The sequence below is a fragment of the Haliotis rubra genome, unplaced genomic scaffold (assembly GCF_003918875.1).
Source record: "Haliotis rubra isolate DU_JTF1 unplaced genomic scaffold, ASM391887v1 Scf762, whole genome shotgun sequence".
NCBI lineage: Eukaryota > Metazoa > Mollusca > Gastropoda > Lepetellida > Haliotidae > Haliotis > Haliotis rubra.
The window spans coordinates 77,075-182,576 of record NW_025767482.1 but is presented as its reverse complement, the minus strand read 5'-3'; the positions used below and the strand labels follow the sequence as shown (position 1 = coordinate 182,576).

Here is a 105,502-nt window from a genome sequence, read left to right as displayed (position 1 = left end):
CCAGGCTGTCCAGTAGGGGGAGCAGTAAAGACTGTTTGGGCGAATGGTACAAGAGACGCCAGAAACTTTGTTTACGGTTGGTTTCCACTCAACAGTCGATCATACCGGAGAGAGTACAAGAAGTGAGATAGGAGAAGTTTAAAAATTGGACTCACTTGGAAATACGAAAGCAAAGTTGGTTATCTCATAAAAATGGATTTAACGGAATGATTGCAATTGTTTTTTGAGCCTGCTTTATCAAGGAAGGTTACATAATAGGTGAACAATGGTTCACATAGATAGAACACACACACAGGAAGAAGGGGTTATATTTAACCAGGTGAATTATTAGTGTTGTATGGTATCGTTTCTATTTCGCTTTTCACAAACATTGCACTAACAGGGTCCTCAGGTACAATAACTTGACACATTCTGACATACACAGACATCCAGCCACATCCAGCCTACTGTCACAGCTTCTCCCACACTCAGTCTGGCACAACAGCGTACACCACAGCTCCTAACACCCCGCAGTGTAACACCTTTCTCTACAGAACACCGGTGGCATTGGATGTCAGTTGCATATTTCGACCTGACCATGTCTCAGCACCGGACACTCCAAAAGTACATGTTGCAAGTTCCTTCCTGCCAGTGACAGAGCATGGCAGTGACAGAGCGTGGCAGTGACAGAGCGTGGCATACAAAGCAGTCAGTGTGGCTCATTCACTCTTCACAACATCATGGATACAACTTGAACATATAGAAAACTGTTCAAACCTATCCTCTCTCTAACACCATGATGAGCACAACTCCCTGGCTTTACCCTGATATAATGTTGACCTTGAAAGGGATACAAAAATAGAAGTTCTGTACACATGGCAATGGTCTGACACTTCAAATAGTCTCATCATTAAAACATTCTTAATCACTGACCCAGTCACACTACTGGCTCTTCTAAATCTCTGATAAACATTGGAGTCCCTTCCCTTCATGCTAGCAGTTCCTTGCCTACATTTCCACATATACCAATGAACATTTCATAGGGATGTGTGACCTGAGATAGACACAGACATTTGGGGTTCCAACTAGGACAAATCACTAACATCAGCACCAATCATCGATACATGGAAACTTTTAAATATTTTGTTGATGCCATGAAGAAGTATTGAGCTGATGTCTGTTGTCATGCCTGGAAAGGAATGACATCATCATCATCATCATCCCTTAAAGCAGTATACATACAGGTGGGCGTATGATGATGAAGTGTTACCTAAGTACATTCTTGAATACTGAGCAACAAATAGACTGAAGGCATCAGTATACCCACTTCTTACTGACAGTTGGCATCTTTGGCCGACATTCCACAACATCTTTGTCCGACATTCCACAAACACCAAAAAAGCATCGATAAATCCTTGAATTAAGTATAGTGCCTCTGCAAAGTGTGTGTTTGGTACTGTTTAAAAACTTCAATGTTATTGTGCAAGCGATATTGTTGTTATCATCACAATCTTACTCAAGCCCAAACATATGTAGAGGTCAATGAGATGCTCACAGACACCAAGGGGGCCTTACACTCCCATCATCCACAGCAATCACTGGTTACCATGACTATTACAAGATACACAAATTATTTTTACATTAAAAAATAACAATAGCAATCAAATGTTCTCATGTTCTAATCTTTCCTTTATGCAAAATGGGAAATCAAATGTTCTCTTGTTCTAGTCCGCACTTTATGTTAAATGCGTGTCAATGTTTTCATATTCAAGTCCTTCCTTTGTGTAAAATGGTAATCAGATGGTCCAAAGTTACAGCTAGCCAGTCCAATGGTCTGGTAAAACATTTAGATAAAATGTTCCATACACCTGAGTAAATATACCGTATCTTAAAATCTATTCTCTGAAAATGACCGTCGTGAATAGACAGTTAGACAGTAAATACATGTTTCAGGTTCATTAAATTATTCATTGTAACTAAATATTTAGTTATTTTCTTTGCATTGCCTGGTCTGGTAAAATGCATTTTGGGCTGGTAACATTTTGAAGTTACCAGCCATGATGTCTGGCTGGGTTTTGGGCATATTTCATACACTGTTATATATCATACCAATGACAAGCATCATGTACCCCAGCATAACCACCTTTGGTCAGTTCAATGAGATGTCAATCTAGACCACAAGAGGGTTATCGGAACTAGATGTCTGTCTGGAAGATGAGGTGAATTACACCTTTGGATCCGGATTAGGACACATCATGGTCAACAAGGGAGGAAGATCTCCTCATACCAGTGAACCTCCACACATACTGACAGGTGGAATCACACATAAAAATAGTGCACTAGAAAACTAAATAAAAGCAACTGAATAGGAATGGTTGTTCTGCACAACATATACACAAGTCATTACAAAGTGCAATATTTACAAATGACCAGATAGTCCTGGACTGTTTTTCTTCATTGAATACAAACCACAAAAAGTTACAATCTGTCCAACAAAGGTCAACAAGTGGGGGATCCAGGATGATGGGACAAGCTCCAATCATTAGTTACATCTCTTGAGGAGACAGTTCACCTTCTGTACGAGACAAGGGGAACAGTTCATGCACAGTTCATGCACCAACTGCGATGACAACCTTCATTTGTGTGTAATCCAGAATCCCTGTTTCTCAGACAAGTGGGATAGTTTGTGGCTTGTGAGATACTAGTATATGTTTGAGACCGCTGGTTGTGGAAAGACAGTTTGGTTAAGAGTCATGTCCCTGTCTCATAGTAAACCTAGCCGAGATAATGCCATCTGTCGTCGTAGTCTGGTGATTTCCAAGAATGTATCTTTTTCTGAAACACAGCCAAGTTGAGGACATGTTATCACTCTGTGTTTACATTATACATGTTTCTATGCATGGCATTCAGTGATAGTGCTAAGAATATACAATCATCAAGATAAAAGTTTAACGGCCAACTATTTTGAATCATGCATGCTTATGAACAATCATCCTGTCATGTACTTTGTTTTCTTTCAATTGCTGTGTGGAAACACTTTCCTGTGTTTCACGCTTTAAAAAAAACCCTCACCCAAACACTCTTTACATGATGCCATGGTAACAATTCCTCTGGTATCACAGCAAGAACTTGGGTCAAGAGCACCTTGCCCTAATATGCTTTGGCAAACATTTTCTTGCAAAGCTCATACAGGCTTGTGCAGTGGGGATTGACAGGTGGGAGTTCATAGTTTGAGATTGGATAAGTACTTATAAATATACAACTTGGTGTACAAGTTTGAAAGTTATATAAAACTTATCTTCTCTTACAATGAGCAATTAAAACTGTTAAAACTGTGAGACTATCTAAACCATGAGCCAATCTTGATTTTCACATTGTCATGAAAGGTATAGTCTTGAAACCTTAGATGGTCATTTCTGGAACCTCTTGGTGCTTAAAATTTATTTCTACAGTATAAATAATATCTACTAATCATCCTGACTCATAGTAATTACTTATCTCTTCATTCTCCCACAGTGGAAACCTCCTATGCTGTGTTCCCCAAAAACAGAAAAAATCTCACCAGAACACACCAATGCCCGTAAACACTGATATTTTCATGTTTGAGGGTCTGAATTATAATAATTTAGGGTAGAGTGGGGACGGCTGGGTAGTTTAGCGAATGAGTCAGGATAAGTTTTTACTCTGAAAAATATGCAATATTCTATGCCAAAAGTTGGAGTTTCCCTTTAAAGCTGGAGTGAGTCAACCTGTCATGAATGGGGTCTGAACAATAAGTTGCCTCACATGACAAGCAACAGTCTTAGGAGCTTCTGTAACAAAGGTCCATGCATGGTAACTTATGAATAGGAAGTTCCGACAATATTAAAAGACTGAAGCATCCCCTACCTTCTTGTCTGACCAGCCCTTGGTGAATGTACCTGATGTAGGTGTAGAAATCACACACTGAGGCAATCTGCAAGTAACAAGCACACAACAACTACTTGCAACATACTAATGGCATCCATACATGTATTGAGTTTGTCATTGATTCAGTTGTCTTGATCATCTACCTGTCACACTATTGTCACACTACTGGTACTAATCTACTGTCACACTATTGTAACACAGTGTGGTACTGATCTACCTGTCACACTATTGTCACACAGTGTGGTACTGATCTACTGTCACACTATTGTAACAAAGTGTGGTACTGATCTACTGTCACACTATTGTAACACAGTGTGGTACTGATCTATCTGTCACACTATTGTAACACAGTGTGGTACTGATCTACTGTCACACTATTGTAACACAGTCTGGTACTGATCTACCTGTCACACTATTGTAACACAGTGTGGTACTGATCTACTGTCACACTATTGTAACACAGTGTGGTACTGATCTACCAGTCACACAGTGTGGTACTGATCTATCTGTCACACTATTGTAACACAGTGTGGTACTGATCTATCTGTCACACTATTGTAACACAGTGTGGTACTGATCTACCTGTCACACTATTGTAACACAGTGTGGTACTGATCTATCTGTCACACTATTGTAACACAGTGTGGTACTGATCTACCTGTCACACTATTGTAACACAGTGTGGTACTGATCTACCTGTCACACTATTGTAACACAGTGTGGTACTGATCTATCTGTCACACTATTGTAACACAGTGTGGTACTGATCTATCTGTCACACTATTGTAACACAGTGTGGTACTGATCTATCTGTCACACTATTGTAACACAGTGTGTGGTACTGATCTATCTGTCACACTATTGTAACACAGTGTGGTACTGATCTATCTGTCACACTATTGTAACACAGTGTGGTACTGATCTATCTGTCACACTATTGTAACACAGTGTGGTACTGATCTATCTGTCACACTATTGTAACACAGTGTGGTACTGATCTATCTGTCACACTATTGTAACACAGTGTGGTACTGATCTATCTGTCACACTATTGTAACACAGTGTGGTACTGATCTATCTGTCACACTATTGTAACACAGTGTGGTACTGATCTATCTGTCACACTATTGTAACACAGTGTGGTACTGATCTACTGTCACACTATTGTCACACAGTGTGGTACTGATCTATCTGTCACACTATTGTAACACAGTGTGGTACTGATCTACTGTCACACTATTGTAACACAGTGTGGTACTGATCTACTGTCACACTATTGTAACACAGTGTGGTACTGATCTACTGTCACACTATTGTAACACAGTGTGGTACTGATCTATCTGTCACACTATTGTAACACAGTGTGGTACTGATCTATCTGTCACACTATTGTAACACAGAGTGGTACTGATCTACAGTGTGGGTAATTGATCTATCTGTCACACTATTGTAACACAGTGTGGTACTGATCTACCTGTCACACTATTGTAACACAGTGTGGTACTGATCTATCTGTCACACTATTGTAACACAGTGTGGTACTGATCTATCTGTCACACTATTGTAACACAGTGTGGTACTGATCTATCTGTCACACTATTGTAACACAGTGTGGTACTGATCTATCTGTCACACTATTGTAACACAGTGTGGTACTGATCTACCTGTCACACTATTGTAACACAGTGTGGTACTGATCTACCAATCTTGTAACACACTGTGATGCTGATCTACCAAGCCTGTTATAACACACTGTGATGCTGATCTACCAAGCCTGTTATAACACACTGTGATGCTGATCTACCAAGCCTGTTATAACACACTGTGATGTTGATCTACCAAGCCTGTTATAACACACTGTGATGCTGATCTACCAAGCCTGTTATAACACACTGTGATGTTGATCTACCAAGTCTGTTATAACACACTGTGATGTTGATCTACCAAGTCTGTTATAACACACTGTGATGTTGATCTACCAAGCCTGATATAACACTGTGATGCTGATCTACCAAGTCTGTTATAACACACTGTGATGTTGATCTACCAAGTCTGTTATAACACTAATGTGGTGCTGATCTACCAAGTCTGTTATAACACACTGTGATGCTGATCTACCAAGCCTGTTACAACACACTGTGATGCTGATCTACCAAGCCTGTTATAACACATGTGGTGCTGATCTACAAAGCCTGTTATAACACTGTGATGCTGATCTACCAAGCCTGTTATAACACATATGTGGTGCTGATCTACCAAGCCTGTTATAACACATATGTGGTGCTGATCTACCAAGCCTGTTATAACACACTGTGATGCTGATCTACCAAGTCTGTTATAACACTTTGTGATGCTGATCTACCAAGTCCGTTGTAACACATATGTGGTGCTGATCATTTAGTCAAATCCGTACGAGTTTTCAATTCCTTAAAGAGAGTCTTCCTTGGGTACATATATGCATTTTCTGTTGCTGAAAATGTCCTGTGACAGTTGTAACAATGTTTTAATAAAATCAAAACTTGGTTCTTTTATCTGTTATATGGTACCCAAACCACCTACAACTGAAGTGAGAGAGACGACTCTTAAAAAGGCAAGGCTGAACAGCTAAATCAACAATAAAAGGCAATTCCCAAGGTGGGCAGGTTTGCTGCAGAGCCAGTCGATCCCTATCCACACCAGCTAAGAATTGCAGAGGGTGTTGCTCATGGAGAGCACCATTGAAAGGGATAAGAAAAGTGGACATAGCCACGGAGTACCATGAAGAATGGGTGAGGCCACAAGACCTTCTTCCAAACAGGACTGAAGACATTGCAATATCGGAACTAAATCACCAGAAAAGGGATTTGAAATCCGCTTAACTAACCACAACGCACATACTGGGCCAACCTATCTATATACTGAATGTTTGTCTAATCCCGCTTGGAAGCCAGAATAGCTAGGTACCACTGCTTCAACTGAAGCTAGATCTGACAGAGGCCAAACCACCCATTAAATCCGACGATTCAGGTGTGGCGTGCCGTTGTCATTGAGAATGTCCAGGCCGAAAGGGTAATAAAACAGGATTGGTCAGGGTAGACCCCTCGCCGTTGCAAAAAAACAGCTGGGCCCCACCAGCACCATGCCCTTTACTCACAGCCGTAGCACTTTTCTGAGATTGATCTGCCTTCCCTGTTATGAGCTTCCCTGTTGCGACACATCCCTGAGATTGGTCTACCTTCCCTGTTGCAACAAATTCCTGACGGTGGTCTACTTTCAATGTTGTGACACATTCCTGACATTGGTCTACATTCCCTGTTGCGACATATTCCTGACATTGGTCTACATTCCCTGTTGTGACACATCCCTGAGACTGATCTACCTTCCCTGTTGTGACACATCCCTGAGACTGATCTACCATCTCTGTTGTGACACATCCCTGAGACTGATCTACCTTCTCTGTTGTGACACATCCCTGAGACTGATCTACCTACCCTGTTGTGACACATCCCTGAGACTGATCTACCATCTCTGTTGTGACACATCCCTGAGACTGATCTACCTTCCCTGTTGTGACACATCCCTGAGACTGATCTACCTACCTGTTGTGACACATCCCTGAGACTGATCTACCATCTCTGTTGTGACACATCCCTGAGACTGATCTACCTTCCCTGTTGTGACACATCCCTGAGACTGATCTACCATCTCTGTTGTGACACATCCCTGAGACTGATCTACCTTCCCTGTTGTGACACATCCCTGAGACTGATCTACCATCTCTGTTGTGACACATCCCTGAGACTGATCTACCTTCCCTGTTGTGACACATCCCTGAGACTGATCTACCATCTCTGTTGTGACACATCCCTGAGACTGATCTACCTTCCCTGTTGTGACACATCCCTGAGACTGATCTACTCTATCCCTGTTGTGACACATCCCTGAGACTGATCTACCTTCCTGTTGTGACACATCCCTGAGACTGATCTACCATCTCTGTTGTGACACATGACACATCCCTGAGATCTACCATCTCTGTTGTGACACATCCCTGAGACTGATCTACCATCTCTGTTGTGACACATCCCTGAGACTGTTGTGACACATCCCTGAGACTGATCTACCTGTCCCTGTTGTGACACATCCCTGAGACTGATCTACCATCTCTGTTGTGACACATCCCTGAGACTGATCTACCTTCCCTGTTGTGACACATCCCTGAGACTGATCTACCATCCCTGTTGTGACACATCCCTGAGACTGATCTACCTTCCCTGTTGTGACACATCCCTGAGACTGATCTATCCTGAGACTGATCATCCTGTTGTGACATCTTCCCTGTTGTGCCAGACTCCCCTGAGACTGATCTACCTTCCCTGTTGCCAGACACATCCCCTGAGACTGATCTACCCTGTTGTGACCATCCCTGAGACTGATCTGCCATCTCTGTTGTGACACATCCTCTGAGACTGATCTACCTACCCTGTTGCGACATCTCTCTGAGACTGATCTACTTACCCTGTTTCGACACATTTGTGATATTGAGTACCACTCCTGGTCCTCCTCCAGTTTGATCTTGTAGTTGCACAATTTGTTTGTTTCAGTCAGGGAACACTTCCTGGAACAGACCACAGCAGGAAATGGCAAATAGGAGCATTTTCAAAAATATAAATGACAGCAATTACAAATATATCAGATGATGACAGAGTCTGAATATAATGTTGTTTGTTCTATTGTGTGGGTGCAATGTGACATGAAGCAGTGGTACTGTACCTGGTGCTAGAGTTGTTTGTTCTATTGTGTGGGTGTGATGTGACATGAAGCAGTGATACTGTACCTGGTACTAGAGTTGTTTGTTCTATTGTGTGGGTGTGATGTGACATGAAGCAGTGATACTGTACCTGGTACCTAGAGTTGTTTGTTCTATTGTGAGGATGTGATGTGACATGAAGCAGTGATACTGTTCCCTGATGCTAGAGTTGTTTGTTCTATTGTGAGGGTGTGATGTGACATGAAGCAGTGATACTGTACCTGGTGCTAGAGTTGTTTGTTCTATTGTGTGGGTGTGATGTGACATGAAGCAGTGATACTGTACCTGGTGCTAGAGTTGTTTGTTCTATTGTGTGGGTGTGATGTGACATGAAGCAGTGATACTGTACCTGGTGCTAGAGTTGTTTGTTCTATTTGTGAGGGTGTGATGTGACATGAAGCAGTGATACTGTACCTGGTACTAGAGTTGTTTGTTCTATTGTGAGGGGTGTGATGTGACATGAAGCAGTGATACTGTACCTGGTGCTAGAGTTGTTTGTTCTATTGTGAGGGTGTGATGTGACATGAAGCAGTGATACTGTACCTGGTGCTAGAGTTGTTTGTTCTATTGTGTGGGTGTGATGTGACATGAAGCAGTGATACTGTACCTGGTGCTAGAGTTGTTTGTTCTATTGTGAGGGTGCAATATGACATGAAGCAGTGATACTGTACCTGGTACTAGAGTTGTTTGTTCCATTGTGAGGGTGTGATGTGACATGAAGCAGTGATACTGTTCCTGGTACTAGAGTTGTTTGTTCCATTGTGAGGGTGTGATGTGACATGAAGCAGTGGTACTGTACCTGGTGCTAGAGTTGTTTGTTCTAATGTGTGGGTGTGATGTGACATGAAGCAGCCGCCAGTCTTTGTACCTGGTACTAGAGTTGTTTGTTCTATTGTGAGGGTGTGATGTGACATGAAGCAGTGGTACTGTTCCTGATGCTAGAGTTGTTTGTTCTATTGTGAGGGTGTGATGTGACATGAAGCAGTGGTATTGTACCTGGTGCTAGAGTTGTTTGTTCTCATTGTGAGGGTGTGATGTGACATGAAGCAGTGATACTGTACCTGGTACTAGAGTTGTTTGTTCTATTGTGTGGGTGTGATGTGACATGAAGCAGTGATACTGTTCCTGATGCTAGAGTTGTTTGTTCTATTGTGAGGGTGTGATGTGACATGAAGCAGTGATACTATTTCCTGGTACCAGAGTTGTTTGTTCTATTGTGAGGGTGTGATGTGACATGAAGCAGTGATACTGTACCTGGTACTAGAGTTGTTTGTTCTATTGTGAGGGTGTGATGTGACATGAAGCAGTGATACTGTTCCTGGTGCTAGAGTTGTTTGTTCTCATTGTGAGGGTGTGATGTGACATGAAGCAGTGATACTGTTTCCTGATGCTAGAGTTGTTTGTTCTATTGTGAGGGGTGTGATGTGACATGAAGCAGTGATACTGTACCTGGTGCTAGAGTTGTTTGTTCTATTGTGGGGTGTGATGTGACATGAAGCAGTGATACTGTTCCTGGTGCTAGAGTTGTTTGTTCTATTGTGAGGGTGTGATGTGACATGAAGCAGTGGTACTGTACCTGGTGCTAGAGTTGTTTGTTCTATTGTGTGGGTGTGATGTGACATGAAGCAGTGGTACTGTACCTGGGGTAAGAGTTGTCACCTGGAATTGGTTCTATTGTGAGGGTATTGTGTTCTACACAATGCTGTACTCTCTCTGCCAACTGAAACACATCATAGATATCAATGTATTACTTGTATTAGTGTATTTAATGCTGATGAAATTTATGACACTGTTAGGCTAATGCAACTGACTGAAATATATATAGTACGTTGTAAATGAGTGAATAAACTGTACCAGAATTCGGCAGCAGAGCATGACAGATGGTGACAGCTCCATCATCAATGTGTATAACAGATTACCATACAACAACCAATCATTGTTTATAAACTGTACCAGTATTCTGCAGCACAGTATGACAGATGGTGACAGCTCCATCGTCAATATGTATATCAGATTACCGTTAGCGATCATACAACAACCAATGAGAGTGTATATAGACTGTACCCAGTATTCTGCAGCACAGCATGACAGATGGTGACAGCTCCATCATCAATGTGTATATCAGATTACCGCATACAACAACCAATGAGTGTGTATAAACTGTACCAGTATTCTGCAGCACAGTATGACAGATGGTGACAGCTCCATCATCAATGTGTATATCAGATTACCGTACAACAACCAATGAGTGTATATAATGAGGAGCTGTGGGCTTAACTGGCTAAAGCACCAGGCTAGTGATCCAGCGAGCTTGAGGTGCCGGATCGAGCCCACCTGTGATATGTGGTGTAAAACCTTGGAGTCAACTTTGTGTGAAGACTCTTTCAGTGTTTGTCACAACCCCTAGTGTACAGTACACAACCCTGTGCACTTAAAAGAACCCACGAATCCGTTGGTATATGACCAGATGGTGGCCACATAAATGCGTGCAAACACCCAGTTGCAGGTACAGCAGCGTTACAGTGAAACATGGACAAAGTACTGTGACTATGTGTCCCAGTCCACCCAGCTGTAAATGGGTACCTCAAAGGATGGGAATGCCACACTAACTGTTCGGTCGCCCGTGGCTGCAAGAGTTGTATGCTCCCCAGGGAGTTGAGATTGACAATACGATGTGCCGTTGAGATTGACATCCAGTAAACGAGGGAGAAAAACAAAGCCTTTGAGCAGCTGAGCTGAGCTGGATATCAGCGCTATACAAATGTTAGTATGTATGTATGTATGTATGTATAAACTGTACCAGTATTCTGCAGCACAGTATGACAGGCGGTGACAGCTCCATCATCAATGTGTATAACAGATTACCGTTACAACAACCAATCATTGTTTATAAACTGTACCAGTATTCTGCAGCATAGCATGACAGATGGTGACAGCTCCATCATCAATGTGTATATCAGATTACCGTACAACAACCAATGAGTGTATATAAACTGTACCAGTATTCTGCAGCACAGTATGACAGATGGTGACAGCTCCATCATCAATGTGTATATCAGATTACCATACAACAACCAATGAGTGTATATAAACTGTACCAGTATTCTGCAGCACAGTATGACAGATGGTGACAGCTCCATCATCAATGTGTATATCAGATTACCATACAACAACCAATGAGAGTGTATAAACTGTACCAGTATTCTGCAGCACAGTATGACAGATGGTGACAGCTCCATCATCAATGTGTATATCAGATTACCGTACAACAACCAATGAGTGTTTATAAACTGTACCAGTATTCTGCAGCACAGTATGACAGATGGTGACAGCTCCATCATCAATGTGTATAACAGATTACCGTACAACAACCAATGAGTGTATATAAACTGTACCAGTATTCTGCAGCACAGTATGACAGATGGTGACAGCTCCATCATCAATGTGTATATCAGATTACCGTACAACAACCAATGATTGTTTATAAACTGTACCAGTATTCTGCAGCACAGTATGACAGATGGTGACAGCTCCATCATCAATGTGTATATCAGATTACCGTACAACAACCAATGATTGTTTATAAACTGTACCAGTATTCTGCAGCACAGTATGACAGATGGTGACAGCTCCATCATCAATGTGTATATCAGATTACCGTACAACAACCAATGTATTCTGCAGCACAGTATAAACTGTAGCTCCATCCAAGTATTCTGCAGCCAATGATTGTTTATATGACACTATGAGGGTGACAGCTCCATCATCAATGTGTATATCAGATTACCGTACAACAACCAATGAGTGTGTATAAACTGTACCAGTATTCTGCAGCACAGTATGACAGATGGTGACAGCTCCATCATCAATGTGTATATCAGATTACCGTACAACAACCAATGAGAATATATAAACTGTACCAGTATTCTGCAGCACAGCATGACAGATGGTGACAGCTCCATCATCAATGTGTATATCAGATTACCGTACAACAACCAATGAGTGTATATAAACTGTACCAGTATTCTGCAGCACAGTATGACAGATGGTGACAGCTCCATCATCAATGTGTATATCAGATTACCGTACAACAACCAATGAGTGTATATAAACTGTACCAGTATTCTGCAGCACAGTATGACAGATGGTGACAGCTCCATCATCAATGTGTATATCAGATTACCATGACAACCAAGGAATGTTTATACACAGGTTTTGAGAACTGTCGGTTGTGATGTGACAGTGTAGCTTGTAGATGTCATTGTATTCTACTGTTTCAGTAACAAGTTAACATTCACTAGAGTGCACTGGTCAGGAAGTCACTATATATAGACTTGAGTCAGGCACATGACATCCCAGAAGAGTGTAAAGACTATAGAAAGGTCAATGGCATGCTTCTGTAATCTCACATTAGTTGTAAACGTAGGGTTGTGACAAGATAAACAAATTCACCCTTGATATTCAACCTAGGTCAACATTAAAAGCTTGATCATTGTTGCTGTTAAGTGAACATTTTTATCACTGATTTTATTACTGCAACAAACTGCACTCTACTGCTACTGTAATTGTAGTGTCATTCCTACAATTCACCAACTTCTAAACATGCCACTCAAAGAAGTTATCTGACATCTGCATGGAGACAATCCAAACCATAAACTTCTTGACCCGCCTTGAGAAGAAACACATCTATCAAGCAATCACCTGACATCAGACATGGGGTAATTGTTATTTGTAATTGTAATTTGATTAATTTATATCTTAATGTAATTGAATTTTTCAATTACTTTTTCAATTACATCTCACTTTTTTTATTTTGGTGGTCATCAAGCAACCCATGCAATTATATTCAGTACAATAAGGAGGACAAAGTAGTGTTTTTCATTTAGATGCTTCTTGTCAGTATATACTCTAGCAGGTGTTTAGTTTTGAAAGAGATTTGAATGTCTAAGCCTTTGAAGTTTTAGAACAAGGCATTTTTAACAGCATTTTGTATACCCAGGTATCAGCACTGACTTTGAACACTAGATAAACACCCTTTGTTAAGGTGTTAACTGCACTCATTGTCACACAAAGGACCCTGTTATATTCCACGCTTGGATCACTGGCATTTGCTACACCAATTTAGCTAAACCTGCAGAGGTTTCCAATTCTTTGAAGAGAATCTTCCTTGGGGTACATATGTGCATTTTCTGCGACTGAAAATGTCATGTGACAGTTGTAACAATGTTTTAATAAAAGATTGTACAATGAATAAAAAAAGCCTTTTTATTTACTATACGGCCCTCCACCACATGGAGCTACCTTCCCACCATGCATGCGTGGTCAACCAGGTGAGCAGCCTAGCCCGAATTATCATTCTTTCTGCTGACAAATAGTCAGTGAACAGAATTGCGGGGATGTGGGCAGCCCTACCCCAAGGAAGATTCTCTTCAAAGATTTGGAAACCTCTACAGGTTTAGCTAATTCTTTTTCATAGAGAGCTTCCTTGGGGTACATTTATGCATAAACAAAAGACTCCCAAAGGCTAGGGAGGTGGGAATTCTGTTACCGTACAAGAAAATAGCGATATCGTAAACAAACATGCTACTTATGCCAAAACACTCACCTGGTCACGTGACCCACAACTCGGCGAGAGGCATGATGGGTGGTGACCCGTAGGGGAGAATGTACGCTGATTCTGATACATAGTGTTAAATACATGAGAACACAGTAATGTTCAGTAGTGCCCCGCCCACATAGTGATACATAATCAAAAGAGCACCGAAAGGGTGAACCCATAACAATATAGTCAAATCCAACAGAGGATAAATTGTGATGAGTAATAAAAGCCTTCAATGGATAGTCGTTAAGAGCAATTCGAACACAGAACCAAACCAATGATCTGACACTCACTCGGTCAGGGTTGCAGGACACTGTACACTGGAAAGAGCAGACCTACCCAACAGAGCACGCTCTCGAGAGTGCATGTCGGTAGTGCCGAATAAAAGTACTCGGCTTGCTCCAAATAGCGGAGGAACAAATCTCTTCAATGGGCAGTGCCGCTGCAAAAGCTTTCGAAGTAGCCACTGCCCTAACCAACTGAGCCTTCAACCCCTCGGAGGGAGGCCTACCTTTAGCCTGATAAGCTGCACATATAACAGAAACAAGCCAGCGAGATATGGTCTGTTTACTGGCAGGAACCTGAGCATTTCTGCCACTGTAATAGCAGAACAGCTGGGTACCCATACAGATACCCTGTGTTTGTTTGACAGACATCCAACGGGTGAGTACGTGTAGGATTGGTCCCAGATGTAGAAGGCTGGGTAAGAGTGGGAAGATCAATAGGAGCTGTCACGTGGAAGCGTGATCGATCTTCGGACGGTTGCTATCCGGGAGGCAAATACTGACACGGTCTGGATGGAAAACCGTCAGTGCCGGATCAGATGACATCACGTGAATATCACCAACCCTTCTACCGGATGTCACTGCCACCAGAAAGGCTGTTTTCCATGTTAACAACTGAAGTGAAATAGCCGATAGATGTGAGGAAACAGGACCGGACAGCCAATCTAGCACGACTGACAAATCCCTAGGTGGGCTGGTTCAACGGAGAGCAGGTTGAACCAGATCCATGCCAGCTAAGAAGCCCTGCATAAGAGGCTGCTGCACCATCGACAGGGTTGTGAAAAGTGGAAATAGCAGTGGAGTAGCCACGAATGGTCAAGGCCGCCAAACCCTCTTCCAAACGAGACTGAAGGAACTCGAGAACTCGGACTAAATCCGTAGAAAAAGGATCTGCAATCCCCCTACCTGAACACCAGCACTCATAGCGGGACCACCTATCCTCGTACTGAATGTTTGTTGAATCCCGCCTCGAAGCCAGAATTGTGTCTGCAACTGCCGCAGGAATTCCAGAGATGCTTGAGGGCTAGACCTGACAGAGGCCAGGCCACAGACTGGATCCGCGGATCCGGGTGCAGCACTCTGTTCTGAGTGAGAATGTCTGGTTGTAAAAGTAGTAGAATAGGAGGCTGAGCCAGAAACCTGAGAAAACCTGGGAAACCAGCTCAGTGACAGCAAAAGATCGAGCATCAACTCAAGTGGGACCAGAATCCGGAGAGAGAGTGTGTCTGCTCGAACCTTCTCCAGGACTGGGAGATATACCGGAATCACCTGACAATCGTAATGGTCGCACCACAGTAGGAACTCCCACGTCTCCCGAAGGAGGCTGGAGACACCATGCCGCCTTGCTTCAGGATGTACGTCCAGGGAGGTATGGTTGTCCATTTGCAGACGAACAACCTGGCCCCGAACGTGATCCTTGAAGCGCGCTCAAATGCCAACCTGGTGGCTCTCAGGTCTAACACATTGATGTGAAGTTGGGCTTCAGCTTCGGACCAGCGTCCAGACACAGACAGACTGCCCAGAACACACAACCCAGCCCGTGAGGGATGCATCTGTTTGACCTGAGAGAGCCGGCGTCGAGAGGCTCAAGGGGAAACCCTTGGAGAGATTTATCATGGAATAATTATTCCTACAAAATTCATTATTAATTAGTACCACTACAAGCAATATATTAGGATTAAGATATTAGGAAAATATATAGAATATTAGTTTCATCATGTATCAGTAATAGCTTAGAGAAAGACCCCAGTCAAAAGTAGTAAAACTCATCTCACAGACATACTTTTGAAAAAGGTGTAAATTACAGCTGCACAATTTCACAGATGTTCAAGATAAAATCCTAGCCTAAGGTATCAAGGACTCAAACTGTTAGTAGCACAAAGTTATGTCTAGACGTTTTAATGAACTGCTTTGATAAAGAAAACATGTCAGCGCGCCCATATTACAATAACATTAAGCAAACACCAATTTAGGGTCATTAAGACATCTATTGTAATCCAAGCACCTATAATTGACACATCAACTTAGGCTCGTTAAGATCTAGCCCAGGGTAAGCATCCAAGCATCCAGTAAAAGTGCCAACAAGGTTAGTGCCAGTTGAAATAGGATTAGCAGGATTAAGTACTCCCGCTGTCTGGTCAATGAAGTTGTTTTTGTAGGACACACCCCATTTTGTTATATTCTGTATTTCTAGCCCTCAGCTCAGAGGGTTGTACCGACTCTCTGTGGCCACCCCATGTTCTTCCGTCCTTGTAAATAAAATTGTGATTAGCTTCTTGTGACTTCGGACACTTTGCTGAGTTAATTCCCCCAAGCAGACCAGCACGCCAGTTAGATAAGGGGTATCAACGGAACCCTCACTTGGACTCAAGACCCTTATCATAATAGATTCCCGACATCGGTCCACCAGTGAAGGTGAGGGAATAACTACCTGGGAACTGTGAGACACTTCTCCAGATCCTCCGAGAGAGCCCACAGACAAGCCAAAGCCTGCTGTGTCCTCAACCGTGCCTGCCACACTACAGAGACGGTAGCTGCCATGTGAACCCAGCAACCGGAGCCATGTCCATGCCGGGGCCTGGGGACATGAGAGGAACAAAGACACCATCTCCCGCACTCTGGTGATAAGATCGGGCGAATGGGAAACCAGACCATGATGAGTTGTGAATCTCGCCCCTAGAAAAAACAAGTCCTTGGTGGATACCAGGTCGGATTTCTTGAGGTTCACGATCCACCCCAGACAGACTAGAAGATCTAACACCACATGGGTAGAGTCTTAGTCTGAGACTCGCTGGCTGAGTTAGTGCCCGCAGCAACCAGGCATTTAGGTAAGGATTACAATGCCTTCCTTGCAACCGTGCTAATGTTGCCGGCACCAACATAAGTTTGGTGAACACCCTGGGGGCAGTAGATATGCCGAAGGGGAGCACCCGAAATTGGTGACAAATCCCGTTGAACGAAAAGCGAAGTAAACGCTTGAACGAGGGATGTATTGGCACATGAAGATACGCATCCTTTAGGTCGATCAACGTCAGCCAATCACCGTGCTGAACAGATGAGATCACCGAGCGAAGTGTCTCCATCTTGAAGGACGGACCCTCTATCATACTATTCAACCCCTTGAGGTTGAGTATTGGACGGAAACCGCCGTCTTTCTTCGGAACGAGTAAGTACGTGGAGTATAGACCTGACATTTCCTCTCCTGGTGGAACACGCTCTATGGCGGACTTGGTCATCAAAGCCGGAACCTGGTCGCGGGACAGCACGGGAGTGCGCCTTATGCCGGTGGGCCTCGCTTCCATTGTGGCAAGTGGCTGACAGAAATGGTGGACAGCACCCACGGGTTGTTTGTTGCCTTCTCCCACTCCAACCAGAATAGAGAGAAGCGGCCACCTAGAGGAATATCAGGCAGAAGCACGTGGGTGGTCCCCTGCAAAACAACCGACAGGGACGGACCTGACGTAGGAACCTGCAAGCCTACTGGGCGAACCAGCAGGAGCCTGTTCCTTGCTTCCACCCTTGGCAGGGCGGCCCCTTCTCCTACCCCTGCCTAGTGGCAGACGCCAACCAGCAGACTCGCCCCAGAGGAGGAAATCGCAGCAGGAGGGCGGGGGCAAGAAACCTGCGGTTGCTCCAACAAGGCCTTAGAGTCCTTAAAGGAGGTTGCTGCAGCTGCAGCCTCCTGAATGACCTGCTGCGCCCACGGAATGACCTGCTGTGCCACAGCCTAAACGGAAGGGCCAGCAAGGTCTGCTGTGACGCCGCCGATCGTAATGATCGTCAGGTATGCCTGTACCTCGGTAAGATGCTGGAGCAGAACCGCATTCGGTGAAACGTTGCCAGTGTGTGCATCCGGTTCCAGGACAGATCTCTCAAGTGAGGACAGATACGCCCCATGGACCACTACCCTGATCTGCTGACTTGCGTTTCGGAAGACTCCCTCATAGCTCTGATACGCCGCACGCAGAGGGGTCCCCGAGTGGGGAAACGATGGAATCAGCCGACCATGTTTAGCTGCGGGTCACCAAGGTATATACGCATTCATCCACCACCAGTACGTAGAAAAGCGCATCGTCCCCCAAATGGTAGCGGTTCACAAGCTCTGGTAAGTCAAAGCAAACCTAGACCCAGCGAGCAAGGGGTCGACAACATCTTGCACCAGTGATGAGAGAATAGCCTCCCACAAAAGGCGGAACTCAGACGAACTCTGATGCTCTAGTGGAACTGCAGCCTGAGGGAGAACCTAGCCGATGTGCTGGCGAACCTCCCATAAGGCCGAAGAAAAACGAAAAGTTCCCTCAGATTCCTCTGCATTCCCGACCTCCATGGACTCAGCCTCCGAACCCGAGCCAGAGTCGCGATAAACACCCCACCCCCACCCAACCCCGAAGGAGGAGTGACCACAGACCCGGACGAAGTCCGTCCCGAGGAAGCCAGGGGAAAGATAGAACCCGGCAAACTCTCTGCTCCGGTCTCCACGCATGGAACAGAGTTCCGGTCCCGAGATTCCCGAGAGTCCATTGACAGAACAGTGGCTCCTGTGCTCAAGGGTAATGCTCGAGTGGTCGGAGTTACCGGTAACCCGGGTATACTCAACGGTCCACGAGCCAAGATGGACAAGGGACTGGGCGTGAACCCTCCCTCACCATCGGAGCCGAGACAGCCGGACCCAAAGAGGCAAGGGATCAATGTTAGACATATCAAAGGAAGGCTGTGTACTAACGGAAGGCTGATTGGTAACAGCAGGTTGAGAATTAGACACAGGCTTATCCTGCGCACTTTTTGACCTATGTTTGGCCTTTTTTGCATTTGAGGGAGGGGTTACCTCCTGCTTCACAGAGCTCTTTGAAAAAGAGAAAGTTGGCAGCTCTTCGTTTCCAAGCTTTAGGCGTGAAACCCGGACACAGTTCACAGCACCCTGGCCAGCATTCTCCAAACAGCAAAGGCATCATGCCCATCTTGTGGAGGGATATTTTGTCTGCATGCAGATCATGCAGTAAACGCCTGAAAGCAAACATGCAAAGCATGACGCTAATGGCACACAAAATACACTATAACACGCAACAACATACGTGCAGGAGGGACACAAATGAAGCAATTGTTTTAATAAACAAGCTGCAAACACGTACCAACGCCAAATTTCCCATGGAATAGCAAAAAAGGTATGTAAACCACGCAGACAAAAAGCATAAAATACAACAATAAGTCACATAAAACAAGACACAAACAACTGCAAAGTCAATAAAACTTTCTGGCCTTTTCCTAAGTACGAATAAAGACAATATACATACAGTATTTGAAGTCTCAGACATCTTACAATCCAGTCAAATCAGCACATGTGAACACGGTGCGTGACAGCAGAAAGAATGATTCGGGCTTGGTTGCTTACCCGGCTGACCCCGCATGCATGGTGGGAAGGTAACTCTATGAGGTAGGGGGCAGTATAGTAACATTGTTACAACAGTCACATGACATTTTCAGTCGCAGAAAATGCACACATGTACCCCAAGGAAGATCTCTATGAAAATCTATTAGTTTAACATCATTATAGTTTCACTGAATAGTAAAGCTGGTGGTTTGCCACAGAGTTGAGTTTTCTCTTTAAACAGTTTACCATGTCAAGTAAACAGAGAGTTGATGGCATCCCTTCTCAGACTTTTAAGGGCAAGTGCAAGACATGTGGTTCTTTCATATGTGGATCCCTTAAAGCTACTTCCATCTTCTTGACACAGCTGCAGGTAAGTGCTCTGTTATTATTTGAATTTCGCAATTCATGTGCAATTTCTATATATCTAAAATGTTAAGTTAGAGATGTATTGAAAATGATTTCACCCATGAATGATATGGCTAATACCATAAAGTGTTCATTTACACACTGACTTTGATGATGAAAGTTATACATGTTTGTTTGAACATTTTTATTGACAGAGGTAGGACACAAACAGTTCTTCCATCATTTACATGATAATGTACACAACAGACAATAAAGAATACTAAAGTTAGTCAAATAGCTAGATTTTAGTTAGTTCAAAACTTGTCTGAAATAAATTCATGATCAATATTTAGATATAAATAAGACTGCCGTTAACTCAAGCCATGTGAATGGCATGTAACCATCACCATCTGCACATTTGTGAAACAAAGGGAATCAGACCCGCATAACTGAATTTAGGGTAGTATTTGAGGAAATGGGGGAATAACTGTACTATTAGTCAAGTGCCTATCAAAATGGCCTCTTTGTTTATTTTTCATAGGATATGATATTCAAAATATTACTGAACTGTAGTCCTATTGTTATAATCTTGAAATGTAATAAGCCATAAATCTAAGTTGACAAATCCTTTAGAATGTTAATAAATAGCTGGCTATACCTGCGTCGTCAGCCCCAGTTGAGAGGCTGTTCAGTGTTGCAGGGAAGACATTTAGGCCTGACAGATGCAGGTTGAACAGCACAACCTTTGAGACATTGATGATGATCAAGTCCAATGGACATATCCTGATGAAAATCTGTGTCAAAGGTTGTGCTTTTCAGCCTGCTACTTGATTGTGAGCAAAGGTGTGAAAGTTAGCAGGACTTCCGACTAATGACAATGACACATGAAAAAATAAAATCCACAATGAAACCTGTTTTAAGTTTATGTATTAAACAATCCTAATTTTGCATTTCACTTTTTGATGACTACTTAGTTGGTAAACATTAAGAAGTTCCAACAACTCCTCCACGAACTTCGAGAAGAAGAAACCCTCTTCCACCAACAAGACTGTAGTGAACCTAGCAATAGCTCACCTCACAACAAACCAGTGCCCTTGCCAAAGGACTCAAGTTTGCCCCAAAACCACCCAAGATCAACACAGATCTGTTCATCACCAACACTGAGAAGGGGCTGCAACAACTTGCTCCTGGGGGCAAAGTGGAGTACATCCGCCACCAGATCAGCAACATCCTACAGAAGGCACAACCTCAAAAACCCAACCTCACCAAATCCGACAGACTGGCCATCAAGCAACTCAAGCAAGATCCAGACATTGTCATTGTTCCAGCAGACAAGGGTAGGGCCACAGTTGTGTTAGACCAGCCCCAATTCCACTCCATGGTGGACAACATGCTGCAGGACCCAACCACCTACAAGATCAAGAAGGAACCCACCGCAAAACTTCAACGACAACACAAGGCCTGCCTTAAGACACTCTGTGATAACTATGAACTCTCAGTATTGCATCCCCAACCTCCGTATCCCAGAGCAACAGTGAAAATTCACAAGAACCCTGTCAAAACTCGCCTCCTGATCTGTTCCCGTGAAAACTGTCTTCTATAGTACTGCTCAACACCACACCTGAGTGCTTGCCCCATTAAGTAAATCTGCTAAATCATTCATTTTGGACTCTACAGAATTTTACAAGAAACTCTCTGAAATGTCTGACAGATACCTTGTGGAAGGATAAGGATCTAACAAGCAAACAAAGCTCCTGATGGAAGGACAGGCATTTAATACTGAGAGACAGCTTCTGATGGAATGACAAGCATTTAATACTGAGAGACAGCTTCTGATGGAATGACAAGCATTTAATAATGGGAGACAGCTTCTGATGGAAGGACAGGCATTTAATACTGAGAGACAGCTTCTGATGGAAGGACAAGCATTTAATACTGAGAGACACCTTCTGATGGAATGACAAGCATTTAATACTGAGAGACAGCTTCTGATGGAAGGACAAGCATTTAATACTGAGAGACAGCTTCTGATGGAAGGACAAGCATTTAATACTGAGAGACAGCTTCTGATGGAAGGACAAGCATTTAACAATGGGAGACAGCTTCTGATGGAAGGACAAGCATTTAATACTGAGAGACAGCTTCTGATGGATGGACAAGCATTTAATACTGAGAGACAGCTTCTGATGGATGGACAAGCATTTAATAGGAGACAGCTTCTGATGGAAGGACAAGCATTTAATACTGAGAGACAGCTTCTGATGGAAGGACAAGCATTTAATACTGAGAGACAGCTTCTGATGGAATGACAAGCATTTAATACTGAGAGACAGCTTCTGATGGATGGACAAGGATGTAACAAGGAAACAAGGCCCCTGATGGAAGGACAGGCATTTAATACTGAGAGACAGCTTCTGATGGAAGGACAAGCATTTAATACTGAGAGACAGCTTCTGATGGAAGGACAAGCATTTAATACTAAGAGACACCTTCTGATGGAAGGACAAGCATTTAATACTGAGAGACAGCTTCTTATGGAAGGACAAGCATTTAATACTGAGAGACAGCTTCTGATGGAAGGACAAGCATTTAATACTGAGAGACAGCTTCTGATGGAAGGACAAGCATTTAATACTGAGAGACAGCTTCTGATGGAAGGACAAGCATTTAATACTGAGAGACAGCTTCTGATGGAAGGACAAGCATTTAATACTGAGAGACAGCTTCTGATGGATGGACAAGGATGTAACAAGGAAACAAGGCCCCTGATGGAAGCATTTAACAATGGGAGACAGCTTCTGATGGAAGGACAAGCATTTACCAATGGGAGACAGCTTCTGATGGAAGGACACGCATTTAACAATTGGAGACAACTCCTGATGGATGGACAAGGATCTAACAAGGACATAAAGCTCCTGATGGATGGACAAGGATCTATCAATGAGAGACAGCTTCCTGGTGGAAGGACAAGGATTTAACATAGAGAGATAGCTCCTGGTGGAAGAACAAGAATCTAACAAGGTGTCAAGGTATCTTTCTCCCTGATGGAAGGACTAGGCTCTAATCTAGTTTTCTTGAAGACCCTGCTCCTCCAAATAAGAACACAAAGTCCCTTTTACAGTTGATACAGTTCCACCCACCTTCTTGTTTGAGAAGTTGAGGCATGGAATAATGTCCTCCATCATCATCCTGGCAAGAAAGGGCCTAGAGCGATCCATCACAGGGTCTTGTCTCCAGACCAGGAACTGGTCATAACATGCAGTGTCAAACTGAAATCACAAATAAAATTATTTAATAGAAGAATGACTAAATATCTTTATGTATTCTTTCTGAATTTTGGTATCATTAGACTCCCATCTGTGAACAGACTGCATCTATCAGTCAGTATCATGTATTCTAAGACTGCATCTATCAGTCAGTACCATGTATTCTAAGACTGCATCTATCAGTCAGTACCATGTATTCTAAGACTGCATCTATCAGTCAATATCATGTATTCTAAGACTGCATCTATCAGTCAGTATCATGTATTCTAAGACTGCATCTATCAGTCAATATCATGTATTCTAAGACTGCATCTATCAGTCAGTATCATGTATTCTAAGACTGCACAGTATCTATCAGTCAGTATCAGTCAGTATCATGTATTCTAAGACTATGCATCTATCAGTCAGTATCATGTATTCTAAGACTGCATCTATCAGTCAGTATCATGTATTCTAAGACTGCATCTATCAGTCAGTATCATGTATTCTAAGACTGCATCTATCAGTCAGTATCATGTATTCTAAGACTGAATCTATCAGTCAGTATCATGTATTCTAAGATGCTTCGCTGAAAGATCAAAGTACTTTATCAGGCGATATTGACATCACTACGCCATTCTCGTCTGTCCCCTCATAATGAAATGAGTCGGTGGCTCTCTTTAGCATGAAGCAGGGAATTTGATAGCGACGTCCAGAAGGAAGAAGTTTATTTTCGGGATGAAGAAAGTGGTTCAAATCTGTACAAATTTTGTGTGCTAGGTTTCTGACTTGCCGCTGGCCTAACCATGTGATGTCCTCGAAGGTGGTACATGACATTTTTGCCTGCTTGAGTTATTATTTTGGAAAATTTGTTTCTTTGTTTTATTGTGAGAGCCCCCGACCACACTTCAATGGATAAACAAAGAACACTTTGCGTGGATGTGCTAACATTGAACGATCTAAGTTTTCTCAGAAAGTACAGGCGTTGTTGGCACTTAGCATAGATTCTGTCCGTATCCTTGTTCCAGTTCAGCTTATCGTCTATAACAGTTCCCAAATACTTATAGTTTGACACGAGTTCTACATCACAGTCATGAATAGTCACAGGCAGTAAATCTTCCTTCTTAGTCCAAAAGTCTATTATCATTTCTTTTGTCTTTTTAGTCTTTAGAACAAGAAAGTTTTGTTACACGAGTCAGAGAAATTTGATATTCCACGACGGTAACAAGTTTCATCACAGTTGGTGATGAGTCCAGCAAAAGCAGCATCAGCAGCAAATTTAACTAAGAGTGTACCATTTCCTGTACTCCTGCAGTCATTGTTATACAATATGAATAAAACTGGAGATAACACACAACCTTGTGGCGCACCGGTAACGATGGTTTGATGGGCAGATATTGTTCCGTTTACCCTCACACACTGTGTTCTGTTTACCAGAAAGTCTTATATCCACAGAATCGTATTGCGGTGCACATTCATTTCACACAGTTTCTGAATCAGGAGGTGCAGTTGAATCGTGTTGAATGCGGAACTAAACAAACATAACACTAACATATGACTTTGGCGTGTCGGTGTGCGTATATATTGCGTTCAACAGTGTTGTTGTAGCATCCTCTACTCCTCGCCTCGCTTGGTACGCGAATTGGAATGGATCTTGAATGTCTCTGTCATCTTGTAGTAAACGAGACAGCACAATTCTTTCAAAGCATTTCATAATGATGGATGCGAGAGCGACTGGACGATAGTCGTTAGGTTCAAGTGGCTTGGGCAATTTAGGAACCGGGGTGATCTTTGACAGTTTCCATATAGCGGGAATTTCATGATCACTGAACGATCGTTCAAACAACATTCCTTGAGAATCTTACTATTCATGTTATCCGATCCGGGCGATTTCGTGCATTTATCCTCTTGAAGACGATAAGCACTTCCTCTTCTGATATTGGTGTGTGTTCTTCTGTAGTTGGAATAGAATCCATGACGTCATTTAAACACTGGGAAAAGTCAATGTTGACAAAGCGGGAGTAAAATGTATTTAGCTGTTCAGCATTTTTGGCTTCATCAGGAACTTCGATAGTATTTTTACATTTTCCACATCTGGTTATAGTGTGTATGTGTTGCCAAGCACTGCGCATGTCCCCTCGGTGTAGCTTATTCTCCAGTTTAGATTTGAAAGAGTCTTTATTCGCCTTATTTGAATCTTTAAATCCTTCTGTAGGTCACGTAATTTGACTGCATCGTGTTCATAAAAGCTATTTTTTTCATGTTGAGCAGATGTTTTAGATCTTTTGTAACCCACGGCTTGTTGTTCGGGTAAATCTTAATTTCTTTCACAGGTACTATATTGTCCAGACAGAAGGTTATGTAACTGGTAATCACGTCCACGTTGCTATCAATCGTGGCATCATGCTCAAGTAAACTGTCCCAGTTTGTGCAATCAAAGCTCCATTATAGTCACCCAAAATGAATTCCAGAGCATCTGTAGACAGGTTCTCAGTTTCCTGGATGTGATCATATACTTGCCTAGTTGTCGTAGCAGCCGGATAGGGGGATATATATCAACACAATAAACACTTGGCCGAATTCTCTTGGAAGGTAATATGGTCGGAACGACACAGATAGTAATTCCAAATCAAGTGTCATTACAGTCATTCTCATGGTCCAATTATTGCACTAGTTTCGATACACAACATACATACTCCTCCGCCCTGTGATTTTCCGTTTTAATCTTTCTGTCTATCCAACTGTAACGGGGATCTGAACACATCGATATGAAGAACATCATTATCAATATCAGGTGTTAACCATTTCTCTGGTAAACAAATCATACCACTGTCCCCATATTGGTACAGCGGACATTAGCTGTGAGTTCATCGGATTTGTTCTTTAGAGATCGCACATTTGACATCAGTATACTGGGGAGTGGTGGCCGGGATTTACAGGCGCGTACACCATATGTATATGTCCCTTCTTACAAGTTAAAGCCAGTCACTGATGAATATCGAGAGTATGACAAGAGAAAGTCTCTAGTGTCCACAATATCCAGTCTGCCATGTTGGCTTGGGTTTGAGTGAGCACTGAGAATCCAACAATATAATACAGTATGTAATTTGACAGCAAGACTAGGTGAATTAACAAAAATATTTGGTTTGTGTTGAATGAAATGTTCGTTGTAGAATACATCCTCACGTAAACTCACACATACAGGCAACATAAAACACAATAAATTGCAAAAAGTTGTAAACTTGTAACTATTACATAACGCTGAACAAAGGCCAAGTAAAATCGTATTTTCCATGGACATAACAAAACTGTTATTTCGTGTATTGTGCCCTGTCGAAACTATATCGTATTGTTGGAGGTGAAAAAGAACGAGGTGTAAACGAAAATAGACGTATGTACAGGAACCTTGCAATCAAACATCACTAGACATGATAATTCAATTGTTGTTCCTGTTATGCTACCTGTTATTCAACTAAGCCGGAAATAAGCTGTGCACAGATGTTTTGGTCCAATGTACCGGTGATTCAGTTAAAACGATCTGGTAACATAACATCACAGAATTTCTATTCCATTATCAGAATAATTTATATCTTAAGCAGTTATTTTTACAGAGATATCATATATTGCTATCGTATAAGTATAATGCATGTTTTCTCTAACATATTTAACATAATAATTAACATAGGCTAAGCTTTTTGGGTTACCTGGCTGGATACATTTTGCGTAGGAGACAGTTTGACAAGTCACCGCTGACTTCACGCTGACTTTACTTTGATTGTAAACACAAAATGTTGGCAATTAATTGTCAAATATGACTTCAATAAGTCAATAGCGTGGGTCTTGTGGTCCATGGATGACGAGGCTGTAATCTGTTTGCGATTGCTGAGAAAAAAGTGAAATTGGTGCTATCGCGGTAAGAGCAAAAAACGGACCCTCACGAATGTGGTAAGCGGAAGTTGTATGAAATAAGGTAATGCCATTTCACTCACGGTTTCTCCGTTGTTACTGCAAACAGTTTTAATGAATGAAAATGGGATTGCATTTAATCCGCATTTAATGTACCCCGCGCAATAACGCGGTGTGTTGCATCACAGCAAACATTGTAAGTATTCGGCTGATTGCATGTCTTTATGATAAAGTTGTCTTTTATCAGTTATTACGATGTTTCACTGTTCGTCTGATTATTATTGAGAAAACCCTGCATGTTTTCAGCATCTGAAAACCATGGATATGTACGATAAACACTGTTGATTGCAAACCGCACTGAATTTCACTAGTTAACAACGTGATTAACCACAGCTCAACAGCGGATTTGTTGATGTACTGTTTTCGATAATGTGAAGATGTGTGATCCCTGGGCAACATTTTTATTGGAGCCATGGATTACCCCGTGGTTTAACCGAATCCGCGGTATCTCGAAGAATGTTATTTCGAGGGATGACTGTACATCTAGATTCTTAGAATGACCCATATGTTAAGGTAAGGACTATTACTGAAACTGGAATCGCAACCAATTAGTTAAGTAAGGACTATTACGTAACAGAGTTTATATCTCTCAAGCTCTGACTTATCAAGTAAGACAGGTAGGCGTGGACTCTGCTGGTGGTAATGGGTCAGATGCCTAGCGTCTACAAGTCAGCATGATTAGCGTGAGTTTCTCAATGTCTGGCTGGATTCGTTAGCTGTGTGAGCACTACAAGCGGACTGAACTGGTGAATGCCTGATACATCCTCTGTAGCAATATCTTGTAGATAGTGGGTAGCAAACACTGTGTCAGATTTCCACAAGCAGCCTTCGATGATGGATGATAATGAGCAATTCCCATGTAGCACTAATGCTCTAACTTCGTGTGGGTTAGATCTTGGTGGAGCTAGGCCTGCTGCTTTGTAGGCTCTTAATATGACAGCTCTGATCCCGAAAGTAATTGTGGTTCGAGAAACCTCAATAGTCATGGCGGATGATAATGGAAAGAAGAGACGTTTGAACTTTCTCCTTCTCGTAGCAGACCGTTGTAATTAGATTTTTACAAGGCTCTGAATGGGCATAGGGACAAGTCCTCTGTGTCTCGATGTCCAAGGACTGACCACAGTGCTGGTACATGAAATTGACGATCTGGTTGACCAGGTAGTTGATTCTTAGCTATTAAGTCCCATCTTAGTCCCAGGTGAACTGCAGCATGTTCTCCTGTGTCTGTTCTGGAACTTTGGTGAGTTTAACTCCCGAGTTCATTGTGATGACTGAGCTGATCGCCGCCAGGTAAGTTGAAAGTGTCGATCCTTTCACAAGTCTGGTTGACCTCAGATCGCACAGATATTCTGCTACTTGAGGATGTGTAGCTTTCACAGCTGAGAATCCTTTACATGTAGTAAACTGATCAAAGTTTTTCCATTAATCATCATTGAACGTCTCAAGGCCAGTGTAACTGCCTTTGCAGCTCTAGAAGAATTTTCTGATTTCCTCAGACAGTGTGAGTGAGTGAGTGAGTTTAGTTTTACACCGCACTCAGCAATATTCCAGCTATATGGCAGCGGTCTGTAAATAAACGAGTCTGGACCAGACAATCCAGTGATCAACAACATGAGCATCGATCTGCGCAATTGGGAACAAATGACATGTGTCAACCAAGTCAGCGAGCCTGACCACCCGATCCTGTTAGTTGCCTCTTACGACAAGCATAGGTTACTGAAGGCCAATATTCTAACCTGGACCTTCACGGGTCTCCTCAGTCATTGTGTAATACACTCCATGCGTGTAGCTGGAGCCCTGTCGGCTTGCCGTCAGGTTGTTTTGGGTGAGGATGTATCAGTAGATTGGGCCAATCTGGTAGACTCAGCGTTGGTTCTGTGCTGACGTGAAGTGGCACAACAGTTTATGCCAATTTCTTATCAGTTGAGGTTCGTTCAAAGTGGTGTGTAGACAACTTTGTATGCTTTCCCACCGATCCTCTAGAACTACTATGTGATTCTCTCTGGTGAGGAATTTGATTCCAAGGAATTCTAGTTCCTCTGATGGATGTAGTTCCGAGTTCATCCGATTGACTAACCATCCCAGTTGAGTTAGTAATTGCATAGTCGACTAGCTGTTGTCTGAGTTGATTTGCTGATTGATGCGCCTGAATGTCCTTGTCTAGGTAGAAGATGCTGCAAACCCCTTTCTGATGTAGAAACACCACTATGAGTTTTGTCACACATGTAAATAGCCACAGGGTCGAGGAAATTCCAAAGGGTAGTTCCCTCCGCTGGTAGTGTTTTCCTTGGTATAGGAATCGTAGATATTTCTTCGAGTCCGGATGTATAGGGATGTGCAGATAGGCATATTGCAGATCTATGCTGGCTAAATAATCATTGGGTGTTATCAGATGTCTCAGCTGTGGTAGATGAAGCATCTTGAATTTCTCTGGTATTTGGTAGATAGTCTAGGTTGAAGCGCTTCATATTGTTGGTAGATAGTCTAGGTTGAAGCGCTTCATATTGTTGGTAGATAGTCTAGGTTGAAGCACTTCATATTGTTGGTAGATAGTCTAGGTTGAAGCACTTCATATTGTTGGTAGATAGTCTAGGTTGAAGCGCTTCATATTGTTGGTAGATAGTCTAGGTTGAAACGCTTCATATTGTTGGTAGATAGTCTAGGTTGAAACGCTTCATATTGTTGGTAGATAGTCTAGGTTGAAACGCTTCATATTGTAAATGAAGCGGAACTTCTCTTTGGAGTTCTTTTGGATACTAGGAAGACTGGAAGACTGTTGATCTAGAAGCTCTATTGCGTTCTTTGTCAGTAGTGATTTGTTGACTTCTGTCAGTTTGATGCATTGCAGATGTTTGATAAGCATTTAGAAGTTGGTAGGGTAATACAAGACACTTGATATGGATGTGCAATTTCTTTATTATTCACACACCACGTTTCTGTGCTAATACTTGCCCCTTCATCGGGTAAATGATGAAGAAGTTGCACATCCATATCAAGTGTCTTGTATTGATGTGTTGCAGTTCTGGGTAAAAATGCACCTGTGGTGTGACAGTGAGAGGTGGCATCGCCTTGAGCTGAATTTTGTAGCCTTCGCGTAACACCTGAATGACGTAGTTGTCTTGCAGAATTCTCCAGTTTTCCAAGTAGTAACCTAGGCATCCCCCCACTGTTGAGGGTTCTACCGGAATGACTGAGGGAGGGACAACCAAGTTGGTCAGAACCTGATTTTCACTGATAAGAGGAGCGGGAGCTTCCTGATGAGTGGCCTCTCCTGGAGATTCTCTTGAGTTGTCATATAGACGACAAAAAGTGGTTGATTTGCCTCCTCGAAGACCTGAAGCTTTCTTGTCCTTGGCCTTTTGTATGCCTGGGCATTTCGAGCGAAATTCTCCCTGGCATGACAATTGTTGATACATACATCGTCTGCATGGATCTGATGAGCATCTGATCTCTGTTGTCCTGGCATACTTCCCGCGATGCTGGTCTTATGCCACCATCAAACAATGTGGATGCTGGCATACTTCCCGCGATGCTGGTCTTATGGCCATCAAACAATGTGGATGCTGGCATACTTCCTGCGATGTTGGTCTTATGGCACCATCAAACAATGTGGATGCTGGCATACTTCCCGCGATGCTGGTCTTATGGCACCATCAAACAATGTGGATGCTGGCATACTTCCCGCGATGCCAGTCTTATGCCACCATCAAACAATGTGGATGCTGGCATACTTCCCGCGTGGATGCTGGATGCTGTTCTGATGCCACCATCAAACAATGTGGATGCTGGCATACTTCCCCCACGATGCTGGTTCTTATGCCACCATCAAACAATGTGGATGCTGGCATACTTCCCATGATGCTGGTCTTATGCCACCATCAAACAATGTGGATGCTGGCATACTTCCCGCGATGCTGGTCTTATGCCACCATCAAACAATGTGGATGCTGGCATACTTCCCGCGATGCTGTTCTTATGCCACCATCAAACAATGTGGATGCTGGCATACTTCCCGCGATGCTGGTCTTATGCCACCATCAAACAATGTGGATGCTGGCATACTTCCCGCGATGCTGGTCTTATGCCACCATCAAACAATGTGGATGCTGGCATACTTCCCGCGATGCTGGTCTTATGCCACCATCAAACAATGTGGATGCTGGCATACTTGCCACCATCCGCGATGCTGGTCTTATGCCACCATCAAACAATGTGGATGCTGGCATACTTCCCGCGATGCTGTTCTGATGCCACCATCAAACAATGTGGATGCTGGCATACTTCCCGTGATGCTGTTCTGATGCCACCATCAAACAATGTGGATGCTGGCATACTTGCCCTTCCCGCGATGCTGTTCTTATGCCACCATCAAACAATGTGGATGCTGGCATACTTCCCGCGATGCTAGTCTTATGCCACCATCAAACAATGTGGATGCTGGCATACTTCCCGCGATGCTGTTCTGATGCCACCATCAAACAATGTGGATGCTGGCATACTTCCCGCGATGCTGGTCTTATGCCACCATCAAACAAAGTGGATGCTGGCATACTTCCCGCTGATGCTGGTCTTATGCCACCATCAAACAATGTGGATGCTGGCATACTTACGATGCATACCACCACCATCAAACTGGATGCTGGCATACTGATGCCACCATCAAACAATGTGGATGCTGGCATACTTCAATGTGATGCTGGTCTTATGCCACCATCAAACAATGTGGATGCTGGCATACTTCCCGCTGATGCTGGTCTTATGCCACCATCAAACAATGTGGATGCTGGCATACTTCCCAAACAATGTGGATGCTGGTCTTATGCCACCATCAAACAATGTGGATGCTGGCATACTTCCAGCGATGCTGGTCTTATGCCACCATCAAACAATGTGGATGCTGGCATACTTCCCCGCGATGCTGGTCTTATGCCACCATCAAACAATGTGGATGCTGGCATACTTCCCGCGATGCTGGTCTTATGCCACCATCAAACAATGTGGATGCTGGCATACTTCCCGCGATGATGCATGGTCTTATGCCACCATCAAAACAATGTGGATGCTGGCATACTTCCCGCGATGCTGTTCTGATGCCACCATCAAACAATGTGGATGCTGGCATACTTCCCGCGATGCTGGTCTTATGCCACCATCAAACAATGTGGATGCTGGCATACTTCCCGCGATGCTGGTCTTATGCCACCATCAAACAATGTGGATGCTGGCATACCACCCCAATGCGGATGCTGTTCTTGATGCCACCATCAAACAATGTGGATGCTGGCATACTTCCCTTGATGCTGGTCTTATGCCACCATCAAACAATGTGGATGCTGGCATACTTCCCGCGATGCTGTTCTTATGCCACCATCAAACAATGTGGATGCTGGCATACTTCCCGCGATGCTGGTCTTATGCCACCATCAAACAATGTGGATGCTGGCATACTTCTGATGCCACCAGCGATGCTGGTCTTATGCCACCATCAAACAATGTGGATGCTGGCATACTTCCCGCGATGCTGGTCTTATGCCACCATCAAACAATGTGGATGCTGGCATACTTCCCGCGATGCTGGTCTTATGCCACCATCAAACAATGTGGATGCTGGCATACTTCCCGCGATGCTGTTCTGATGCCACCATCAAACAATGTGGATGCTGGCATACTTCCCGCGATGCTGGTCTTATGGCACCATCAAACAATGTGGATGCTGGCATACTTCCCGCGATGCTGGTCTTATGCCACCATCAAACAATGTGGATGCTGGCATACTTCCCGCGATGCTGGTCTTATGCCACCATCAAACAATGTGGATGCTGGCATACTTCCCGCGATGCTGGTCTTATGCCACCATCAAACAATGTGGATGCTGGCATACTTCCCGCGATGCTGTTCTGATGCCACCATCAAACAATGTGGATGCTGGCATACTTCCCGCGATGCTGTTCTTATGCCACCATCAAACAATGTGGATGCTGGCATACTTCCCGCGATGCTGTTCTGATGCCACCATCAAACAATGTGGATGCTGGCATACTTCCCGCGATGCTGGTCTTATGCCACCATCAAACAATGTGGATGCTGGCATACTTCCCGCGATGCTGGTCTTATGCCACCATCAAACAATGTGGATGCTGGCATACTTCCCTTATGCCACCATCAAACAATGATGCTGGTTCTTATGCCACCATCAAACAATGTGGATGCTGGCATACTTCCCGCCGATGCTGGTCTTATGCCACCATCAAACAATGTGGATGCTGGCATACTTCCTGATGCTGCATGATGCTGTTCTTGATCTTATGCCACCATCAAACAATGTGGATGCTGGCATACTTCCCGCAAACGATGCTGGTCTTATGCCACCATCAAACAATGTGGATGCTGGCATACTTCGATGCTGTTCGCGATGCTGGTCTTATGCCACCATCAAACAATGTGGATGCTGGCATACTTCCCGCGATGCTGTTCTTATGCCACCATCAAACAATGTGGATGCTGGCATACTTCCATGATGATGCTGTTCTTATGCCACCATCAAACAATGTGGATGCTGGCATACTTCCCGCGATGCTGTTCTGATGCCACCATCAAACAATGTGGATGCTGGCATACTTCCCGCGATGCTGTTCTGATGCCACCATCAAACAATGTGGATGCTGGCATACTTCCGATGCTGTTCTGATGCCACCATCAAACAATGTTCTGATGCCACTTCCCCGCGATCAAACAATGTGGATGCTGGCATACTTCCCTTGATGCTGGTCTTATGCCACCATCAAACAATGTGGATGCTGGCATACTTCCCTTGATGCTGGTCTTATGCCACCATCAAACAATGTGGATGCTGGCATACTTCCCGCGATGCTGTTCTTATGCCACCATCAAACAATGTGGATGCTGGCATACTTCCGCTGATGCTGGTCTTATGCCACCATCAAACAATGTGGATGCTGGCATACTTCCCGCGATGATGTTGGTCTTATGCCACCATCAAACAATGTGGATGCTGGCATACTTCCAGCGATGCTGGTCTTATGCCACCATCAAACAATGTGGATGCTGGCATACTTCCCAGCGATGCTGGTCTTATGCCACCATCAAACAATGTGGATGCTGATGCTGGTCTTATGCCACCATCAAACAATGTGGATGCTGGCATACTTCCCGCGATGCTGTTCTTATGCCACCATCAAACAATGTGGATGCTGGCATACTTCCCATGCTGGTGATGCTGGATCTTATGCCACCATCAAACAATGTGGATGCTGGCATACTTCCCCGCGATGCTGGTCTTATGCCACCATCAAACAATGTGGATGCTGGCATACTTCCCGCGCGATGCTGTTCTTATGCCACCATCAAACAATGTGGATGCTGGCATACTTCCGCGCGATGCTGGTCTGATGCCACCATCAAACAATGTGGATGCTGGCATACTTCCCGTTGGTCTTGATGCCACCATGATGCTCTTATGGTCTTATGCCACCATCAAACAATGTGGATGTGGATGCTGGCATACTCAAACAATGTGGATACTTCCAGCGATGCTGGTCTTATGCCACCATCAAACAATGTGGATGCTGGCATACTTCCCGCGATGCTGGTCTTATGCCACCATCAAACAATGTGGATGCTGGCATACTTCCCGCGATGCTGGTCTTATGCCACCATCAAACAATGTGGATGCTGGCATACTTCCCGCGATGACTTGTCTTATGCCACCATCAAACAATGTGGATGCTGGCATACTTCCCACGATGCTGTCCTTATGTCACCATCAAACAATGTGGATGCTGCCCGTGGTTGACGTAAGAGGGTCTTAATGTGATATTCTGGCCAACTGCAGGATGAAAGGAGTCCTTGTCGATGAAGTAAAGTCAATCCGTCGATGTAGATGCCAGGTGATTGGACATAAACTCCTGATCTTTCTTTTGAGTGACGAGTGCTGATAATATCATTCTCTCTGTCTCTTTTGGGGGGTTCTGGAAGTTGTTGATTTGGGCTTAGTTGATAGCTCTAGATCTGGCTAGTCCGAAGAACATATGCCTAGTAGTAGTATCTAGGTTCGCCAACTTCCTATCCTCTACTATGTAGATGTGAGACTTGGGAGTTGTTGATGAGATGAAAATCGTCGCGCTGAAGAATGGTTCCATACTATGTAATGGAAATTGTCTTGCATTAAATGCTGGCGTATGTTAACCTTGACGTCTAGTAGCATTTGAGAATGCTGACTGGAGGTTCGATGAAACCTGAGATATCGGCTTTATAGGTGGGATTGTCAGCGATATGATATGTCCAGTTGTGAGTTGGCAAAGATATCGGTATGCCATCAGCCAAGACAATACTTCAGAGTCTGGGTATATAGTTGAATCATCTGGTTAATGGACGTTCGTATCTGAAGCTGGTGCTTCCTCGTGGACAGACTAAGTGATAGATGCCGTAGGTGTAGGTTGAGTAATCGATTGTTGATTCTCTGACGACCTTTGTTGCTAGCCAAGACTACTTAGCACGTAATGCTAGCCACAAAATCTTGATCCACAGCTTGGTTCATCGAATTCGAAGGGTTCATGCAAGATTGCAATGTATTTCGCTGATGATTACGATGAGATGACGATCTCCATTGTTGAGAGTACTCTTCCTCATATGATAATTCTCTTTCCGTCTGTAAAGCCACAGTCGACTGATTTGCGGACCCTTTCGTGAAATGTGTGAATACGGTAGTAGAATACGGTAGTCATGGTGAAGTGCGCTGATTATCATTAGTAGGGTTCGCCGACCCTGATGTCGTAGACGACGATCAGCAATGAGACGAATGTACTAGTAGATGTAGTCTGTGATGTCATCAAGATGATCTGAGGTTCTTGAACCGATGGTGATCTGTCGAGACATAACAAGGCGTTCTCGAACCTTGTAGGGGCATTCGACGATCTCTCTGATCTAGTAGATGGAGTAGATGACATAGATCTCGCAGATGTAGATTTCTTAGATAATCTAGACGCTCTCTTTTTCTTCACCAACCACTGTAGTTCAAGTCTCTTCCTTATGAGGTGACTTCCTCAAAGAAGTAGATTGCGTGGATGTCTCTGTAAGAGCGACAGAGATGGGGAATTCTCCATAGTGCGCTGTGACATCTCACTCTCCGTAGCCTGAGAATCACCCCTCACAACTGCTGCCTTGTTGATACGTTTTCCTTTATCTGATACCTTGGGTAAATATTTATTAAACAAATCTGTTGATAAATGAGCACAATATTTGAGCACGACTGAAGGCAGCAAGAGAGGCAAACAGGGCATGGATTGGCTGCAGACAGACGAAATCTGCACTGTTAGCATGCCACCATTTGTAAACACCCACCTGCAACGGAGTGTAAATACACAGATTTTAGTGAAAATATACATGATATAATACATTGTGATGAATCTAAATACAATTCCGGCCACTAATTTAGATTATAAGGCCGAAAACATAAGGATATGTGCCACAAAGACGACCCATAAGACCGCCCGACCGTCAGCTATGGCGATGAAGGAGAGAGTGATGAGAGCTGGGCTCAGGTCATGTTGGACCGTTTTGGTGGGAATAAGGGGGTAACTCTGAATGAATGATTGTACGATCGCTTCAGGGAATTGAATAGGATTCAAGTTTCCACTTAACATGTGAGGTGAAATTGGGTTTAACGTCGTGCTTGAGAATATTTTGCTCACATGACGACGTGCATGCATGTGTACGTGTATGTGCGGCTGCTTGTACTAGCCCAGACTTAAGCTGGTTTTATAGTGCTAGCCCACTGAGATACCATGCCGCAGTGAAGCATGAATACCCCACTCAGACACATTATACTGACTCCGAGCCGACCAGTCCTTGTTGTACCCATTAATGCCAAGCGCCAGGCAGGGACCAACAAGTACCATATTTTAACATCTTTTAGTATGACGTGGTCGGGGATCGAACCCACGACCTTCCGCTCTCCGGGCGGAAGCTCTAACCACTACACCACGGAGGCAGTCTTTCCACTTAACAGTCGAAGGGAGATAAGCAATAAGCATGAGTCAGGATAAGAACACTGTACATGGGGTTAGAGTGAACTGTATTTCTTAAATAAAGTGAAACTGAGTATTGTAAATAGCCAGTAATGATAATAGAGGAGTCAGGTGTCTCTGACATTGTCTGGATAAATACAAATGATAATTGTATAAGTGGGACCTAAGATGGCAGCCTTTCCACCTGCATGTGCAAAATGGTTATTTTAAGTTGACAGAAGGCCCATATGATCTATGCTGATCTTGTTAAGTATTTTGGTGTAACGAGAACTCTAAGTGTTCCAAGTGGTCTCAGTGATGTAACAGCTTATTGAACATGGAGAAAACCATTCCAGAACACACACAATTCAGTAAAATTTATAACTGATATTTGTTACATTTATAACTGATATTTGTTACATTTATAACTGCCTGGGAAACCTTAACAGAATTTCTAAAAGACAGCTGATCTCTGTACCCATGTGTAATTATGTGGTGAAAGAGAGCACTGTTTTCAAAGCACTCTTGCCATCATGGTAGAATGGATATATACCTGCTGCATTTTGAAATTTGATGTATTCCCAATGTGGAGAAGATACTGTTATTTATACATCTGACACATCGCCTTCAAGCTAATTACTAACAATGAAAATTCTTGTTTGAAGTTTAACTCCCTTTTGACTCACATCTTTGCAGTGTATGGTGCTGTGGTTTTGCTGTGCCTCAGCTGCTTGTCGAGACTCCTTTGTAAACTCGTGGTGACTGGTGGACCGTCGATGTGTCTTCCAGAATGGCTTGCTGACTTTCTTCTCCTTGGCATCTGCAATCTGGGGATGTAGATGCTTGTTTGGGGAGCTGGGTGTTGACGTGAGAACCAGCTGCTTCAAGGCCACAACTTCAGCCTGCAGTACTTCAATCTTAAACACAACATTTCCATCTTTCAACATTGGGAACAACTTCAACCTGCAGTACTTCAATCTTAAACACAACATTGCCATCTTGCAATATTTGGAACAACTTCACACAAGAGTATTTTGTCTTAAACACAACATTCCCATCTAGGTACATTTGGAACAACTTCAAGCTAGGGTATTTTGTCTTATACACAACACTGTCAACCTGCAACATATGGGAACCACCCCAGTGTACAGTACTTCAGTCTTAAACACAACACCACTTCATATTGGGAACAACTTCAACCTGAAACACAACAGAACTTCAATCTGCTGAAACAAAACATTGCCATCTTACAACTTTGGGAACAACTTCAGCCTGCAGAACTTCAATCTTAAACACAACACTGCCATCCTAAAACACTGGGAACAACTTCAGCCTGCAGAACAGTACTTCACAACATTGAAACACAACTTTGGGAACAACTTCAGCCTGCAGTACTTCAATCTTAAACACAACATTGGGAACAACTTCAGCCTGCTGAACTTCAATCTTAAACACAACATTGCCATCTTGCAATATTTGGAACAACTTCACACAAAGAGTATTTTGTCTGAAACACAACATTCCATCATACAACTTGGAACAAGGTACATTTGCCAACAACTTCAGCCTACAGTACTTCTTATTCACTGCCCAACCACAACACATGGGAACCACTTCAGCCTACAGTACTTCAGTCTGAAACACAACATTGGGAACCACTTCAGCCTACAGTACTTCAGTCTGAAACACAACACTTCAGTCTTGGGAACCACTTCAGCCTACAGTACTTCAGTCTGAAACACAACATTGGGAACCACTTCAGCCTACAGTACTTCAGTCTGAAACACAACATTGGGAACCACTTCAGCTACAGTACTACTTCAGTCTGAAACACAACATTGGGAACCACTTCAGCCTACAGTACTTCAGTCTGAAACACAACATTGGGAACCACTTCAGCCTACAGTACTTCAGTCTGAAACACAACATTGGGAACCACTTCAGCCTACAGTACTTCAGTCTGAAACACAACTGGGAAACACACTTCAGCCTGAAACACAACTTGGGAAACACAACTTGGGAACCTACAGTACTTCAGCCTGAAACACAACATTGGGAACCACTTCAGCCTACAGTACTTCAGTCTGAAACACAACATTGGGAACCACTTCAGCCTACAGTACTTCAGTCTGAAACACAACATTGGGAACCACTTCAGCCTACAGTACTTCAGTCTGAAACACAACATTGGGAACCACTTCAGCCTACAGTACTTCAGTCTGAAACACAACATTGGGAACCACTTCAGCCTACAGTACTTCAGTCTGAAACACAACATTGGGAACCACTTCAGCCTACAGTACTTCAGTCTGAAACACAACATTGGGAACCACTTCAGCCTACAGTACTTCAGTCTGAAACACAACATTGGGAACCACTTCAGCCTACAGTACTTCAGTCTGAAACACAACATTGGGAACCACTTCAGCCTACAGTACTTCAGCCTGAAACACAACATTGGGAACCACTTCAGCCTACAGTACTTCAGCCTGAAACACAGCGTCTGGGTTAGAACTGGTATTCAGCATCCCATGCTGTTTGGAAGAGATGACGGATGGGGTGGTCAGGCTCGCTGTCTTGGCTGACACATGTCATCATATCCCAAATGCGAAGATCTGTGCACATGATATTGATCACTGGATTATCTGGTCCACCACATAGCTGGAATATTGCTGAGTGTGGTATTGAACAAACAACACAGCAAGTGACTTTAACTTATAAATTCTTGCATGTAAACTTAAGAATAATAGACTGGGCAATAACATTTAACATTCCTCTTTCAGCACAAACCTTTTGATTTGACTCAGCTAGCAGCTTCTCTGTATGCATCCTCTTCACGTTGGCCTCTTGAACCATTTTGTTGGCTTCCTGGTCAAAGAAAGAGGCACAGGTATATCTCTTGCTTTCACATGTGTGATGTGTACTGATATATCACATCTCCAGCTATTACATGTTGGATGTAACACTGATATATCACATCTCCAGCTATTACATGTGTGATGTACACTGATATATCACATCTCCAGCTATTACATGTGTGATGTACACTGATATATCACATCTCCAGCTATTACATGTGTGATGTACACTGATATATCACATCTCCAGCTATTACATGTGTGATGAACACTGATATATCACATCTCCAGCTATTACATGTGTGATGTACACTGATATATCACATCTCCAGCTATTACATGTGTGATGTATCTCCACTGATATATCACATCATCCAGCTATTACATGTGTGATGTACACTGATATATCACATCTCCAGCTATTACATGTGTGATGTACACTGATATATCACATCTCCAGCTATTACATGTGTGATGTACACTGATATATCACATCTCCAGCTATTACATGTGTGATGTGTACTGATATATCACATCTCCAGCTATTACATGTGTGATGTACACTGATATATCACATCTCCAGCTATTACATGTGTGATGTACACTGATATATCACATCTTCAGCTATTACATGTGTGATGTACACTGATATATGACATCTTCAGCTATTACATGTTGGATGTGTACTGATATATGACATCTCCAGCTATTAAATGTGTGATGTGTACTGATATATCACATCTCCAGCTATTACATGTGTGATGTGTACTGATATATGACATCTCCAGCTATTACATGTGTGATGTGTACTGATATATGACATCTCCAGCTATTACATGTGTGATGTACACTGATATATGACATCTCCAGCTATTCACATGTGTGATGTGTACTGATATATGACATCTCCAGCTATTACATGTGTGATGTACACTGATATATGACATCTCCAGCTATTACATGTGTGATGTACACTGATATATCACATCTCCAGCTATTACATGTGTGATGTGTATCATAACATCAACTAGAGTGAGTGAGTTTACTTTTACGCCGCACTCAGCAATATTCCAGCTATATGGTGGTGGTCTGTAAATAATCGAGTCTGGACCAGACAATCCAGTGATCAACACCATGAGCATCGATCTGCGCAATTGGGAACCAATGACATGTGTCAACCAAGGCAAGAAAGCCTGACCAACCGATCCCGTTTGTCGCTTCTTACGTCAAGCATAGTCGCCTTTTGTGGCAAGCATGGGTTGCTGAAGACCTATTCTACCCCGGATCTTCACGGGTCACATCAAGTAGAACCCACCTCAAACAAAGATGCTGTCAGATCATCAAGCTCTTCTTCCATCTGGTCCCGAACCTTGGACAGCTTCTCACATTCTTCATCTCTCAGACGCAGGTCCTAAAAAACAAAGACAGGTGGCTGAAAAGGTCTCGACCTAACTACAAAGTGGCTGTAGAAAACCCATAACAGTTTGCATGCAAAAAGTACATGTATTTTGGGGATAAAAATGATATTTTATAGTTATCCTGACTCTTATTTATTTGATTCTCTCTCCTATTGCCCGAAACGTAGTGGGAACCTCTGTGTTCTTGCTCCCAAGAACAGTAAAACATCTCACCCAAACTCGCCTCCTCCCGCACATGCGCACCAGCAACCCACTTGGTGATCTCATCACTCTCTCCATTTTGAGCCAATTTGCTGCTGTTTGCCAACATTAGTGTAGCATGGGTATTGCTGGGTAAGTGCTGTGTCTATCAGTCAGGATAAGTTTAAAATATCATGTTTATCCAAAAAATTCATATTTTCCTTATCCAGACACATATTTATTTCCTTGCATGTCAGTAGGCAGTGGGTCAGCACCTAATTTTGGATACATCCTTACTGTTCCATCAACAGTGAGCTCTTCAATCCTCTTGATGTAGATGAGCAGGGTACCACCTTCTCTTTTCCCAAAAGAAGTAAATCTTAGGATTTTGTGTATTTCAAAGATGTGTGTAGCATTCGATTCCTGTCTGTCTTTGTTCAGTCTCTGTGTTAAGAATAGCTCGTAAATTTAACTAGACTATATCACTCGTGGTCTGATTTATCTTGTAAAACAGGTGGCCATGGGCTCTCAGTCAGTGGTTATGATTAGTAACCCAACTTCAACGAACCAACATGATTATTGATACAGTGAAGCCTCGTTAATCCGGACGGTTGTGTTTCTCAGCAAATTCGTCCAGATTGCAAATCGTCCGGACTAAGAATCAAGACCCAAGTTGAAGCAACTTCCCTTACTATTACAAAAGCGACACGACTCTGGATTATTCCTCCATCCATCGATTGAATATGAGACATAGTATTTGGTCACATTTAAGCACACTTGTGACTTGCAGCGTTAATCGAGAAGCAAAATCACTTTAAGTGACTTGCTGTCTGTCAAAGTACATTAACCAATTTGAGGCCAGCTCACTTGCCATCCACGCCTTTGTATTGTGGTGCCAATCAAACTATAAATGTACAGCATCATCAGTCGGGAGCTTTTAATGTCTAAGTAAAACAACAACCCTTAATAGACATTTATCAAAAGTTAACAAGAGTTCATCTTGTCAACTCCATGACACCGAGTGTTTATTGTTTGAGGCCAGTTAAGTAAACATCGTCGGGAGGTGTTATTACGGTTCGTGAACACGACTTACAGCGTCTGGACTGTGAAGGAATTTACTGTTTATTTTACTGATTGGTTACAGCTACTTTCCGTCCAGATCCGAAAACCAAATTTTGGATTATCGAGGCAAATTAAATAGGCATAGATTGGTAACAAGCTGAAATCGTCCAGGAGGCGAGACATCCGGATTATCGGGGTCCGGACTAACGGGGCTTCACTGTATATGCTTGTCTTCTCGCCAGCACTGTCAGTTGTTGCGCTACAACCAAGTGACCATTTGATGTATTCCGGTGACTTCTTCCGTGGCAAAGTCCCTAAGATAGTGGTTAGCGAGAGGGAAATGAATCAGTCAAGTCAAGGGCTCAACATTTGCCAGAACAGGACTCAGCAGGAAGGGTCAAGAACTACATTAAGGAACATAACGGTAATACAGGAGATGTGATAGGTGGAACTGGTGATCAGGACTATAGGCCAACACAACCATCACATCAGCAGCAACCTGAAGTGAACAGTCATACAGGAGATGTGATAGGTGGAACTGGTGATCAGGACTATAGGCCAACACAACCGTCGCATCAGCAGCAACCTGAAGTGAACAGTCATACAGGAGATGTGATAGGTGGAACTGGTGATCAGGACTATAGGCCAACACAACCGTCACATCAGCAGCAACCTGAAGTGAACAGTCATACAGGAGATGTGATAGGTGGAACTGGTGATCAGGACTATAGGCCAACACAACCATCACATCAGCAGCAACCTGAAGTGAACAGTCATACAGGAGATGTGATAGGTGGAACTGGTGATCAGGACTATAGGCCAACACAACCGTCACATCAGCAGCAACCTGAAGTGAACAGTCATACAGGAGATGTGATAGGTGGAACTGGTGATCAGGACTATAGGCCAACACAACCATCGCGATCAGCAGCAACCCTGAAGTGAACAGTCATACAGGAGATGTGATAGGTGGAACTGGTGATCAGGACTATAGGCCAACACAACCGTCACATCAGCAGCAACCTGAAGTGAACAGTCATACAGGAGATGTGATAGGTGGAACTGGTGATCAGGACTATAGGCCAACACAACCGTCACATCAGCAGCAACCTGAAGTGAACAGTCATACAGGAGATGTGATAGGTGGAACTGGTGATCAGGACTATAGGCCAACACAACCTGAAGTGAACATCAGCAGCAACCTGAAGTGAACAGTCATACAGGAGATGAACAGTCATGATAGGTGGAACTGGTGATCAGGACTATAGGCCAACACAACCATCGCATCAGCAGCAACCCGGCGAACAGTCATACAGGAGATGTGATAGGTGGAACTGGTGATCAGGACTATAGGCCAACACAACCGCCACATCAGCAGCAACCTGAAGTGAACAGTCATACAGGAGATGTGATAGGTGGAACTGGTGATCAGGACTATAGGCCAACACAACCGATCACATCAGCAGCAACCTGAAGTGAACAGTCATACAGGAGATGTGATAGGTGGAACTGGTGATCAGGACTATAGGCCAACACAACCATCGATCAGCAGCAACCTGAAGTGAACAGTCATACAGGAGATGTGATAGGTGGAACTGGTGATCAGGACTATAGGCCAACACAACCGTCACATCAGCAGCAACCTGAAGTGAACAGTCATACAGGAGATGTGATAGGTGGAACTGGTGATCAGGACTATAGGCCAACACAACCATCGCATCAGCAGCAACCCGAAGTGAACAGTCATACAGGAGATGTGATAGGTGGAACTGGTGATCAGGACTATAGGCCAACACAACCGTCACATCAGCAGCAACCCGAAGTGAACAGTCATACAGGAGATGTGATAGGTGGAACTGGTGATCAGGACTATAGGCCAACACAACCATCGCATCAGCAGCAACCTGAAGTGAACAGTCATACAGGAGATGTGATAGGTGGAACTGGTGATCAGGACTATAGGCCAACACAACCGCCGCGCATCAGCAGCAACCTGAAGTGAACAGTCATACAGGAGATGTGATAGGTGGAACTGGTGATCAGGACTATAGGCCAACACAACCATCACATCAGCAGCAACCTGAAGTGAACAGTCATACAGGAGATGTGATAGGTGGAACTGGTGATCAGGACTATAGGCCAACACAACCATCGCGATCAGCAGCAACCCGAAGTGAACAGTCATACAGGAGATGTGATAGGTGGAACTGGTGATCAGGACTATAGGCCAACACAACCGCCACATCAGCAGCAACCTGAAGTGAACAGTCATACAGGAGATGTGATAGGTGGAACTGGTGATCAGGACTATAGGCCAACACAACCGTCGCACATCAGCAGCAACCTGAAGTGAACAGTCATACAGGAGATGTGATAGGTGGAACTGGTGATCAGGACTATAGGCCAACACAACCATCACATCAGCAGCAACCCGAAGTGAACAGTCATACAGGAGATGTGATAGGTGGAACTGGTGATCAGGACTATAGGCCAACACAACCGTCACATCAGCAGCAACCCGAAGTGAACAGTCATACAGGAGATGTGATAGGTGGAACTGGTGATCAGGACTATAGGCCAACACAACCGTCACATCAGCAGCAACCCGAAGTGAACAGTCATACAGGAGATGTGATAGGTGGAACTGGTGATCAGGACTATAGGCCAACACAACCGTCACATCAGCAGCAACCTGAAGTGAACAGTCATACAGGAGATGTGATAGGTGGAACTGGTGATCAGGACTATAGGCCAACACAACCGTCACATCAGCAGCAACCCAAAGTGAACAGTCATACACTTAATCCTAACTCTCCAACTTTCTATCCATCCACAGAGCTTGGAAAGTTTCTACTGAAGAAGGATATTCTCTTGTCTCGACTTACAACCTACGATGAGTCCCCAGAGACATTTTCAGTTTGGAAAGCTGGCTTCATTAGTGTCATGCATGAGTTAGAAGTGTCCCCAGCTCAGGAACTTGATCTCCTTGTCAAGTGGTTAGGACCAGAGACTTCAAAACAGGCTGCAAGTATCCATGCGTCTAATGTCAGCAATCGGAACGGGTCTCACGGTTGCTATGGGAAAGACTAAATCAATGATATGGAGCCGGAGATGATTGAAAGCTCCCTGAAGCAAAGGTTGAACGATTTCCCCAGAATAACAATGAAAGACTCTAAGAAACTGTATGACCTATCTGACCTGTTGTCTGAAGTAGAAACAGCAACAGAAAATGAATCTTTGAAATCTGTGTTTGCTAGTTTTGACTCTTCTTCTGGAGTAGGGCCCATAGTAGAAAAGCTCCCATATGGCTTACAGGAGAAATGGAGAACACATGCTTCTAAACACAAGGACAGATATCAGGTTCCATTTCCTCCTTTTGGTTACTTCGTACAATTTGTGTGGGACATGAGTCGTATCAGGAATGACCCCAGTTTCATGTATGAATCACAGAATATAACCCCGGAGAAGATGGACAAATCTCCAACTATGCATCCCAAGACAAGAGTCTTTGCAAAGAAAACCGAAGTAGATAGAACTGTTAGGAATGAACAGTCTTCTAATGTGCAGTTGTGTCCCCACATAAAGGTGGACATACACTAAACCATCCAACCTGATCGAGTGTAATCAGGTGCCAGACCTAAGGGATGAAATCCCTACGCCAGAGGTTGTTAGGAATTATGACCACCTCAAGGATGTTTTCATACCACCAATGGACAATGATGCAAGTATTCTTTTGCTCGTTGGTAGAGATGTGATTGAAGCACACCATGTGTTGGATCAGAGAATTGGACCTAAAGGATCTCCATATGCCCAGAGACTGCCTCTAGGGTGGGCAATAATTGGAGAGATGTGATTGAAGCACACCATGTGTTGGATACGAGAATTGGACCTACAGGATCTCCATATGCACAGAGACTGCCTCTAGGGTGGGCAATAATTGGAGAGATGTGATTGAAGCACACCATGTGTTGGATCAGAGAATTGGACCTAAAGGATCTCAATATGCCCAGACACTGCCTCTAGGGTTGGCAATAATTGGAGAGATGTGATTGAAGCACACCATGTGTTGGATACGAGAATTGGACCTACAGGATCTCCATATGCACAGAGACTGCCTCTAGGGTGGGCAATAATTGGAGAGATGTGATTGAAGCACACCATGTGTTGGATCAGAGAACTGGACCTAAAGGATCTCCATATGCCCACAGACTGCCTCTAGGGTGGGCAATAATTGGAGAGATGTGATTGAAGCACACTATGTGTTGGATCAGAGAATTGACCTAAAGGATCTCCATATGCCCAGAGACTGCCTCTAGGGTGGGCAATAATTGGAGAGATGTGATTGAAGCACACCATGTGTTGGATCAGGGAATTGGACCTAAAGGATCTCCATATGCCCAGAGACTGCCTCTAGGGTGGGCAATAATTGGAGAGATGTGATTGAAGCACACCATGTGTTGGATCAGGAATTGGACCTAAAGGATCTCCATATGCCCAGAGACTGCCTCTAGGGTGGGTAATAATCGGAGAGACTTGCTTCCGAAAAGTTCACAAGCCTGACCTTGTGAAAGTGAATTAGACTTACAGATCCAAATATGGACAGCCGTCATTGTTTGAGACGTGCCCGAACTATCTACACGTAGATGAGGCAGATCCTATCTTTGCCTTGTCAAAACATGATGACAAACCAGGCCTGTCCGTTGAAGATAGACAGTTTATTGAGGTTATGGACAAGGAGATGTTATTTGGACCAGATGGACAATGGGTAGCACCCCTTCCCTTCAAACAGGACAGGCGCACTCTTCCTGACAACAGGTCACAGGCACTGAAGAGGGCGATTGCCTTAGATAAAGGACTGAAACGTGATCACACAAAGAAGAGACACTTTGTGGAATTCATGCAGAAGATTCTGGACTCTAACCATGCAGAGGTTGCCCTCCCTTAAAGGCAGGGGAAGAACATTGGTACTTACCTATATTTGGGGTTTACCATCCCAAGAAGCCGGACCAGCTGAGAGCTGTCTTTGATTCTTCAGCAAAATTTGATGGCGTATCTTTGAATGACGTTATGCTTCAAGGACCGAACCTCAATAACAGTTTGCTTGACGCTCTACCGCGCTTCAGGAAAGAAGCAATAGCAGTGATGGCAGACATTCAGAGCATGTTTCACTGCTTCCAGGTGAGAGAGGACCATAGAAATGTCCTTAGATTTCTATGGTACAAAGACAATGACCCTTTGAAGAATCTCGTTGAATACAGGATGAGAGTACACGTTTTTGGCAACAAGCCTTCACCTGCGGTTGCAACGTATGGGTTGAATCGAGCAGCACAAAGGGGCGAAGCAGTTTTTGGCAGTGACACATGCACTTTCATAGAGGAGAACTTTTATGTTGATGATGGGCTGACATCATGCGCATCAGTTTCACAAGCAGTTGATCTTTTGAAGAGAACACAGGATACACTTGAGTGCAATGGCAAACTCAGACTCCACAAGGTTGTGTCAAATAGTGCTGCGGTTATGCAATCTTTCCCAGAAGAGGATCTAGCTGAGGATCTCAAGGACTTGGATCTGAATGTAGATCCCTTCCTTGTACAGAGAAGCTTGGGCATGTGGTGGAATATTCACACGTTCACTTTCTGTACATGCATGGACGAAAAACCTTACACACATCGTGGCATGTTATCGACAGTATAAACAGTATCTACGATCCTATGGGAGTAGTCGCCCCAGTGGTTGTGCAAGGAAAGATTATCCTTCGTGATCTGATGCTGGACAAAGTTGATTGGGACGAGCCATTGGAGGAAGATAAACAGCATGACTGGGAACAATGGAGGGACTCTCTGCAGTCTTTGTCAAGTGTACATATTCCAAGGATGTTTGTACCTATGTCATTTCAGGAATCTACAAACAAGGAGATTCACATTTTTTCTGCTGCTTCAGAACAAGCCATTGCCTCGTCAGCTTACCTCAGGACGACGGACGATCAAAGACAGTGTCATTTTGGATTCATCATAGGAAAGGCGAAGCTTGCACCAAAACACGGACACACAATTCCTCATTTAGAGTTGTGTGGAGCAGGACTGGCAACAGAAATTGCCGCTCTCATAAACAAACACTTGAAAGTGCCTATGGACATTATGTATTTTCATACAGACAGCAGAATAGTGCTGGGGTACCTCAAGAACACAACTAAGAGATTTTCTGTATATGTATCAAATAGAGTGCAGAAAATCAGGAATGTCTCCAAACCAGAACAATGGAGTTACATCGTTACAGGTAGAAACCCTGCAGATGCAGCCACTAGACCAGTGTCTGCCATGAAGATGGGTCAAAGCAGTTGGCTCAGTGGCCCACCATCTCCGAACTTGACGGAGAACTATACGGACTGTGCAGAATACTCGGACGTCAGCTTGGAAGAATGTGTGACTTCAATCTGTTCTAAAGTGAAGGAATAGACTGGACTGGGTTCTGAGAGATTTGAACGATTCTCAGATTGGAAAAGACTGGTCGCAGCAGTTGCAGTACTCAAGGATTTCACAAAGTCATATCATGGAAAGAACATGGACTCTTTCAAACCAGACAAGTCTAAACCCATCAGTGTAGATGGTCACACAGTGGCTGAGCAACTCATCATCAGGACTGTTCAGGATGAACACTTCAGTGAAGAGATAAGATGTATTCAGACTGGGACTCCCTTACACAAGGATAGTAAGTTACTGCCTCTCAATCCAGTCATTGATGAAAATGGCATGTTACGTGTGGGAGGTAGACTCAAGAATGCACCAATTAACACTAATCAGAGGACTCCACTTATCATACCCAGAAAGCATCACATCGCAGTTCTCTTGGTAAGGTATCACCATGAATGTGTGAAACATCAGGGACGTTTATTCACAGAAGGGGCCGTGAGAGCAGCGGGATATTGGATTATCGGAGGAAAGAGACTGGTGTCTGCCATCATTCACAGATGTGTGAAATGTAGGAAATTACGAGGAATGTTTGAAACACAGAAAATGGCAGACCTTCCCATTGATCGGTTAACTCCGTCACCTGCATTCACCTTTGTCGGAGTTGACATGTTTGGACCATGGACTGTAGCTTCAATGAAAACTAGAGGTGGAATAGCTCACAGTAAGAGGTGGGGATTGCTTTTCACATGTTTGGTTTATAGAGCCATTCATATTGAGGTGATCGAAGAGATGAGCTCTTCATCATTCATTAACGCCTTGCGCCGTTTTATTTCCATTCATGGAAATGTGCAGGAATTCCGTTCAGACCGCGGAACAAACTTTGTTGGATCTTCAGAAAGTCTTGGATTTCCTGCTATAAATGTGGAGGATGTGAAAATTGAAACGTTCTTATCGAACAATCGAACCAAATGGATCTTTAACCCTCCTCATGCATCGCACATGGGAGGCTTTTGGGAGAGAATGATAGGGATTGTGCGGAGGATCCTGGACAGTATGTTGTCTGATGTGTCGACCAGAAAGTTCACACATGAAGTTCTGACCACTCTTCTAGCAGAGGTTTGTACAATTGTGAACGGCAGGCCAATTGTACCCGTGTCGACGGATCCAGAGGAACCATTCGTTCTTTCTCCCTCTACTTTGTTGACACAGAAATCCAACCATGTGGTGGAATGGGACAGAGTAGACGCTAATATTACTGATTTGTACAAGTCAGGATGGAAACAAGTTCAAGCCTTGGCTGACACATTCTGGCGTCGCTGGAGACAGGAATACCTACATACACTCACAGTTAGGACAAAATGGCAGGTGGATCAACCGAACATGGATATTGGTGATTTTGGTATGATGAAGGACAACGATGTTCACAGGAACGACTGGCCTTTAGGCGTTGTTGTAGATGCTCTCAAGTGCAGAGATGGAAAGGTCAGAAAATGTATTCTCAAGGTTTTTCGTGATGGAAAGACTGTTCACTACACACGTCCAGTGACCGAGTTGGTTCTGCTGCTAGCAGCGGAAAGTTCTAAGGACTAGTTGAATCTTGAACAGACAATCTTATATTGCATTGTGAACTCTTACCCATAGACCCACGCTCAGACTTCCTTCTTGTATATTTGTATGTGGACTTAATTGATGAATGTTGTGTTTAAACCTAGAATCTAGAATCTTTTATTAGATTCTGGTTAAGATTTAAATCTCGAGTTTGTAATATCTTTGTAAGATATTCGGGGGGAGTGTTCTGTTTCATGTGCGAAACAGCTCTTTATTTCTTACCCATCTATAGACTAAACCTAGTCTGGTGGTTTATTTTCTTGCGTAATCTATATAAATGACCAGTCTAAAAACTATTATCCGGTTTGGACAAGTTTGCAGATTTCAGGCGGCATGGCCGAATATTCAGGAATCCTCATCATTTTGAGTTATATAGGAGTAACACAGCAACGAGCGAGTATGTATCAGTTAAGTCTTTTATTTTGTATTTATCAGATGCATAGGCATCAGTTGAGGCAGCGATTATTATAAGTTTGTTATTGTAATCTAAGAAGTAGCTGTTCAGCTTTCGATCAGGCATAATTCACGCATTACAGCACTTTTATGGTATATTGCCTTAGACTTCTATGACAGCATGTGATATTTTAAGTCCTTTATGATTTAGGTATCGTAGAAACACAGTTTGCACTCTTGTTAAATGCGTAAGTCATTTAGGTGTAAGTTTGCCAAACTTTCATGTTCAAGTTGCTCTATTGAAGCGCTCATAAAATAATGTGCAGTTTACATGCAGAATAAGCCATACAGAGTTGCTTCCCTTTAACTGTTAATCTATCTGAAATTTATAGAGCTTGTGTAGCCTATTTCAGTGTGCATTTCATTATTCAATATTTGGGAAATTGTGTTGTTTTCTGACATTGTATTGATGTTTAGGATTGTGGCAGAATAATCAGGATAATACTTGGTGTAGGTACTGGGTGGACTTTAAGGAATATTTGAGGACATATACTATTGTCAAAGTATTTTGTAGTTGCATGTCCAGTTTAGGTTATCATTGTGACAGTTTTGGATATCATATTTAGGCATACCTAGGCTAATGACTTAGTGCTATGGAATGTAATACTTACCATATTCAGGTCAGTTTAGACTAATTTGGCCTTTTGTACTTTTCAGTTTTTTACCCTCCACCTTCACCACCTCCTCCACCTACCTTTGGTGCTAAATATTAACATCTTGCAAATAAAAGGGTTCGCTATCCACAATAGCCACAATAACTTGGTGCGCCTAGTGGCTGCAAGAGTTGCATACTCCCCAGGGAGTTGAGATTGATAACACGATGTGCCGTTGAGATTGACATCCAATGATCGAGGGAAAAAATACCAGCACCTTGACCAAGCACTAGTTGCCTGGATATGTGCTCTATATAAATATTGTATAATCGTATAATAACAAAGGAAGATGTCCAAGATATTTTTTATGGATTAAACTTCTTTTTAAATTTCTCTCACAACGTTTCGAGACCATTCCAGGTCCCTTCATCAGGTGAACTGTCAGTTAGGACTATGACGTCGTCACTATGACGTCATTACTGAGTTATGACGTCACAATGCAAGTGACATCACAGTACACTAGGGGAGAGTACTGTATAAGTGAGTTAGTTACATAATGATGAAATTCATGCTAAATAATAGAGTTGAAAGTTGAATTGTCAATACACAACAACTGCTAATTACACAAAGGTTACTTGATAGCAGGCTTTCCAAAAAGAATAGTAGACTCGTTTTTTCTTGATGAAGGGACCTGGAATGGTCTCGAAACGTTGAGAGAGAAATTTAAAAAGAAGTTTAATCCATAAAAAAATATCTTGGACATCAATGTACAACTTCTAAATGCCACTGAAAGACAACAAAGGAAGAGCTTAAAAAAATACACAATAAGATTAAAGGCCGGGGTGCAAACCTCCAAAAAACCCAAGGGTTTCCAGCTAGCCTCCCATTGGCTACTCCTCAGTAGTGTAGATGTTATATGCCCACGAGTGACAGGATTCTAACAGCTATGGGTGCCTGGCAAGAGCCTGGTGAAGCGAAAGGTTAACCTTGGAATTTACTACTAGAATAAACATGTGCCTTGTAGTAAATGTCTTCCCAACCCTTTCACTACATATTTTGATGCCCAAAGAGATATACAGTCAACTCTCATTAATCCGACACTTGTGGTTGCAGAGAAATATGTCGGATTAACGGAAATGTCGGATTAATGAAATGTCGGATTAATGTATTTGTGTGAAAATATCAATGTTTACTAAATGTTATGATCGTCATACTGATGCATGCATATCAGAAATGGTAGATCTAGTTATCTTTATCGTATGTAAAAATATTCACAGAAATAAAAAATACTAACAATACATCCTTGTTTTCATTTATTAACATTCATAGATGGCATAACATACATATATAATCACGTAAGCGAACAGTTTCATATCTATTTCATGACCACATTGGCACGAAACTCACGTTTGTTTTTACCGCATATCAGCTGCCATTATGACCCGGATGTTGAATATGTTATAGTTTCCATACAACTAATTCCAAAATAACATGCGGACGTCTAATGTACAATCAGGCGTTTATCATAACATATATAATTTATAACTTGAAAAAGACTTTGATGGCCATTAACATCAAACACGTCTAAGTGGTGTGTCAGAAATGTTTGCAAAGTGTTCAACGATGTTTTGGCCTCAGATAGCTTGAAGCATTGGAATCAGTCGTACAGACACTCAACCACTAAGCAGACTGCTTCAGGAGGTCAGATACGGTTGATCGTCCAATCTTCACATCAAACTTCTGCTCAGCAAAAGTGATGACTTCTTGTGTGTTGTCTGGGGTTTGTCTTTCTTCAAAAGGAGATTTCTTTCTTGATCAATGGCGTAACTTCTACAAGGGGTCGCTTAGCAGGTGGTGTACATCTTGTGATGAAAACTCATGTCGGTTGTAAACATTTTATACAGCTCGCTCTACTGTTATTTCTTGATTAAATCGTCTCAATTAATTATCCTGTGTTCCTAATTAACAAGTGTGATGTTCACTGACGTTGGTGTCAAGCAGCCAGTAAGGCACACGCTAATTACCACTCACGTGTGATTGTTTGTATACGGTCGGATCATCCGACCGGCTGTGTTGATTGTCGGATTAACGAATGTTTTTACAATGTATTTACAATAATCAGTTGCTAGATTGGTGTGTCGGAGTCGGAATGCGAGAATGTCGGATTAACGAGAGTAATTATCACTGTTTTAAATGGTTCCCTAATTTTTTGTCGGATTAACGTGATTGTCGGATTAATGAGTGTCGGATTAACGAGAGAGCTGACTGTATATATGAAATATCTAATTTTACTTATTTTCTGAAAAATGTAATGTTTCAAGTAAAATTGATATTTTTATACTTATCCTGACTCATGATCTTTTGCATATCTCCCTTTTCCTTGCAAATGGTAGTGGAACACTTGAATCCCTTGATGTTCCCAAAGCGGACGTAAAAATACACTCACCCACGAGTTACCTTCCTTTTGCCCTTTCCCGCGCAAACAGTCATGTGACCAGCCTTACTTGTCACTCGCTCCTTATTTTCTGCCCATGCACTTGGACCTGCTGTGAAATCCGAAGTGTTTCCAGCGGGGAGGTTGGGAGGGCTTCTCGTCATGAGTCAGGATAAGTATAAAAATATCAATTTTACTTGAAAAATTACATATTTATTCTTATCCTGACTCATGATCTTTCGTTTATAGAATCGGATTGGTGGTGGGTCCAGTCACTTCGTGGATTCATCAGCCGTCCTTAGATACATCCTGTATCTCCCCATGGGAACTGTGAAACGGCATTTCCGTGATCCTATTCTTCCAACTTCCGTTATAACTCAGGGGGCCACTTTCTTGTCTTACTTCAGTCTCAGACAAGTTGAATCATGTTGATTCATGTGGCTACAGATAAACTAGTATCTTCTTATTACTAGATATCTTATAACAACCCACAGATTATGATAAGATCTTTATCATAAATGAGTTGCGACCCCTTCACGTACAGGTAAGATCTTTACCCGTACAGGATCTTTAATCACTCATGCTAGCCTGTCCTAGACTGTGCGGGGCAGTGGGGTAGTCTAGTGGTTAAAGCGTTGGCTCGTCACGCCGAAGACCCGGGTTCGAATCCCCACATGGGTACAGTGTGTGAAGCCCATTTCTGGTGTCCCCCGCCGTGATGTTGCTGGAATATTGCTAAAAGCGGCGTAAAACCAAACTCAGTCAGTCAGTCCTAGATTGTGCGCATGGACTTTCAAACTAATACTTTTCCTTAGTAAAAGTTATCAACAAGTCAACATGATAAAGGGTGACATTTTCCAACTCAGCGCCTTTAGTTGCTGTGCTACAACGAGAGGCCCAAATTGGTGACATATTCAGTGGCTATGTCTCAGAGGTAGTGGTTGGCAAACACTGTGTCCAACGACTTCCCAAAGCAGCCCTCCATAATTGCAGATATAGACCAATTTCCATGCAGAGTCAGTGTTGACGCCAGTGCTCTGACTTCATGTGGGTTGAAAGCTCTAGGAGGTTCTAGTCCTGCTGTTTTATAGGCTCTCAATATGACAGCTCTCATCCAGAACGATATCGTCGTTCTTGAGACTTCTGCTGATGTCTCTGTGGATAATGGGATGAACAGGCGCTTGATTTTCGTCTCCTTTGTCTTAGTCTTTTGAAGATATATCTTCAGGGCTCTGACCGGACACAAGGATAAGTCCTCTATATCTTCTGGTCCGAGGATTGTAGATAGCGCTGTTACGTGGAACTCGCTATCTGGCTGACCAGGTAGTTGGTTCTTGGCAATGAAGTCCCATCTAAGTCCTACATGAACTGCAGCATGTTGCCCCGTGTCGAATCTGGTTCGACCAAAGTCTAGCGCATGTATCTCTGATATTCGAGCTGCCCTGGCTAGCGCAAGCAGGAACAGAGTCTTCTGTGTCAGCAGCTCGAGGGTAGTCTGGTCTAGAGGTGCGTAGGCATCACTCGTAAGATGACCTAGAATTACAATCAGATCCCAGGCCGGAGCTCTGAACTTCTTTTGCTGGTCCTCCAGTTTAAAGGATCTCAGCAGAGCAAGTAATTCTGGTACTTTCGCCAACTTGACGCCTGTTTTCATGGTAATCACTGTACTGATGGCGGTGAGGTATGTAGATAATGTCGAACCTTTCAGATGTCTGGTCTGTCTAAGATGACAAAAGGTATTCCGCCACTTGACGATGAGTAGCTTTCATCGCAATGAAGCCTTTCCGCCTTGCATAAGTCTCAAACGTTAGCCACTTTTCATCATACAGGTTACGAGTAGATCTGCGTAACGCTAGCATTACTGCCTTGGCTGCCCTGGCGGAGTATCCTCTTTTCTTCAAACATATTTGGTACGGTCCACACGTGTAGCTGTCGGGTTCCCGTGGACTTGCTTGGTGTGCGGATGTATGAGTAGGTTCGGCCAATCTGGTAACTTGATTGTTGGACTTCCGAGATCTTCTATTAGGTCTAGGAACCATACTCTTGCTGGCCAGATCACGGCTTTCATCTCTAGCAGATTGATGTGAAGATGCTGCTCTATTTTGGACCACCTCCCTGATGCAACTTGATTGTTGAGATGCGCACCCCAGCCTTGTATCGAAGTGTCTACATAGAGATGTGTGTCGAAGGCCGGCTCTTGTAAATAGGTCCCTCTGCAAACGTTCGACCTGTGGGTCCACCACAGTAGATACCTCTTGAGGTTGTCTGGCAGCAAGATTGGGTCGACGCTGTCTAGATGATTTGTCAGAAACCGTTCCAGCGGTCTTAGTTGTAACCTTCCTGTGCGAGTCAAGTCCTGCGCCGAGGTTAGTAGACCAAGTAGAACTTGCCGTGATCGTAGTGTTAACAGAGAGATGACAGCTAGTGGAATCATAGCTTGTATCTTGACCCAACAATCTTCTGGGAAAACAATACGATTCTCTGTTGTGATAAACCTTATCCCCAGAAATTGCAGATCTTGTTTTGGTTCCAACTCAGACTTCATAAGGTTCACCAACCATCCTAGTTGAGTGAGCAACTTGATTGTGAAGTTCAGCTGCAGTCTGAATTGACTGGCATCTTGGTGAACCTGAATTCCGTCGTCCAAGTAGAAGGCATTGCGTAGACCTCGATGATGTAGATATGCGACTATAGGCTTGGTTACTCGTGTGAATAGCCATGGAGCCGAAGATATTCCAAACGGTAGGACGTTCCACTGGAAGTGCTGCCCTCTGAATAGAAATCGTAGATACTTTCTTGATTCCGGACGTATGGGGATGTGTAGGTACGCATCCTGCAGGTCTATGCTGGACGGACGAGTTGTTTCAGTTGAGGTAGGTGAATCATTCTGAACCTGAACATGTAATCTGCTGGACGGACGAGTTGTTTCAGTGGAAGTAGGTGGATCATGTTGAACCTCTCTGGTTTCAGTAAGTAGTCTCTGTTGAATTTGCGCATGTTGTAAATCAGTCTGAACTTCTCTAAGGAGTTCTTCTTTGGTACTAGAAAAATTGGGGAATAGAAGCCTGGGGTGAGATGATTCCGATCTAATATCTCTACTGCATCTTTCGTGAGTAGTGCGTTGATGGCTTCTTGTAGTCTGTCGGCCTGTTCCTCTGCATAGTTGAAGACCATCGGGCTGAGGGTTAGCGGAGGAGTGGCTTTCACTTGTACTTTCTATCCTTCTCTTAGTACCCGAGAGGCGTAGTCGTCATCTAGAATTCCCAAATTCTTCCAGTACCCTTGTAGACATCCACCCACTGTCGATAGTTTTACAGGAACAGTTGGGGGTGGAAGACTCCAGTCGTTCCGAACCCTGATATCATCATCTGGTACCTCTGGAAGCTCTGGGGCCGCGGCCTCTTCCTGAGTTTCACCTGTAGTTGCCGGAAGGGCGACGAAAAGAGTCCTTCCCGCCTCTGAAGTTGGAGTACTTCTTATCCTTAGCTCTCTATATTCCGGAATACTTGGACTTGTTGCTATACTTCTGGGACGTATGACGGATGACGTTGGCCAGGGTATCTATGGTTTTAATCATCATCACCTCTCTGGAGTCGTGTGTGGCTTTCATCATCCAAGAGACCTCCAAAGATGGTAGGCGCCTCCGACAGAGCTCGTAGTAGTGACTGCGTAAATCTATCATTCCAGGAGCAGGACGCCAGTAGACCCGTCTGCGTATTAAGGTGAGCCCAGCCGAGATCGATGTGAGGTGGTCCGACACGAAGAATTGATCCTTCTTTTGTGTGACGAGAGCCGAGTAGATCATCTTATCCTCTTCCGTCGTGGAATTCTGGAATTTCTTTATCAATGCTTCATTGATGGCTCTAGATCTTGCCAGTCCGAAGAAGGATCTTCTAGAAGCTGTATCCAGTTGTGATAGCTTCTTGTCATCCACTTTATACACCTTACTCCTGGCGTCGTTCACCAGTTTGATGTTGTCATCCCACTCAGGCGCCTTCACAAATGGTTCCATGTGATGTAGGGGGAATCTCCTCTTATTAAAAGATGGTGGTTGCTGCGTCTGGTACTTTGAAGCCTTCGCGAAGGCTGTGCAAAGGTTGTCCGGTACGTTGGATATAGGCTCGATCGGTGGAATTGTGACGGAGTCGAAGTCATCATCCTTCATCATGTAGGTGTAAACTTCATTCCTATCCTTAGAAGGAGACTCCAAGTTTAGCCCGCTAGCAATCCATGCTGTTACTTCTGAGTCTGAGAAGACGGGGTCTGTAGTGTCCTGGGTAAACGAGCTGTGTCTTGTTGAAGTATCTCTATACGAGCCTGTATCCCTTCGCGAACCTTCATCCTGGATTCGCGAACTTGCAGCTGAAAATTCCTCGCTGTGCGAATGCCTATCCTGAGAGTGTTCTCTTCGCGAACGTCTTTCTCTGTGCCTTCGCGAACGTCTGCGTTGAGGCCTTCTTGACCTAGAGCAGCTAGGTGTAGAGGCAGGATCCTTGGAGGTTCGCGAACGTTGGGGGTTCACGAAGCTGGACAGCGTATCATCTTGACTATCTTGTAGTATGACGGGGTCGTCCGGCTGTGTACGTTCGCCAACGTCATCTGCATGTGTAGCTCTGATGGGTGTAGATTCGCGTAGGCCTGGGGGTTTGCGAACGGTGTCGGCAGACGGGAGGCTCTTCCTAGTCTTCGATGCTCCTGGAACCTCCGCTCCATCATGGCCATCATCTGAGTGGTGAACTGCGTCATGAATTCTCCAGGGTCGACCTTTTCCTAGCCCCCTTTGCAGCAGACTGGCCCTGTAACGTACTAAGAATAACATCACTATTATGGACATCAGCAGCAAGTAACATACGGTTTGTAGGCTGATCTGCAGATTTATCACACGTGACTAGAGATGCCTTTTTCACCCGATCCATGGCACGTCTATAAACATAAGACAAATATTGATTAAATTGTAGATTGGTTAAATCAATGCAATAAGTACAACGCAAGGTGGATGAACATGGATCTGTACACGAAGGACATTGGGGGTGAGGATCAGCCACGGACAACCTGTGCCGACACACACAGCAGGATTTCATGAATTGTAAACAAGTTTACAACACGATAAAAACACGAATCAAAGTCAATAATTTTAACCAAATTTGTACAAATACTACATAATGATTATAGCCAAATCCATACACAGCTTAATTTAGAAGAATAGGCCTAAAAAGAAACGATAAAATTGCCGTATACGGGACTCCAGTGCTCACCCAACCATCTGCTTGGGCGAAAAGGGAGAGAGTGACAAGTATGGGCATGTCACATGGTACATTTGCGCGGGAAAGGGCAAGGGAGGTAACTCGTGGGTGAGTATTAATACGTCCGCTTCAGGAACTTCAAGGGATTCAAGTGTTCCAATACCATTCGAAAGGGAAAGGGAGATAAGCAAAAGAGCATGAGTCTGGATAAGGACAAATTGTATGTTTTGTAGGCTGTCTGCATCCATACATTTTACCGTGAGCCTTCATAACATACTTCTTTACACTATGGCTTAATTTCATCATGAACCGGTGAGTCAGTTTTGTGATATTTCATGGAATGTACTTGAATACTGCATTGCGAAAGACAGCTTTGACAAGGCAAGGAGTCCACACCCCATACATAGGTTTGAACCCCGGCAGCGATCAGTGGTTCACTTTCTCATGAGAAAATTCTGAGAAATGACCTGAACAAGACAGACAAGTGTATAAGTATTCCTGTTTATTACCCACGTGGTCAACGTATGGGTAGTTGCATACTAATCTCGTACGTCACACGAGTGTCGTATCGCGTTGACCTGTGTCGTAACGACTTGACCTGAGATTCTAACGATTTGATTGGATAACCGATGACCTCTCAATTAGGTCACATTCTGACGTAACTATTTTTTCATTCATAACAAACACGTGAATCCATTCATTCTACAACTTAAATGCATTGTGGGAATGTAAACATCGCGAACAATGCCGTGTCGCTGTTTAATTTTGAGTCGAACTGAGACATTATACCCGTCGAAAACGCAAAGCGCAAAGTTTCCACCAGTGATGTTAGCGAATGAAGCAACTGGAAACCAAGAAAGGAGGTGCTACCGGAGTAATTTACTGTAGGAGGCTGTGCGAGGTGATGACAACTGACATGCATCGTGACATCGGTTACCAAGGCAGTGACGTCATTACAGTGTGGCGTCATGCAAATTTTGTACTACAGTACAAAACTCTTCCATAACCTCTTTATGAAACCCGGTTTTGGTTTGAAACCAAAACATAACAAAACTACGCTATTTTGTCAATTTAATGCATGTAAGGCGTGGGAAATAAATAAAATACCACACTTTCGGTCTCATTACATACGAATTATCTGAAACTTCGTGACCTTCCTATGGTTTCTGACCTGCGCTTTGGCCGGTCAGATACCACAGGAAGGACACTCGTTTCGTATAATTCGTATGTAATGAGACCTCGTATAGTATTCTCTATATACCTGTTACCTGAAAAACAGTCAAGAAACCTAGTCTAGGAAATACTACCTGATGAAGTACAAAACTAACACAAAGTAAGTTAAGCATGTATAACACTGACTTGATTCCTAAATGAGTATTAAATGAAGACATAACAGTGTTTATCCCTTTTAAACATCAGGACTGAACTTGTTACTTACTGTTTGAGCCTTCTGGAGTTCTTCCTGCAATCTGTGATAGGCATGTTCCTTCATCTCTGCCATTGTCTGACTGCGCCGTCGAGCCATCTGCAAGTCGGAGGTCTCTGCCTCAGAATGAGCATGTCGCAGGTGGGCACGAGCGGGATGTCGACGCAGTTCAACAACTGGACACTCAGACTCTTCTACAGCCTCTTTACTAAAACATATGCATTCCAACATTATACTCTGCCCCGTCCTACTGTATTTGTTGGTCAAAATAAATTGAGCTTGCTGGGCATGTTGGTATCATAGCTAAACGCTGAGTATGAACAAGTTTGTGTGTATTGAAAACTAAACAATGCTTTAGTTTGCAGTCACACACTTTAAAACGGACAACAACAAAAAAAAACTTAATAAAACAGTTCTTCCACTAACAGACTTCTTGCTAAGGAAATGCAATTCCTCTGGCAACCTGACTGATACAGTGGGAAATTCAAACCTGGATTTCAAAAGAGAAACATATTTTCAGAAAGTGTGTTTAGTAGACTGTCTACATCAATACTTTTTACAGTGAGTCTTCATAAAGTACTTCTTTATACTGTGGCCGTATGAAATCATGAACCAGGGGGTCAATTTTGCGATATTTCATGGAATTTACTTTGGAAAGTAAAAGTTTCCATGCTTTGCATGGAAAGACAGCTTTCACAAGGCAACATGGCCAAACGCTACTTGGATATAGGTTTGAACCCTGACCTTTAGGACTCAAAATGTCAGAAGGCAAATACCGAACAAGTACTGACTGACTGACTGACTGAGTTTGGTTTTACGCCGCTTTTAGCAATATTCCAGCAATATCACGGCGGGGGACACCAGAAATGGGCTTAACACATTGTGCCCATGTGGGGAATCGAACCCCGGGTCTTCGGCGTGACGAGCCAATGCTTTAACCACTAGGCTGCCCCACCGAACAAGTAACTTTAGCTAATACAACATACTGTTCATCGGGCATTGTTCCATCAAGTCCATTAATAGCTCCTGTGAATGAAATTGAGCGAGTTACACTGTCACGGTTTGACACCTGTGACCTCTGTTGTGTCGATACTTGTCCTGAGCTGCCAATTCCCACTATGGAGGAATCCCCCCGGTTTCGTCCCTGTCTCAAGTCCTACAGCTGCAGCTGCCATACTGCCAACTACAACAGCTGCCACAGCACTAGTCTGATCCACAAGCTGTGAAGGAGCACCTTGCGGAGGTGGTCGGCTGCCCCACTCCATGTCACTTGTACCTGTTGTATTAGCAGCTTGTCTATTTGACACAGAGGGTGACTGTCTGTAGTTGGCTTCCTGTCCAACACACGCTTCTCGCTGTGTCAAGGTTTCAGCAGCTGGAAGCTTGGAGGCAGCGACCGTTGTCTGTGGTGACACAGGTCTGTCTGAGACTAGAAGCTGAGCATCTCCTGACATTGTCACTGCTGTGCCTCTTTAAATCTATAATGCAAAGAATAATATATAAAAGAAAGAATATTGGTGCATCATATTACCAGCCATGCTAGTATGAAGAAAAATGCATACCACTATATTATTTTTTTATGTGTTGTCATATTGGCGGATTTTTAATATCCCTTTTGATAACAAAACATTCTTGGATTCCTCCAAAATGTTCGCACACTTCCAATTATGTACCTTGAGAAGATCCTGCATGGATTATGTACAATCACATGATTTGTACCTTTTCATCAACCACAATCTGAAATCATCCCATTTTCACAAGACATTTCAATCTGTTACTAAGAACTAAAGGTTATCACAGCTGCACACAGCACTGACAGTGTCAGCACATTCACAGCTGCACACAGCACTCACAATGTCAGCACATTCACAGCTGCACACAGCACTGACAGTGTCAGCACATTCACAGCTGCACACAGCACTGACAGTGTCAGCACATTCACAGCTGCACACAGCACTCACAGTGTCAGCACATTCACAGCTGCACACAGCACTCACAGTGTCAGCACATTCACAGCTGCACACAGCTGCACTGACAGTGTCAGCACATTCACAGCTGCACACAGCACTGACAGTGTCAGCACATTCACAGCTGCACACAGCACTGACAGTGTCAGCACATTCACAGCTGCACACAGCACTCACAGTGTCAGCACATTCACAGCTGCACACAGCACTGACAGTGTCAGCACATTCACAGCTGCACACAGCACTCACAGTGTCAGCACATTCACAGCTGCACACAGCGCTGACGGTGTCAGCAGCATTCACAGCTGCGCACAGCACTGACAGTGTCAGCACATTCACAGCTGCACACAGCACTCAGTGTCAGCACATTCACAGCTGCACACAGCACTCACGGTGTCAGCACATTCACAGCTGCACACAGCACTCACAGTGTCAGCACATTCACAGCTTCACACAGCACTGACAGTGTCAGCACATTCACAGCTGCACACAGCACTGACAGTGTCAGCACATTCACAGCTGCACACAGCACTCAGTGTCAGCACATTCACAGCTGCACACAGCACTCACAGTGTCAGCACATTCACAGCTGCACACAGCACTGACAGTGTCAGCACATTCACAGCTGCACACAGCACTGACAGTGTCAGCACATTCACAGCTGCACACAGCACTCAGTGTCAGCACATTCACAGCTGCACACAGCACTCACAGTGTCAGCACATTCACAGCTGCACACAGCACTCACAGTGTCAGCACATTCACAGCTGCACACAGCACTCACAGTGTCAGCACATTCACAGCTGCACACAGCACTGACAGTGTCAGCACATTCACAGCTGCACACAGCACTGACAGTGTCAGCACATTCACAGCTGCACACAGCACTGACAGTGTCAGCACATTCACAGCTGCACACAGCACTGACAGTGTCAGCACATTCACAGCTGCACACAGCACTGACAGTGTCAGCACATTCACAGCTGCACAGCACTGACAGCTGTCAGCACATTCACATTCACTGCACACAGCACTCACGGTGTCAGCACATTCACAGCTGCACACAGCACTCACGGTGTGTCAGCACATTCACAGCTGCACAGCACTGACAGTGTCAGCACATTCACAGCTGCACACAGCACTCAGTGTCAGCACATTCACAGCTTCACACAGCACTCACAGTGTCAGCACATTCACGGCAGCTGCACAGCACTCACAGTGTCAGCACATTCACAGCTGCACACAGCACTCAGTGTCAGCACATTCACAGCTTCACACAGCACTCACAGTGTCAGCACATTCACAGCTGCACACAGCACTCACAATGTCAGCACATTCACAGCTGCACTCAGCACTCAGTGTCAGCACATTCACAGCTTCACACAGCACTCACAGTGTCAGCACATTCACAGCTGCACACAGCACTCACAGTGTCAGCACATTCACAGCTGCACACAGCACTCAGTGTCAGCACATTCACAGCTTCACACAGCACTCACGGTGTCAGCACGTTCACAGCTGCACATTCTCACAATGTCAGCACATTCACAGCTGCACTCAGCACTCAGTGTCAGCATTCACAGCTTCACACAGCACTGACAGTGTCAGCACATTCACAGCTTCACAGCACTCACGGTGTCAGCACATTCACAGCTGCACACAGCACTGACAGTGTCAGCACATTCACAGCTGCACAGCACAGTGTCAGCACATTCACAGCTGCGCACAGCACTCACAGTGTCAGCACATTCACAGCTTCACACAGCACTCACAGTGTCAGCACATTCACAGCTGCACACAGCACTGACAGTGTCAGCACATTCACAGCTGCACACAGCACTGACAGTGTCAGCACATTCACAGCTTCAGCACTGACGGTGTCAGCACATTCACAGCTGCACACAGCACTGACAGTGTCAGCACATTCACAGCTTCACACAGCACTGACGGTGTCAGCACATTCACAGCTGCACAGCACTGACAGTGTCAGCACATTCCACGGCTGCGCACAGCATTCACAGTGTGTCGGTACATTCACGGCTGCACACAGCACTCACAGTGTCAGCACATTCACAGCTGCACACAGCACTCACAGTGTCAGCACATTCACAGCTTCACACAGCACTCACAGTGTCAGCACATTCACAGCTTCACACAGCACTGACAGTGTCAGCACATTCACAGCTGCACACAGCACTGACAGTGTCAGCACATTCACAGCTGCACACAGCACTCACGGTGTCAGCACATTCACAGCTGCACAGCACTGACAGTGTCAGCACATTCACAGCTTCACACAGCACTCACAGTGTCAGCACATTCACGGCTGCACAGCACTGACAGTGTCAGCACATTCACAGCTGCACACAGCACTGACAGTGTCAGCACATTCACAGCTTCACACAGCACTCACAGTGTCAGCACATTCACAGCTGCACACAGCACTCACAGTGTCAGCACATTCACAGCTGCACACAGCACTCACAGTGTCAGCACATTCACAGCTGCACACAGCAGCACTCACAGTGTCAGCACATTCACAGCTGCACACAGCACTCACAGTGTCAGCACATTCACAGCTGCACACAGCACTCACAGTGTCAGCACATTCACAGCTGCACACAGCACTCACAGTGTCAGCACATTCACAGCTGCACACAGCACTCACAGTGTCAGCACATTCACAGCTTCACACAGCACTGACATTGTCAGCACATTCACAGCTGCACACAGCACTCACAGTGTCAGCACATTCACAGCTGCACACAGCACTCACAGTGTCAGCACATTCACAGCTTCACACAGCACTCACAGTGTCAGCACATTCACAGCTTCACACAGCACTCACAGTGTCAGCACATTCACAGCTGCACACAGCACTCACAGTGTCAGCACATTCACAGCTGCACACAGCACTCACAGTATCAGCACATTCACAGCTGCACACAGCACTGACAGTGTCAGCACATTCACAGCTTCACAAACAATTGAGCAGTATCTGCACATTCCCAGCCAAAATCCCAGTCAAACAGTATCAACACATCCATAGCTGCACACACGAGTTGAACAGTTCAGTTCATTCACAGCCATAACCAAATATAAAACTGTTAGTACATTAACAGCTGTACACAACACTCACAGTGTCACCACATTAACAGTTGTACACAACACTCACAGTGTCACCACATTCACATCCACATAAAGCAGTCAAACATTCTCAGTACATTCACATCCACATAAAGCAGTCAAACATTCTCAGTACATTTACATCCACATAAAGCAGTCAAACATTCTCAGTACATTCACATACACATAAAGCAGTCAAACTATCTCTACACATTCACAGCCACGCAGCAAAGCAGTCAAACATTCTCAGTACATTCACAGCTGCAAACAACAGTTAAACAGTGTCAATACATTCACAGTTACATAATACAGTCTCTGGGTTAGGGACTATTTTCCAATCAAGTTTTGAGTTTAGTACAGAAGAATGGCCACTGTGTATGCAATTAATAGCAAACAATTGTGTGCTAATGACTTGGTAATTATGGCTGAAGGGATGGTAGCTGACACAGGTACTACAGATATGTACCCCAAGTATACTAGGCACATAAAGAAACTGTGCATACACAAATTTAAAATCTATCAAAATTTATCAAACCTGTGTAGACATATAAGGATTTAAACTCAGAGATTAGTGACATGTATCCAACATGCATGCACGTGCCACGTTCCGTGATGTCAGTGGGTTCGTCCTTGAGACGTGCAATACGTTGTTGCGTGCATTCCGGGAAGGAGAAACAGAGCAAATGAATGCCACACAATACTGTCACTTTGGAAAGCTCAACCCCTGCCCTTGCGATAATTCAAAAAATTAAACGGCTATTGAAACACATAGCATGCCAAGGCTCATGTCTGCACAACGTCATGAGGCCATAGGGATGGTCCGTGGGGAATGTCTCAGCGACAAGTGGCTGCACATTTCCACTGCCACGGAACATCATTTCTGCACTGGTGAGGCGCTACCAGAACACAAATGGCGTCATCGATCGGTACGTTCTGCCACAACCGATCGTAACCAAGACAGGACAGATGGATAAGGGTGACCCATCTTAAGCCACAGGTTTCAGACTGCAGTGATGACTGCCGAACCATCCCAGGACTTCGCCGTATCCACCCCAACACAGTTCGACAGCGTTTACGTCATCACGGGATCAGACCACGGCGTCCGACATACGGCCTATCCTGACACAAGCGTCATCGACAAGCTCGCCGAATGTGGTGCGAAATCATGTCCGCAGACCCTTGTTTTGGTGGAGAAATGTTGTTTTACAGATGAGTCCAGGTTTAACATTTCCCATAGTGATGGGCGTCAGCGTGCCTATAGAGGCGTGGGAGAACGTTATGCACAGGCCTGTGTCTTGGAGAGGAATCACTTTGGTGGTGGTTCTGTGATGATTTGGGGTGGAATAACAGCACGCCAAAGAACTCCTTTGGTGATTGTTCAGGGCAACTTAACTGGTGTGGGCTACAGGGATCAGATTCTTCGAACTGTGGCAATTCCTTTTCTGCAGCGTCATGGCCCTGGGTTAACATTCCAACAGGACAATGCATGCCCTCATACGGCAAGGGTTGCTATGGATTTCTTGCAACACCACAACGTTGACTTACTGCCTTGGCCTGCAAATTCACCGGATCTCTCCCCGATAGAGCATGTTTGGGACGAGATGGATCGACGTCTACGCCGTCTTCCTCATCCGCCAGATAACGTCCTTGACCTTGCAACAGAACTTGAGAGAATCTGGCGTGACATCCCACAAGCCTTCCTTGCACGTTTGATAGGCTCTATGCGTCGTCGATGCACTGCTGTTCTCAATGCCGATGGTGGACATACCCGTTATTGAGCTTGTGACATGGTCGTTTGACCCCTGTCCCGCTTGTGGACTCGTGACGTCATTGTGATTGACTTTTCAATTGAAATTCTCCCGACTTGTTATGGTCTCATGATCCCTCCATTAAAGTTTATATGTACCTTTGACATTGTTATCGTACTTATCAACTGGGATAATATTTTGACAATGCACAGTTTCTTTTTGTGGCTAGTATATGTTTCTATACACAAATGTACCCTAAATTAAGTCCAATTAAAGAAACATAAATGGTACCCTAAATGGGGGACAAGTCCATATTCCACAAAACCTTATGTAGTTATTCCAATTCAACTGATTACAAGTGGTATCGTACATTGTGAAATATTTGTTATAACGTATGCTCATTTCATGGATATAACGCAATCAAATGCATCTCATAAAACATCATATTTGGATGTACACACAGTGCGACATCACTGACAACAAGAATCGCTGCATTACATGTAACCTAATCTAACTGCCCACATGGATAAATAGGAGTCACTGCACAAATTTTAATTTTTAAAACATCGGGCACTTTTTCAGATTAATGATTAGCGCTGATGGGGTTTCCTAACCCTTAACCCTAATGATCGTACAGGGTGCCTAACCCTAAGGATCGTAAAGGGTGGCATACCCTAAGGATCGTAATGGGTGGCATACCCTAACCCTCAGGATCGTAAAGGGAGCAGCGAGGGCTGCGCCCGGTAAAGTGCATTCTAGCCATTGAATGGAAAATAACAGTTGTAAATACTCCAAACCCCAGAAAAACATCCACATGAATCCTTGGACCTTTCAAACAGATTCAGAATCAGATACTTTAAACTCAAAGATTTATACCAGGCTAATATTTATGTGGGGAAGATATGGAAAGTGTACTCCACGATAATGATAATTTTCATGCATTTTCGTAAATAAATAACTGAGTTTGATTTCTGACCGTCATATTCCTTGTGTATTCAATATTTCTTCCCAGCGATGTAACAGCTGACATAATAAACACCTAATCCGCCATGACAGTGACCAAAAACTACTTCCCTACCACTTTCAATAGTTGGGTTTCAGACTTAGTGGCGCACGAACAATTTACTGCGCATCTGTTGATGGACAACCTAAGTTGAGTTATCAAATAGTTCAAGTGAACGACTCCGTCAACATATAATGGATATACGCTTGGACTTATTTGCAACCAGAAAATAGATTTTTAAATTGAACTAGTTTTCGATCACTGATCCTTCTGTTTGTCAACCGATGAAAAAACAGAAATCCTTCACAGTTAACCACGTTTCATAAATCTTCAGCCGATGTCTTGCCAGTCGCTTACCACTCTTCCCTTCTTGGAACAAACGCCCGAGGGGTGTAACTGTTCCATTGTTCTCATATTATTTAGTTTATTATGTTTGTTATTTGAAGAAAATGGGCTTCTACTTCGATTTCAATGATATTTACTTTCGGTGTTGAGTTTAAATTAGATTCTTGCTATCAGAAATTTAAGCCCGAATTTGTCTGCATAAATACTTTCCTAATATCGATACTGTCATAACACTTTTTAAAAAGATACGTCGTTACGAATGTCGAAGCCAGTTTTTTCACATAAAATGCGCATGCGTGTAGAGAAGTCTTACTTCCAACTCTGCACAGCGGAGTACAACGGTAAATAAACGTAAATGTAGAGTGAGGAACAGTCTGACCAAGTCGAGAGTTTTCAGGTCGTGACAGTCAGTGCTTATGGTGCCACGACACAAGTGTCACTGCGCACACAGAGCGTATAATGCGTGTTTACCTGTCAACGTATTTATATCGTCTTTCCTGGAGAAACCTGGGGCTACCATAGCAGTAGCAATGACGGGCTTATTCATTATGACATTTATGCTGATAAAAATCTGCTTTGACAAAGGCATAAGTTTACATTGTGTGTATACTGTGAGTGATATCCCGTTGCATTAAAACCTCACTTGTCCTCAAATGGTTGTTGAGGTCGCATGAGGTATTGATGTGAGATTCGATGACCTAGTTTGGTGACAACGATATGGCGAGTTGTTCATTATCTATAAATTACTGGGGCCCGTTTCACAAAGCCCTCTTACCGGTACGACCTCGTATTAGTCGTAAAGCAGGTCGTAGACCACCTCTTATTTTTTTTCCCCTGTTGTTGTTGAGTTTAGTGCTTTTGAGGTCGCCTTCGCCGGTTGGCATGTCGGCAGACCTATCCCTCCTTGGGATGCGTGGGGTGTCCCTCCTTGGGACTCGTGGGTGTGGTGGCGGTGTCCCTGCTTGGGACTCTTGGGGCTGGACCGGGTTGTCTTGGGGTTGTCTTGGGTGTGGGCGTCTCTCCTTGGGCGCTTGGGTCGGAGTGTCCCTCCTTGGGACTCTTGGGCCAGGGCTGGAGTGTCCCTCCTTGGGACGCTTGGGGCTGGTCTGTCCCGCCTTGGGACGCATGGCTGGACATTGCTGTCCCAGCTTGTGTTGACCCTCTTCGGGTCGCATGGTTTGTCCCTCTTTGGGACGCGTGGGTGTGAGTACACGAGTGTTGTGTGTACATACACTGTATTTTTTTAATTTTTTATTTTTTGGGGGGGAGTGGACACGGCCGCTCCCCTCCTCACACTCTGGGGAGCAGACACGGCCGCTCCCTTACTCTCACTCTGGGGAGCAGACACGGCCGCTCCCCTGCTGTCACTACTATCACTCCCCTACTTTTCACTCTGGGGAGCAGACACGGCCACTCCCCTGCTGTTACTCTTGGGGCAGGCATGGCCGCTCCCTTACTCTCACTCTGGGGAGCAGACACGGCCGCTCCCCTGCTGTCACTACTATCACTCTGGGGAACAGACACGGCCGCTCCCCCGCTTTCACTCCTTGTTCCATTCTGGGGAGCGGACATGGCCATTCCTTGCTCTCACCTTGGAAGGTGGACATGGCCGCTCACTTGCTCTCATTCAGCTCACTCACCCTGGGGAGTGGACACGGCCACTCCCCTGCTGTTTCCCTAGGGGGTGGACACGGCAACTCCCTGTCTCAAGACCCTCGTTGGGACGCATGTGTTGTCCCTCTTTGGGACGCATGGTGGACTGGCGTGCCAGTCTGGCAACCGGGCATGATGACAGGCTGTGCGACCGGCGTGTTGTGGCTGGGCTGGTCCTCTGAGGTCAGGAGCTTGGTGGTATAATCTCCTTGGCGCCCTCGGACAAACTGAAAACTGGCTTGATTGATATAATTTCTATTTTTAAATATACTGACATAGTTCACTTTCCAAGAGGAAATTGGCTAGCGGTCTGTACATTGCAAGGTGCTCCGTGGGAGCCAGCAGCCGCTTGGCTGTCAATGTACCTAGCCCTGTTTCCTCTCTGAGTGTTTGCCTGGTTGTGTCAAACCGTTGGCAATCCAGCATAATGTGAGGGACTGTAGCTTTGGTGTGGCATGTTTGACATTTCTTATATGAGGTTTTGGTGGTACCTAGTCTTAGGCGGGTGATCATGATGTCGACTTCGCCTGTTCTGTGAGGGAGTAGTTCGCGTCCCTTTCACACTGGAAGCGAGTCCATGATACCATCTGCCTTTGTCTGAGGTTTCCCATTGCCTCTGCCACTTGCTAGTGATCGAACCTTGGATCATACTTGAATTTCGCTTTTTGAGTAAGGATGATCCAGTGACACGCCCAATTCTAAGCCTGTTTAGCTAGTTTGTCAGCTCTCTCATTACCGGGAATGTCTATGTGAGATGGTATCCAGCACAGTGTTATCTTTTTCTCATTTTCCCTTCTTAGTTTCTGAATGAGAACCAAAATGTCTCGGATGGTGTCAGGTCTACTGCTCGAATGCTTAGTTGCCAGTGACTGTAGTGCACTGAGAGAGTCAGAGAGGATGACCACTCTTTTCTCTCTAAGGTTTTCACTGTACCTTAGTGCATGGTGTATGGCTTCTAGCTCCGCTGTGTAGACTGACTGTCCGTCAGGGAGGCGGACCGAGATGGTTTGGTTGTTCCCCGTTTCACAAAGACCTCTTATATTTACACTGTGCCGTAAACAGCCCCGATTGACCTGTCGTAAATGCTTAAGGAGGTCGTAAACACTAGAAAGATGGCGTCAACAATTATGCCACTGCAAGTGATAAAAACGAGCTAACAAAGAAGACCTGAGAAATTTTGAGACAGGTCGAACGTGCTCGACACTCTGGATGATGTTGACATGATGTCGAGATATAGATTTCCTAGGCATGTTGTTTTCTAACTGTGCAGAGAGTTAGAGCCCCAACTGAACAAACCTACAAGGCGTTCACATGCTATTCCGACCTCCCTGCAAGTGTTGTGTACACTGAGGTACTTGGTAAAAGGGGCTTTCCTCAGTAAAATCATGGATCTCCCATGGAGTTTCCAGAGATAGAATCTAGTGTGTCAAGAATACTCCGCGACACCATTAGTGCTCTGGCCGAGTCTCTGGACTTGATTAAAAAACCCTGGGTGACACAGGGACTTATACATATGTTTGCATTTAGGAATTAAGATACAAAGTCGTGCAAAATGTATTCGGACACTTGACGTAATTTCCATAGACTTACCTGTTAATTTATTGTAGCATAAATAATTTTCCTGAATTTAATTTTCATAAGATCCAAATCAAATTTTGCACATTTGTGAGGAATCATCTTACCTACAATTGCATAATTTCTGTTTAATTTTCCGTTTCTTCTTTATCGAATGGCAACAATTTAATCAACATGCGTACAGTGAAACGCGGCCCTAGTTCTTACAATCAGCAGGGTCACAATCAGGGGTCACATTTTTACCACTTTTGTTGAAAAACCAGGAGCAAAAGAAGTGCCTAATGGTTTATGGAAATAATATGTCTACAGTAGCACTTTTATCCTGAAACAAATTTTTCTTATTTTCACCCAGTTGGGCAAAACATATCTACGTTCCATGGGCAAAGAGCACAACAAAATGCTGTATAACACTGAAGATATATTAAACGTTTCCTGCAAAAAGCAGTTTATTAGAAGAAAAACAACAATGAGGGTCAATATGTGTGGCAGGGGTGCCTCATAACAAATAAAAGGCAGGTATTTGAGGAGGTGATATTTATTCATCCTGTAGTAATATACTGATTGTGTTGGATGTTACGCCACTTTTAGCAATATTACTGGGTTACACCAGATTGGTGCAGAGTAATACAACTTCCTCATGACATGAAATACACAATGCCATTTTAGAAAGTGGTCAAATTTAACGTATGTTATGTTTGGGATTACACTCTCTTAGTGAAGTACAGATTCTAGTACTTTTTGGGTTGAGTCCCATCCAGGATTCGAACCCGCACCCTCAGAAGTCAGGCACCTAATCACTATCAGAAGGGTACACAAAGTCCACAGTCTAGACTACCAGTTGTCCGACTTCCATTTTTGTGGAAGCCGCGGTGGCTGAGCGGTCTAGGTGTCTGACTTTGTGTGCTGGCGATTAGGTGCCTGACTCTGAGGGTGCGGGTTCGAATCCGAATGGGATTCCACCCAAAAAGTACTATAATCTGTTCTTTACTAAGAGAGTGTAATCCCAAATATAAGATATGTTACATTCCTCATGACAGATTACCCTTTCAAAGTTACCTTATGTTTAAAGACAATAGATGCTAGTGGTAGAACAACAAGGGCATCAAAAGTTAAAAGTATTCTTTTTAATTTTGGTTTTGGATATGTTTAGTTGAGCCAAGATGTTGGTGATTTAAAAATGTTTATAAGCTTTAAAGGGGCACTGATCCAGAGCGATTAATGTTTCTCGCCAACAGTCTAATTACGAAACTTAGCTGCAAGCTGGCCAGTGCCTGCTCCCTCGACCGTGACGGACACGGGGGCTGGGCTACTGTCCACTTTGGCAGAATTTCTTCAGCCTAAACAGTGGGACATAAGGAAGGGTGGATGCCGATCAGATGCCGTTAGTTGAAAATATTCCTGGGAGTTCTTGTCTGATTGTAAAAAAGTATCCCAGCTGTGTAGGCTTTTCGGATTTTCTAATGCCTGGATTGTATATTGACTAATCCAATTTGATCCTATTTATGTGTTTTTTACCTTGAAATTTAATCATGTCATGTAAAATTATGATATCTACTACCTATGATATTAAAAATACACATTTGATTTCTTTGAATCCGTAAACTAAACAACCCCACTTTGTTATTGCTAGAAAAATCTGAACATTTACTTGCAATTAGTTGCCAGGTGTGCTATCTTGGGTGACCAATGACTATACACCAATGTGAAAAACCTGAAACGATATATACTGAAGAAATGTTGCACCGATAGAGGTTTCTTAAAGCGCACACTTTAATTCACTCTAATTAACAATCAAAACGGAGGATTGAGTTCAAAGTTGACAATTATGGTTAACACCTTTTCGGGAATCACATTTAGAGTTCGCACAAACAAAATCACCAAAAATGGTACCATTACGTTACCTCAAAGTTAGTATTGTGTGTGGCTTCTATGGGCATCGATGAAAGTGTTGCATCGTCTGTACATGGAATGAATTAGCCGGTTGATGAAGGCCATTGGGATTTGGGTCCATACTCTGTTAAACACCTGATCGAGTCCAGCAGCAGTTGTCGGCCTTGGGTGGAGGTCAATCAGTCTTCTTTGAATCTCGTCCAAAAGGTGTTCTATTGGACTCAAATCAAGACTTAGTGCAGTCTGTTGTAGGGTTTGGATGCCATGTTGTCTTAGGAAGTCCAATGTTACTCTGGCTGTGTGGGCACGAGCGTTGTCTTGCTGGAAGATGTGATTTCTGTAATGTCCAAAATGTGGTACAACGTGGGGTCTTATGACATGGTCTATATAGCGAGTAGCTGTCACGTCATTTCCTCATCCTGGACCGAGATTCTGGAACACCACGGTACTAACTATCTGGTTCAGACCGACTACACCCCACACCATGATGCTTGGACCACCCTATGAGTCTCTTTCAACAATACTCTACTGGAAAACAGTTCCCCATGCCTTCACCATACTCTCACTCTGACATTGACTGTCGAAACACATATCGGCTTTCATGAGACAAAAAGCACAGTTCTCCAATGTCGATAATGCCCAATTTCGATGCTGACTTGCCCATTGCAGTCGGTTTTTGTGATGATGAGCGGTGAGGACAGGAGTAGTTATGGTCTGACAGCAGAGGTTTCTCCCGTGCAAACGTTCACGCACTGTATCGGCACTGATGGGTGTGTTGTGAGGCCCAATGGTCTGGCATGCCATTTCTGTCGCTCTGGGGAAGCGATCTTGCAGATGGTGTCGGTCTTGACGTTGTGATGTTACTGAAGGTCGCTCACTGCGTGGACGGTCTTGAATGATGTTAGTGACAAGATACCACTCCTGCAGTCGGTAGACTGTCCTAACATGAACATTAAAATGATTGGCTACCCTCCATGCAGTCTGGCCAACTTGCAATCTTCCCAAGACTTGGTTCCTCTGATCTCTCGTAAGTCATGCATTGGCGATTGTGTCAAAAGAAAAATGATTTCAGGCAAGTTTGGGAATCTCTTTCATTGGTAAGGTTGTCACGATCTGCATGTGCATTTTCATTTTCACGAATGTCATACGGAACCTTTTACCACATCTGCCATTTTAGGTGCGTTTGGTCGATATGCTTTTTCATCAGAAAACACACTGATGTTGGTATTAACTGTCAATTTGGATTGAAAAAAATGTTAATAAAACGATACAATCATCATAAAAATACCATTTTGTAGGAACAAAATCTTGCATTTGGTTTGGAAAAGTGACGTTTCTTTTGTGGTTCAGTATATATAATATATCACTTTTTCGCATACTAGACTGTTAAGACACATGACATGGAACAGAATTATTTGTCAGCTGCAGATGAATGGCATATCGTTCCTTTATGTGGATATATTGATGGATACATTCCTCGAAATGGCATATCGTTCCTTTATGTGGATATATTGATGGATACATTCCTCGAACAAGGTAATAGCCTGACAATTTTTGCTATAACTTTAGTCTGTTTTAATTTTAATATTTGCATTTTGTTTTTATTCATTTTTTGTATCATTCAACAGTCATTTTCCAGCGTGAAGTGTAATGAGACAAACATACACTAGGTCGCACAATATGATTCAACTGGCAATCTATAAACTGTCTAGATATTACAGTCATGTCATAAATTCACTATAAGTATAAGCAGATCGTGTGCTTGTTATTAAGTTTCAAAATGCATACTAATATGATAATAAACTAATTTGGATTGTAAGACAAAATTTAAAGTAATTGACTTTGTTATTTTTCAGTCCTAACATTTTTACCACTGGCACATGGTTAAACTTCAAAATATTTTCACTTGTTATCATAATAATGAAGATGGAAATATTATCAAGTAAAATGATTTCACCTTTGTTGATCAATCTACACTAATACCATCTATTGAGCATGCGGTGGCGAAGCAGAGATCACGTACCAGTCAAGAATTCTGGGATATCATCCGGGTACTCACGGGAGAAAAACAATAACAAAAGCAACAACCAGTCCACGGAAATTGCTCTGGATCAGTTCCCCTTTTACAAAGATTATCAGATGAGTTAATAGTCTTGGTACTCTTCCTTGAGTCATTCCTCCAAATGCAACTATTCTCAGTATTTTAAGTCAGTATTAAATGTTGAATGTTATGTATTGTTTAACCTTTTTACCCATTTAAGAGCTACTTTAGCACAATTTAGGTGTAGTAATTTTAAGATAGCTGTAGAAACAGGGCGTTATGTCAACACTGACTATAATCAAAGATTCTGTACATCAAGGTCTAATGTATGTTGAAGATGAATTCCATGTATTGTTCTTTTGTGAATCCACTATTCACCACTACTAAGAGAGAGGTAACTTCCTTAAGTGGCACTTAGAAGCTGCATGATAAAGAGGAACACTTTATATGGATAGATCTTTGTTGCAGTGGATGCGACGTTTTGGTGTAGATCCTAACCCATCATTAGCTTGATAACAGTGTTAGGATCTACACCATCCACTGCAATAAACAGTTGTCTAGCCATACAAACAGTGTTCCTCTTGAAGAGAGAGGTATATTACAACATTTGTTAAACAGCCTTACACTTCATATCCTTTAGTTAATCTTTTCCAAAATACTAACTTAGATACTGTAAAATCTGTTGCTTTATATCTATTTTATATTTAAAAGATTACTGTAAACACTCTTGAAAGATCATTCTGCCCTGATGACACTGTTTTGGCCCAGGGCCTTTTACTTGAAATAAGCTCTGACTCTGACTCTGAAATGTATTGAGTTCAAACTGTTCCCCTGAAGATCACTGTTAATCACTGGATTGTCTGGTCCACACTCGATTATTTACAAACCACTTCCATATAGCTGGAATATTGCTGAGTGCTGTGTCAACAACAAACCAAACAAATCAAACTGAGATGTAGTTTCTGGTGTGACAAAGTTAGTGGTTGCGGAACAGTGTAGTAATTATGGTACATTGTTTCTGTTTAGATTCAGTTGAGATCAGTGCTGGGCCAGTTACTTTATTCATTGTGGGAAGGGTAATCTGGAATCTGCCAGAATAGTCAAGTCTAGTCTCCAGAATGTGCCATAATACAGTGGAAGCCCTCTAAACCAACATCCCTCCAATCCGGCATGCTCTCAATACCAGCACTAGCTAGTTTATTTATGATCATATAAACGCCCTATTATCCGGCGTCAGTCTATTCCATATTTCGGCACAACAAAGACCGCCCAACTGACTGTACAGTAATTAACGCTCTCTAAACCAGCATGCGGTATCTAGTGTAGAGATATAATTTGCATTTAACTATCACGAGAGCTTCTTTAACATTCACATTCTAATTTAGAGGTTTTGTTTTTTTTATGGTCCGGTTCATAGTCCGAACCGGAAGTTAGTGACTGGGGAGAAATGACTTGAGGTAAAAAAAGTCTGTGTTGGCGCTGCGGTATTTTCCAACAAATATATAGTGTAGAGATAATGTTGCCCAAAGTTTGGTAAGTAATAAGTACTTGCACTTATTGGATGAATGTACATTCAAATGTTGAGGGCAGTTTTCTAATTAATTGTAACATTATTTGCTCTTTTATTTGTAAAAGAAATATATCTTAAAATCCAGAAAATATTAGGGGTAAAAGCAAATACCTTTCAACAAGGCAATTTACATGTTGAATGTAAACATAAGTAAGCTTGGTATTTCATTCTTTCAAGTTGATATATAAGTACATGGACTTTGTTTCAGTATGTTTTATCTCTTATTGAGGTATTTCTTTCCTTTGACAGCTTGTACCTGTCATTACTGGACATCAACTTGTCAACTTAATGAAAGTACAAATACCGGTCAAGTTTGAAATAACAAAATAAAGACTGCGAACAAGAACGTGGTTGTCTTTCAGTGGCATTTAGAAGTTGTACATTGATGTCCAAGATATTTTTTATGGATTAAACTTCTTTTTAAATTTCTCTCATAACGTTTCGAGACCATTCCAGGTCCCTTCATCAGGTGAACTGTCAGTTAGGACTATGACGTCGTCACTATGACGTCATTACTGAGTTATGACGTCACAATGCAAGTGACATCACAGTACACTAGGGAGAATGGCAAAATAGTTATATACAGACAAAATCGATAAATCAATTAATGACAGGCATGGAACCAAAATCTGGTGGCGTCTGATTAAAAATTATACAAAAGGTGACCCCCTCCGTGGTGTAGAGGTTAGAGTCTCCGCCCGGAGAGCGGAAGGTCGCTGGTTCGATCCCCGACCACATCATACCAAAAGACGTTAAAATATGCTACTTGTTGGTCCCTTCCTGGCGCTCAGCATAAATGGGTACAACAAGGACTGGTAGGCTCAGAGTCAGTATAGTGTGTCTGAGTGGGGTATTCATGCTTCACTGCGGTGTGGTATCTCAGTGGGCTAGCACTATAAAACCAGCTTAAGTCTGGGCTAGTACAAGCAGCCGCACATACACATACACACGCATGCACGTTGTCATATGAGTGAAATATTCTCAAGCATGACGTTAAACCAATTTCACCTCACCTCGTACAAAAGGCAAAAATTCATTAAGTTCCTTTCCTCAAGTACTTAATAATGATCAACTTTATGATAACACTGAAATTGCAAATATGATGAATGAATATTTCACAAATCAAACGAAGATAGTTACCCAGCCAGGAACATTGAAGTTGTTTGGTATACTGATAATTCTTTATGTGACGTTTATCTGACCCTAACCATTTTGTTTTGCAGTGGAATAAAAACAAAACAAAAATTCTAAAGTAACCCAACATTTATTTTCCAACAATTGTTGATTTGTATATACAATGAACTAAAAAATTAATTCAAGACAATGCGCGAAAGTTGCAATAAGGTCCGATTATGACCGAATAATTTAACATCCAACACACACATGTTCGATTAACCATCTAACAATTTCTAACACAGCTAATACCCTCTGTCAGTTTCAAAAGTCAACAATATTTGATTCTGCCAAATTCTTACACACTGCTTTATTCTGTGACAGTTTTGGTGAGACACATTTGTAGTGTTGCGTAGTACAATTCAATAAGTATATCACATGAATCAGGTTCAAGCTGAAACCATACAAAATATAAACTTATTTAAATACCCTTATGTCCAAAACAACGCTTTATACAATACTAACTCACTTATCTTAATATTCCTTATCATTCAAGATACAGCAATGACACGCACGCGTTACAACACCATTGTGGTAACTATCAAACGATTTGGGCTATTAAGCGAACTTTTATAAATTATACTTTCATAAATACATATACCATTAATGCATATACAAACATATTACTCACAAATTTCGTGGCAGAATCAATGCATCTGAAGTAGCCGTACCCATACATCATTTTCTCCCCCACAGCGATGCACACTTTCATCTCACGCCATACTGCATGCTTTTCTTGCCTCATGCCCTTCACCCGCAGTTACCACCCCTGTTCAGAACTAAGCCATTTAACCGCATACCGTTACATAATCAAAAATGACTGTCTGTCATTTACAACAATGTTAGCGTAACAGGACCATCAATCCAGCAAGGAAAAACACAAACTAATTACCCATATTTTTACATTGCAAAACCTGACATTTTTGTGAGAGAAAATAATTGAATAATTACGAATACGCTGTGGCGTGGGATTTGTTGTGGGTTTCTATTTTGTTTAAACTGAGTAATTTTATAGCAACATGATGATGGTCTGTAAACAATTGAGTCTGAACCAGGCAATCCAGTGATCAACATCATGAGCATCCATCTCAACAATTGGGACACGATGCCATGCGTCCACCAAGCTGGCGAGCCCAACCACCTGATTCCAAACAAGTGCTATGGGCTGCTTCCTAAAACGAAGCAAGATTTCAAAAGGATCATTCTGCAACTTTGGTCCTGGATGTATTGTCATTGAGTGAAACACCCTGACACTTTGCAGAAGCATCGAATACAATGCATACTTTGGTCGTAGTTCTGTCTGGACCTACTACTGGAAAATGTGGTAGAAACCATTTACTCTCATTTTCTTCTGAAGATACCTTACGAATGTATCCATTTTGTACATATTGATCTAGAACTGAGCAATAAGCTTCAGCCATCTCTTTGTCCTTCGACAGTTTCTTCTCAGTGCTAAGAAGACGATTGACAGCCATCTTATAGTTATCTGGTAACATCTGTGTGTCATATCTCCAAGGTATACCTACTTGGTAGTGACCATTGTTGTAATGAAGTGTCTGTTTAACTTTTTTCAACTGCAGACAATTCATCATCATTGTAGTCATTCATTGTGCTACATGAAAAGTCCTCTACTTCCCAGAACTTGTGCACTAAAGCATTTAGAATCTGCAATTCTGTTCTATTGTTATCAATGAGAAAAGTACTTGCAAAATGTTTTTCATTTGCACCATGAACACATCCTATGCATGTCCACCCAAGAGGTGTAAGTCTTGCAACAGGTTCTCCCTGACCACCACTTACCTCTGCATGTGAACGATGAAGGTCAATGTAGTCAATGCCTATGAGGACATCAACCTCAGTACGAGAACTAAGTTTTGGGAATTTGATGTGATTCAAATGTTTCCATATATGTCCATGTTTCTCCCAGTCTACTACTTGCATTTTGCCTGTAACTTTTGTTGTTGTAAGAGCTGACATTGATATATCAACTGAACCATCAATGCTTTCTAACCCAAAATTAACAGTCATTGATTCAAAACTCTCCTTTCTACCATTTAGAACATTCACTGACACTTTCTGATAATGTCCTTGTAACCCAAGTTCTGCAGCTATATCTTCATTCATGTATGTCTGCGTACTTGCATCATCTGATAGAGCATTGACTGTAATCCTGCGATGTCCATTTGTGATAACTACTGGGACAGTTCTCAATGCAGTGTATGACATGTCACACCGAGAAGTAGCCGTTGTGGTTGTTTGTGTTTCATCTACTGGATTTAGGGGACGACTTACCTTTGCACCATCTGTCCAATCCCTTACTTTCCTATCAGTTTGAGGTAAGTGATTGTGATTTGCTGAACAACCACCTATCCCACATTCACTAAACCTAGTGCAACTCCTACCACAGTGGTTGGAGCCGAGACAACGGAAGCAAAGATTCAACCTCTTTGCAACCTCCCACCTCCTACTAACGCTCAATGCTTTGAACTTTGTGCACTTCCACATCTCATGACTTGCACCTGGACACATTTCACATTGACCTGTTTGACTTTTATTCTCTTTATTGCCAAAGAAAGTCCCATTTTTATCCGACGTTTTACGTTCATGTGACCTCTGCTTTTCAGCAACCCCATTTATGACTTCACTGGCAATGACCTGAAATTCGAACTAACCTGTAGAGGTTTCAGATTCTTTGAATATATTCCTCCTTGGGGTACTTATAAGCATTTAAATGTCCATTTAAAATCCCTATGACAGTTGTAACAATATTTGAATAAAAAATATTTACAAAACGAAAACTACATTTTGTCTTGTGAGACCACCCTTACAGGGCCCCCCGGCCCCCTACAGCCAAGAGCAGGTAACTCTAGACCATAACCTCGTACCTCACTTTCCATGCTGAACGAACTCAGACAGAATGTGGGGAGGTGTAGGCGTACCCAAGGAGGAATATATTCAAAGAATCTGAAACCTCTACAGGTGTTGTTTGTTAGGTGCTTTGGAGGTCGCCCGCTTTGAGCATGTCGGCAGACCTATCCCTCCTTGGGTTGGCATGTCGGCAGACCTATCCCTCCTTGGGACTCTTGAGTGGGGTGTCCCTCCTTGGGTTGGGTCTGGGTGTGGTGGCTTGGGTGGAGTGTCCCTCCTTGGGACTCTTGGGGCTGGACGGGTTGTCTTCGTGGCGTTGGGTCTGGGCGTCTCTCCTTGGGCGCTTGGGTTGGAGTGTCCCTCCTTGGGACTCTTGGGCCTGGACTGGAGTGTCCCTCCTTGGGACGCTTGGGGCTGGTCTGGTGTGTCCCACCTCGGGACGCATGGCTGGACATGGCTGTCCCTGCTTGTGTTGACCCTCTTGGTCGCATGGTTGTCCCTCTTTGGGACGCGTGGGTGTAAGTACACGAGTGTTGTGTGTACATACACTATACATATATATATATTTTTTTGGGGGGGGAGTGGACACGGCCACTCCCCTGCTCACACTCTGGGGAGCAGACACGGCCGCTCCCCTGCTGTCACTCTGGGGAGCGGACATGGCCGCTCCCCTGCTGTCACTCTGGGGAGCAGACACGGCCACTCCCCTGCTGTCACTCTGGGGAGCAGACACGGCCACTCCCCTGCTGTCACTCTGGGGAGCAGGCACGGCCACTCCCCTGCTGTCACTCTGGGGAGCAGACACGGCCACTCCCCTACTGTCACTCTGGGGAGCAGGCACGGCCACTCCCCCTGCTGTCACTACTATCACTCTGGGGAGTGGACACGGACACTCCCCTATCACTATCCTTCTTCCACCTGCTATGGACATGGCCTTCCTCTGCTCTCACCCTGGAAGGTGGACATGGCCACTCCCTTGCTCTCATTCTGCTCACTCACCCTGGGGAGCGGACACGGCCACTCCCCTGCTGTTACCCTAGGGGGTGGACACGGCCACACACTGTTTCAAGACCCTCTTGGGGACGCATGTGTTGTCCCTCTTTGGGACGCTTGGTTGACTGGTGGACCAGTCTGGCAACAGGGCATGATGACAGGCTGTGCGACCGGCGTGAGCGTGGTGGGGGGAGCCTGGGTGATATTGTCTCCCTGTTCTGGCTGGGCTGGTCCTCTGAGGTCAGGAGCTTGGGTGGTATAATCTCCTTGGCGCCCTCGAGCAAACTGAAGACTGGCTTGATTGATATAATTTCTTTTTAGATATACTGACATAGTTCACTTTCCAAGAGGAAATTGGCTAGCGGTCTGTACATTGCAAGGTGCTCTGTGGGAGCCAGCAGCCGCATGGCTGTCAATGTACCTAGCCCTGTTTCCTCTCTGAGTGTTTGCCTGGTTGTGTCAAACCGTTGGCAATCCAGCATAATGTGAGGGACTGTAGCTTTGGTGTGGCATGTTTGACAGTTTTATATGAGGTTTTGGTGGTACCTAGTCTTAGGCGGGTGATCATGATGTCGACTGGCATGTGTTTTGTGAGGGAGTAGTTTGCGTCCCTTTCACACTGGGGCGGAGTCCATGATACCATCTGCCTTTGTCTGAGGTGTCCCATTGCCTCTGCCACTTGCTAGTGATCGAACCTTGGATCATACTTCGAATTTCGCTTTTTGAGTAAGGATGATCCAGTGACACATCCAATTCTAGCGCCTGTTTAGCTAGTTTGTCAGCTCTCTCATTACCGGGAATGTCTATGTGAGATGGTATCCAGCACAGTGTGATCTCTTTCTCATTTTCCCTTCTTAGTTTCTGAATGAGAACCAAAATGTCTCGGATGGTTAGTTGGATTCTTTTTTATATATTCCTCCTTGGGGTACTTATAAGCATAAGACAGACTCCTAAAGACGGAGCTAAGGAGTGGCATTCTGTTTGCAGAAAACACCCCCGACAAGAAGTGGAATTTCCCAAGCTAAAAATAGCAGAAAACAGCACACTTACCCGGTCACGTGTCCACCATAGCCAATCAGGCGGGGGCATGAGCCAGGGTCAGGGTCGAACACATTACAGTCACAATGCGAAACCTCGCTAATGTGAACAGTCGAGATAAACCCTCCCTCCCTCCCGTAATCAAGCGGAAGTGAAGATAAGGGGATCCCAAAAGAAGCCACAAGAAACAAAATGCCATAATACGTCTAGTAAGCAAAAGTTTCCAAGGCAAACAAGTCTAGAGCAGAACGGAGTAATGCAAAAGACATGGGAATATAAACCATCACCATATAAAACCCGTCACCAAGGGAATAGGTAAAAGTTGTTTAAAACCCAAAACCAGTGAAAAATGGCAGATAATGGTTCACGTCATAAAATCCTCGAAAGCTCAATAGGCTAGAGAGGTGGAACCATGCCCACTGGAGAGAACTGACTGACCGAACACGCTCACTGGAGAGTCTGTCAAGTTGGTAATGACGGATGAACGTACTCGGTCGGCTCCAAATAGCCGCGGAGCAGATCTCCTCAATGGGCAAGGCTGCAGCGTAAGCTTTCGATGTAGCCTCTGCCCTAACCGAATGAGCTTTCAAACCTGCAGGCGGTATACGACCTGTGTGAGTATAGCTCATATGTATGGCAGAGACAAGCCACCTAGAAATGGTTTGCTTGGTCGCCGGAAGGCCAGCCTTGACCCCGCCATAACAACAAAACAATTGGTTATCCTCACGGATACCCCTTGTCTGCTTGATATAGGCCTTAAGGGTCTTACGGACATCTAAGACATGAGCACGTCGTAGAGAGGTACCGGGCAGGGGAGGCTGAGTGAAAGCCGTGAGCTCAATAGGCGCTGTCACATGAAAGGCACTATCCTTCTTAGGGCGGTAAGTATCAGGCAGCCGTATGCTACTCTGTCTTGGTGAAAAACAGTGAGCGCGGGATCGGCCGACATTGCGTGAATATCGCCTACCCGCCTGCCTGAAGTTACCGCCACAAGAAAAGCCATCTTCCACGTCAACAGCTGGAGTGAAAGAGCCGACAGATTGTGAAATAGTGGACCGGACAGCCAATCAAGAACGATTGGCAAGTCCCACGGGGGACTAATCCGCCAGACAAACAGACGGATTCTGTCCACACCTGCTAAAAAACCCTGCACAAGAGGGTGCTGCCCCAAGAGAGCACCGTCAACAGGAATGTGAAACGCAGAAATAGCCGTAGAATATCCTCGAACAGTTGAAGCCGCTAGACCGGCATCCAACCGAGACTGGAGGAATTCTAAGACAGAGACTAAACCTGCAGAAAAGGGATCAAGAATCCCCCTGTTGACACACCAGCGCGAATAACAGGCCCATCTATCCTCATATTGAACGTTTGTCGAATCCCTCTGCGAAGCCAGAATTGTGTCTGCAACTTGTGCAGGAATTCCGCTCGCTTGGAGGCGATCCCGGACAGCGGCCAAGCCACCCACTGAATCCTGGGATTAGGGTGGGGCGCTCCGTTCTGGGATATGAGGTCCGGTCGAAAAGGTAATAGAACAGGAGGCTGAGCCAGAAACCTGAGAATTACTGGAAACCAACTTTGTGCCGACCAAAGGGGTGCAAGAAGCACAAGTAGCCGAGATGGTTGTGCGGTCAGCTGAGACAGGACCCTGGGGATCAGTGGTATCGGGGGGGGAACGCCAACAGTACCCTGTCCGTCCAATCGAGCTGAAAGGCGTCGTTGGCTAGCGCCCTCGGATCCGGAATCCAAGAGCAAAACACAGGAATCTGGTTTGTCACCCCAGACGCAAACAGATCCACCTGGAACGACCCCGAACAACTGGGAGATAATCCCGAATATCTCCCAGTCGAGCAGCCACTCGTGCGGGGCTAGTATACGCCGTGAGAGAGCATCCGCATGGACGTTGTCTACCCCCGGGAGATAAACAGGCAAAATGTTGAACTGATCGCACCAGTGTAGAAACTGCCATGCCTCCTGAAGGAGTGACGGAGACACTGTGCCGCCTTGCTTGAGGATGAAAGACATGGCCGTTTGATTGTCCATCTCTAGACGAACCACATGGCCCTGAACAAACACCCGAAAGCTCTCTCGAACACCCGGCGGACTGCTCTCAGTTCTAACACATTGATGTGCAGGCTTACTTCACTCTCCGACCAGAGGCCTGAGACTGAGTGTTCGCCCAGTGTTTGCTTAAATGAGGGCCTAACGCCCTGAGAAGCCAATCGTCCAGGTACGGGTAACAACACCTGCGCTGAGACCTGCCTAACTGAGCTGGGATTAGCATAAGTTTGGTGAACACCCTTGGCGCCGTAGAGATGCCGAAGGGAGCCCACGAAACTGGTAGCACGCCCCATCGAAGGAGAACCGGAGGTACTTCTTGAACTCGGGGTGCATTGGAACATGGAGGTACGCGTCTTTGAGATCGATTGACGTAAGCCAATCCCCTGTCTCAACAGAGGAGATCACTGACCTGATGGTCTCCATCCTGAAAGACGGCACCTCTAGTAACTTGTTCAGCCCTCTGAGATTCAGAATGGGTCTGAACCCTCCGTCCTACTTGGTCACTAGGAAGTAAGTGGAATAAAACCCCTCTCCTTGCTGACCTAGAGGAACCACCTCGATGGCTGCCTTGTCCAGTAAGGACTGAACTTCGGCACGGAGTACGTCCGCCTTCACCCGGGAAGTCGGCACATGAGTGTGCCGAACCCCGGAGAAGGACGGTGGATCTCACCTCCACCGTGGCAAATGGCCATCCCTGAGCGTGGACAGGACCCAGGGATTTGTGGTGGCTGCCTCCCACTCCCGAAGGAATAGGGACAACCGGCCGCCGACAGGGACATTTGACTTGAGGCAGTGCACCCCCACAGTCGGCAAATCTCCGCGTGCGTGTGTGTGGGGGCAATAAGGGCTCTGGGGGAGGAAACAGCGAGAAGCCGGGGCTGGCTTCCCCCTGCCCCGAAAAGGCTGCTGCGACTGAGCAGGCCTGACCTTGCCTCTTGCTCTCTTACTCCGCTTAGCCTGCAAAGGGGCAGTCCACTTTGCAGTCTCCTTTGCCAGGGCAGAAGGATATGCGGCAGTAAGAGGGGAAGGCCGTTGGCGAGGAACGGAGGGCTGTTCCAACAAAGGCTTAGAGTCTTTGAAGGTAGACACGACCTCCCGGCCTCCCGTACAACCTGCAATGCCCCAGGGAACAGGGAGGACCCCATTGTGTAAGGCAGAGACAGGAGCGCCTGTTGCGTGGCTGGCGAATAGCGCGCCACGGATAACCATAGCCGACGCAAACCCATAACGGCACCCATCATCTGGCTGGCACAGCACCGAATACTGTCCCGAGCCAGATGAGAGTGAACACCCGTTAGCTGATGCGCGAGCACCGGCGCCGACAAGTCGGCACCACAAGCGCTCTGATCCACCAGCTGACGCTGTAACGCCGACAGGTAGGCTGAGTGGACGGCCACTTTTAACTGCTGGGCTGCACACTGGTAACACTCCTCAAAGGACTGGTACGCAGACCTCAGCGTAGGCGCAATGGTAGGAAAAGGGGGGAGCCGCCTGCCCTGCCTGGCCGAGGCCAGGGAAGATGTGGACGACCCCCCAAGAGTAACGGAAGCGAAAACACATTCGTCCACCACTGGTGGCTCGAATAGCGCATCCTCTCCCAACTGGTACCTTTTGCCGACATCGGGTAAATCAAACCACGTACGGGCACCAGTAAGGAGAGGATTAACCACCTCACTCACCAGTGATGGCAAAATGCGGAGACGAACCTCGGCGAACCGCCGAGGGTACCACAGAGGCTGAACATGAAGGGCTCAAAAGGTCGAGAGGAGCCATAAGGGACGAGTAGCCCTGCCGGGCAGCCCAGACCAACTGCCAGGCGCCGAGGTGTCCCCGAGCTGGTCGGCGCCGAGGCGACCGCCAGTCAGGGCACCAGGCGAAGACAGGGAGAGCCCTGCATCGCCGGCGCCAAGCGCCTGTGACGAACCAGAGCCCGAAGCTAGGTCGCCACAAGGCGCAGAAGGAACACTATCACCACGGCCGAAGCCAGGATCAAGCTGCCCAGGGGGAGGCGCATTCTCCGAGCCGAAGCTCGGGCCGCAGCCGACCCCCCCAGATGCGTCCGATCCAACCCCGACAACCGGGGCGCTGAGCTCCTTACGGAACCCAGACAACGCCGTGTCAATCAGGGATCTCACAGACGACATCTGTTCCTGAAAAAAAGCAGTTAATGAGTCAAGCGGGACAACGGGTGCCGATGCAACAGGGGGTGCTTTGGAGATAGGTACAGGGGTAGGTGGAGAGACAGAAGGAGAATTTACAGACTTAGCAGATGAAGCCTCCTCGGTAACTTTCGCCCGTTTGGGAAGACCCCTTTTTTTTACTGTGAGAACGTTTGGACGAGGGATCATGAGCCCAGATATCACCCCCCGCCCGAAGCAAGTTGCTGTAGAACAGCTTATCCACACGCCTGGACTTAACAGTCTTGGGCGTGAAAATAGCACACGCAGGACAACCCGTTTCGTCGTGATCAGTCTCCTTCAAACATCGCAAACACACCTCCTGAGTATCCCTCACGGGTCTAGCCGTGAGGCACGAAGTACAGGATTTAAACTGCAACAAGTAAAAAACCTGTGCAGTAACCTACCCCATACATCATAAATATATGAAAAAACATGCATGGGCGACCACAACTAATGTGATAATGTAAGCGTGAAGTTGACAATAATAAGACACACTGCAACATAACTAACAATTACGACTTTAGCGTAAACATAGAAAATGCTAGCAGCGGAAATAACGCCCTACATGTAATAACATACAAATAATAAACACTATAACCACACGAAACATTGAAAACCACATGGGAAGCCAATGAACAGTGAGGCTAGCGAAGGGACCTATCCGCCATCTTGACACGCACCCGGGCAAGCCGACAGCGACAGGGACCAAGTTACAACCAAAAAAGATGAATGAAAATGTCCTGAACAAGTCTCCAAATCGCCCATGCACGGAAAAAAGAGAACCATACATACAGTAGCTGTTTCAGAGACACTCATAGTCGCTTGGGAAATTAACTTCTTCGAAGTGGACCCACGTCTTGCCAGTAAAACGACAGCATGGAAAGTGAGGTACGAGGTTATGGTCTAGAGTTACCTGCTCTTGGCTGTAGGGGGCCGAAGGGCCCTGTAAGGGTGGTCTCACAAGACAAAACGTAGTTTTTGTTTTGTAAATATTTTTTATTCAAATATTGTTACAACTGTCGTAGGGATTTTAAATGGACATTTAAATGCTTATAAGTACCCCAAGGAGGAATATATAAAAAAGAATCTGATTCTTGCAGAACCCAATCCCTAATCAACAGATTCCTGTCTCTGGGTCTCAAATATCCGCCTCTGATATTGTATTACCATGGATTCTGTTAATTTCTTTAGTAACTGTGTGTATAAGGTCCCATCACCCAACTCTTCTAACTTGTCTGATTCTCTGAGGTTTGCCACTAAAATATCAAGCAAGTCTGCAAACTTCTCCAAGTCCCTTGCATTACCTGCCCTAATTGGTCTGAACTTTGTTATCTTTTCTAACTTCAAAGCGATGTTACGTCTTTTGCCACCATATTTGTGTTCAAGACGTTCTAAAGCGATGTCATATGCAGCCGCACTATGACCTAAACTCGCTATCACTTTCAATGTTTCTCCGGTAAGACATTGTCTTAACTGTAACAGTTTGTATTCGGGGGTGGCTGGCGCCATGTCCAATTCTCAAACATTTTAATGTCACCATTAAATGCGGGTATGGACACTCTTTTGAGTTGTTTCCACATATCTACACCAACCTCATGTTGTGTTGGGACAGGATTCGTTCTTCTGCGAACATCATATTGTGCTCCAGAACTTTCAACCACATTTAACTTGTGATCAAAACATTTGACTTTCTCCTCATGTTTTCCCGTGACCATGTTCTTATTTATGCCTTGTTAAATGTCACTGTTCTGTTTGTATTTTGTATTCTTATCAGATTGTACTTTTTGTTTGGCTTGATCTTGAGAATGGAATAGCATTGATAAACCTGTTCTTATGCTGTTTGTGCCATTTTAACAACATCTTCATTAATCCCTTTTACAGACGCAAGTTCTTTATAGACTTGACTTTTGTTTTCAGTGTCCCCGCTATCTGAATATGCCTGAATCAAATCAGCCATGATATTCACTGCCTTAAGATGAAGTGAACTTACCTTGTCTATTACATCTCTACCCTCCTGATGGGAAGGAACATCAACTTGTTCTATCAAGTTATACAACTTGTTCTTACATTTGATAATTTTGTCACCAACGTCTGTTTTAGGGACCTTTGCCTCCTCCTTGAAGCTTTTTGCTTGACCGATTTCTCCGACATGATGACAACTAACCTAACCTGCAACAAACCTAACCTGCATGTAACTAACCTTCCACTAACCTAACCTTCCACTAAACTAACCTTCCACTAAACTAACCTTCCACTAATCTAACCTCCACTAAACTCTCCTGCAACTAACCTAACCTAACCTAACCTAACATAACCACGCTCTGCTACCATTTTGTTTTTTGCAGTGTAATTAAAACAAAACAAAAATTCCAAAGTAACCCAACATTTATTTTCCCACAAATGTTCATTTTTATATTCAATGAACTAATTAATTCAAGACAATGCACGAAAGTTGCAATAAGGTCTGATTATGACCGAATAATTTAAGGATTAACAGATGTTCAATTAACTATCTAATGATTTCTAACACAGCTAATACCCTCTAACATTCTAACTAACAATCTCATTAACACTCTAACCCTCTTTTGAAAATATGTTTATATAACTAACATGCATGAAATTCCGTACACGTACCCGTGAAGCGTTGTGTTCTCGCGCGTACAACACGTGCACGTTGTCCGAGAACAATAACAGAACATCCATAAGATAACTGAAAGTTCCAAAACGCAGCTGTTCCGTAACCTCCACCGAGAACACAGACATCTGGTGTCCGCGGTCGAAATTATCCATGAACTGTTCTTCAGTCCACATATATAATGGTGGACTTTACCCGGAGAAAATTCCTAAAAAATTATATTAATTTGTAATAATACTTAAGTGTTCAAAGGCCCATATTTCCCACCCACAAATTCAAAATTGGAAGTAATAGATAAATTGAAAAAGTCTGGCTTTAGAGAAAATGTAGTTCATGGCTTTTTAAGTCTTGTCACAAAGTGCTTTCCTAGCTGACGTGAAAGTACATTTTCTGCTGAAAATTATGCTCAGATATTTGTAGTCATCATCATTTTGTAAGCATATATTTGATATTGCATATCTATAACAATATTCTCTCAATATTACACCCCCATTCCATCGGAACTTCATCTGAAGCCTATCTGATCCCAATTTTGCGAAAATTTCAGCGTTTTTACGAGTTCAGATGAAAATTCACCTGACATCATTTTTCTGGGGTCCCCTTTTTCCGTAAAATCTGATAGAGATCCAACATTGATCGGGTTAATCTGATGAAAGAATGTTAGCGGCCCGATGTCTGTCCGTCATATTCATCAGCGGCGTCCGACTGATTGCGGTCGGATTGAAATTCGAGGGTCATATGACACTAATTTCACACTCTCACGAGACCAATCCGACAAATTAGTTAATATTCCTAGGGCTATCGGACATTTACCCAATACTGGTCGGATTTGTTGCCAAAATAGACAGAGTATAAAAGCGGGCTGCACCTCCTGACGGTACTAGTCCTGGATCAACTTCCTTGAGACGCTGCAGCCCTGGGCTTTGCTTTTATACTGCAGCAACAAACTATGCAACAAGATGCAATGACCCTTGAGAAGGAGGCTGAGAAGGAGGCGTTGAAGACCACGTCATTATTGCATGGGGTCGACCATTGCTGCAAACTGATAGAAGGTTGTTATATGGGCACTACACCAGACTCATGAAGGAACTGAGAATGGAGGATACAACAGCATTCTTCAATTTCTTGAGAGTTATGCCAGATGTTTTTAAAGAACTACTCCAGAGACTGGCACCAAGACTCACGAAGGTTGATACCAGTGTACTGTCCAATGAAAATCTGCAGAGTGAGTGTCGGCTGACCATCCTTTTGTAGTCCGTTGGCTGTCAGATGTCACCGCTTGCTATGCGATATGTGTCGGATGGCAGTTGAGTAAATGAGCGATTACCCTCCGATGTCATAACAGATAGCAATCGGGCGGTGCTAAATATCATGTTACCCTCCGATGAGAATCGAATTGGTGATGGGCGGCTACCAGGTGCATTTGGGACACTGCAAATTGTAATCAGATGACCGTCAGATGACTGTTAATCATCGGGGACTTATCAGATTGCCGGCAGAGGATGGCTAGACTGACTGAGTGAGTTTGGTTTTACACCGCTTTTAGCAATATTCCAGCAACATCACGGCGGGGGACACCAGAAATGAGCTTCACACATTGTACCCATATGGGGATTCGAACCCGGGTCTTTGGCGTGACGAAGGACGACTAGACATGTCCGATAGTTGCACAACATGAATCTGACACATCGGGCTAATTCTACAGTCATCCGACACTGACTCGATGTGCGACCGGAAATAGCATCCAATGGCGAACTAAGCTCTGAGCTAAGTTCCTTCATCGGACGATTTCGCCTCATTGGATCACTCCAAACACATCGGACACTGACCTGATAGTCGACAAACACAAAATGTAATTTTCTGAATAAAATTGATATTTTATACTTATCCTGACTCATGTATTTTTGCTTGTCTCCCTCTTCCTGCGAACGTTAGTGGAACACTTGAATCTCCTTTTTGAAGCTCCCTTAAAAAAAGCAGACGTAAAATCACTACTCACCAAGAGTTATCTCCCTCACCGTTTTGGCGGGAAAATGGCGCCACCCGTCTTCCCACTCTTCACTCTCTCCGAATTACAAGCCCGACACTTAGATTTGCTGGGAAATCCAAAGTGCCTGAGGGGAGGTTGGGAGGGCTTACCTCATGAGTCAGGATAAGTATAAAATATCAATTTTATTCAGAAAATTACATATTTTTCCTTATCCTGACTCATGTATTTTTGCTTGTAGAATCCAACGGATTTGGTGGTGGGTCAAGCCACTTCTGGATTTCAATTTGGTGATTTACGTCTTGCATACCACCCTATGGGAACTTCATGGTAGCACTTTTCATTACTGCTAGGCTCTGCTGCTGTACCCTTGCTTCCAGCTTTCTCTGATGGGGGGACCACAATTTGTTAACTTTTGGTCCTTACTTCTGTTAACATTATCTGTGGATTTGAGCAACTCCATCTCTTGATGCATGCATCAAGTGGAGAAGCGACCCTTCTTATGTACGAGTACGTCCTTACAAGTACTGGGTCTATCACTCATGCTAGTCTATCTTAGACGTGCACATGGAATCTAAAGCTCTAACTCCCCAGAGTGTTGGCTTTTGCAAGTCACGTGATAAAAGGGCGAGACTCGGTCTCAGCGCCTTTGTGGAACTGTCAGTTGTTGTGCTACAACAAGAGGGCCGAAATGGTGAATGCCGGAGACGTCCTCGGTGGCGATGTCTCTCAGGTAGTGGTTGGCAAACACCATGTCCGATTCCCAGAAGCAGCCCTCCATTATCGTAGTGATGGAGCAGTTTCCATGTAGAGCGAGTGTTGACGTCAGAGTTCTAATTTCATGTGGATTGGAGGCTCGTGGAGGATCAAGTCCTGCTGCTTTTTAGGCCCTTAGAATGACAGTTCTCATCCATACTGATATCGTAGTGCGAGAGATCTCTGTTTGTGTCTCTGCCGATATAGGGATGAAAAGACGCTTGAATTTTCGTCTCCTGGTCGTAGACCTTTGTAGGTAGACTTTTAATGCTCTTACTGGCCACAAGGATAGGTCCTGTGTATCCTGAGGCCCAAGGACTGATGATAATGCTGGGATGTGGAATTGTCTATCAGGTTGACCTGGTAGTTGATTCTTTGCTATAAAGTCCCATCTTAGACCCATATGTACGATGTTTCGATGCTCATCAAAACGTGTTCTTTCAAAGTCCAGAGCATGTATTTCCGACATCCTTGCTGCTGTTGCTAAGGCAATCAGAAATAGAGTTTTCTGTGTCAAGAACTCATAAGATGTCCTATCTAATGGTTCATAAGCGTCACTGGTGAGATGCTGTAGAACTATATTGAGGTCCCAAGCCAAAGCTTTAAATCTCTGTTGTTGGTCCTTCAACTTGAAGGATCGTAGTAAGGTCAGTCTCTCTGGTACCTTAGTCAGTTTTACACTCGTCCTCATGGTGATAACTGAGCTCAATGCCGCTAGGTATGTTGAGAGTGTTGAACCTTTTAACCGCTTTGCTTGTCTTAGATGACAAAGATAGTCCGCCACTTGAGGGTGTGTTGCTTTCATGGCTGTGAAGCCTTCCCTGAAAGCATAGGTCTCAAAGCTTCGCCACTTGTCGTCCAACAAGTTGCGGGTTGATTTGCGTAAAGCTAGCGTGACCGCTTTCGCTACCCTGGCGGAGTATCCTCGCTTATTCAAGCAAGCCTTGATAGGGTCCATGCGTGTAGGCGGAACACTGTGAGGTTCCCGTGTGCTTGCTTGGTGTGCAGATGTACTAGCAAGTTCGTCCACTCTGGTAGTTGCATTTGAGGAGGTCCTAGTTCTTGCATGAGAATGGGAAACCACATTCTCGCTGGCCAATAAGGCGCAAGCAAAATCAATTGCAGGTTCCTCGTCTGCTTGATTTTCTGCAACACTTGCTGTATTAGAGCTGGAGGCAGGAACGCGTAAGCGTTTAGTCCTTCCCAATAGATGCTTAGAGCATCTGTTGCCCATGCTCGTGGATCTGGTATTGGAGAGACAAATGTTGCTAGTTGATTGTTGAATCTTGTGGCGAACAAGTCTATGAGCGGAGCTCCTATCGATTGTATGGTTTGTTTGAAGACCTCTGGTTGTAGCATCCATTCTGTTGGGGATGGTTGTGTTGGACGAGATAGGGTGTCTGCTATCACATTCTTTGCTCCTGGAATGTGGCATGCTTTTGTGTAGATGTTCAGATTGTCCAATATGCTGAACAGATGAAATCAGAGGTCCAGAAGGTTCGCCAACCTTGTTGATCCTTGTCCGTATGGATCATCAGATAAGCATTTCTTAGAATGCTGGTCCAGTGAAGTATGGCGTTTCATCTCTAGCATGTTGATATGTAGATTTTCTTCCTGTAACGTCCATTTCCCAGCTGACACTTCGTTGTCGAGGTGCGCTCTCCATCCCTGAAAGGATGCATCTACGTAGAGATGAGTGTTGCACTCCGGCTCTACTAAGTAGGTCTCTCCGCAACCATTCGATCTCAAAGTCCACCATAGTAGATATGGTTTTAGTCCGTCCGGGAAGTCCGAAGGGGTCCGGATCATCCCAATGGCCATTCACTAAGATTTGGAGTGGCATAGATGTAGTCTCCCTCTGCAAGTCATGTGCTGACGTGAGAGGACTGAGTAGGCTCTGCCAACTTCGTAGTAATAACGGAGAGAGTAGTGCTTGAGATACAATGGCTTGTATCTAGATCCAACGATCGTGAAACCCTTGTCATGTCCGTAAGGGAAACGAAGCAATGTCCGAATCTGTGACTGCCATCGTTGTGAAGTCTATATAAAGTAGACTGGCTGCCGTAACCAAAAGTCCGTCAAACATATGTTGCTGCAATTCGCCTGATGAACAGTCTTCAATGCTGACAGGGAAGGTCTCTAACCCCGTGAAGACAGTCGAATCATGTAGTTCCCGTCTAACTGGACTGTAATTGAGGCCTTCCTCCCACGTTGAAAGGTTGTTGTCACTTGTAAACAATTCCCTGACATGTGAACTACGTCCGACTTCTGCGCAGGGCGTTGTCTCTCATGGACCAATCAAAATGAAGCATTTTGATTCCTTTAGCTTCCCGCGATGTGACGTCACCGGTGTAGCAGAAAAAAGGTCCTTGTAGAATCTTGTGCAGTCGTTGATATCTTATCAACACTCGGTCTTGTCCGTAGCCTTCCGGAGTTACACGAGTGACCACGTGTATAGAGGGTTGAATGGTAAACGCGCGAAAGATTTCGCCGCGTAATACCGATGTAGGTAGGCTGTTTTCCTGGCTGCTGTGACTGTTACTTCAGTCCTGAAGATAATGCAGTCGTCCTTTTATACAGATGATCAGCTGAAGTCCACACCTCCTCAGCGCTGCCACCTGTAGACTGCATTCATCGATCTCAATGAAGCGTCGTAAAATACCCTCTTTGTGTTGAAACACACAGGTCCTTGTAGAATTGATGCTCAACTTGTTGTAAGTTCTACAAAGGGAGTCGTTGATGATTTTGTAGTTTACATCAATCTCTGGAGCCTTTATGCAGGGTCCCATGTAAAGTAGCGGAGAATTCCCAAGCTTGGACGTTGGGAATATGTTGACTTTGTAACTTCATAGCCTTAGCAAGGCTGTGCTGAACCACGCCAATGTGAATGCCTGAAGATCTGTACGCAAGTGAAGATCTCTATATGGACATGAGTCCCTCCTGGATTCTTCAGATACATCTCTAACCTTTGAGAAGGTGTAGGTTGTTAGCACCAAGGAGTGCAGTTAGTCCCGTTATTATCTTCTGATGTAGATATATCTATCTAAAAATTCTCAACGATGTGAATCCCGTCCTGGATTCAGTCTGAAGATCTGCGCAGGTGATGAATTCGGACAAGAGTACCCCTCTTGAACTTCAACACGTGTCCCTCTGTCTTCCTCCATGCTGAAGAGTTCCTTCGTATAGGCTCACAACGAAGATCAAGGTCTGAGGGTGAAGTGGGATGGTCCAAGGACGTCTATATTAATCCTCGAAACTGCAGAGCATGATTGTCAAGTGCGTGATCCTTCACACATTTCTTCATGCCGGTTACCTCCGCAGCTTCGTCCTTCAGGCTTGCGCAAACCGTCCATTAGGTCCATCATTTGCTGCATAAAAATACCCGTGTTGAAGGTCTGCGACGACTGCAGATGTAGTGATGTATCTGAGAGTGTTGCGACTTTTTGCGTTGAACTGCTGGATATTTGGAGACTGGAACTTTGTTGCCTTCCTCAAGGCTGCGTCAAGGTCCTCAGGTACGTCCGAGACCGGGTCATACGTGAATGCTTCATTCTCTTCTTTAGAGGGTGACGCTAGGTCCAGTCCATTAGCCTTCCAATATTTTATTTCTGAGTCCGAAAATATGATTCCGCCATCGTCCTCTGCATCATGTCCAGTTGGATATGATCGTTGAGCATCCTCCCTGCATTGAGATTTGCGTGGCAATCTGTGTGGAGATGAGTACGTAGAACTATGTGTAGTTCTAAGAGGAGATCTGTATGGTGACCTGCGTGGAGGTGAGCGTCTACGTGTCGTCCGGGGTTGCCTTCGCGAAGGCAATATATTCTTATGTGGTGAAACCCGTGACGACCTGCGTGGTGATGGTGACATTCTTGATGATCTATCTGACGACCTTCGCGCAGGTGAGAGATTTTGTTGAGGGTCTGAGTCCTGAGACGTCTCTCTGTATCTTCTTGGAGATGTAGGCTTCTTCCTCTGTGATGTAGGTAGCCTGCGCAAAGGCTCTTCATTAGCTTCATCATCAGATGACGATCTATTCTGGTCGGATGAATGTCCCTTCCTTCGCGCAGGTTCGTTGATGTCATGCAGGGTAGGTCTGCTCTTAGTCCTAGAGCTAGAACCTCTTGTAGATATCTCAGATGCACCACCGGTGCGGGGTCCTTCATGCAGCACTGGTCCCTCTTGTCGGTTGATGACTTGAGCATGAGAGGCGGCTGCCTGACCATCATGCAAGGTCCTATCCTGCGCGAAGCGCTTCTCCATCAGGTCCATCATCTGTTGGGAGAATTGCTGCATGAAGGTCCCGGGGTTGAATGTCTGCGGCGACTGTAGAGATGACGCATCTGAGAGGGTAGCGATATGGTCCAGGGATCGCTGTACCTCATGGGTCCCTGCTGCCAGTGTAGAAGGTAACTCAGACTGCGTCGATAATGTTGCTGACGTTACCGTTGCTGAGGCCTGCGTCTTCTTCTTATGCAGTATCTCTGGGATGAGGATAGGCGGTTCTTCGTATAAGCCTATTTCTTCCATCGGGACGATCTCGGCAGAAAAGGTCCTCGTAGTCTGCGATGAGCTCCCAGTAGATCTCGTTGAAGCCTTATGAGTATAAGGCTTCTTCTGCGACGAAGATGACCTCTTCTTCTTCGTATGGGTTGAGGAGTTGTCCGACGTAGAAGATCTTTTCTTTGACGTAATGGCGGACTTCATCCCACGCCCATCTTCTGAAGACGCCTCCGGCAGATCACTGGATGGTAGTATGTCGTCTGACAACGACAAACAGCTCTTTAGGGACTCAGCCGGTTTAGCCATGACTTGTAACAGCCGTCTGGATTTATCCTTAGCACGTCTAAGTACAGAAAAATAATAATTATTAAATTCCAAATTTGTTAAATGCTGACACAATTTACAGCGAGAGCTGGAAGTACATGTTGCTGTGCAACTAGGGCACAATAAATGCGGGTCTGCAGCAGAGAACCTAAACCTGCAACGAAAACAGGTTTTCATGAAATGTAAACAAACTGAACAATCACGTGAAATCGCGAATAAACAGTCAAATTTGCTAATAAATTTCAAACCATAATGTAGAAGGATACTCCCTGAAACCTTATAAAGGTAACTTATAGGGTAATAACTAAGTTAGAAAAGGATATAGTGCCGTGTTGGAGACCCAGGTGCTCTCCCAACCGTCCACTAGGGCGAAGAAGGAGAGAGTGAAGAGTGGGAAGACGGGTTGCGCCGTTTTCCCGCCAAAACGGCGAGGGAGATAACTCTTGGTGAGTAGTGATTTTACGTCTGCTTTTTTGAAGGGAGCTTCAAAAAGGAGATTCAAGTGTTCCACTAACGTTTGCAGGAAGAGGGAGACAAGCAAAAATACATGAGTCAGGATAAGGAAAAATTTGGATTCATTAGACAGTGATATGACACTCTTCAGTGGGTTACCGGAAGGAAAAACTTTGCTTCCGATGAGTGACCGATGAGCCAGAAATCTCTGTGGAATGGGGGTATTAATCTTTACTTTCCATGTTTCACAATATTTGCTGAATATATCAAGTTGTCTCTGTAGGTCACATTTGGATGTTGCTAAGATAACAGTTACTATCAAAATGATATATATTCAGGGACTAAACGTTAGTCTAAGATAACAGTTACTATCAAAATGATATATATTCAGGGACTAAACGTTAGTCTAAGATAACAGTTACTATCAAAGTGATATATATTCAGGGACAAAATGTTAGTCTAAGATAACAGGCTCCATATAGCAGTGCAATAATTAGGGTAGGAGGTAATTAGGGTAGGAGGTAATTAGGGTAGGAGGTAATTCGGGGGGTTAATACGCGGTATGCGGAGTTAGTTTGTGTGTGTGCATAAGCAACGGGGTGTAGGGACAGAATGGCTGAAGTGTTTTTGAGTTTTGGTGTGTAAGAGCGTGTGTGTGTGTGTTGTGTACCATTGTATGTATGTTTATGCAAAATGGAATTACTGAATATGGTAGGGTTGTGAAACATGAATATGGTAGGGTTCTATTCAATGAAGTCCCCAACAGTGAAGTCCCCAACAAGTCAGATGTTGTGTACCATCTGAATATGGTAGGGTTGACCGAAGTCCCCAACAGTCTAGTCAACATGTTGTGTACCATCTGAATATGGTAGGGTTGACCATGAAGTCCCCAACAGTCTAGTCCATGTTGTGTACCATCTGAATATGGTAGGGTTGACCGAAGTCCCCAACAGTCTAGTCCATGTTGTGTACCATCTGAATATGGTAGGGTTGACCATCTGAAGTCCCCAACAGTCTAGTCCATGTTGTGTACCATCTGAATATGGTAGGGTTGACCGAAGTCCCCAACAGTCTAGTCCATGTTGTGTACCATCTGAATATGGTAGGGTTGACCAGAAGTCCCCAACAGTCTAGTCCATGTTGTGTACCATCTGAATATGGTAGGGTTGACTGAAGTCCCCAACAGTCTAGTCCATGTTGTACCATCTGAATAGTCCATGTTGTGTACCATCTGAATATGGTAGGTTGACTGAAGTCCCCAACAGTCTGTCCATGTTGTGTACCATCTGAATATGGTAGGGTTGACTGAAGTCCCCAACAGTCTAGTCTATGTTGTGTCCATCTGAATATGTTGTTGTACCAGTCTAGTCCATGTTGTGTACCATCTGAATATGGTAGGGTTGACTGAAGTCCCCAACAGTCTAGTCCATGTTGTGTACCATCTGAATATGGTAGGGTTGAGGGTTGAAGTCCCCAACAGTCTAGTCCATGTTGTGTACCATCTGAATATGGTAGGGTTGACTGAAGTCCCCAACAGTCTAGTCCATGTTGTGTACCATCTGAATATGGTAGGGTTGACCGAAGTCCCCAACAGTCTAGTCCATGTTGTGTACCATCTGAATATGGTAGGGTTGACTGAAGTCCCCAACAGTCTAGTCCATGTTGTGTACCATCTGAATATGGTAGGGGTTGACCGAAGTCCCCAACAGTCTAGTCCATGTTGTGTACCATCTGAATATGGTAGGGTTGACCGAAGTCCCCAACAGTCTAGTCCATGTTGTGTACCATCTGAATATGGTAGGGTTGACCGAAGTCCCCAACAGTCTAGTCCATGTTGTGTACCATCTGAATATGGTAGGGTTGACCGAAGTCCCCAACAGTCTAGTCCATGTTGTGTACCATCTGAATATGGTAGGGTTGACCGAAGTCCCCAACAGTCTAGTCCATGTTGTGTACCATCTGAATATGGCAGGGTTGACTGAAGTCCCCAATAAATATACAATTTATATTCAAATTTTTAAACTGATCCTATCTCACGGTTGGACGGTGGGCTGCAGATTACCCTTCTGTCTGGACAGTGCGAACAGCTGGTCTTGGAGCTATGTGGACTGATGACAACCGTAGATAGCGATGTACAAGGGAGACCTGTTATGCATGCACACAACTCCTATGCTTGTAGTGGGTTCTCCGGAACCCCTTGGCTTACTAAGCACACTGTGGTGTTCGGCTGCATCCTTGTACAAGACAAGGGATGCAACTCGGCAAGTAGGCCTCACCTTGCCACGATTTACAAGGTACCCCTGTAATTAAAGTCTTGCGACTAGGATCGGGCCAGCCCCTGCTTCAAGAAGGCCCCACAGACACCGACCGAGGCGGGTGAAAGAAAAACACAACTCGGCATCTCAAAGATTTAACGTTCACTTCCGGGCAGCATCAAATTGACCCTCACTCCTTTGCCTAAGCTTAGTCAAAGGATGTGCCCGGCAACTTCGGAGGCAGAACGCAATGAAATCCACTGGAATTCGGGAGTGTCATACTTCACTGACGTAACAGCTCCGAGGAGCAGAGGTCAGTAAGCGTGAATGTCGAACACCTCTGCATCGTCATACTGATTGTGCCTCAGGTCCGTAGGGCCATGCTAGGTGGCCGTATTCCGATGCCTTGGTATGGAGGCCAAGTGAAATAGTTCTTAAACCTATATCATGAGAACAAAAGGTTGAGATCCAGTTCAACTTTAATCCAGTATATACAAGGAAGCAGTAACACGAACGCGGAACCGTCCCTCATCTGCGTTGTTGGGCCGATGTAAGCTGCTGAGCCAGTACAAGAGGTCCGAACTGGTGTAGTCCCTGGACATCCTGGACAGACAGGTCTCGCAGGTAATGTGAAGAGAAGACTGTATCAGAACGCCAGAAGCAACCTATCATGATAGCGGTCAAGGAGCAGTTGCTATGGAGGGCCATCGTCGAGGCTAGTGCACGAGTCTCATGAGTATTGGAAGCGGCTGGAGGAGGCAACCCTGCAAAGGTGTAGGCTCACACGATCGTGGCACGCATCCAGAAGGCCAATGTGGTCCGGGAAACCTCAGTTCTTGAAGCAGTCGACAAGGGTATGAACAGGCACTTTCGTAGCCGTTGACGATTCTTGGAGGCAGCAAGGTAAACATGTAGAGCCCTAACAGGGCAGAGTGTCAAATCTTCATTATCATCAGGCCCAAGAATGGTGGACAACGGGGTAATAGTAAACATCCAGTCCGGTTGCCCTGGCAGTTGGTTTTTCGCAATGACGTCCCAGGGGAGACCCAGGAAGGCCTTGCCATGCTTCTTCCACTCGAACCGCACCCGATTGACATCAAGCGCATGCAGTTCAGATATATGAGCAGCGGTAGCCAAAGCTACCAGGAAGAATGTCTTGAATGTCACTTGTTCGAAGTCCTTGTCTTCTAAAGGTTCATAGTATGTAGAAATCATATGACGAAGGACGACGGACAGATCCCAGGCCGGAGGTCTGAACTTCCTGGAATGGTCAGAGAGTCTATAGGAGCGTAGTAGACTCTGCAACTCGGGAACAGTGGAAATCTTCGTGCCCGTGGTGGTAGCCAAAAGCGAGTTGATGGCAGCTAAGTAGGTAGCTACCTTGAGTACCCTTGAGTTTCTTAGTAGTGCAGAGAAGCTGGAGAAACTCAGCAACGACCTGAGCAGAGGTGGAAGTGGGAGATGCAATTCCCCTAATCTTGCAATAGTCTTCACACTTCTTCTTCTTGTCGTACAAGGAACGGGTCAAAGTACGATGCGCTGAAGTGATAGCTGTGGCCACTCAGCGAAAGTAGCCCTTAGCTATGAGAGATCTCTGAAGATGCACCAAACGTGTACATTGAGGGTCTGAGGTGACCCGTGGTGCAGAGTGAGGGTGAAGCAGTAGGTTGTCCCGGTTGGGAAGTGGTACTGGGTTTGACTCTGCCAGGCTTCTTAGGTTGATGAACCAACTTCTTGCTGGCCAGAAGGGTGCGACCAAAAGCAGTTGTATGTTGCTGGTGGCCAATAGTTTCTGTATTAGTTTTGGTAGCAGAGCTGGAGGTGGAACGCGTAGGCATTGAGACCCTCAAATGATATTGCCAGCGCGTCGAGGTTCCAAGTCATGGGGTCTGGGATTGGTGATACGAACTTTGGAAGTTGGTTGTTGAACCTTGTGGTGAACAGATCTATTTGAGGTCGTGAATGGGTAGATCATCGACTGAAAGATCTGGGGCAGTAACTTCCACTCTGTCAGGGATGGTCGGGTTGGATTGGGACAATCCATCAGTGATCACATTTTTTAACCCGGGAATGTGTCTGGCTCTGGCTACAATGTTGAGTGAGTCGATGATATGGAAGAACCTGATCACCCATTGTAGCAGATTCGCTGAGCCTGTCGAGCCAAGATGATTTAAATACCAAACCACTGTCGAATTGTCTGATTGGATCAACAGACTGGTTGATTGAAGCTCTATTGCCCAATGTGAGATGACTTGAATTACCGCCTTGAATTCCAGCTCGTTTATATGAAGTACCTGTTCGTTGGATGACCACAGCCCAGCCACTTGGTGGTGGAGGAAGTGAGTTCCCCAGCCCATGAGGGATGTATTGAAGAATAGGTGATGAGTCGGTGCAAAGGGCATCATAGAGACTCCGGCGCAGACATTCTGTTCGTCAAGCCACCACTGAAGGACTGGACGAAGCGGTTCTGGAAGGCAAATCAGTTCTTTGGGGTTGTCGGCCTGAAGATACAGGCATAGAAATTGCTGTATCGTCTGAAGTTGGAGCTGGAGCTGTATGTTAAGGCTTGAGCTGACTGGAGGAATGCATCACTGAATCTTTATCCACCTGTCGTGAACATCATCCCCTGACGAGTGTCGAACAGTAGTCTGAGTCAGAGTCTCTGATGTTCAACAGCCACTCTAACTGTCTGAGCAGCGTGGTGGTGAACTGTAGCTGGCGATGCAATATGATCGGATCCTGTTGAGCCTGGATGCAATCGTCTATGTAGCTTTCAAAGGTGATCCCTTGAAAGTGGAAGAAGCTCATGATGGGCTTGGTAATTCGGGTACAAAGCCACGGGGCTATGGAAATTCCAAATGGTAGGACTTTCCATTGGTAGTGATTCCTGTTGAACACGAAGCGAAGGTACTTCCGGTGTTCTGGATGTATCGGAACGTGAAGATAAGCATCCTGAAGATCTAGGCTGATGAGGAAGTCTCCCTTCTTCAGGATAGTAGGTAAAAGGTTGATCGACACCATCCTCAAGTGAGGCGGTGGAAGCAGGAATGGGGCATTGAACAACTTCATATTGAAGATGAGCCGGAGTTTGTTGGAATTTTTATTTTGGAACCAAGAAGATGTGGGAGTAGAATCCTGGAGTGATGGGCGATGGACCTAGGAGCTCTTTTGCGAGTTTGTCTAATAGCGTACCTATTGTGGATTGCAGTGGGCGACAGGAGGAACCACCACGGCCAGAACTATTTCCTCTGCCACGGCCTTGAGTGGATGCGCCACGAAAAAGATTGCGTAAATCGGGATTGGTAGGGGTGAACTGTACAGTTCGACGCTGTTTAAATTAGTCCTGGAGCTGTGACTTCTGTATCTTTAACAGTTCAATCGAGACTTGAAAGTGGGTTTCTTTATCAACTTTCGTAGATACTTCTTGGATGCTGCCATTGAAGTCAGTAAGCAATGACTGGCGAAACCGTTCTGTTTTAAATCGATCCTCTCATGATGAGATGTTAAGGGGTCCACGTTGGCAAACAGCAAGAGTGTAGCCCAAAAAATGAGACAACTGATCCAGGATAATTTGTAACTGGTCCAGAGCTAAAGTCATGCATCCTCGGATGTAAGCATCTTGATCAGTGTAAGTATGCTCCAGAGCAGAGTTGACAGCGTCGACTGCTGCAATCACACAACTAATAGATGGCAACGTCTTTCTCACGGCTGAATCCATGTGAGCCAACTCTCGGTCCTCAATAACGTGTTTGCCACACAGGGTTCCAATATCCTCATCAACTGTTGGAGCCGTAGAGATGTTTGTTAGGCCGTGGACCTGAGAGGTAGAAGGATTATATCTGGGAGCAGAGAATCTGTCCTTAATTCGTTTCAGGCTCTTGAAACCATCATTTAGTGTACTGGATAATTTCAGAATACAAGGTCGAGGTGGTAGGGTAATGGTAGACCAATCCCGGTTCCTAAGGGTATAAGAGTGATCCAGGTCATCTGCTGAAGTACTCAAGGGAAGTTGGAGCTTCTCAACAATCCAAACGAGTACCTGAGCTGTCTCAACTCAGGGGTAGATAACTCAGAGTGAGCGGGAGATGCAGGCATGACTATTTGGACTGGATCAATCTCAGGAGGTGGACCAGATGAAGTGCCAGGTGCTACCGAAGCCGGATTGGC

General features: G+C 44.4%; 1 protein-coding gene across 1 annotated transcript; it reads right to left on the bottom strand.

The window, feature by feature from the left end:
* Positions 1-1,650: 1,650 nt before the first annotated feature.
* Positions 1,651-69,089, bottom strand: LOC124260425 (rab-3A-interacting protein-like). Its single transcript, XM_046694737.1, has 11 exons — positions 69,012-69,089; positions 62,181-62,672; positions 61,207-61,402; positions 41,683-41,778; positions 40,300-40,377; positions 38,196-38,426; positions 23,414-23,542; positions 10,318-10,397; positions 8,386-8,485; positions 3,868-3,934; positions 1,651-2,814 (listed from the first exon to the last, which is right to left on the bottom strand). Exons 2-11 carry the CDS (start codon positions 62,192-62,194, stop codon positions 2,744-2,746), a joined length of 1,062 nt encoding a protein of 353 aa, XP_046550693.1. The 5' UTR covers positions 62,195-62,672; positions 69,012-69,089; the 3' UTR covers positions 1,651-2,743.
* Positions 69,090-105,502: the final 36,413 nt, after the last annotated feature.

Bases quoted from the DNA above. Each gene is read 5' to 3' on its own strand.
- LOC124260425 (XM_046694737.1), bottom strand. The intron at 41,779-61,206 runs GTAAGTAACAAG...TTTGTTTTTTAG, and splicing joins AACTCCAGAAGGCTCAAACA to GACCTGCGTCTGAGAGATGA. The intron at 10,398-23,413 runs GTGGGTGGAACT...GATGTGTTTCAG, and splicing joins TCAACTTCTCAAACAAGAAG to TTGGCAGAGAGAGTACAGCA.